This window comes from Chelmon rostratus, chromosome 6 (assembly GCF_017976325.1).
Source record: "Chelmon rostratus isolate fCheRos1 chromosome 6, fCheRos1.pri, whole genome shotgun sequence".
NCBI classification, from domain to species: Eukaryota; Metazoa; Chordata; class Actinopteri; order Chaetodontiformes; family Chaetodontidae; genus Chelmon; species Chelmon rostratus.
The window spans coordinates 6,704,168-6,848,346 of NC_055663.1; the positions used below are offsets into that span (position 1 = coordinate 6,704,168).

The 144,179-nt window shown below is 42.1% G+C and overlaps 5 protein-coding genes across 12 annotated transcripts; 1 reads left to right on the forward strand and 4 right to left on the reverse strand.

Annotated features, from left to right (window-relative positions):
• Positions 1-5,571: 5,571 nt before the first annotated feature.
• Positions 5,572-20,574, reverse strand: si:dkey-30c15.10 (uncharacterized protein LOC559353 homolog). Of its 5 annotated transcripts, none has more exons than XM_041939252.1 (24): positions 20,471-20,574; positions 19,741-19,835; positions 19,453-19,620; positions 18,869-18,967; positions 18,256-18,440; positions 17,760-17,846; positions 16,925-17,011; positions 16,242-16,326; positions 13,108-13,451; positions 12,868-12,962; positions 12,444-12,573; positions 12,081-12,216; positions 11,581-11,769; positions 11,318-11,444; positions 10,953-11,001; positions 9,923-9,976; positions 9,808-9,840; positions 9,693-9,714; positions 9,395-9,504; positions 8,751-8,804; positions 7,885-7,971; positions 7,314-7,421; positions 7,083-7,231; positions 5,572-6,394 (listed from the first exon to the last, which is right to left on the reverse strand). In XM_041939252.1, exons 2-24 carry the CDS (start codon positions 19,832-19,834, stop codon positions 6,229-6,231), a joined length of 2,658 nt encoding a protein of 885 aa, XP_041795186.1. In that variant the 5' UTR covers position 19,835; positions 20,471-20,574; the 3' UTR covers positions 5,572-6,228. The 5 variants fall into 5 exon arrangements, with proteins under 5 accessions (XP_041795186.1, XP_041795185.1, XP_041795189.1 ...); XM_041939251.1 differs by having other exon boundaries at positions 16,925-17,014; XM_041939255.1 differs by lacking the exon at positions 16,925-17,011.
• Positions 20,575-24,070: 3,496 nt separating this feature from the next.
• Positions 24,071-24,975, forward strand: LOC121608509 (C-C motif chemokine 4-like). Its single transcript, XM_041939812.1, has 3 exons — positions 24,071-24,351; positions 24,445-24,571; positions 24,770-24,975. Exons 1-3 carry the CDS (start codon positions 24,288-24,290, stop codon positions 24,876-24,878), a joined length of 300 nt encoding a protein of 99 aa, XP_041795746.1. The 5' UTR covers positions 24,071-24,287; the 3' UTR covers positions 24,879-24,975.
• Positions 24,976-27,207: 2,232 nt separating this feature from the next.
• Positions 27,208-71,165, reverse strand: LOC121608520 (septin-7-like). Of its 4 annotated transcripts, none has more exons than XM_041939826.1 (13): positions 70,883-71,165; positions 66,417-66,513; positions 51,194-51,300; positions 44,779-44,879; positions 44,520-44,654; positions 40,764-40,881; positions 39,888-39,980; positions 39,174-39,270; positions 31,538-31,589; positions 31,254-31,379; positions 30,931-31,066; positions 30,446-30,591; positions 27,208-29,918 (listed from the first exon to the last, which is right to left on the reverse strand). In XM_041939826.1, the coding sequence occupies exons 1-13, from the start codon at positions 70,919-70,921 to the stop codon at positions 29,879-29,881; spliced, it is 1,287 nt and encodes a 428-aa protein (XP_041795760.1). In that variant the 5' UTR covers positions 70,922-71,165; the 3' UTR covers positions 27,208-29,878. The 4 variants fall into 4 exon arrangements, with proteins under 4 accessions (XP_041795760.1, XP_041795759.1, XP_041795761.1 ...); XM_041939825.1 differs by having other exon boundaries at positions 66,417-66,516; XM_041939827.1 differs by lacking the exon at positions 70,883-71,165 and adding an exon at positions 67,082-67,227 and having other exon boundaries at positions 66,417-66,516.
• A 1,791-nt stretch (positions 71,166-72,956) lies between these two features.
• LOC121608062 (C-C motif chemokine 4-like) lies at positions 72,957-74,976 on the reverse strand. The gene is made up of 3 exons (XM_041939175.1): positions 74,839-74,976; positions 73,884-74,001; positions 72,957-73,788 (listed from the first exon to the last, which is right to left on the reverse strand). The coding sequence occupies exons 1-3, from the start codon at positions 74,903-74,905 to the stop codon at positions 73,674-73,676; spliced, it is 300 nt and encodes a 99-aa protein (XP_041795109.1). The 5' UTR covers positions 74,906-74,976; the 3' UTR covers positions 72,957-73,673.
• A 9,341-nt stretch (positions 74,977-84,317) lies between these two features.
• Positions 84,318-115,444, reverse strand: smpd3 (sphingomyelin phosphodiesterase 3). Its single transcript, XM_041939729.1, has 9 exons — positions 115,143-115,444; positions 109,708-109,959; positions 108,597-109,554; positions 94,243-94,318; positions 91,408-91,569; positions 89,931-90,020; positions 87,785-87,848; positions 86,840-87,008; positions 84,318-84,426 (listed from the first exon to the last, which is right to left on the reverse strand). The coding sequence occupies exons 1-9, from the start codon at positions 115,442-115,444 to the stop codon at positions 84,325-84,327; spliced, it is 2,175 nt and encodes a 724-aa protein (XP_041795663.1). The 3' UTR covers positions 84,318-84,324.
• Positions 115,445-144,179: the final 28,735 nt, after the last annotated feature.

Consider the following 144,179-nt stretch of genomic DNA (forward strand, 5'->3'; position numbering starts at 1 on the left):
CACCTCAGCTTTCTGATCCTGAAGCTCTGAGCCACACTGTCTTCATCAGACGAAAAACACTGTCTCTGCTGAAATCTTAACAGCTACTGAGCTCGCATGACAACAGATCCGCCTCCATGAGAACTGCACAAATTTCACCCACTCATGAAGGCAATGTGATGCAGTTGAAAGCTCTGAAAAAAGTCTTTAAGTGGACCTTGATTGGGGATTTTTTTTACTCCACTCATCATGGACATACTAGTTATTTGCTCCATAGGAACATTTAGGTTTTCAAAGGAATAGTGCAGCATTTTGGAGAAACTCTTATTCAGTTTTATTGATGAGATAAGAAGATGTAAGGTAGCATAGCTTAAAGGCTGAAAACAAGTGGAAACACTGAGGGTATCATAATCTGCCTACCAACAGCTCACTAATTTACATCTTATTTAATTCATACAAGTGTAAAAACAGCATTTTTTTTACATGAGATATGAGTACTAAGTTAAATTTGTTTTCACTTTCATGCAATATGATTTGTTTTTGTCCCACAGGACCCTAAATGCAGCACAGGACAGAGATGGGGAGGGGAGGGGATCAGGAAAACAATCCAGATGGTGGCAGATGGGGTGAGGGATGGGGGGAGTAGGGGGTAAGTGGACCTGGTGTTCCACAAAATCTCTTGGGGGTCTGAGAGTCTCCTGCACTCGTAAAGGGAAACCAGCTATACACACAGTTACAGGAAGAAACAATGTATAATGCATAAGTCATTAGCCGACAACGCACCGTAAAAGAAGGGACTCAAAGGAGCCAAGAACTAATGGAGTCCATGACTATTCTTCTTTCATTGGAGGGCACTTTCCAGGTGTCAGTAGGTGTTTTAAGCCAGACGTCAGTCATGACACTCATAACTTCATTAGTGAGTCATTAACCTTCTTTTAACAGTGAGTAAACAGCTCTATTGTTGATGCGGAAAAAAAAGTGTTGAATTTTTCCACTGAAACAAAAACAGGCCGTGTCATTGACCCTCTCTGATCCTCTGCAGCTGTTTGACCAGCGCCAGCTACTACCACTGAGGGAAGTTTGTTTATTAAGTCCTCTGACCTCGCCACCCTGTTTACGTCTCCGAGCTTCCCGGACCTCTTCAAAACACAGCACGAAGCGTGCCAAGTGGCCCTGTGGCTGGAGCCAGCACAAACACGCTATCTGAAGGGAACATGGGACCATCATCCTTCAGCGCTGCACTTCAAATTTCCTCATGCAATTTGAAGATTTGTGCGTGGGTGCTCTGTGAATGTCTTAGAATAACAAACTGAATCTGAACAAAGGACAAAATTATGAAAGAAGTGACTTGGGGAAAGCTTGCGTAGGATGGGACTGAATGTTAGGGGCTGTACAGAAATGATTTTGGTGGGGAGGGAACCTTTTGTGTCACTTTTTAAAAAAGCAAGACCCTCAGATAACTTGGACTCTCCCCTCGACTTATTCCCAGAATCTCAAAATAACAAAGCATAAAGCATTTAAGAGGATGTGCACCACTGACATATTATCACCTGAAAAGATACAGCAACTATCCTGGCATACACATGAAGCAGATATGGAACAACATTAGCGTCCAATAGAAGTCATGTGTCCGGCCACCTGATGGATGTAGGTCCAGAATTCACCCCACCTGCCGCTTTGGTTTGGTCTGAAAAGGTAGCACAGTGGGTGTTTACAGCCTTTTGCTGACAATAGCTGAGAGTAGAGGGAATAAATCCAAACAGTAAAGTTGTGGGATGTAAAACTGAAACAATGAGCTGAAAGATGCACAAATGAGAGAAACTACAGATTTAGGTGATGCTTCTCTGGGACTTCAATCAGAGTCACATCTCCTGATTGCAACAGACATTAACTCAACTTTGTTGACCTCACTAAACTGCACAAGCATAAACCACCCTGATACTTGATACCAATGTGTGTTTTAATGTCCTTCTGTAAAGATTAGCTCGTCACTTCTTGTGTGAAGAAAGGATGAGGCCTGATAATAATACAGGCAAAGAATGAGAATCTGCAGATTCACTCTTATTGGAAATAAACCTGACAAAATAGAAGTATTTTTACCTAAAATCAGCCTGGTGCATTTTAAGGCTTGCAGTATTTTACCTGATCATCCTACGGTCAATGTACTGAATATGCAACAGGAGTGAACAAAATAAAAGCAACACCTGAACAATGTAGTATGATGTAATGCTGAAGGAAAATAATTCAATATTTTATTAACAGAAAACATCACACAGTCATTTGACCCATTGCTATTACAACATATTGACCATAGCTGCTTTAAACAAAACACGAAGCTCAGAGTACGAATGTGTTTTCTTGGTTTTTCAGGATGTGATCGTTTTCATGCAGTCCTTTTTTCTCTTAATCGTGCACGAGAATTAGACCACAGGATGAAAAATGTCTTTGCCGAAAAAAGGAACCAGATCAAATCGTCCACGCTGGTATCTGTCCAACCCTCATTCTGTCAAAGTGTTTGCCTCTTTGTAAGTCACACCAACAGGGCCACCCTCCTCAGTATTGTCTCTCGTATCTTTGCCACACAGGAACAGTTTCCTCCAGGGCCATGTAAGGAACAGAGCAGAGGTTGACACATCAGGATGTTGTGCAGTATGTATTCCTGTCAGGGTGGGACCACATCACTAAGGACAACAGGACCGCTGACCTGCTGTTCTTTAGCCTGGTCACACTGACAGCGAGGCTCACTGCTGTGTCTTCCCCTGTTTGTGTTTGTGGCTGCTCAGTGGCTCCGTGCTGAAGACCTCACAGCGGTCTGATATGCATTCACAGCCATCATGCAGGATGAAATCCGAGTTTAAGACAGACAGGCAATGGATGTCATATGTACAGAAGAGATCAGAAACAAATCACAATATATACAAATTCTAATGACAAGAATACAGATATTTGTAGATTAGATGTATACAAATCACATTTAATGAGTTTGAAATGGCCAGATCTGCTGGGGAAAATATGTTTTAAAGCGTCCATTTTCACTAACTTGAATGTATTGAACCTAAATGAATGTTCTAAAAGTCAAAGCTGTGGAAGGTGACAAACCCACAGAAATTCAGTGTTCTGACCACCGCCCAGCACTCAGGGTATAGGCATACTTAAGCAGCCAGCTGTACACAGCCATATGTGTGTCCTGAAAGCATAATCAAGTGCTCCCCTCCCCTCGTTGTTGTCATCACCTTGAGCTCCAGAACACCCAGCAGCGCCTCCACCCAGAGGAGCTATGGGACGAACAGGAAGTCTAATTCTAGACCACTTCCTGTATGACATTCCTGACCTGAGATGCCTTCCTGCCAGACGCTCTTGGATCTATGGTTCCTCCACTGAATGTATATGTATATACAGGAGAAGACTGCGACGAGATTAAAGGGATGAGATGCATTTAAAACTGTTAAATCTATTCGTCTGGGACCTCTGTTTGAAATGACATGTCTTCAACTGGAAAGACAATTGAAATATCAAAGTCTGAATAGATAATATTGATGAGTCATCACAAATTAGATATTTTGGCATTTTGTACCAGCACTTGCATGTTTAAGCCCTGTCTGGGTCGGTCATGTCCAGCAATCTTAAATGCTTTTGCAGCCATTTCAATCTAGTTATTTTAACTGGTACCTTCAGTTGAGTGCAAAGCATGACAATTTACATAAATAGCATTTATAACAAAGTGATAGACTGATTAGTATAAATACATGGAAAAGAACAGGAAATCACAGAACAGGGTAAATGTAAAAATTTCTCTATATAAAAAATGAAAAATAAATAACTTGGAAAATTGAATTCAGTTTTCTAGAATTGTACTTTCGTTCGTCAGATTAAAGTACAATTATGACTTTGGAGCAGTTCCTCTAGTCTCCTATTTGTGGAAACTTGGACAGAAACAAGGAAAACTGAAAAGTAGGAAGTCGGAAAAGTTTTGTTTCTATTTGTGTCTTTTGCTGCCTGAGAGGGCGGGATCGGAGCGCCCGAGCGACGTGTGATTGGCTGGTAAGGGCCGCCTGTCTCGCCAATCCTCATGCTTGCAGTCAGTGACAACATCCGGTCATGGCCGCGCACTGATACTACTCTGATAGGCAAGTCTCGTCGGTTGTTCCCGTCAGTGCACACTGGGCAGAGGCGCGAACTCACGGGGGAGACTCTGTGCTTATGTAGATATACAGCACATAGCTTTAGAACCACATGCAGAGATTGTCCCGTATCGCCGTGGTTGAAAAAAATAGATAGGCTAGCCAACACTGTGAGTCAGGGGAAGTAGGTGCTACACCTCTGAATGTTTCTGTGTAGATGCTCCAGCAGCTTCGTGGTGTCTGATCTGATCTGTTGAATTTAAATCCCTCTTGTCCCTCACATGTCTCCTGTATCGATGCTGCTGTGGTCATCCTCTCATCTCAACTCCTTCAGCACTCCTCTGCAGCAAACACTGACCAGGACACATGTCTTTATCAGCATGTTTCAGTACAGGTTTGTCTGACATTTAGGCAGTAAGCTATGTGTTGTATTGACACATATCTGTGACCTATATTTTCTCCTTCACACTTGTTTTAATGAGGTGGTTACTGTTGCTAAAGCCCTCAGTCTCCATGTTAGGTTTGTCTGAATTTTCTCAGGTGAAAATACACTGATTTCATACAGGTTTTTGCCCAGTTAATTAAAAAATGGTACGAGTCTCCAATCGCATGGCTTTTTCTTTCATCCTGTTCTGAAAGTGGAGGGTAAGCAGGCTGAATCAACTATTTGGAAAGTGGCTGATGAAAAACAAGTGAACTCACCTCCCGAAACAGCTGAAGGTGTCAAACGACAGCTGTCTTTTGTGCAATACCAGTTTCTTTGGAACTAAAATGTGCTGGATTGACAACCCACTTCAGTGCCACTATATCTGTTCTATTATGGGATTAGATTAGTTCCACAATTGGTCAAAACCTCACAAAAATTAAACTAATAACATTTAATTGAAAGTGAATAATGGAAAATAATTAGAAGCAAAAACTACAATTAAGGCCTTGAATTAAGTTGTCTTTTTCGTTCAAATTTTTTAAACTGATGACAGTAAAACAAGGGTATCAGGAGCACTGGATGTCTCGACCAGAACATTTTAAAATCCTTTCAGATCTTGAAGGATCAGTTTAATCTGCAGAGGACTGATTTCTGGCAATATCTCCAACTCAGAAATTGGCTACCCCCCGCACAACCCCAACCAATATAATGCATGTGCCCCTCATCGGTCACTTTCTGGCAAAAGACCATAGTGAAGATCAGCAGCAGTCTGGGGACATTGTTAACTATCATCTAAACTCAGTCAAGTTTATGCCTGTGAGCGCCATTAGCACTGGGAGTGGGAGTTAAAACCCAATATTGTGTCCTTAATAGTTTTGTTTAAACCTTTATTTAATTCAAATTCAAATTGATATTGTATTTTATTGAATTTTATTCATATTTGTTTTAGTTGAGTTGTATTGGCTCTTGTCTAAATGTGCTTTAACATGACTTAAACACACTACGGGTGAATAAAAGTAGATGCTGGGAATCTGTTGTGGGAAGTTATTTTATTTTCTTTCTCCCTTGTTTCAATACTTTGCTTTTCAAAATACATTTGCTATCTTGCCGTCTGTTATTATATGTACATATTACTTTATTTATGATGATTTAGGTTGTTGTTATAGACTTTTTCTTAAGGAAACAAAAGCATGTTAAAAAAGATTTCCTTCTCCTTCAATATTTATTAGTGTATCTTTACAAATTTGCTTATCCTTCAAGGTTAATTGATACAAAAATACAATAGGAATCTAAATATATGTGTAAATTATTTCAAAAATATATAAACTACAAGAGAAGTTTCACCTTAGCAACTGAAAGTGACCAAATAATATTGCCAACAAAGGCTAAAGCAGCTCATTGCCACAGAAAAGCAAGTCAAAATAAAACCTGATTCCCACAAAACCATGAAAAAGAAAAACTAAAATTATTCAAATGGAAACTGTAACTTAGCAAATAAAAGTGAAAACCAACAGTTATGATTGGATTCAGATTAAAAAATAAACAACAGTATGAAAAACAAACAGATATCTCCCAATGATATTGTCTGGGTATATGTTAGAATTTGGCAGTTTCATGTCAGTGAAACTGACCCTATGAGGAAGAAGCTTATCTCCTCCAGCTCTGAGATGAAGAATGTGAACCCTGATGTCAGAGATGTAGTTACAGTATGCTCTCCCTCAACTTCTCGTTGCTGGACGTGCTTGACTGCTGACTTTCTGTTTGGGTTGCTGATGTTCGGTTCCATGTGTGATAGTCCAAAAGAGCTTGGTTGAGTTTCTCGATCCAGTCCAGTCTTTCCTGTTTGGCGTCAGCTGAAAACCAGCACCTGTATAGCAACAACATCCATCAGGTCATGTACTGTGATCACAGGAGCACCGTAAGCCAGATCTGCCTGTAAATAGGTGCTACTGGGCCTGTTGACATCGATCAGTGTTAAAGTAAGAGTTCTACTTTGGTAAACTTTTCTACATTTTCCTCCTAATTAAGACCACATTCAGTGGTCTTAATAGCAGCCAAGACCACATTCAGTGGTCTTAATTAGGTAAAATGTAGTTTAAAAGAGAGTAAAGGCTGTAAGTGGAAGTAGTGAGCTGTTTCAAAACACATTTCTAGACACAACCCAATCACTGATGTCACAGAAGGCGTTTCCCTTCAACTGTCAAAAGTAAAACACCCTCTGTGACATCAGTAGCCGGCTGCTGCCAGAAGAGCAACACGCTTCTTTCTTACTGTAAACAAAGTTGCAATTATATTCAAACAGATTTTCAGAATAAGTGAAAGATTGTTGCTCTATATTGGCCAAAATGTGCAACCTCAAAGATGATCAATAGCAGCCAAACAATGTGTTCCTTAAAAAACAGGAGGTCTGGGATTCACACATGGAAAGCAGGCTGATTTGAATCCATTAACACAAGAAACAAAGATCTGTTTTGATGCTCGAAATTATGACAAAGAAATACGGTGAATTTACACTTTGCTTGCTACCAAAGATCTTATTTTACATGCAATCTTACTTGGCCAAGGCATCCTGGCTGTCGTCCTGCTGCTGCTGTGGGATGCTGCTCACCAGCTCAAAGGTGAAAGGTCGAGCACACGAGTCTCTCTTGACCGGTCTGACAGACTGTCTGTGGGAGCTGGACAGAGAAATGCTGCCCTCTGCTTCCTGGGAGGTTAAAACAGAATTAAATCAACTAAAAGTAATTTGGTGACTTAGTTTTCAAGTCTGTCTGTTGGTCAGTCCATACCTTAGTTTCCTTGTCATTGGGATGGTTCCAGTAGTACATGTTGCATCCCTCCAAAACAAAGTATCGGCGATGCCACACCCCATATCCACTGATCAACTCAAACATTGTCTGGGGACAGAACACAGAAAGAGGGAAGAGTGAAACTGCAGTTTAAAACTGTTTTTTAAACATTTAAAGAAACCATCTGTTTTAGTTAGTGGAAGTCTTTTACATATCAAGTTTAGCAAAGACAGGAGTTACGTTCTCATCCGAGTGTGTAAATCAGGCATGTCCAAACTATTCCATAAAGGGCCGTGTGGCTGAAGGTTTTCGTTCCAACCAAGGAGGAGCGCACCAGGCTGGACTCATTTAATCAGCTGATCTCACTTTTCAGCTGATAACTAAGGGATCCCTTGATGTTGATTGGTTGGCCTGGTGTGCTCCTCATTGGTTGGAACGAAAACCTGCAGCCACACGGCCCTTTATGGAATAGTTTGGACATGGCTGGTGTAAATGATACTAAATCACTTGTTAAGATGGACATGCAATGCAGCCAGAGAGTTGTGGAGGAATACAAAATTTCATTACTGACCAGGAAGCCTTGGTGCCGCACATTAGAGTGACTTTCGCTGTCCAGTCGCAGGTAAATGTTGCCCTCTAGAGGAGAGAGAAAAGGCACCTGCAGGTGGGGGAGGAGTAAAGCAGTTAAACTGGTGTGATGTGGAAGACATAAACAAGACAAGAAACTGAATATTTTGAAGAATTTCATTTCAAAATGTGCTTCATCCATTTTTGAATATAAAAGCTGCATGAAAATTGACTGTTCTGGTCAAACTGTGATCAGATGTGTGGTGACTTTAAGAGATTAGAGACATTAATACTGTCAGATAGTGTCATTATGAGAAGGTCTCAGCATGGTGCTACTGCATTTTAGAGTGAAATTCTTCTGGCATATTTACAAAAACACATGCATGCAAGCACACACGCCCTCTACAGAAAAAAACTGAAGTGGTGAAATGACACAGTGTCTTGATTAAAAGTGAACTTTCATGCTGCCATTTTCCTCCCCTTAATGTCATGACATCATGTAATCCAAAATTAAATGATGCAAGAAAATAGCAGAGACTTGTAACAACATGTATACGAATACATTTGTATGATGAATATGAATACACATCCAGGGTTTGTGCACCAGCCAGGAAATAGCTTATATTTTTCTTATTTTGCCCTTAAGCACAATGTCATTTCACAACAAATCTACTGGGTTTTGATGTCAAAGTACCAACATAATGGATATTTTCTTTGGTCTTTGACGGGAGGGGAGCTTGAACAGACAAACTTCATTGACCACAAACACTACCAAAACTGAGGCAGCGGTTAATTTGAAAGGCTGAAATGATGAGTCAGAGGTTAGGTTAGCAGAGAGAGGTGAAAAGCAGACTGTGTGAGGAGTGAAACCTTTTCCTGAAATTCATCTCCCAGCAGCCTCCTGATTTTCCCTTCAAGTTTCATCTAATTGAAGACAGCAAGACAGAGAGGGGGAGGGAGGCAGACAGAGAGGTGTAGACATGTTACATCACCAGTGAGCCCACCCATGTGTAGAAACTCCTAACAGACCAAAGGGATGTATAGTAGTGCCTGTAGCACTGAGGTGAATAAAAAAAAAATCAAATGACCAGAGGGGTGCAAAACCAGGTGACAGTGGATGCATTGCTTAGGCCATGCTTCTCCCTTCTGAATGTTATCATTCAACTAATAATTACCACAACAAGTATTTACATGTCTGCATCCACCAAAATGCATTTGTGAAGTATTATTTTTTACTTGCCAAACTGAAAAGATACATAAAGCTGACGTGGCTACAGCTTGTTTAATATAATTGAAATCCACACGTAAATTCTATTTGTTAGTTAATTTATCATTTTTAAAATTGTTCAACGGACCACCATTCTCATCTTCATCAACACTGTTCAGTACACATTTCAGCATTAAACACAATCCTCTGGCCCAGAATAAGACAGCTGTGTATTGAACTTTAATTCCTGAAGATGCCAACCGCAGTGTGAACAGCCCTTCCTAACAATATCATGACAGATCGTTACCTTATCCAGAGGAAACTTGCTGTGTCCCAGTGAGGCCAAGGTGATCTTATGGGAACCCACCAAACAAAAGTTACTGGAGCGGCGAGTGTTGAGAGCAGGGAGAGCAGCAGCTGAAGGACAAAGAGGTGCAGAGCAAAAACCCATAACATGAAAACATGAAACGGCCAACTGGCGATGTGCACGACCATTATGGCAACATTTACATAGTCCCGCTCTAGAGCTACTGTTGAGTCAAACGGGAAAAAATGAATCCTCCTTGTACTATAACAAATACTGAACAATATAAAACTCAACTTACATGTCAGACTGTTATTGGATCTCTGTTGAAAACAAAAGAAAAGGTTTAGGTGATACTTCCATGAGAGGTGAAAAACACAGCACACACTATAAGAGTAAAAAACTTGGATACTCACGGTGATAGTGTTCAGAAGCTTTCTTGGCGTGACCTGGATATGTAAATATACCTAAATTATTTAGACTATCTTTGTCAAATAAACACATGGCTCATTTTTGGACCCACTCACTTACCCGTGACTTGGTGGTGGCCCGGTCCATGCTGCAGTTACTACCTGAAGTGTGGGACTAGATGGCACAGAAATAGGGACATTAAAAGTCCGAACATCACATCTAACAGTGCTGTGCATTTAACAGTCAGTAATACACAGTCAAATGTGAGCATTCTTTTGAAAGCCTGATATCAAGCCCTCCATCAAAGAGCAGATACTTGTCCTGGCCTGATATCGATATTATATCAGCTTGGGCTAGGCTACATGAGCTGACCCTGTTGACATGATAGACAGTTTTATCTGAAGGCCTTCTCAGTAGTGCAGCCATATTCCCTGCTTAGCTCCACTAGAGACCTACTGCACATTTGAGGCATCCTTGAATCCCAAGCAAAGAACAAATACTTGGCAGCATGAAACAGCCTTATAGCTACATTAAAACTGCTTCAGCTAAAGTACAATGGCTGACTCAAGAGGCTTCATAGACAACTTCACCCGCTAAGCTGTCCAACCACTGTCACTGTATAACTGGTTCCACTAGACTTGCCTACAGCTACTATTTTGCAACCCCTCTGGAACGAGAAACCCTTCCTGAATGTGCCTTGAGCTGTATTACCAAAGAAAAAAATAAGTTTCGATATGACGTTGTGTGGCTCATCAGGCGGGCACCCTCACAGTAACTGATGTTGAGTTGGACTCACAACAGAGAGAAGGCTCAACAGCATGTTCCAGTGTCCCAGAACCACCCACCTCTTAACTTGCACCCACATACTCAACACAGCCTTCCAAATCAATATAGACCTTAAGCCTGATCGTAGCAGTCAACACATCATACACTTCTGTCTATATAAGCATGAGCTATAACCAGAACACACATGGTTTAAACATTCATCATTCATGTCCATAACATAAACCTACAGTCAGTTATATAGAAATACACATATGTGTGTCTGTGTTAAGAAACCACTTCACTATTCTAATTTAATTTCAATTAATATAATTTGAATTAACATGTCACAAAGAACAACTGCAAATCAAAATGCCAAATGTCTCACCAGGCTGTAGACTTCCACATCAATTTCAAAGGATGAGCGAATGTCCTTCCTGACATTTCAGGGAGACAGAGCAAGGAATGCATCAATCTACAGACCACTGACATAATCATATTGATGCAGTCACAAGACACAATACAAAAAGATTCAAGTGCATAAGAGTGCCCCAATTTGGCAAAGGCTGTCTGGATGTGACCATTAACAAAATAAAAAAATGAGAACAAAGAAACCCAACAGGTTTTTCCAGTGATGCCCATCACCGACTGAAGACAGAAAATATGGAATTCATGTAAGTGAAAAAAGTACGTGCAGCAAATTAGAGCTAGAAGCAAAGCATATATTAACGGAGCTAATGAACTGCAGCTTACAGAGTGACAGAAGTAGGGAAAGAGATGGTGTCTCCATTCTGAGCATTGGCAGCTGTGGCCAGCGGGGTGGCGACGATGTTGCAGGGCCCGTAGCGGATCAGGACGAAGAAGTAGTGACTTGGCCGACCTACACAAGCACATAAACAAATCAATCCCTTCAATGCAGCTGCCAACCTCTGCATTTGTGTTAATCAAGCCCTGATTTCTGAAATAGGGTTTTATTGATGTCCTACAATTGAATCAATGTTAAATTGCTGTGCTACCTGTTCGGTTGTGTGAGGAGCAGACAAATTCAACCTTGAGAGGCAGCTGGATGTTTGTGATGCTGACAGTCCCTCTGCAGGGCTGCTGGGAAACATAGTCCTTGTCCTCCCCTGCTGCCTCTCCTGACTCTGAGCTCCTCTCCTCCCTCAGTCTGGTTACCTCTGCCAGCAGGGCTGAGCGTTTCTCACCTAAAACATACAAAAAGATCACAAGGATGATAAGCAACACAGAAAGAAAAATTATGACTATTGCTTTAAATTACATTATTTAAGCTTTGGAAAAAGATGTGTAGATGCAATTAACATAAAATAAAAGATACATGTATGTGTGTGTTTTTTGTTATTAAAACTGTTGTCTGTCTGTTTCTAATATTTTAATAAGTATTGAAATAATGCACTTGCTGTTGAGGCAATACTTTCTACACAAACACAATAACTTGAACATGGCGTCATATCTACAAAAAGATGGGACTATTAAGCCAAGAAATTTTGATGTGTACAGGAGACAAGCAGCAGTTTCTCAGCTTCAGCCTCCTCCAGCGAGCCTCGTCCATGCTCCTCATCAGTACAGCAGCTCAGAGCCTGCAGGGTCTGGTTGATCACAGTCTGCAGCTTCCCTGCTTCTTCATTAAGTGCCTGGACAAACACAGGACAGAAAGCAAGATCTGGTCACTCAGCCTTTGGACTGGATTTGATTCAGTCAAAGCAGCTGGAGTGCTTTTTGCATTTACAGTCGACTGAATTAAAAGATGTACGTACTTAGATCTCATCCTGAACACAGACTGACAGACGGACTAGCTGAACAACAATGGTGAACAGGTTAGCCTTTTTCAATTAAAATAGCTGAAAGCAGTGTAACACACCGTGATTTTCTCCTTGGTGTTGACAGAAGGTTGAGGTTGGGACTTTTCTGGAGCTCGTCTCTGAACCCCAGGGGTGACACTCTGAATGGTGGGCTGCTTACTCTGTCTTTGTGTACGGTAGGCATCAATACTGTCAATCATGGAACAAAATCAAATTACAGACACGTGAGAGTACCAATCAATTCGACAGTCACATTTAAGTACTGTTAGCTCTGTTGTTCTTTCAGTTATTGTGTTTTCTTAGCCAAGTCACCAGTGTGAAGATTTCAGTGGTAAAGTTGGTGGTAAATGGTATACAAACTGGGCCTGGGGTCTCTTAAATGTGTGTGCCAAAAGACAGCACTGATTTTTCAAGAGTGAGAGTTCAACTGGAATTTATTCCAAACAGACTTTGTACAAATGGCTGTGTTGCTGCTGTAATTACCTGTATAGAGGAGCAGATTCAGTAGGAGGGGTGGATGTCTCTTCTGGAGTCAGGAGCAGAGATGGAGGATTGGACCCCTCGCTCACTGTCAGTCGCTGTTGGGGGGGGACATGGATCTTTAGTAATGAAATAATCTTCCGGGTTCAGGATTTATCTACTTTCCCAGGAAGCACTTAATGCAGAAAGCTCCCCAAATGGAACTCATGTGTGGACAAGCTCAAAGTTATGAATTAATCTTACCAGAGGGGTGACAACAGCCTCTACAGACTTGCTGAGCGGAGAGAGGATGCCGCTGGGAGGGAAAGTCAGCAGCTCATCTCCATTGTTTTCAAGCTTCTTGCTCTCATCATAAGCTTCTTCTTTGGCCTCTCCCTCTCCCTCTTCTTCACTCTTCTCCTTCTCTGACTCCGTGTCCACCTTATCTTTGTCTCCAGTGCAAGTGCCAATGCCACTGTCGCGGTCCTCAGTGTCCTCATCATCCACCCTGTCTTCCTCCATCCTTCCAGCATACTCCAGCACCTCCTCAAACATCTGGTCAATTATTTCAGCGGTGTTGGTCTCATCGTGAGAGCTCAGTTCAGCATCTGTTGAGAGAAGCATTCAAATGTATCAAGTCATTTTCTGATGCAACAATTTCAAAAAGACAAGTGTTAAAACTGAAGAAAACCAACAACAGATGGGCACCATCCATCTTTTACTTTTGTGAAGATTTAAAAAATAAACAAACAAAAACTTAGAAGTCTGCAAAGATGAATTTAACCCTAACCATTTTTTAAATTTCAAGTAAAACAAAAACAACCATATAAACGTATTTAGTTTTCCTTTTGCCACCCTGTGATTTAGAAAACATGCTGCTCTTAATATAAAGCCAACATACACAATTTACCAGGGACCAGTGATTTCTGTCAAATAAATGCCTTCATCCATGTGCTCCATTTCTCCTAAGGTGTCCTCAGGCATCCCAGGTGCTCACACCTACATCTTAGTGTTCTCACCTGACATACTTGTCTCTGCCCTGGACTCCATGGAGGTATTGGTCTCAGACAGGGTGGAGTCATTGATTAGCTCAGGCTCCAAGATAAACGTGACTTTCTTTGTACTTTCTCCTCCTTCTGCCCTCTGAGTTTTTTCTCTGAGCCCATCTACAACACCCTGCCTATTATCTACTGCATCTGCATCTTGCTCCATTTCCTCTGTCTCCAAAAGGTGACTAGACACCTGCACCTCTGGCAAACACTGAGCTCCATCACTTCCATCAATGTCAGATGATTCAGCCTGAGTCTCTACCTTAGGCTTTGCTACATCTTCAAGATTTGTTTCAAGCTCTGGATACTCAGTCTGTGTTACATCTGCAAATGGAAATGCCTCTCTTTCTTTCTCTCTGCTATTTAGGCCTCTACTATCTGACTCTAGATCCATGTCTTCTTCTTTTATACTGACTGTTAGGACCTCTGACTGTTGATATACATCATCCTTATGAGTACATCCTTTTATGTCTTTTTGGTCTTGTTTAATTGTAAAAACATCTACATCTCCTGTGACCGCTCCCTCATGACATCCTTCACAAGACTCTCTGTTCCCCTTATCTCGGTTTAAAGTAGACTCTAACTTGTCCTCCTCAGGTCTAGGTTTCTCATCATCCTGCATTTCAGAGGAGTCTGTAAACGCAGCAGAGACATTACCCAAATAACGTTCACCATCCTGGTTGTCAGAGGGTTCACTACTATCTGCAACATCACCTCCTTCCACCTTTTCCAGTGTGGATAAATACGACTCCCCTTCCTCCTCTTTAGCACACACAGCTTTCTCCTGTTCTTCAGCTATGATAGACTCTCTCTTCTTGCCCACCTTGTCTTGAGGATATGTCCACAACCTTAACTCCTCATCTGTTGAAGGTTCAATATCTTCTTCACTGTATGAATAACCATCAATTTTTCCAACATCTTCAAATGAAAACACCTCAGACCCCTCTTGTTCAGCTACTTTGGAAACCTCACCTGTTTCCTCCTCTGGATAAGCTGATTCTAGCAAACTCTGTTCATCACCTGCAGGCAACGCTGACATATTCTGATCGTCACCAAAGGGTGCTCTGGAGAAACTCTGATCCTCTCCAAAAGACAACTTTAAAACAGTGTGAATCTGTGATTGTTGTGACCCTAGCTGCTCTTCCCTGACCTCTTCATCCTGATGAGTGTTTTGCTCCGTCCATTCCATTTGCAGCTGTCCTTCATTTGAGTTTTCAAGCTCAACAGATGCTGCTAGGGTTTCAAAAAAAAAGTTGCTTTGAAAAAGTAGTCCCACATTTTAACACTAGGCTACCTAAGCTTCATACTGGATATGTTTTATAGCAGGTGTTGAGTAATCATATAGAGTCATTATATCAAGAATGTGGCAAAAGTTATTACATTATTACATTAATACAAAGGAAACATATCCAGCAAGAGGTTTAAAAATACACCCCTGGTTTTCTTTTGTACAATTTTGGAGTGAAAAAAGGAAACATCACACTGTCATTAGTCTACTTGTAAAGTAACATCAGACTGTAACTACATTAATTCTGAATCTGGAGTACCATATAAGCAGGGGTGCACATAACTGGTACACAGACACGCATGTGTCACAAAAATCCAGTTGTTTCAAAATGCACTTTTGCGTACCAGGCAGCAACCGAATTAGGTCTCAGTTATAGAATGGACAATGCTGTGAATGGGATCACTTTGGGAGGACACTGTCTGTAGTTTGAACTGTGAGGATATTACAATCAAGCAAATGGTAGCAATGCAATGCTGCTTCCAATAGTTCCATTTCCTGTGCTGTATATGACATATCATGACTATATTGGCAGCACACAGAGAGTACCGTCAGGCCTCAGTGAGTGTGTGTGTGTGTGTGTGTGTGTGTGTGAGAGAGACAGAGAGGTGTGCATGTCAGTAAAAACATCTATTGGTTGTGAAAGGGGATTCTTACATCTCAACATAATAAAAGCCAAGAACAGATGGTTGTACAAACTTTATATTATATTGCTCTACCAGGTTTACAATATAATGATAATTTTTTTTTAGTTTAATACTGTTAGGCCCATTGTGTCAGACTGGTGCAGAACTGTTTGGCAATAGATATCAGTGTTTTGGGTGGGATTTTGTTTTTGACAGTTGTCATACTACAGATTGCAATCCGTTAATAAGGATCTTGAAAAAAGTAATGATGGGGCCACATGGGTCCTTGCAGATCAGTTTAGGACATTACTACTTCTGTTACTACAGCCTCTGTCCTGGTATGTATTGACTTAACTCTCTAAAGTATTGAAATAAAATGTGATCATTTATTCATGAGAACAGAATAGAGAAAAGTCAATTTGATGTCAAAGGTCTTACCTGTCCCATCTGAAGATTTCTTCCCTACACCTGATGTAAGCGCTTCAGTGAAGCTTCCATCTTTCATCTCAGTATCACCATCAGCCTGCTGAATGCAAAAATATTAGCACCAGGAAACAAAAATAAGAGGTAGAAATGCAGAGCAGGTTTATTTTATGCATATATATATGATATGCATATATCATTGCAAGCAAATAAACAAACTAAAATGATTGTGATTTAGGTATGCTCAACAACCACAGAAACAGTACCAGGAAAGGAAAAACCTAAAAGACACAGGAGATCTACAGCACACAAGCAAATAAAACAAAGCATTAAAACACACAAAAAAATCTGTGACATGGCTGTGTTTATGTCATGTGAAGTGAAAAGATAATCCTTAATTGTGTGAACAGCCCAGTTCCCCAAAACCACATCAAACTTACATATGTGCACTGTTTCAGAAGTGAACTTACCTCCTCTAAAAGACAAAAAACTGGAGCCATCTGAATGGGTAATTCTTACCACGAAGGTATACTAGGTAAAGGTACTATGCTTGTATGCCATCCTCCTCGTTAACTATCCAAATCAATTCTTATCACTGGCCAAATCAATACTGCCCATTCTGGTGACTTCAAGTATTGCCCATGTGTCAAAGCATAAAAGTGGCCAGAGAGTAAAGAGTCATTTGGTCATAGACTCACATCCCAGGGCTGCATAGGAGGCCAATGATCTCGCCTTCTAGATCTAGGAACCCATGAGGGAGGTGAGGGGCCAGGAGGGGTCCTTCCCTGCTAATGTTTACATAAGCTGCTGTTAGGGCTGTGCGATATGGCCAAAATCTCATTTCCCGATATAGGTCCTTTTTTTATATATATAGGAAAGCATATGTACGTGTCACAATATAGCACATTTTCAGCAAATTCAGTGAATTGTAGTCTACATAAATTTGGTGTGAATTTTCAATAAAGCATGTAACAAAATCTAAAATATTAATGTATAATATACTAAAAGGTAAATAGCATGTGTAGGTGATAAAAGAGGTTAGTGGTGTTTCAGCCTCATGTGGCACGTGTATGTCTGTGGCATAATTTTCAAAGTATGGTTTCCTGGTCTGTGTCAGACTTTTCATACCTAAACCACGTCCATGCAGCAGAAGTAGCCTCCTCTTTTATACACATGCTCCTTGTTTTGTTTTAGTTTGTTGGAGTCTTTCTCCTATACAGAATTACCCTTTTCTGTGTCACATTCACTCTTCTCCAGGTTTGTTTGCGTTACCTGATGTAAATTCCCTGCCTGCATCAACACCATGCAGAAGAGCACAAAGTGTCGTGCAAATTCCGAAAAATAGTCCCGTAAAAAGTGTGATTTATGCCACAAAAAATAAACAATAATGTGAAACAACATTTTCCTGTCGTCACACATGTATATTGCCATATTGCACAGCCCTAGCTGGTGAAATTAATTATCACAAGACAGACGGCTGTGACTAAAACACTCTTGAATGTTTGAAAGGCACTATCACAATCACAAACCTACCTGAGTTAATGAAGGATCAGAGTTGCTCCTTTTCAGCCAGGCATTCTCTCTGATTGGCTGCAACAGGCTCAACTCTTGTTTCCGTTCCTGAGCAGTGAAACCATGTGAGATGTCACACACAAACTCCATAGGTACTCCGACAACAGGAATGTATTATTTGAGTAATGAATGGATGTAGAAATCAGATCATTCATTCTTAAGCTCATATAATTAAGGGTACTGCAGCTGCTAGTAGCATTAGTTTAGAACAACCTGAACAGACATGACCTGGCCATGGATAGGTGGCAAAAACTGAATGATTTCAACTTTCAAAGATTCACAGACACCATTGAGGAATACTCATACATTACAAATTAATTGAAAGAAATGATTTATTTCAGCAGGTTTTGATATTGGCCCATCCAAGTAGACTAGAGACAAGAGAGCAAGAATGGTGTTTATCCCAGTAATGTAGGTACTACTAATATATTTCAGTAATAAAAGCCCCTGAACCAACCTCGCGTATGCGAGAAGCCTGCTTTGAGCTTGGTGTTGTAGTGCCTTGGAGTTTCTGCTGGATGCCAGACACAAAGTTGGAGCAGGATCGAGGGCCGGAGTTGGCAGGGCTCGTTGTGGGGGCAGGGCTAGCCTGGAAGACTGGCACTTTAAACCGCTCCATTCGCTGATTAAATTCTCCCTCACCTGGAGGAAAAACATTCATAGCGATGACTTTTTAAACATAATTTGAAATTAATTCAAATTTAAATAACACATATTGGTAACAAATATTCTGATGTTCTTGCTGCAAATATTCAATACTGAGTATCAACCGGCACCAAATTCCAATCTAATATTTATATTTTCCTTCATAATATGTATGGTGCAGGCCATGAATTGCCTTCTTTTAATGCACGTCGTTTGTACTTTGGACCTCGTTTTGTACCTGTTTCATAGCTTGTTGTTTGCTTCACTGCCACTGAATGTTGCATCATTCATTCTTCAGGAGAAACACAATTTCTTTCCTCTATGTACTGTACTATAATGCACTGAAACACTGTATTCAGCAGTGACAAGTCTGGTGTTCATCCGCAGACATTTTTGAACATGTATGTGTTCATATGCATAATCACCAAGGAGATGCTCTCTGAAACCCTTTTCGTGGATAATGACAGATGGGCTGTCAGCCCCAGGATCAGAGAGGCACCGCTGGGCCAGAGGAGGAGCTCCTCCTAAAACAAGAAAAACTTGTTACAAATTGCAGTATTAATCTAACACACTGTCACAGCGGCTCTGCACAGATTGCTTAACAGCTTGACAAAAGTTCTTATCTTGCATGCAGATAGTCAAGCTTGACTGTTGACCTTGACTACCATGACATGTCGACATCTAGATACCCCTGGAAAAATAAACTGCAATACTCTTGGATATACAGATATATACACATATACATTCAATTGCCAGTTAATTAGGTCCACCTAGCTAAAAACAATGCAGTGTAATACAACAGTCCTTCCCATTGGATTGCAAAAATCTGTTGGGGGGGTGTTGATGCAACTTTACGGATATTTTTGAGGCTGTAGTTTGTGAACAGTGGTCTGTTGAATTGTATTGTCTTATATTGAGACGTGTTTCTAACATTCAGTCAGCCCTCATTGATAAAAATTGTGAGGGCAAAATATTAGCATGCCTGCCTCAACATCAAAGGTAGGATTACCATCTCGTCTCTGGGTGAGTTGCTGGACTCGAGACCGGACTGAGGGAACCATTGGTGTGTCTGGTTTTGTGTCTAGCTCAGCTTGGCGCAAAGACGAGGAAGGTTTCGGACTACGGTTCTCCTGACCAGCTCCCCCCAGACGCCGCCGCTTCTGGCCATCATTCACCTCTGAGACATCAGATAGAAAGAAAAAGACTATAAAGACTGCTGTAAGTATGTAGACATACTCTATCATTAAAGATATACCTATGAACCTCTACATTCCTGCTAATACAGGCACAAACACACCTGATGGTGAGAGGACATTGTCCTCAGAATCTGACAGAGGTGCTCTCTGTCTCTTCAGGTTGATGTTGCCACTGTTTTCCTCGCCAGCTTCCATACTGAGCAAACACAGTGACATGTGAAACACGTTTCTATAGCAGTTAGTCCTTTCTCAAAAACACAAAAGAAGATTTCTGAACAGTGAAGGCCATGTACGTCATTATAATGGGATAAGGTAATATAGGTTAAAACTGACATTAAACATATTTGGTTAACATGACTAAAGTTAGCTTTTAGACGAAATCTTACTGACAGAGGAAACACCAGTATTGTATAAAAACGCATCCCAGACAGTTTTAAACGTGACAACGTTCAGCGTTTCAGTTTCAACTCAGGTCGGTTTTAAAATGAGACACATTCATAGAAAGTTGTGCTAGCTAGTCAGCTAACCAAATACACAGCGTTAACTTGTTGTCACTACCAACACAGCAGTAGACCTAGAAACATTCACGTTACTTTTGACATTTTTAAATCTCCGAACATTAAAAGTCAGTTGACAGTAAATGAGGTACAATAGCTAGCTAATCTTAGCAACACAGTTCTTTGAGTCAAATCTGGTTAGCTCACTTCAAGCTAGCGTTAACTTATCTACAGTTGTACAGCACAACGTTAGCCTTGTTTAGAATGACAAGCTAACTTTAGGAGGAATAAATTGTCTTGTTAACGTGGCAACAAAGCAGAGCTAACTCCTTACCTGAAAAGATATCTGTGTGAAACTGCAGTCTGTATGAAACAGGTCAACGCTAACTGACAGAAAACAAGAAACAACCCTGTAGTTGTTTTATGCTTTCAGTCTCCTCCTCCAACTTTGAATTTCAGCGGGTCTTCGGACGTTAGCGGAACATACAGCTCGAGTCCCGTAAATACCCCCACAGAGCGCTGACAGAATCAGACCTGTGCTGCGCAGCGGGCTCCACGTTCTGCACCTGCTGAGCAGTTCAAAGGGAGGCCATTTTACCGTACTAAATGGAGTAAACACGCAAATATATGGGGGCGGACGTAAGAAAAAGTTGCCAGTTGGGTATTGTTAATGATGATGGTCGACAGTAACACAGCCCGGATGAAAACTAGAGTACATCACTTTCCTTAAATGATACATTTTAAATTGTGAATGACGAACAAGACTTTGTTTTCATCATATCATTTTAATCAAATCAGCTTTAAATTTATCAAAACACTTCATTCACAGTCATTTTTACAATTTTTTTTTCTATTTTTCAGTTCACATGCATTTTCATTACCTTCAATTTTATTGTTTAGTTTTTGTTACCTCCACCGCTCACACAAATGTAGATCCCATTACATCATCACAATGGTATCGCTGCAGAGCTTCCACCAACACGACCAAGGTGTGTTTTAAGATGTGACACAGAGCTTTAACATAACTAATAATAAGATGTTACAGTGTGTGTTGAGTGAAGTCTGTTTAATACATGAATGGTGTATTTATTACACTGTTTGTGTTGTGTGTTAAAACAGATACAGACACACAGTAAACAGGCTGTTAAAGTGTGAGAATTAGCTATACAGTGAGACAGTCTAATACTGTAGGCTAACATCTCTCCCTTGACAGTTCATATTACATACAGAGACTTGGCTGTACAGTTTAGAGAACTGAGGTGCCTACTTCCTCTGTCATATGATGTCTGTAATGTAATTTCTATTCATGCATCCATTCTCTTCACAGCGGCTCCTTTCCCCAGCAACTGGTGCCAACTAATACAACGTGAATTTAACATTTTTAAACAAATAACCAGTACAGTGCAGAGATCTCTGACCTTACAGTGCCACCATAATCTATCTCACAACTGAAAACCGATTGATATACACTGCTACAAGAGACTAGATGCAGTGTGGCAGAAATCTCAAGCGTCTAGACAGTAGTAGAAACATCTTAAATAATTGTTTGATCAAACAATGATATAAATAATTCCTCTTGACATCAAGGGAGGAAGTAATTATTTATGCTTCTGAACATGAAACTTAGTGGCACCACAGTGACATTTCCTTCAATATTTGTCAAAGTGTAGTTCTAGGTTTACTTTAGTATGTTCTGACATATCAGTAGTTTAACTGCAACACCTGGTTCTCAAATGTATCTTTGAATAGTGATTATGACACATGACAAGCTCATGCATTATATTGGCAGCCTGGTGACAGACATATGCAAATTGATAACAGATAGTGATCATGAGGAAATTGATGGTGTTGCAAATGCATGCACAGAAGATATCGAAATGGGTCACAGATGCATTGCTAAATCTGGGTTTGTGTACACGTCTGAAAACAGCAGTGATAAGATCTCATACACCACACAGATTTGCATAAAGGCTAACTCAAGATCATGACGTTTTGTGGGGGTGTGTGGGTGTGTTCCAAAATGCCAGAAAGAGAGACAATGCATTACACTGCAACTTTAAACAAAAATACACAGACAAGCCCTTTAAACTAAACTCAAACTATATCATACTGGCTGGAATGACACTTTTTAAAGGGCTAGTTCGCGGAAATTACATATATTTTACATATTTTTACATATTTTATATTTTCTCTACTCTCTCTAAGATATTTCTTATATCCTATTTTATTTCCTTGTTCTTCAATGTCAGCAACTGCAACGGACCAAATTTTCCCTTTGGGATCAATAAAATATTCTGATTCTCAACACTTTAAACAGGAATGACATGTCTCAAAACATGGTCAGGTTAAACTTAAACGTCTTTCTGCATGACTTGATACCACTGATGAATGGAATGGTATCAATCTTAAACGGCCAAATATCAGCACCTGGACAGTATATACGCCGTACGGCTTTTCAACACCTCTCGGGGAGGGCGATAAAATCAACACAACAACTCCTGACTCACTACACACTCACACCACACACCATGGACACACGCACTTTATCACACACACATCTATATGCTGGACTTAAGTGTGGACAAACCGACTGTTGCACACTGTCATTTTGCACAACTGCACTACTGCGCTCACATTTAACCGCCAGATGTTTATCTTGTAAAGCTTAGTTCTATATTTTTATCTCACTATTTTTTTTTCTTATATTGTTAGTTGGTATTCTGTATTGTATTTTTGCCTCCTTACTTGAAAGTTGTTCATATTTTGCACGCCCTTGTGTTTCCACCCTATGAGCTGCTGGAAATGTAAATTTCTCTTTGGAGATTAATAAAGTATCTATCATCTATCTATACAGTATACAGTGTGGTCATCCCTACAGGACTGTCAACTCCTACAGTCTCGGTTGCATTTAAAAACCCACCAGCCTGTAACCTGACTTTGAGATTTTAATTTCTCTGACCTTGTTTTCTTTTGTTGCTGGAGTAGCCTGCTACAGGGAGCCGGGATAGAAATAAGATGCTGGGCTGCAATTTGCACCACATTCCTCCAAATTCCTTTCTGTGCAATTTGTGCAGTATTTCTACATTTTCTTTTCTAGAAAACTGGCCTCTAGATCTTCTTTGTGATAATTTGATTAAATGCATTTATATGCAACATATACACAGAATAAGCACTACACTGAGACAGTGAAGTTCTTGCACTAGGTTTTAACACAGGTACCCTCTTATAGGTCCTCAAGATCAAGTTTAAACATGACCCGGCTTAAGACCCTTGTCATGTCAGTTGATGTTTGCCTTTCGTGGTGCATATTCCTGAACCAATTTTCAATTGGCACAGACCAGCTAACACACAGTCCGGCCCCTGGAGTTCTGGGGCCTCACAGCTGTTGCTTGCTTTGCCCGTCTGATCCAGGTTTGAGTGACATATATAATTTTACAATCTCAGATGCTTAAGCTTAGACGTCATATAACTCACTTTTATGTACAGTCTTAGCTGCAGATTAAATGCATCTTTCCACTTTGTAAATTACTTTATTAGCTGCAGCAAAGATGATGAAATGCACAAAGTTACTGTACATTGTCAGGAATCGATAAAATGCCCGGACGAGCAAATAGTGTGCACGGCAGGTCATTCTGTGTGCATCTGGGTTGTTTTGCCACCATCTGATTCTGGAAGTGTAAAAGGTGAGAAGTTAAAAGCTCACTTCATGAGAAAATTGAAAACAGAAGGTCCTATAAACGTATGGTCTAAATAAAATGTGTTTCTGTTCTTTGTGCGGTTTGTACTTCTGTTGAAAACTTACAGAGCCTGACGTTTCCACGAACCAAACAAACACCAAGATGCAACATTAAAACTGAGAAGACTCTGCGGCAGGGGAGGTGATTGTAATCTCTACAACTAAACTCTGGCCTTTCCCTTTACTGTAACTTCCTTCCCCGAACTAGACAGCAGTGTTTGTTGGTGGTGGAAAGCTGAGGAGGTGTGGGGAAATTCTGTCCTCATGGCAGCATTAATTTTGGCTGGAAAGGCTGACATCATGCACATTTAAGTTCCACAATGGACGGGGTTTATATTGGACGTGGCGGTGAGAGTCGATCACAGCAAAGACAGAAGAAGAACAGCATCATCATCATCATCCTACAGACAGCATCATGAGGATTCTATGCTTCGCTCTGGGGCTGCTGCTTCTCGCCGTCTGCTGCTGCGACGCCATGCGTGAGTGATCTCTGTTTGCTCCTCATCGTGTTTTGTTTGACGGCTTCTCACTGGCATGTTTATAGTGACTTTATCCATCGACCTTCCTCACAGCTCAAGCTCTGCGGTACAGCACGGCACCTGGGAACTGCTGCTTCAACGTTTACACCCAAAAGATACCATTAAAGTTCGTATCTAGCATAACCAAGACCCACAGCTCCTGTCTAAAGCAGGCATTCATGTAAGTTTGTGCTTCATTCTTCTACTATTCTTCACTCATTATGGGTACTGAGATGACAAATAGAAAGACGGGCAGCCGATCACCTCCAGGCAGGCTTTCTCACTAGGGCACAGTATCCATAATAATGATTCACACTTCTTTTAAGCATGAACAAAACAAGGTGAAGGAACTGAGTTTTCTCTTCTGTGTGTTTTGCAGAGTCAAGACCATCAAAGGAAGACAGATCTGCTACAGCCAGACTTTCCAGTGGGCTCTGAATGTCTACAATCAGCTCTACAACACTGAGGGCAGTGGTCTGCAGCTCTGAACATGATCATACAACATGAACATTTTTGTATAATACTTTATCAGATTAATGCCTGGTTTTGCAGGCTTTAAGGCACAAATACTTGCATTATTTTAAATAGTTGTATGTCAATAAAACATTTATTGCTGTAATGGTATTTTGCTTTAATGTTTATTTTTTTATGAGGAAAAACACATTAAGTTGTACCATCTAGTTTTTGAGGGGTTTCAAGACTTTATCGCAGGCTATGCTTCTTTTTGAGTAGAGAAGGTAACCCAATGGCTCAGTTAGATTTCACGGAAATGGGTGTATGACTCATATGAGTGTTTTAAAATTGCCAGTGTTTATAGTTAAGGTACGGTGGTTTAAGTAAGTACAAACATGCAGACAGGACATGAACTGCAGGCTCCTGTGTCTAACACTTTGTACACCTATTCATCCAGCCCGGTCTTTGATACACTAGCTCCTTTTGTCTACTATATAACCACAGCAATATGCCACCATTGTTCATTTACAAAAATAGTATCAGGTTGAAGGAACATGGGTGACTGCTCTGAAATTTTGATGGCAGGTTGCTGGTGTCAGGTTGTCCCTGTGGTTCTGTAAAACGTAAAAAGTTTCATTAAAATGTGCATGGCCCTTTAAAACAATAGACAGACAATTTGGGACACATTTGCTTTCTAGCCTAAAGTTAGTACTAAATACGGTCGATTGTGTGTGCCGTTGCTGTACACTATTCCCCTATTCTCCCACAATGCAATGAACAGAGGAAATGGAGGAGTCGCCCCCAGCTGGAAGAAAATGTGGATGGTGGTGAAACATCTCCAGAAAGACCTTGGAAAAGTAATAAGCCTTAAGAAAGACACTTCATTCTCTATTTGTCGTTCTGCCAATAGGAAGAGAACCAGGAAGTTTAGATAAGGTGGGGGTGTGGCCAGCTAGAGTCTCTCTTTGGGACCATGCGGCCTGTTCAGGTGAGTTTGCGTGGTAAGACACAGAGTTGGCTTGTTTTTTGATCTTTTTGGTTGTTTTCCTGTTTTGTCTGCTTCTTGAAGGAAATGTTAGGGTTTGTTTTCCTGCTCTGTTTGCTTTTTGAAGGAAATGGTAGGGTTTGCTGCTTCTTGAAGGAAATGTTAGAAGAGGCTGTTAAATCTAGTCTGTGGTTTAGGCCTCCACCTTCAGCACCTTCTAAATTTTCCACCCCCTACCCGAACAAGGGTCTGTATCCAATCCCTACTTTCATCTTTTGACTCTACCTCTTTATTTTCTATCCCCTACCCGAACCAGGGTTTGTATTCCCACCCCGCTTTTTCTTGGTGCAGTTGGTGAGAGGCAGGGGTAGATGATGGTAGTGTGGCAATCGGCAGTTACATGTGGCATCTAGGCCTGTGGTAGCATTGTAGCAGCTAACAATAGCTAAAGCGGTGAGAGTATGATAGTATCTTAGCAGTTAGTATTGGTAGCTAGCAATTAACATTAACAGTATAGGTGAATCTAGCGTTATTGTCTTCTTCTGTTCCTCTTAGCAGGTAGCGGTTAGCACGTAACATTAGCTAAATGGTAGCATCGGAACTGTATTGTCTTCTTCTGTTCTTCCTAGCGGTTAGCAGTAGCATTAGCAATAGTTAAATGGTAGCATCGGTACTGGCCACTACCTGGAGCATCTCTGGGTCAGTTGAACGTGGCGGTGCTGTTTGGATTGTGTAGGAGCAGTGTGAACTGGCACTAGGGGGGGTGACTCTGGGACGCCGGAGTTCACTGCCTAACCTCCTGGAGGTGTAGTGGGACTAAGTAGGCGAAACACTGTTGAAGGGAGGTTTCCACCTGATGACCCCCAGAGACGTGTTAGGAATCACTGCTCTTTGGCATGTATAGAGGCAGATTAGAGCTCCAAGGTTCTTCACTGAGAATGAATCCTCTTTTTGAGCACAAGTATCTTGTGTTTAAATTAACTGTGCTTTAACTATATTTATGTCCCAAAGTCTGATACATAAGTTTGATGCACATCTGACCTCACATGTGTTGTATTATTTCATGTTAGTATAAAGCAGTTAAGAATGAATCTTTTTGTACGCTAACTGCTCCACAGTATGCTAAAGAAATGATGATGCTGTACATACTGTATAGAACTAATATGTAATCTGGATTTGGGACACAGAAGGTGACAGATATGTGCTTGTTATCAGTTCTTCTACTCCTTTAGAAAATGATATCCCTAAACAAACATTTTTAGTAAAAAATGTAAATATAATGTCATGTAGGTCATAGAAGTTGAAGCAGAATACTGACTATATTACAGGATTTTTCAGTTCATGAGTGTGTTAAACAGAATACTTACACACATTGAGAGTTAAAGCATAACTTTGTCAACTTTAATATTAACCATGTACGGTTAGAGACAGGACACATAATAAAACAAAGAAGAGAAGCAGATTGCATCTACTTGAGAAAAAAAATGCTTGCCCTATTTTTCTGAATCAACAAGGTTATTATCTCAGGATTGACATAAATTTTCATGAAAAAAAAAAATAATCTGCTGTTTTTCTGAATTAATGAGATATCTCATGCTCCCAGGAAAGGGTTTGGGTTTGAGACACTAGGAAACACGCGTGTCTTTAAGTAATATAGATGGCAGTGTTATCAGCTACAGCTCTGCTGCAGGGTCAGGCTGCAGCTGAGAGCTTCCTGCAGGATTCTGAGGGATGTTTTACAACTTTTCCCAGAATTCTGAGACAATAAACTCGTTCATTCAGAAAAACAGGGCAAACTTTTTTTTCTCAAGTGAATTCATTATGCTTCTGTACAAAACAGTGTACATATATAAAAAAAGAAAATATTACAAAAAAAACAAACAAACAAAAAAATTCCACCTAAACTTGCGTCTATGTTAACTTGGTGTTACTGGGAGGGTGAGTGGTTCACAAGCATTTCAAAGAAAAGTTTAGTCACTTCTTTTAACTTGTTGGACCACAGAATTGCTTTTCTCTGGACTGGAGAAAATGTAGTGTAACAGAGCGGTCCTGAGAGGGTGTACTCATTGGCATAGATGTATACAGTTTACAGTATATGTATGTGTGTGTGTGTGTGTGTTTAAATGACTGGAAATATATTCATGGATTCTTAAGACAAGTTTTACATAACAGGTTCTGTTCTGAGTACAAGTTCTGTTGTTATTCCTGGCGCGTAATATTCTGGAAAAAAAAACAAAAAACAAAAACCCTCAAGAAATAAAGGCAACTGAACAGCCTCCAGTATGTACACAATATATGCATTTCCATCATGAACAAATCCATACAGGTAATCCTTTATGTGCTGAAGGTGTAAGATTTGTCCTTTAAATGCATCACGATGACTGTGGGCAGTCTGAAAAACTATACTAAAATAACAGATTCATCTATGAGTCCTTTAAGAAAACTACAAGGGATTTAAGGAGTCATTCTTCAACCGTACATACAGTATTATCAATATAATCGTCATATGAAAATAAAACATGATCACTCTCGGAAAGGTCTATCAAGGGTTCGGATGTGTCGCAGCTCTCTGCTTTCTCACTCAGACCTGGACTTCACATATTTTGTTTCAAAGAACAGCATTATGTGTAGGTGAAGTCAGACACAAATCTACGGCTGCATTGGCAAACTTCTCCAAACAGTTGCGTTTCTGCGGAGTCCAGGGTCAAAGCAAGGTTAAAGGAATATTTCAGCTCTTTAATGAAGTGTCCCTTTGGAGGTTATACAGGAAAAAGGAAAACTCGCAGAAAAAGGGCTCAAAGTCTATGACAACATCCATCACTTACATCACAATATAAAACGTCTTTGTAATCACTGTAACCTGTAAAGTCGTACACACCAGTGAGGCTTTTGCATATTGTCTTCTTTTTAAATAGGAAACACACACTGCAATGACAATATCCTGGCTGCTGTTACACACCACATTCTCATCTCCCTTCTTCTGTCTGTCTGGCTCAGATCAGACAGTATCTATGACCTCAAACACAGCAACCGATAAAACACACCTGCTCATGCACTGTAAATGCTGTCTGAAGGCCCGGTCACACCTTAACTTTTAAAATGGCTAAATTCTCATCAGTGGGTTGGGCTGCGAGGGCGAATTTTTCACGCAGATTTTGGTGAACTTTAAAGCCAGAAAACATGCTGCTGACCAATAGCAAGCTATCTGGACAGTGCTGACCTTTGAGGGAACAGAGTACAAAATAGCTGGTGAAACTAGCAGTGATGCACCATCCAATCTTAATCTCCTCCGCTGGAGTATAAACTGCTCCACCAAAGAGGAATGGTTTGCAAGCAGCTATAATAAGTTTGCTAACAGGAGAAAAAGGTTTTTCGCCACTTTCCGGTGTGACCAGGCCTCGATCCCACCCGACTCCTCCCTGCTCAGCTGCCACCTGATTCAGTTGCCTTCCCTCACATACACTCGCCCCTTCTCCTCACACACTCTCAGTGAGGTCTGTATGACGGAGTGTGTTAATGTGTTTACACTTGTGTTACGTTTTCGAGAACAATAAAACAAAGCGCGTCAAAGAGAGGGACAGGACGTCTATCTGCAGATCTATGGACTATGTAGAGAACATACAACTACTACATGTGTACAAATGGCTATGCATGGTCCCTGCCATGTGTTATCTCCGTACTGTAGCTCAGAGGAACTCAGCCTTCTCCTCTTTGTCAGGAAATATAGGAAAATAGAATTTCACAAAAACATGCATTCCCCATGAAAAGAAAAGGTTTCAGCAGATACGGTGAAACCCTGCGGAGAGACGATGACGTGGGCTGTTGTGGGCATTTGCATGTGTGTATATGTGTGTGTGTGTGTGAATGGCGTCCCTGTCACATGTGCTGCTTATCAAATGTAACACAGAGGAATGTTGTGGAATGTGCTGAGTGTCATACTGTATCTCTTATATCTTTGTGTCTATGTTCTGAGCGCCACGGTAGATGTGAACTTCAGAGGGGATGAAGAAAAAAATGAGTTTATGTGAAACTGAAGGGAAGGTCGTGTCTTCAAAAGATTTTTCCTTTCTTCTTGTTCTTTTCCATCGTCCTGTGCGAAAAAAAACAGAAAGGTGAGAGCATTATTTCACACGCAAACGTCGTTTTACTTTCGCTTTACTGGCAGCTTGGGAGTAAACAGCAGCCATCTTTAAGGGTTGAGTCACCCACAAAAAATAAACATCTCATCTCATTTGCCAGTCAGCTTTGTTTTGTTGGCCAATATAATGATCACTTCCTGTTCGCCACTGTCTATGACATCATGAGCTCCGGCTGCAGTTTGGTCAATAATGCTGAGATAATTAATATTTTTGTGTAAACTCTGCCAAAACCAGGTAAGATAAATAAACACACACCAGGGGTTGAATAGTCTAATAACAGAACTTCCTTGATCTCCATTAAAAAAACATCATGAGGTCAAGAAAAGATGTGAAGGTGAATTCAGAAGGATTTAGGAATAGACAACCGCCTCGCTAAGAGAATCCCACTGCACTAGCACTAGGCTGCGTAGTCGTGGTGCTACACTTATGAAGTTGCATACGGCTGAGTGAGCTGTTCAAAAGTGCGCGTGTTACTGACTTGGAGGCATCCAGTTTCTGCTGCTCGAGGATTTTCTGCTGAGCCTCCCAGTTGGCCTTCTCATCCTCAAACACTCGTCTCTTCTCCTCCAGCTCTTTGTACTGCGCCTCCAAGTTCCTTTTCATCTGTTCGTGGCGTCGCTCCAGCTGAGGGTCAAAACATTAAATGGACTCACTCTTGAACACAAAGAACTTCATGAAACACTGATTGACTTGAACTTGGAGACACAAGTCCATCTCATGATGGCTTTTTTGAATTGAATAGATCTTGCTGGATTTTTACTGTATCAGCACCAAATTTAGCAAACAGCATCAGGGGAGTGAGACACACATTTCTTTTGTAAATGAGCAAAATCGGTAGTCCAAATCCGGTTTGACTTTTAGAGGTCAATTAATTGCATCACATTAGACTCGTAGAAAGATGACAATGCAAAAATCTAAAAAAAACACCATACGTAAAATCTACAGCACAGACAGCAGACCCACCTCAGCCTCTGAGTCCTTCAGCTTCTGCTTCTTCTCCTTAACCTTCATTTCAAAGACCTGTTCCATTTCTGCCTCCATCTTCTTCATTTTCATCACATGCTCCCGGCGCTCCTCCTCCATCTGTGCCAGGGGACTCCTGTTGACCACGGCAGAGGCTCATTGTTAATACTCAAAGAAAAGGACAGCTGCTACATGAATGAGCGTTACTTTCTCCTGAACACGGTCAAGGTTGTCAATAAATAAACAAGCGGTCACTGTACTGTTTCCACAGTAAGGTGTTCCCTGTCATTGAAAGAAATAGTAGCTCAGTGACTGAGGCATACTTAGTCAGCTGTCCCTTGGTCTTGGTAGTGTCCACTCCATTACAGGTGACGGCAGCCAGTTTCTTACTGCGGTAATTCTCGTAGTGGACGTTGTTGGTGACATCCTTTAGATCCTGCATGTGGGTCCTATGAAGGGGACAAAGAGAAATTTGTCAGCCTCTAGTGGCCTCTTTGAGGTTGGTTTGACAGGACTCCTTAACCGGTTTCATTCTTCAAAGAGTAAGAAATCAAGCTGCAGTCATGGGATTAAGTTAGGAGAAATAAATGTTGAGAAGAACGCTCACCTGATCAGCATGTTGCGTAGCACAGTGAAGTCACAGTGTTCCCCATTCTCCACTGAAACACACAGGGAGAGAGAGGAAAACAGAGAGGGAGAGAGAGACACACATATCAAAATCACTATACATGAAGACTTCTCATAGCAAATATCATAACGATCGTGATCTGGTCTCAAGGGAAACTGAACTGGAGAGGCTCTACATGAATATCTGAGCTTTGACAGGTGCTTGCACACACAGGCTGTGTTTGGAATCGCATAGTAACGCACTGCCTCCAACATAATCAATATGTGCTGCATACCGCCAACTAAATGGAACAATTAAGTATACCATTACCACCAGACTGATCATACTGAAGTATAGTCAAGCAAGACGGTCATGTGCTGCACTCACATGAACATATCACATGACTGACAGCCGGTGTCAGCCAGCCAGCAGCTCCCTCACATCAGGTGTTATCTGGATAAACTGACCACATATTGGAAATCTAAATGGTGATGTGATTACAGCATAGCCTGACTCAAAATCTCCAACACTCTGCAGGCTGAAGAGATGCAATGCATTGTGGGGCAGCTGAGTACGTCCAGTAAGCCCACACCACATACTTCTTGCTGATCTAGTATACATCTCGGCATTTCTCGTGTACACAAAATTCACATAATGTGCAGTTGGAACAAAAAATATACTCAAATTGATTTCACATGTAGCAAGAAAACTACGTTAGAATGCAATTCCAAACACAGCCGAAGTGTCTTACAGGTGTTAAACCACTGCAATGAACTCTAGGTAAATTGACCAGATTTACAGTCTAACTAACTGCTGTGGTCTATCTATGTGTTCACATTGAGAGGCAGCCCCAGCAGAGACACGTTATTGTGTTTTTGGTGAGTACGATCAGCACAACAGTAGTGTCTGTTATTCACATGATAAAACACAGAGTAGTGGTAATACAGAAAAAAAATAGATTAAAAAAGAAGCACAACGCCACGTTAAATTTAATGTTATCGGTACAACCACACATATCACAGTATGTAAAAATCATTCGCTCATCACTTATAAAGAGAGGGGTACACTGAGAGAAGGGTATTTTCAGGTGTAGTCAGTGTTTAAAGTCAAGGTAGAATTGTAGAATATCAGTCATAGTAGCACATTAACAGAAAACAAAGGGCAGAGGGACGTGAGGCCATGATCACATAGGACGGTTTGAATACGAGCACCCGGCTATCGTTGAGAAACGGTGGAGACAGCTGAGCTGCTGGGATCCGCCTTCAACAGCAAACAATTCTGTTCGTTAACATCAGAATTACTTCTTTTGTATATTTAGCCAAGTTTGCAAATGTTCTGTACTTTACAACAGAGTGTAGAAAACACTGATTTATCACCAACAGGCTTCTAAAGGTCATTTTTAAGTGCAAATTTAAGAGATTTGCATTTTCCAGGAAAACCAGAAGTAGTTCCTCAATTTATTGGTTTATTATTATTTGAAAATGTAGCTATAGAATTGCTTTATCTAAATGCATTAGCATTAGCATTTATGTTTCTAATTATATGTAACGATTTCTAATACATCCTGTCATACCTGCTAATGTATTTACCTACAGGCAGTTTGGACTGTGTACTTCCAAAACTTTAAAGTGCACCAGGTAAGCATCCTTTAGTGGTGGCTGACTAAGAGCAACAACAGGGACATTATCAGCTTGGCATATGTGTTAGCAAACACTTGCAGCAGACACAGAGCAACACTAGCATTAAGTAGTAGGTGTGTGTGTCTGCTGTTTGGCTCTGGGCAGTACTGTACAGTGGGTTTCCACGGAGCTTTTTGCTGAAAACAATACTGATGAGACCAGTGGGAGAAAACACTAAAGTTGCATCCATTAAACCCTTTAAAGCCATTAAACGAGCCCTTTAACATTACACATGGCCAGCAACCCTGGATCCCCGAAAAATAGGTGGGAAAAAAAATAGAAATGTTGTTGAATAAGATTTTGGAGTCTTGACCTGACTTCAGTACAGCTGATTTGTTGTAGGCAACAGGACCTGCATCTTAGTGCTACAATATGCAGCCCTGGTGCTTTCCATCGAACAGCATAGTAATGATTTGTGAGATTTGACCTCCTGCTCTGTTTTCATAGTGATGCTCACAGCTGAGATTTGTGTTTCAGCACAAGGAAAAAAAATCCTCCTATCTGATCACAGCCTTTCACTGTTGGACCCCACAGATGCCACACAGTTAGAACAAAGAGTTCTTGGTCAGACGGCAGTAAACACAACTGGTGTCATTTCAACATGGTACAGTTAGATGGCTGTGAGTATTCAACTCATCGACAAAGACATGGTTACACGGTCAGACGGGATTCTGGAAAAGGACTGCAGATAAACTGCTGCTGAGGATGTATGTGGTGGATGTCCAGCCTCCTCTTCATCAAATACGCTGCTCCTTAATGGTTAGCCTCCACCCCACTGGCAGACAGTCATCATCAGGGGAGCGAATAAGGAGGACACCTTACCATTGATGAAACTTAAGCAGTCCCGCAGCCCCTTGGCCTCCAAAGCCAGCCAATGACCTCTTGTCTCTTCTAGAGGAGGGAGCTCTGACGGAGGGGAGGGGTATGGTTTTTCAGTTACTGTCTGCGCCCAGTGGGGGCTAAATCTGGGTCTGGAGCAGCTGGATTTATTACGGCTCAGACTTGGCCCGGTTTGAGCACAGAATCGGCATATGCTTGGCCCAGATTCAGCCCAGATTTGGCCCGGATCAACACCATAACCTGCATGTGTCCAAGCTGACTGGCTAAAGAGTGCAGGGCTTGTAGAGGGAGTGTGGTGGTTGAAGGGGGTGTTACATGAGGATCTCTGCATGACCAGCCGGGGGGTGCAAGCCTCAATGTGGGAATAAGTGAAGGAGCTAAGTGGGGTCAAGGGTCATTGGGGAAAAACAAAATTGTAACTGATAGTAGGCAGATCTTAAATACTGATGAATGGCAGAAAATACCTGATGCATACTCCATTTTTATTTTAACTGAAGTCATTTTACTTTCTTTTTTGTCAATCATGGACTAAAAAATGTCTCAGTCCATCAGGTGTTTTGAGCCTGAGTGCTTTATCTATTAGCAGTGTGTATTTAGGCCATGATGATGAACTGCACTGGTTTAATGAATCAAGAGCACACATCTGCTTATCTGAAACATGCATTGTGTGTGTGAGCATGTGCGTGAGCAGGATTCTTTGCAAACATGTTTCTACGTTAACAGTCTTACATTAAAATTCCAAGTATGCTAATGAGTGAAAATCCACGATACCAAGCCACATGTTACCTTGATGACTTAAATGAACTGCTACATGCCCTTTGGGAAAACACTAACTCACCATTAACTGCTCATGAACCTATAAGCAATGCATTAGTATGGTGGATCCCAGTCCTTGGTCCAGCGACACAGCGAGGCCTGCACGCCGTTCTCAACCTGCACCAACGCGATTCACTCAGCTCAAAATGTAGAGAGCTGAATCATGCGGTGAAGCAGGGCCGCGATTAAACGGTACTGCTGCATGTGTCACCACTGGCGCAAAGAAGGGACCCACAGTATTAGAGTGATGTTTCTATCGCAGCTGTAGCTTCAGCAACAAACAGCCTCTAGTTCTCTCCATGACTATTCACAGCATCAGACCTGGGACAAAACAAGTGAGCAGGTGAAAGCTTTAAACCTGCTGAGAACACCAGACAGGTATGCCAGGTCCACGAACCTCCTCAAATGCACCTTGCAGGATAATTCCTGTTTATTCCAACCTTGGTTTTGTTTTTGTAATTTTGGCCGTCATTCTTCTCAGTAATCATAATGTTACGCTGTCCAAGTTGATTGCAGAGATGTGGGAACACGGTGACATCACTAAAAAGAAGACTGACGTGGCCAGCAAGACGAGCAGGCAGGTTTCACACAAACCCCCAGGTTACCAAAACCTTTTGGACCAACTCTACTTGCTGTCGTTGAGCTCACACAGTTTTCCTGTGCAATGAGGGATTATTAGCAACATTTCAGGTGTGCCCACTCTCATTTTTACCGCCATATAAAGCGTTTTGATCATCTGGCTAAATTGTTGGCTTGTGTTTCTTGTGTCAGCTGTCATATCAAATTACATCCCGTTTCTGTTGAATGACTGAGGCTTAACAGGGGTGGGCTTGGCTGGTGCTCGCATGGGAGACAGTTGCTGCTCGAAGTGCTGTTGGTGAGCTAAAAGGGGACAATTTTCCCTCCTGGTCCTGATAAAAAATCCCAATGCCCCAGCACAGTGATGGGGACAATGCCTTCAGAAGAGATGTTAAGCCAAGGACCAGACCCACTGTGCTCATTAAACATCCCATGGCACTTATTCTAAATCTGGCCACCTCATCATCATCACTGTGGTGGTTGAGGTGAGTTTCACCCCTTCACTGAAGCTTTAAGTCTCATCACAAAGTGCTATATAAATGTAATCCATTGTGATTCTTACCCCGTCAGACTTCATTGTAGCGGTGTAACCCTGTTCCCAGAGCTCAGTAATTACTGTGGTTAGTTCAATATTGTCGTGACTGAAAGGAATGACAGTCAAAGCTATCAAAGTAAGTAACAGTAATAAGTTTTAATAAAGTGGAATTAACCTTTAAAAACATACAGTGAGGTTTTTCAAAGCTAAATGATAAGAACAAAGACAACAAAACAATCATTCATGTGTCACTTTTGTAGATCACTGGCCTTTGTGCCCCATGCTAACACCTAGCACAAACTATACTAGACATTTAGACACTTGACATTTGACTATTGTAAAACGTTCATAAAACTTGTCAGTGCTCTCTGGTGGAGGCAACGCTGTTTCAAAATTACCCCAACATACAGTGTATTTGGGATTTCCCTACCACAATTTCTCATTACTTACCAGCCAACATATACACTATTACCAATGTATGTGTAATAAATTAAGATAAGTTGATGATAACATGGTGGTAAGGCTGGTAATTTATACCAAATGATAGGAGGATGAAAACTTCTAAGCTTCAAACTACTAAGATATACAGCAGATGGTGAAAAAGGTTTAGCACACTTTTACAATGACAGTGCTGTTCGAACAGACCACACCAACATAACTCATGTGCAGAGCCACATGTGGTGTGTGTAGTCCAAGTACGAGTACGATCCCATTCAAGAACGACTGACAAAATATGAGACTCTAAATTAAATACAACCGAACTCCAAAAAAGTTGGGATGCCGTGTGAAACAAACAGAATGCGATCATTTGCAAACAAACTGGCTCGCTCCAACCTCGCTTATGAACGACTGAGCCTTTCCAGGATGCTCCTTTCACACCCAATCATGATGCTATCCCCTGTTACCAATCAACCTGTTTACCTGTGGAATGATCCAAACAGGTGATTTTGGAGCGTTCCACAGCTTTGCCAGTCTGTTGTTGTTCCTGTCCCAGCCTATTTGAAATGTGTTGCTGCATAAAATTTGGAATAATAATAAAAATGACAATAATAAAATTTACAAAAATCCATGAAGTTGGTGAGGTGAAACACTAAACATGTTGTCTTTGTCCTGTTTTCAACTGAGTACATGTCAGAAAGGACAAGCAAATGATCACATTCTGTTTTATCCATGTTTTACTCAGCGACACACCTTTTTAGAATATGGGTTGTTTTATATAAATAATTTCAACTCGAATCTTTTTTAATAAAAGCAAAGTCTTCTGACTCTAGGCACTGGCAGCTGTAGAGGCTCATTCAGGATGGTGTGTGATAAGTGTTAGCAAAGAGCGCAGGGGACAACATTCTACTGAGAACACATGAATGACTGTGGTGTCTTTGTTCTTTTTATTTTCAAAATAAAATATGTTCACGTTAATATGTCCATGTTCTCGTCGTTTTCAAATGTTTCCGAAATATGGTTTGTTCAGGACTTAGAACGGTTTTGATCAGTATTCAGCCCAAGTCTGATTAGAGCATTGGTTTGACCATCAGCCTAATGATGAAACAGCACAGCAACAGAAAAGTGGAGGGAAAGGAGGGATGGAGAGTTTGGGGGACACTCTGAGGGGGGAGCAGGGGAGAAAATGAGGTTGAAATAAAGTGAAAGATGGTTTGGTTTACCAAAAATGCCCTCTGTCAGTCATGGAAAAGAATAGACAAAGAAAAAAGAAAAAAGAGAGAAAAGAAAGAATGAAAAAGTGAAAGACTGATAAACGGTCAACCACAGAGCAACAAAGGTATATTACTTTATATACACAATATATCAGCTTTCAGAGGACTTCCAAACAAATGAAAACTAACACACTAGTCAGAGCAACAACAGTTCACTGCGGCTAAAGGTGAAAGCACGGCAGTCTCCGATGTCGGCTGGGTCAGTCAGTGCTTGCTGCCATACTGAACATAGAACATATCAATTAACTCACTGTGTCTATCCCCCTTTCCAGAATCACCATCAGGGTCAGGACCAACGCTACAAAAAGGACTGTGTGCATGTCAGGTTGTTTGTGTAGAGGGGAAGACAGGTGGGTGCACAGTATAACGCAACAATGTAAAAACTGCCAGATAGCTTCAAACTTGTCAAAATGTAACAGCATCTATAGGAACATGTTGCACTCATTTATTTCCCAATTGCAAGAGAAGTAAACTATGCAATCATTTCTGTCTTGACCACGGGGATACATATGTGAGAAAATACTCATTATGCAAGGTTCACTTATTGCGCTACTCCAGAAGCAATCTTTAAGAGTCAGTTCTCTGTGTAAAACAGTCTGAAGACGCATCAGGCTACCAGTCGCTGGGAAGTGATGCTCGAAAACCATCCAGGTGCCACGCACTGCCGCTCAAACCCTCAACAAGGTGTTCGTAAAGTTTAAAGACTTTATGTAAACATCTGCTGACAGGTGAGGGGCTGACAGAGCTGTCGTCATCTTCGGGTCAATTTTGATCCGTTTTCAAGTGTTTGCATATCATATAGTAGATGGGAAGACAATACGAGGGTTTTTAATATAACTCTTTCACACACAACCTGGACTTCAACAACACAATGAAGAACAAAAGAGAAAAAAGGCTGCCTGACTGACCAATAGGAGTTGTTATTGGAATAAGAGCAGGATACCTCCCTGGCTTCCTGGCTGCCAAAACTGCCCATCATTGTTGTTTCATGGGGCCAAGATGGAGGTACCGTGTGGGTACCTTAATTACTTTACTGTAAAAGGTTGCACTTCCAGGTCAAGAGTACATTTTGACAAGTCATTGTATTACCTGGTAGTTAATACAGTCAGTGGATACAGGAAGTCATTGTGGGAAACATGCACATGTCCCACTCTCTCAGGAATATCATGCTTCATTCATCATGTTTGCGATAACACTGCGACTGCTGGACATTCTCAAACTCAACAACCTTCAAACACCAACATGCGACGGCCTCTCTCTCACATCTGTCGCTGTCTGACAAACGTTCAGTGACACGCCGTTTGACATCTTTCTTGAAAACTGGCAAAATCTTTTTTAAATGTTTCATCTTAACCCCTTGTGAACCCTTAAAGTGTGAGCACTTCTTTTCTAGTTCATCTTCTAGGCCCTTGCAGTTTGACCACGAAATGGAAGTCGTGTCCTTCCTGTCTGGCAGTGGACCTGAGTGAACCTACCTTCAGCCACGCCCCATGGGTACTGGCGACCTCTGACCTTCTTGCCGTTCACCTCGATCACCACGTTGCTGCCGACCACTGCCAATGGCATCTTCTCCTGGAAAGAAAAACAACTTTCCTTTATTGCCAACAAACTGCTACATCTAACTCTTCATGGATGGAGTAACGCTACCACCTGGAAAGACTGTTTCTCAATGTCTGATTGGTCACTTCCTGGTGCGACTGACCATACACATGCACAGGAGGGTTTAAACAACCAAATGGTGCAACATGACCAATCAGCTACAATAGCTTTGTCCATTTTGCACTCCCTGTTCCCTCAAAGGGCAGCTCTGCCAGCATGGCTTGCTCGTGGTCAATGGCAAAAATTCACGTGTCAAAGGACTGCACTGTGACACTCTCACTGTTTTGGATGCTGCACTGCCACTGATAGCTGACATCAACATGATGTCAGACCGTGGTCGGCTCTCGCTCGAGGCAGCAGTTACTGTGTTACATGGACAGCGATCACTAGTGAAAGTTCTTCAATGGGCTTGTTTATAAAGCTGGTGAAGAGTTATGCAATTAGGCTGTCAGGCATGGGGGAATGGGACAGAGGCAGCTGCAGGGGTTGGATCCTGACCAACTCTGGCAACCAACCTCTGGCTTTCTGCGACTCTCTCAATCAGAAGTCCTCATATCAAGTTTTACTAACAACACTGTGTGGTCCATTACCTTGATCTTCCGGATGAGTTTGTTGTCCTCGTCGTCCTCCGTGTCTGGGAATTCATAAATCTTTATTTTGTGCTCCTGTATCTCTTTCATTATCTGGCGAAGGGAGAAAGCAGTCAGAATGATGGCAGCAAATACACTTTATAGGCCTCCACACATACATGTAGCTCAAGAAGGATTTTCATTTCTAGTTAGGTTAACAACTCTTGTACACATAAAGGAATAATCTGACATTTATGCTGATTCAAAATATACTTATTCGTTCATTTTTCTGGGAGATCAGTTGACACCACTTTAATGTCCATGTGTGAAGTATAGAGCTGGAGCCAGGCAGTGATTAGCTTAGCTTAGCAGAAACACTTTCCCAAGTTGAAAAATATGCCTACCAACACGTCTAATGTTGTACCTCATTTCTATAATCTGTACACAAGTAGAAATATTACAAAGACAAATTTTAGGGAAAGGGTTACAACTATCAAGAGAGGGAGTAATGTACTGGAACTGTGTTTCTGATCAACAAGCGTCTCAGTATATCCAGCTATCCTTAGTCTTTCCAGCCTCTCTGCTAAGCTAGGCTAGATGCCTCCTAGCTCTTGCACAATAAGGAGCACAGAGAGAGTGTCATCCTTTCTGTGAATGTGCCTGTGTTAGCCAGCTGACTAATTTTCATCTGCAGGTGAGATGTCTCTTGGAAAGAAAGTGAGAACTTTAAGCATAGTTCCAAAAATGTTTACTGCTTCACATGTATATGCTGCTTGTAGTGAATAAAATAAGATGCACACATGCTGCAAACTGTTTTATGTGTTCACCTTATTTGGACTGTAGCAGCAGCACAACCTTTTAAATGAATGGAACACACACACGCACACGCATAAATACCTGTTTTTTAAAAAGCTGGCACTCTTCTGGGGTCAGAGTGTCGGCTTTTGCAATAAGAGGGATGACGTTGACTTTGTCATGGAGTCTCTTCATGAACTCGATGTCCAGTGGCTTCAGACTGAAGGACAGACAGGAGAAAAACTTTGACCAAAATCATCAACACGTCAACAGAAATCTATTTATTTTCCTCTACAGCTGAGCAACACCTGACCAGTGTGGTACACTCAACAGGTCTCTCATAATAGACAAATGCACAGCTGAACAAATGTGTGTGTGTAAGTCACGGGTAACTGGTGGCCTGCCGTGGGTGTACCCCATCCCTCTGTCAACATGAGCTTGGTACGTCTCTGCCCTCTCATCACTGAAAAGGAAACTGTAAGCCTGTGTAGGAAACTGAATAATGGCAACCTCACATGGGCTTGTGGCTGATTACAGTGAAATAACTTCATGTGGATCAGCACAGCCCCGTCAGGCAGGGTGACACAGCCTGTGAAACAAGAATTACGCTAAAGAAACAGCCCCAGTGGGCTTTCTCAGTTTTCAAAGTAAATGCAGTTCAGAGGGTCACCAGCAGAGGGCCAACTACAACCGCACTTTACAGGCAGCCCACAGAAAAGAAACAATTAAGCCAGCTGAGTTTGACTGACTTCTTGGCTTGTGTGTTCTTTTCCTGAGTTAATAACAAATAGTTTTGTTTTGCTGGGCTGATGAGGGATGGTCTTTGTAACACTCCCATAGGCTTTCCACCCCTGTCTGATGATAAGTGGGACTTATATTCAGTGGTTTGGCCAGAGGCTCCGACTCAGCATGAGGTTGGTGGGCTGTCTGCAAGTGTGGGCAGTGTATGGAGAAAGTAATATGTACTGCATAAAGGGAGAAAATTCTGGAATACTATAACTGTACAGGGCAGCTGCGGCTCAGGAGGTAGAGGGGGTTCGATCCCCTGCTAATCCTGTTCACATGTCTAAGTGTCCTTGGGCAAGACACTGAACCCCAAAATGCTCCCAATGGTCAGGTGAGCACCTTGCATGGTAGTTCCCTGTCAGTGTGTGTGGATGGATAAATGAGAGGCAAATTGTTTTTTGGATAAAAGCCCTAAAGGAAGCAAGTCATTAACCATTTACTTGATTGAATACTTACATCAGGTTGTACCCAAAAAAAAATTTTTTTATTTCTGTACATTCAAATGGTGCATGCTATGTGTGGACATGTAAATGTGTGTGTGTCCTTATGCAATGACTGTGAGTAAAGGGGGTTGTTGAGGTATTCATCCCAGGAATGCAGGAAGACATAGAGGGCAACAAAACAGCTGTTGAGAGGTTCACCAGTTCACAGAGGGACGCAGAGGCTGTGTGTGTGTGTGTGTGTGTGTGTGTGTGTGTGTGTGTGTGTGTGTGTGAGAACTTCTTGGTAAGAACGGGGTCAGGTCGGTGTGTGTAATGCAGCATCAGAGGAGTCCTGGAGTGAATGCCGTCCCAGACCAAACAAAAGTCAGTGTCTGGTTTAAGCAGAGGGAGACCTGAGGACTGCAGGAGATACTGATTGTCTAGGCACAAAATGCTTTTCCTGTCAGTGCTAAAATAAATCATCGATCATCGATCATCTCTGCGTCCTGACAGTGATTTATCGAACTAGCCGCACTCACTGCTGGAACTTTTCCTTCCGCGTCCCTTTGGTATTTTGGGATAGAAACTATCCCAGACAGGCTAAGCTTGGAAACATAAGTATGCAGTTTACTTCTAACCCAGGATTTGTAGGACATCAAATGTTACAGCTCAGAGTGACTTTTGGAAGCAGCAGCGTGCAAACTGCAATTCTGCAGCTGTTGCACAACATTTGATTGTAAACAGTCTGCTTAGAAACTACATACTAGCAAATTCCTGTGGAGCGACAGGAACAACCCAATTACCTGATATATTTATCCAGAGAAGTGAACGACTTGCCAGCAACTCGGTAGCTAGCTTGTATTTATATCAACAATCCTGGAATACCAGAGTGGGGCATGCCACAGTAACTTGTTGGGATTTATTGAGCTCTCAAAGACAGAAGTGCAGGAAACTGACTTTCAAACTCCTTTCAGACATGCATCTCCTTATGGAAATGTACATGCAATTTTGTATGTCATGTCAAGCTCCTGAGTCATTTTAATGTAAAAGTCACGACAGCAATCTAACAAGGTCTGCCTTGCCTTAATGTTTACCATGATCACCATCTAAATTCAGTGTGTTAGCATGGTACATGACATGAAAATCTGTACCTTCATGTTATCCATCCAGTAGCTGTTGAGATATTTCACTCTGGACCAAAGTGGTGGACACTGGACAGACTGACTGACCACCATTACTATGCCTTGATCCAAGCCGCTTGCATGGCTAAAATCCCTCCTCAAACACAAAGCATTCATAGCTGATACTCTTAACGTTTGTAGACATGTTTTCTATGTCTCATGTGTTGCTCTTATTCTTGCCCCTGGCTAAATGTGGCTAAGAAGCAGCATGAATATATTTCAAACTGAGCTACAATGACGTTTTTATAGCAGAAATTGGTTCAGCACCCTGAAAATCAACAGCAGTGAGTCAAATTTAGCCGGCGCTAAGCCTGAGTGGATGGATGGATTTTGGGTTATGTAGAAATAGAGCTCCACATTTTAACTCATGCTGTACTGAAGAACAGGGAATGTTCCAGTAATACCAAGTGAACACACACACACACACACACGCATGCACACACCATCTGAGACATAGCAAGATGAGAGAAGACAGAGTGTGTTTGTCTGAGATGAGAGGCCTGCCTCTGTGAGCTGTTCCAAGCCTCCACTCTGATTGGGTGATTCAGTGATGGAGAGCAGAACTCTACTGAGCATGAGCAGAACTGGGTTATATAACCTTTGTGGGTCACAAAAAGTGGCTGGCTGGTGTGCGCGCACACACACAAATGCACGCACGTCTGCATGCACGCACACAGGCAAGCACACACGCGCACACTCACACACACACATTTACTTCAGATTCAGCTTGTATAGCCGGCAGGCGATAGGAAGCTGGATAGACATTTAAAGGTAGACTTTCCCTCACAGTAGGAGTCTCTAGGCCAAAGAGAGGTCATACAGACTACAGGTTTTCATCTCATTTAAACACTGCATCAACTGAGTTCAGGGACTGGCACAGCACTGTCATTTGGACCAGTACAGACCAGTCGCTTGGTGTTTCTGAAGAACACCTTTGAATACAAACCGGCTCGCAAAGGGAGCATCTCGACCAGAACACAACCATCTCCCAAATGCTTAGTTCACCTGGCTAGAACTGTGATACTGTATGAGATCACAGCCTTGGAAGAAACTAATCAATATTTATTTTATCTCATTTTATGAACTTGCCTGTCATTCAACGATTGCTGCTCTGAACCTCCAGAGCCACAGCCGCCCCCACCAGGTGGCAATGATATGCTAACATGATAATGAATGTTAAGAAGTCACAGTTACTCCATCGGATATTGATTTCTGAAAGACAATGCCATTTATTATGCAATGTTTGATGCAATTGTGTATTTATTTTGTATTTTGGGATGTGCCATTCTGTTCCTTCTGAAACCACACAACACGCACTGTCATAAACTGAAGGTCTGGTCATGACATTTCAAAACATGTCTCAGCACAGGCAGCATCAGTGTCATAATTCGAGTGATTAATGTCATTATGGCCTCATTTTGTGTTACATTTATAGTGTGTTATTACACCTTCATCTCATGCAGACTTACCCGTGTCCAGAGGGCGCTATGAAATACAGGCAGCAGTGGACTCTATTGTCTGGCATGGACCTGCGGTTCACCCTCGACTCTGCATTCAGGAAGTCCTCGCACTTACTGTCAATGTAGTTTATGACTGGCTGCCAACTGGGAAGAGGGAGAAATGACATCAGAGAGAGAAAAGGGGAAGAAATCAGATAATAAAGAACATATGATCATTTGATAACATCTAACTATGCAGATGTTTGATCTGATAGTCTGCACTCCTCACCAGTTGCTGTTGTCCACAGCGTCTCCAAACCCTGGTGTGTCGACAATGGTGAGTGTCAGCTGGACCCCTCCTTCCTTAATCAGCACTTTGGACTGCTCCACCTGAAACACACCAGCATTCACACTATTTAGTACACTACTGACCTGATTCAAAACCTGTGCCTCACATTTAATTCTAGTTGTTGCAGTGTTCTGATAAACTTTCTGTGTTTGTTTGGATTCAACACTTTGCAAACATAATTCAGAATTCATTTGATGAATGTTCCCACACACAATAGCCTATATGTTTAAATATGCGACACTATCCTACCCACACAGGGCACTGATGATACAGTATCACACTGCAAGTGCACCCACGCAGCCTGCTGCAAGATTCATAGATACCAATATCTGCTGGTTGTATGTATGAGGAATCTCAAATTCCTTCTTCTAAGCAGCAAATATTTGGAGCAGTGATGTCGTGTAGGTAAAGGGTGGATGATGACCACTGAGTCCATTCTAAACTTTAACTCCTGTATTCAGCCAATCCTGAAACTGCTGAACTCTGTAACCAGCAGTTGCACACTAAATCTTGCATGGAGGAAAAACACTGCTGCACTGATCTCTATGGGCTGAAAGATTAAAAATCTGTTGGTATTTCTGATCACACCCAGCTGTGACGCACTGCACAGCAAAGGGTGGGGACAGAGCTTGCAATAACCACTGGATTAGCTTGGGTGTAGTTGCTCTTAGAATATGGTTTATGATTTATTAAAATCATGGATTTGAGGCCACAATCGTTCCAGCATGGGAGCGGTGCATGAACAAGAAATCTCTTAATGGAGGATGTTCAAAACTATCGGTAACACTGGAGTTTTATGACATGTTATTCATGTGTAGCTTAGCCGGTGGTTACTGGCATAGCACACCTGAATCTCCGACTGCACTGTCTGCAGTTGGCTGCATTTTGGGTAATGTAGTTGTCAGGTTTTGATAAGAAAGAAGTATGCATGGAATAAAAAAAGGACAGTTCTCCAATTCTACTGCATTGTTTTTGATAATTATTTAAAAAAAAACCCAAAAAACTATCCATTATGTGTTCGCCAATTTTACAGGAGGGCAATGCTAAATCAGTGGAGTAGTCTTATTTAGATAGAGGGTAAAATTGTATGGTTCTGAACCACCCTCTTGGCCCTTCAGTGAAGGTGGTCACTCCTTTTGATGTTGGTCAGTACAAATGACACTTTTGGTTGGAGTTATCAACAAGAGAACCGACTGTTCAGTCAGATGTAAGTGAGATAGGTGATCTAAAGTTGGCATGTTTTGTAGACTGGGGTGATTCAGCAGGCATGTCAAACTCATTCCATAAAGGGCCGTGTGGCTGCAGGTTTTTGTCCCAACCAAGGAGGAGCACATCAGGCCAACCAATCAACATCATGGGATCACTTAGTTATCAGCTGAAGACTGAGATCAGCTGATTAATTGATTCCAGCCAGGTGTGCTCCTCCTTGGTTGGAACGAAAACCTGCAGCCACACGGCCCTTTATGGAATGAGTTTGACATGCCTGAGATAGAGGGATGCTGGAACAATGATCTGTTCAGACTGACTAAAGCTAATATTAGACCTGGCGAATACGTACAAAATCAACAAAACAGTGCACACGGAGACAAATGACGCAAGTTTAAAACTTTGTGGTTAACACAAGCCCGATGTTAAGTCCGAACTTACTTTTGTGGGCGTAGGAGTGTCCTGGTTGTGAAGTAACTGCAGGGACAGGGGTGGGGTTGTGTGTCTGGGTTTGAAAGCATTTTGTGATTATATGTGGGGTTTACTCAAGCAGAAACAGTGTGAGTGAGTGAGTCTTCATGGTCTCTACTAGCTGATTTACATACTTAACTTCATACAAAACAGTCTGCCTAGTAAAATACGTTATATATACTCATGCATGGAATGGTGACCAATGATGGAAGGCAATGCACGTCACGACAAATGGCCTAAAATGTGCAACCATCTCTGTATAATCACTGAAGCCTACTACTAACCTAAAAGGCAAATGCTACTCTATCTATACTATTCAGCATATGTGACATGTTATAAAAAGGTATACCTGGTCCTGCTGACCACTCCCAGTCTGCAGTGCCACAATACGCTTAGTGAGGCAGGCAGTGCTAAAATAATCCAAAATCCAACATATTATTATATAATTATATAAGAAAATGGCTGTCTGATTGAGTTCTATGTGTGGCTTTAGCTTGCAACAGAAAAAGCAAGACAAACAAAACCATTCCATCCATATATTCACATTCACTCCCACAGATCCATCGTTTCCTGCAGCTCGTCTGCTATTCCCTCGCTTCGCCACATACTTTCACAAGGCCATCTAGTTATTTTAGGATCACCCCTTTAACTCAAACTACAGCCCTCTCGCTCTAACACAAACATTCTTCGGCTTCCACAAACCTTCAGATAATCTGTGTGACTTTTACAGCTGAGCGTATATATCACGCACCGCAGTCGCATGACATATCTGAACTCCAATGTGCATCTAGCGTGTGTTCAAATGTGTGTTTGCATTCGAAGTGTTTGTGAATGACATGCCAGCAATCTCAAAACCAAATCTGCTATTTCCACCAGTTCTGCGAAGAAAAACAGATTGGAAGAAAACCTCAAAAATGCCGTCAGTCTCAACACCATCATTTAAAAGAAATCTGATCCGGGGGAATGGGAGTGAGCGACAAAGCATGAGAGATTGTTCTGGAATATAAATACTCTGACCCCGTCTCTCCCCCTCAGCCTCAGACCACAGCACCCACGGCAAGCACACTTACACACACTAACTGCTACTTGCAGGAGAGCATGTATGCCCACGTTGCGCTCTTGGGGTTCACATGAGGTCCGGTGTGAGCAACGGACCGAAGAGGATGTTTTCAGTCTCGCCAAAACAAGAGTAAATTTAGCTCTGCACTGGAGCAAAGACGGGAACATAACAGAGCTGTTGTGATACAAAAGATACGACATCATCTGATTTGTCTCTAGAACCTGTTATTTAGGACACAGTGCAAGAGTGCAGAGATACAGAAACAAACTGAAAGGTGTATGTTCAACGGCCAGGAGCAACAAATCACCATCTATGAACCAGTGTACTGGGAATATTTATGCTTAATTTTAAGTATTGTAGAAATTTTAATGCTGGTGACAAAAATATCACACCTACATTTTTTTTTCTGTGACGAGTAAGTCTACTGATACCAAAAAGATGCTTTTTTTCAGTCTGTTACTTTGAATTTGTTTCTGCGAAACCCTTTTTTTTTCATTTAACGACTGAAAACAAAGATGTCAAGTGTTCATTTTCTCTTAACACGAGCAGCTGCACAGAAACTGCCAATCCAAAATAGGCTAAATTCTGACTGGCACTATTTAAGCGTCATTCTTTCAACCACATATCTGGTTTAACTGAAGTTCCATTCTAGCATTCAGACATTCAGCGCCGCGGTACCGCGGACACGTTTCAGCCGGCACCAAAAAAAAAATGTTCAACACTCGGCCCTAAAAATCTGGGCTCGTGGAAGTCTGTCAGACTGTTATTAGCGTACCTCAAAAATGCATCCCTGGCCACATTAAAATGGTCCAATAAAGTCTTAAAAAGCTCACTTGAGAGATAAACGATGACAGACGCGATAAAATGACCAAACTGTCATGACTGTACACAGGCTTGAGCTTGACTCTGTCAAGTGGCAAAAGCTGGCCTCAAAAAGCTGGTCAGATTCATCACTGTTTGATCAGCACGTTCCTGGTTTACGCTGGAATTTTGCCAGTTACAGGCGATACCTTACTCAGGCCAAGCTTTAAAACAAACTGCTAAATTTAGTGGTTTTAAATATTGGGGTGACCGGACGTTTAGTATCAAAAGCATTCTACTGAAACAAACTTCATGAATCCATTCAGTGGAAGCGTAGCCGTGACTTTTCAGCTGAATTTTCTCGCTCCTCGGCCCACACAGAAGCACTGTTGGCCAGCTGAGTGGCAAACGGAAGAGCTGGCTTCTAGGAAAAGGCAGTTGTGGGTGTGTGGGTGACGTGCGGTTCAAGTGGGAGCTAAATTCTGCTGCAAAGTGATGTGCGGTGTGTTGAGAGTGTGTGTTTGTGTGGGAGCGGTTCAGAAGATTGGGCAAACAATTTATTAATCAAGCGAAGAGGGGATGGTTTTTTTAGTGTGTACGTGTGTGAGTGTGTGGGTGTTTCATTTCATGGGAACATTCTTGCCCTGCTGTTGACCCGATCAGGCGACAGGGGAGGTACAAGGACTCTCGCCCAGCTCCGTTTTCATTTGTCCGTCCCGTCACCTCTTACAAACCCATCACTGCCTCAGTCCTCACATACTCTCTTCAGTTTTACCGTGCTACATCGTCTTCCTCCCCCACCACACTCCTTCTCTGCCTCTCTGCTCCTGCTGCCTGCATCCCTCCTCTTTCTTCCTGGCTACATCGCTCCTCCATCCACAACCCTTCTCTTCCGCCTTACAGTAGCTGCACTCACCCTCTTCTTCCTTTTCACCTCCTTCCCTTTTCCTAAGCCCGTCTGTCCTCCGCTCCCCACTGCTGATCCAGATGCAGCCTCCCTCCTCCTCCTCCTCCTCCATCTCAGTTTGTCATAACCATAAAAGGACAAAACCAGGCCTTGTGGCGTTGCTGTTTCCTTCTGAGTTCATCCATCCTTCTTTCTCACTCATTTTCCACAGTACTCCATCCTTCTCTCATCCTCCTCTCCAGAGTACTCCATCTCTTGCTCCCACTCACCTTTCTTCTCTATGTGCTTCAGCTTTTTACTCTCAGTGGCAGCATGCCAACTAGGACTGGTTTAAGCAATGTGGCTTTGAAGTCTAACAATATTTTTGTGCTGTTGATGTAAGCAGCTATGTTTTCTTGTGAAATGCAGTTTCCAAGAGTTCATATGCAAATCAGTTAATATTAAGGAACTCCTTCCCAGCGTACAAAAACATTTGGAGAGACTCATTCATTGGTTAACTTGCCTTTCAAGTAATGAGGTCAGAGCTATGTAACACACTCTGGTTCTTCGTGTTAGTACCAAGTCAGACACAGCTTAGGGATAGGAGGCAACCTACATCTTCAAAGGTAATGATGAGGTTTATTATTTAGGAGTCTAAGCTCTCAGCATCTAACCAATACACTGACAGACAGGCAGGGAGCACCATGAAGGGATTTCAAACATCTAGATAAGAGTAGCTTCTAAAAGCAGCAGGGATGCTGGACGTGTTACAGAGACAGTGGTCAGAGAGAGCTCGTCTTTGACTTTTTCACCCGTCAAACCTGACTCACGACCTTTTCTTATCTGTACTCTCCACAGGCAAAGTTCAGACAAAGGTGGCATCTGAAGAGCTCTTTGTTTTGCTCAGAGAACAGTCACTATGTAGGAATGCAAGATGCTCAAATGTTTGCAGATATCTTAGAACTGATCGTTTTCATGGTTGTGGTTAGTGTTGCGATCCACGGGTGACATGAGAGAGCCGGTTATGGTGGGTTCAGCATTTTTGCGAAAGCTTGTGACATGTGGAAATAGCTGTCCTTTTTAACCCATGGAGATAATTTACACACATGAGTGAAAAAACTGAAAACATTAGACATGACGTGCATGAAGTGAGTCAAACAGCTGACAAGCAGCTGTGTTGGGTAAGAGATCTCTACATACTGAGCATACACAACACAGGTCTTCAGTGTTGGAAATCAACTTTTTCTTCCACCAGCCAAGACACACAGAGACCAATGAGCTTACAGTAAATCTGCATTCAAGTAAATAAACCCAGTCCAGCTGAGAAATTACAAATGTTTGAACGGATACTGACAGTCTCTCTCTTTACCATCTGCATGAACAAATACATGAAGTTCAAACACAGTTTTAACCAACTGCAGCACCTCTGAGCAGTGGTGCCCACCCACCGGGCAGTGGACCAATACTAGCCTGATAATCGAGTCATGGTTCAACCAAAGCGATCAGTTGTGAGAGAAGAGGTGAGTCAGTTTACAAAAACATGCACACAACGGTCACAAAGATGTGGCTATTTTTCTGGCTTTGGCACAGACAGATGATCCCATTCTTAATCCTGCCTGCAGACCCCTGACATGTATTGGCTCTGATTGGGGAAATAGCTGTAAATGAGCAACACTAGACCTATTTGAATTGCTGTGAGGTCACTGGTTCATCACCTACTGAGCTACTCAATCTGCTTGTGCTGTGTTCCTATTACTTCCCATTATTACAGCCCGAGAGTTTATTCGGAGGAAGTAGGGGAGATTAATCATCCTAACACTTCTGGTATAACATCTGAACATTTGACCTACTTCCAAGCAATACAATACATGAACTAAACATAAAAAAAACTGGGTGCTGGGAGTGATGACAAATGAGTTAAATCACCTCACCTGCACAGTCTTCTTGATGCGCTGGGAGGGTCCAGGGTAGTCCTTGGAGTACAGGTCAGTCAGGAACAGAGAGTTGATGAGTGTTGATTTCCCAAGACCAGACTCACCTGAGGAAACACACACCCAAATTTAGCAAAGTTAGACATATAGATAGAGAACATTATTAATTGAATACTGTCCCCACTTTGTAGCAAAGAAATGAAAATCGGGCATTTCATATCTTATTTGACATGAGCGCAGCAAATGGAAAAGACCAGCCCTCTGGCCACATGTTATGCATATGCTCAACTACATGCAGACACATGCACGCATGCATGTACGCGTGCATGTGGGCGCGCGCACACATACACACACACACTACCTCACACAGCCTGGAGGGACGGGGTTGGAGCAGAAAAATAAAATAGATTCATTGTCTGTAAGGGAAAAGGTCAGGAGCTCGTCTGCCAGCAAGAAAAGCTTTCAGATTGAGGGGATAAAACATTTCCTCTTCACCTCCTGCTCACTCTTTCCCTCACCGTCCTCATTCATCCACTCTTTGTTCCTTTCACTAAACGCTTCCCTTACCTATAAATCTTTCCATTTCTCTCCTTACTGTGCCAACTTTCCATTCCCTGCTCCCGTACGGATGTTATGGGCAGCAGTTGCACAAACACACAGTTGACATTTACTCGACAAAGAGCACGGGCAGTCCAAACATACACACTGCATACACTCTCACACGCACACACAATGCCGTGATTGATGGCTGAGCATCTGGCTCGTGTCTCATGAAAGCGTTGGAGGAGTGTTTGGTTGGAGGGGAGGAGGGCTGCTTGTCCTAGCAAGACCTCTGACTGAGTCCCACAACACCATCGTGCTGGTTACCAGCGTTTGAAAATCTCAGGCTGCCACTACCCCGGCAATTTGTGACCAAACACCAAGCCAGGGTGAGTACACAGTATCTTAAATGGGGATATAGTATATTATACAAAATGCAATTTTTCATGGCTTTTCAGAATACATGTATCTGGAGTACTGGAGACCCCTAAAGTATGAGAAAACACCACCCTCCCTCTTTTTCTCTTGCTCATAACAAGTGCTCCGAAAAGCCAGCACAAAGCAGGATTCACCTGAAAACCGAAGCTCGAGGATGAACCGATAATGACTCATGCTCACTTAGAAGTGGTCATGTTTTTTCTACTGTTTATCTTGCAGGTTAGCCTGGTGAACTTAGCATTAGCTAAGCTGCAGGGCTAATGTGGCTCACTTTGACAGTCAGTCAGTCAGTCAGTCAGTCAGTCAGAATCTCCAAGAGAAATTGCATAACATGAAGTCTCATTTGAAGACAATTAAGTAATGAGAGCAGTAGGTTCGATGGGTCATGCTGCTTGTGTTGGAACACTGTAGTGCAATGCAAACTCAGCTGGCTTTGTTATTACACGAAATGATTGTGGAGTTCTGGTTTTCCAGTAAAGTTACAGTGCAATGGCAGCACCCAAACTTGTCCTCTACGAAGTATTGCTGTAATGTGCCATGTTCTTTGCTAATGAGAAAGAGATTTTGGAGAAGTAACACATTCTCTACCGTTGGAGTCATTTTTCACAGTCACTGTCTAATTTTCACTCTCATATGAAGTGAAATACTTACACTGTAGTCCGGTCTGTCATAAAGCAGAACAGTGCTGCAACACTAACAAAACACAGCAGAGAAAAGATGGGATTTTTACTGGCTTTATTTCAGCCGTTGCGATGCACTAACATATGCCCAGATTGGCTCAGGACAGCTCTACTCACTCTACATTATATACATTGTATGGATACAAATATTTGTTCTCTTTCTGCCAAGTCAGCCACCTGCTAGGGGTGAACATTTGCAGAGAGAACGGTTTCATTCATACTTTCCACAGGACATCTGTGTATTCCATCAGTCCATGTCAGCGTGGTGTGAACCCCCGGTGGAGTCCAGTCGTTACCCCTTCTTAACCCCTCGGCCTGCCCCCTGTGTGTGTTTGCTCAGTTATGGATGATATTCTGTCACTGTGTTGAGTTAAGAACGCACATCATCTGGGTGTCTCCTGCAGCCTCTACACCCAGATGGCGGCAGACTAACCTGTCTGATGGAACGTTAGGAGTTAGAGGTCAAGCACGTGAACACACATGAACACACAAAGGCCATTTCATGACGAGACAGCACAGCTGTATGAAAGCCTCCTCCTCCTCTTCAGTGCTGGGTAAATTGCTCCCAGCTCTGCAACGGAGGAAAGGTTATCTAAATATGGAGGGGAAAGGAGGGGTTTAGAGACTGAGTAATAATTCAGTTCTGCCAGCTAGCTGCTTAATCATTGTATTTGGTCAGGTAGCCATTGCGGTGTTCCTTGTTATATTAATGATGGCTGCACTTTAAATTTAATTTTCCTCCTTTGTTGCTACTTAGCAAGCTAACAGTTTGTTCCAGGTATCTGAAGTGATCTTTGAGGCAGCATTATTTAAACAGGCTGTAAAACCAAAACAATGACCTGAAAGGCACTAAAGTGTTCCACTGAGCTGAGCTGAACTGCACAGTCAGGTGATAATCCTCTGTGGGGTTTGTCACTCGAGCAGCACCTCTCACGTTGGAAATACAGTACAATAATAAAAATATATTGCTGCTAAATAAGCTTTTAGCAAACCTTAAGGGTGTTTTGGAGCAGGGACTGGGACTGAAGACATTACTTTTCTTACAGTAGTATTCATTTTCTTTTAAAATGACTGAAATCACATACACCCACAGCACAACAATCTTTTGAAGGTATTTTTCTTTCCTTCATCAAATTACAATGCTTTCTACTTGTGTATAGCCAACACTCGAACGGACCTCCATGACAGCGCCAGTCATGGCTGCTGCGAGTAACAGATGGGTCACATATGCATTGTGAGCTTCAGTTTGGACTTTGAGAGTGACAATGGAGTGTATGAAAACACTGCACAAGTTAAAACAGACACTAAATGGATTGCAACTCCTATATTAAAAATATTCACCTTATCTCATATCAAATTTATTTGTAGGAGGGCTACAGATGTTTGACTTGACTTTTATGTCACACCACCTGTTTCAGGACCGATTGCTGTAACAGTGTTGCCCTATATAGTCCTGACATTTCTGAGTGTCTTCTGTGTTAACCTGTGTGAAAGCATGGTCCTAGTGTCATTTCAGGACAGAAAGTCATGGGTCAGAGATTTCAATTTCTGTTCCTGACAGGCTCTGTCTGTGGTGGCATCCTGGGTGATCTGATCACAAGTGGACTCTTAAGTACGTTCGTTCACACCTGGCATTACAATGAGTTTTCACATGTGTCCCGAGTTGCCACTTGTGATCAGATCTCAACTTAAACACATGCATCTTTCAGTTTGCAAAGATGAATTGTTGTTTTTAACCGGCAGCCCCGCAGTATTTTGCCAGTACGCTGGGACGAATGTACGTCTTTCACACAAAGAGAGAAATAACTTAATATATGACATCTGAATTTCCAAGGCCCAAATAATTAACAATTTGTAATCGACAGTGTTTCAGAAAATGTCTAAAGTTTTTCCTGATGTATCAACACACAAATTGCACTGTTTTTAAAGGTAGGCTGTGGACTTTCTCCATGGCCAACAAAGACGAAATCCACATGGGTTTACTGGTAAGGTCAGTTGAAACAGTAGGTAAGATGCACTTTAGACAAGGAGTACCCAACAGGCTGACAGAGCAATGGACATAATGTATTTTACAAGGAAAGAAAGAACTTGAAGTACTGCATTTAATTCTGAATTTACAAGAAGACACCAATGACTGAGACTTTACTGTAGCAGTTCCACAAAGTTTAATAAGTTTCTCCTCACTCAACAACTTGTTAAATGTCTCCTACAGCATGTTCAATGTGTCTTGGGTGCATTCACACCTGTGCACTTGTGACTAGATCACCCAGGATGCATGTTAATACCAGGTGCAAACAGGCTCTGAGATCTGTCATCCCAAAAGTCCAGACGGGGGTCTAAAACAACTTAAACACCCGCAGCCACGGGTCCTGGATCCTGATCAAACACTGGACAGAGCTCAACTAAACATCCCACTGACCAAACATCTCAGTGCATTCTCAGCAAACATCATGCTGGCTGTCCTAACTGAACTAAACAGGTTTCACAAACACTGTAAATCTTTGGCACAAACACAGCAGTGAGGAGCTGTGAGCCAATCTCTGTATCTCTTTCTGTCCACCATGTGGCCTAATCAGAGTTCTGATGGTATTGGCTTTTTAGACCAATGCCAATATGTTTACCGTGGATCGAAGTTGCTGACAGATGATATTTAGGACAGGTTCACTGGCACTTGTCTATTAAATTTGTACGGTGAAAATGTCACACCAAACTCCATTCCAAAACATGACAATGTATTGTTTGCTTGCTGACTAAGGCTTATCCCTGTTTGCTGTTAACATGACTCAAATTAGGAACAGGATGCATTCTACAACAGGCTACTCAGACACTAAGCACCATTTCCGTCTGTTGCTGGAACAACAGGGAAACCAATTCTAAAAGTTAACATTTTACCACATTAAATGCTGTAAAAAAAAACTCTGAATGGCTGGGGATGAGCTAAAGATGACAGGTTGGTTTCTCTGACAGACACACACACAGTATGACGGATGCTTCACCCAGTCACTGCAGTAGTCTAAACCCCTGAGGGCCGGTCCGTCCCAATTATCCTCCCTAGTTCAGCTTTAATTAAATATTGGTTCCACATGACAAGTGGAAGCGCAGTGCCAGCTCTCTGTAAATAGACTAATGACCTGAATGCCAGTGATGGATGGCTGACCTTTCCAGTTCATCCCCGCTGTTTCCCTTCCTCTCTCTCTCTGTCTCTCTTGCTCTCTCAGTGAGCCATCCGTCTATCGCTCCATAGTAGAGGGTGGATACCCGCCTCGACACGTTGTGGTTGGACAAAAATTTTGAAATAATGTTGAAGTTCCGGTTGGGTTCTGTCATGTCAGCTGGGCTCGCCTACTTGATATGGTGCTTTGAATTTTTTTTTTTGTTTGTGAGAATGTAATGCACAGAAACAAAGATGAAGGACCTACTGTCTGTGTTGGGCTGCGTCCTGTCCAGTGCTGGGGTTTGTTTTTTATGTGACAATGCATGAATGCGACACAGAACTTTAAGCCAGTGTGCCTAGTTTGTGGGGATGAAAAGGGCCAATCTCAAACGCCATTACAGCTTGAAACAAGCTAAACTGGATGGGCTGCAGGGACAGGAGAGTTTTGGTGACAGTGTTATGCAGGTAGGTTTTGTGGCGATCATCAATTATTCATTACAATTATTCTAACTGCAGGATTCAGTTTATGCCTTTTATTTTAATAGACCTTTTTGTGGAATTAGATTACATTTATTTGTTATTATTTATGGAAATCTTATTAATCTTGATCTGAATGAGAGGCCCTGAATGGATGAACTTAACAGCAGTGCATCAGGAACCTGACTGGCTTACTGATGCTAGCTCATTGCTGTGCAGGAACACACTGAGCGAGTAATGTTCGGATTGAAAACCCTGACGTGTTGAATGAACTATAGCAAGCCGGACTGTGAGAGACAGAAAAACAAACATACAAATGGCCACAGTGGGTTTCCCATGGAATTCCTGACATTCCTCCCTCTTTTTCTCTCATTCTGTCTCTCCTTCAGCCCTGAGGCAGCAGCTAGCCCCCTCACATCCTGACAGGCCTACTAACTAGCACCCAACACACACACACACACACACACACACACACACACACACACACACACACACGCACACACCTAACAGGCATGTGTGAGGCCTGAGACATCTGGGTAACACACAGGCATAAAGGAACAAACAGCACAGTCACAGTCAGGCAGTGCATGTGAGTGAAGCTGTGTTTGCTGACCACTCGACTGTTGGACAAGATAATTCTCCATTGTCGAGGTTAAATGGGACTGGCTGAAACAGGGGGCAAAGGTCAGTGTTTTGGCAAAGATAAGGATCTGCAAGTCCAGCGGAGTCTATGGAAGAGCCAGAATCCAACCTAAACTGTGTCAGCACTCGCCTGACAGCGGTGGCCCACATGGGCTGGCTACAGGAGCCTTGGAGGGACACAACCCACTTTCCTCAGGTTTTTTTTTTTTTAATTAGAGAGCGAGTGTTCTGCTGTGATTTGCCGAGCCTGAGTCTAAATCTGACAAATTCAGCACGTGCTGGGTCACAGCAGACATGTGCATCTCAAAATAGAGACGCAGAGAACCGGAGCAGAGCAAAGAGAAAGAATGAGAAAGGAGAGGGAGAGACTTGCCTGCAGTGGTGTGAGTGAGCATGCATGAACATGCACATGTGCACGACCCCATCCACACACGCACATGCACAGAGTAGCCCGTGTTGTGCCCAGAGGCCATGAGGAATGTTTGTGAAGTAGGTTTGTAAACAAGCTGCCGTCCAGCCATAATGACGAGGCCTGTCCTGCTGTAAGAGTGACTGCGTTTACAAGCACAAAACATTCTGCCTTATTCAAAAAAGGACCATATTCCTACAAAGTTTACTAATAAAAATGAATGAAATGAGCTGCAGTCGTGCAGACGGACACAGTCTCTGTCCTTCCACCTTCTTGAAAAACCTTCTTGCACATGTCCAAAAACCTGTTGATGTCCAGGTCTTTCATGATGTTTAAAAGTAGGTGTGTTCCTTTCTTGGCCTTTCTTGTGTGCATGCATCTCTACTCCAGTCTTTCAATCTTTTGCTAGGGGACGCCCAGACTGACCATAAACAATTAAGAGGTTGTGTGTTGCAAACTGCAGTAAAAACCCCAAATGAGACGCATATTCTTAATGTACTGTATACATGTCCGAATAAAAAAGTCCTAAAACCTGAATAGTATCAACATATCCCACATCTTAATTGGAAAATGGTACATTCAGAATACACCCCAAGTTGGAAAATCTAAGTGGAAAATGCTGTTTACATGCCTTGTATCAAATTCAGAACAATGCCATATCCAGAGTAATAGAGAAATGTCGGTGTGTACGTAAATGCAGTCATTGTTTCTTCCATCTCCCTGCAGGCCTGGCAGGCCGCCATCCATTCCTTCATTCGGAAATCAGTGATTTGAGTTAGTCAGGGCCTCTGTGTGGCTCCTTAAAAACACGAGTCAGCCTCTGTTTGTTTTGTTTGTTTCTTTGCTGCTTGTGTTCTTCACCACTGTTTTGGAAGAAGGAAGTGACAGGAGTAAGAGGCAAACTGGCTTCAAAAGTGGTGTATTTTCTTTTTAAATGGATGATGTGGTTGATCTCATTTCTGCTGATGTGGAGGGGGTTTCATGTGGATTTCAAAAAGTAACCGATAAATATTTTGAAAAACTTAAAAGAAACTTCAAATTGGTATATTGGTGGTAGGAGGTAGAATGAGTGATTAATTGGAACAGCAAAGCAGTCAACCGAGGGGAAACAACATGTAACATGGCTGGTTTAATACACACTAAACTGACCACAGATCTAGGACAGAGATCAGACGGGAAAATACTGAACGGGAGACTTTTGACATCATTCTGTAACACTCAGCTGGCCTGCTTAGAGACCAGAAAGTGGGGTGTCTGGGTAGCATAACGTATTTTTAGAGCCCTGAGACTTTTCTCAGTACACGTGTCTGTGTCCTCTATGATGAATATCAAACAGCTAAAGATCCACGAAGTTTCTAGCTAACCTAGCTGAAAACTATAAAGAGGGCCCAAAAATGTCCAAGTGCATGAGTGGGGAATTGAGCCGCTTTGGGTCTGAAGTGATGCCATGAATTGAGTTGTCTTGAATGTGACATGGGAACAGCTTTCTGCAAAAGGACACAAGTAGCAACTTGCCACTCTTGGGTTTGATGCTAGAGTGTGTTAGTTGAGAAACTGTGCACAGTCTGCAAGAATAACCAGTCGCTGGAGTTTTTATGGCCACGAAGCACAGCTGTGCATAGCCCATAACGCATTATACGGGGTGTGGACACAATAAAAACACCACCTGTACAGCGTAACAATATAACAGTCCATTCATCCATCCATTCATTTTCTGCTGCTTATCCGCGCCTGAGTCACAGTGGAAAAAGAAAAGTTGCCCATATGTCCATTTCCTCCAGCTTCTCTGGGGAGATCCTGGGACGTTGACAGGCCAGATGGGACAAATAATCCTGTTAGAATGTTCCGGCCTCGGCTCAGCTCCACATTGGACTTGCCAGAATACATCCAGCGGTAGGACTCCAGGAGGAATCCTAATCAGATACCCGACATACCTTAACAGGCTACCTTCAAAATGAAGGAGCAGTGATTCTACTCTGGGTCGACCAGCCCATCCTATACACTGATTATGCTGGGAGACACATAACCAATCAATGAATTCTCCTTCAAAAATATAATGTTTTTTCCTGCGGACCAGCTGCCTCTAATCACGCACTTTTCTCTGGTGGAAATCCTGTTTGGCCAGCTGGGAATGAGGCTTCAATGAGGGAGTGTGAGACCGAGCTGAGCCGAGCTAACCTGGTGAATGTGAATGGTGGTTTACGATCTCATTGAGATAAGCTGCTTATTGGTTCATCGCGTGTGTGCCCAATTAACCAGGAGACAGGTGTGAAATTAAAGACGTTTATGGATATCTGTTGTTTAGCATCAGACAGCTCTTGTTCTGCCACTTGCTGGGACGACAACAGTGCAGCTAATCAAGTATCAACTTGAAATCTGTTTTTATTGTTTGTCACATTTGGCCACATGTTTCTCATATATTGCATCTGGGTATTTACCGGTTATTGTCATGGGTAGTTGAGCATAATTAAATCCCTCCAGTCATTCTGGCAGTTCCACTCGAAGTACGTTGGAAACCTCTTTTCTATGCACTGGAAAATATTCTGTTTGTGCACTCCAAGCAACTGCTAAATCATCTTATTGGAGGTATTACAGATAACATCTGTGTTTAATAGAATGTTTCTTTTATGCTGCTGGTGTATGATACAGTTATTCACACCTCAAATTTATAACATTAATTTTAGTGTTGAGTGGGCTTTGTAATCACCTTAGTTTTTTTTATTGTACGATTGTATGATTTTGCAGACTGCAAATGGACTGTTTCCTGAGAAGAACTGTGATGACTTACATAATCTGCTGTATCATGGGGAAAGGTGCTTTCCCAAAAATCACATATTCCTACAGCCACTTTAAAATCACAGTCCTTGAACTGAAACCATCACAGATCAAGTGTCAAGTGGGACAGTGTGTGGCAACACATGGGGGGCTAGAAACTGGAGAGCCCAGTTTGACAGAACTGAAATTCTAAATGAGGAATTACTGTTAGCCGCCAAACTGCCACATGCCAGGACGCTCTGACTTTGCCTGGTGTGTTTTAGAGCTTCACCAGCTTCTCTGTCACATTGACATCCACTGTTTGTTCTTTTCTTTGTTACAGATCACTCTGAATGGTGAAACAGTGACAGTTAGCTGGGTGAAGTCAAAATCCTTTGTTATGAACTATTATGATAAAGGGATGAGTTGGGTATAAGAGTGATTAAGTAGATGGAAGGAAAAAGGAGTGAGGTACATTTCATATTGTCAACACATTGAAACATTGTGTGCGTCAGTGTGTGTGTGGGAGCATGAGTAAACGTGTGTGCTTGGTGTATATTAACGCATCTGGTTAAGCCAGCGGATTAACTAGACAAAGCTTTCCTTCACTCACTCCCTTCTGCAAGGTCAGTAGGCAAGGCGGTCAATCCTAAGCCTGTCAGACCGTCTTATCTGGACACACACACATACACACAATCTTAGCGTAGTACAACAACAACAGGATACACAGCCGGACAGACAGGCAAACAGTTTTACAATCACACACAGATCAGTGGGGATGATAAACAGAAACTGACTTAGCAGGCAGACTACTTCTGGACTGTGAAAGAGATTCAAGGGCACGCAGCACTTCACTGGCTGCTTCAGCTTTGATGAGTGAATGAAGGCCCTGTTCTGCTTGTTGGGCCCTTAAACACCAAGTACATCAGAAGTTTAATGAAAAAAATAGCACACAACAGAAAACAGAAATAAAAAATTTCAAACTGCTCTTTACAGTTTGAAATTTAAGCATGTTGCACCAATGATGACACTCAGGACTGGGTGATGTGGCAAAAACACAACCATGATGATGAACTGTGCAAACATGAATTGATTTAGAATATATTTCATGATAAAAGACTTATTGATTAACATTTAATTATACGCATGTAATTTTGCTAACTTGCTTCATCTGCCTGAACAAAACAAGGTAGCTTGGCTTGTAACTTATCAAAATAAGGGTGTGGTTGAAGGGATGGCACCTTTTCAGGTGGTGGTAAAGCTCTGATGTGTTTCCAGTCTTGGTTGGTGCTGACCGACGGTAGATTTTGTGGACCGACTTCTGTGCTTAGACACTTTGGAAGTTTGTGCTCTGCTTGTTTAGCAGGAGTTTGATAGTGTAGTGTGGGAGTGAATGGGTTTGTTCTGCATCATTTCATCACGATGCCGTGTTGAGGCCTAATATAACCACAATCAGTGATGTCACAATAGGTGTTTTGCCTTTGACAGCTGTTGCTCTGACTAAAGTCCAAAACAGAAACAAACTTAACAAAGGACTCAGTCCAGAAACATATGGGGCATCACTGTCTCTCTCCGGAGAGCAGCACTCTATGCTCCACCTAGGCCGCAAAATGTGGATAAATATATCTGTTTGGTGCTGACTGATGGGGTTCAGCGGGTGGACATGCTGCTCCACCAGAAGCATCTCTAAAAGTACAGCAGGGTGCAGATTCTTATTTTTAAAACATCTTCGCACTGATGGTAAGTTAAATTGCCTTAATATCAGCACAGGGAAAAAATCAACTTCAATCGTCAATATACGTATGATCTGATTGGCCACTGGCACAAGCCTAACGCTCAATGCTTTTTTGGTCTGAACCAAACGAAAACAAGGATTGATTTTCGATAGCCAGCACTTAGTTATATCTTACTTTGAACATAATTGTTCATGATTATTTAAAGCCAGTGCATAGAGCTGAACTGACACACGCTCTATGAAAATTTCGAAGTCCCACATGCAACTCACAGCTCCGCTTGCAAGGTCAGACTCATAAAAAACCTCTGATGTGCTCTCCTCCTGAGTCGCTTTAGGACAGCGAAGGCAGTGGGGCTGTTGAGCACTGGCCTTGTTGCACATCAGAAGCAGCATGAAGCCGGCATCGCTTCCCCTCTCCTCCCAGCTCCCTTCAGTTCTGATCTGACACTCAGCTCTGTTCAGCTCTCCACACTGGCGCTGGATCCCGCTAATCTTTCCAGGAGTTTCTATTCAATCTGCCAGCTGGACAAAGGGGCAGGAAGCAGCTTTTTCCCCCTCAGGGAGAGGCGGATTGAGAGGGGAAAGATGGAGTTAGACAGCGGGGAGGAAGAAAAGAAGATAAAACCACCAGAAGAGCAGTTTCTGGTGGCGTTACTTCTCAGGGACTGACAGGAGAACAACTACAGCTGCTTCCTGGATGGAGAGCTCTGTCCACAAGGGTATGACAAGCATCTACAGTGCGGTCACAATACCACCATCACATAAAGAAGCTAAAAGGACACCACTACCTAAGTACCACAACACAGCTAGTGGTGTAGTGTCTGTTCATCATCAGACTCTGGGCGGGCCCAACTTTAGCTGAAATGCATCCTGAACAGGGGAATTTCCTTCACACAGAGCCTAGTTACAGTGCTGCCGGGGCTACTCAGAAACTATGGAGCTCTCAACCTGAAATAGCTGAATACTAAGGATTAAAATCTTTATTGTTACACCTGCAGATGAATGGCACCAAAATGCCAGCAAGATTTCATTTTTTTAATCTTCCTTCGATTATTCCGATCCACATATTTAAGATCTCATCTTCAGCTTGCATGGTACACAGAGCACTGAACTATAAAATGCAACAGTATCTAGCAAAAAGAATTTGGTTAGATAAACACAGCCACCCACATGCAGCCTGCTGCAGACAAAAACACGACACAAGTACAGCTGGATGCCATTACAATCTGTTAATCTGAAACGTCTCGCCATGAGACATATTAGAGCTCATATTTCAGCCAGTCTGACCTTTGTTATCTCTCTCTCTCTCACACACACACACACATTTTTGAAAGCAACGCTGGAAGCAGCCCTGCTCTTACCTTCGCTTCACATTTTAAAGAACAAGGAACGGCCTCTCACTGTGAGCACGGCTGGAATTTGAAAGAGTTACCTGCAGGCATCAGTCATCTCACAGTCCACCATCTGTCTGTTCCAAAACTATGACAGAACAATGCTGGGCCTCCGAGCCGAGCCAAGCTTTCACACTTCACTACAATGCCAAGTACAGCAGTGCTGAATCCAGCCCTCAGTCTTCATTTTCACAGTCTGCCTTCTGCTGGACGTCCAGCTGGCTGCTTCTCAAATTAAAAAAAAAAACACACTAATCAGCTCTTTGGTCTCTCTGGTATTCTAACATTTCCTTCTTTTCTCTGTCCCCGTTCCACTACATTGGTTTGTATTAATGTTCACGCTCATATTTATGAATTTTGTGGTCTTTATTTTCGGTTGATTCTACATTTTACGACTCAGGAATTTGAGGTTGTTCTATCGTTTTCCAAAGAGTCTATGTAAAGCCTAACCTGACATTTAACCACACGAACTGTATGCAGGGGTCACATGATTTCTACTGGATGTGTATATTGCTAAAGCTGCACAAGCCACCTTCACCTGAGAATAGTCACAACCTGAGAATAAAAGTCTGTATTAAAACTATGTAATTTTGTCTCCTTCCTCTTGATTAGTCAACACAAGTGTATAGTAATTTTCGATAAAAGGTTTTATTTTCAAAAGATGTTTTTTGTCAGTGAAATCTTATGGATATTAAGTCACAGTTTTCTCCTCCTCCTCTCTACATCATAGAAAAAACTGTCACTAGCCAATAGCGGTTTCATTCATCACAGCATCAGTTTACAGAAAAAGGGACAAACAAGTCCCAGCTGAGAACCCTCCCTCCGAGCCTCTTCTTTATACGTCTGCTGTATCGACTGATGAACACACTTTTTTGCTGCTCACATTCATTGTGTGTGCAGTTTGGATCAGATGGGGTATACGGGGCTAGGAGCCAAGAAAGCTGGGAGGAGAGACAGAGGGGCCCATATGTGAAAGGGCCTGAAACAGGATCTAGTTGACTGTGGATCTCTCTGGTTCTCTCCCAAGGCATCACTCTGCTGTGTTTGTCTCCCCCCTGCTACTCCTCCACAGTGGCTGTTTACTAAACAGGAAGCAAGTAACCCAGGCTGAAATAATAACAGTTGGATGCCTCTTTGTGATAATGTCCTTTTCCTTTTAGTAAACTGACTGGGGTCACCACCAGATACACTGACTTAGATTAATGAGCTTTTAAAATATTTTAATTGCAGCTTGAACAGCGGGTAAAACCAAGGAAACAGACAAATTCAGCACTGATTATCAGGCATTGCTACCTTGTTAGCTTCGCTCATTATCCAGCTAATTAGCCAGCTACTGACTTAGCCTTGGGTTAGCCTTTGTGCAAGACTCCCACTGTACTAATGATGCTACCGCGAGCGTATAGCCACAGATATTAAACCGTCATGCACCGCAGCCAAAATGTGCACGAGAAGTGTTCTAATTTGGGGTGATAACACTTTAAAAACAAAGGGTGTCTGTGCGAGGTTGGAAAATAAAGGTCCACCATGTTAGCTGCCCATGTTAAAGAAAGATATCTCTTAGAGTCTGCCTAAGTCTGATATGGGGCCTGAGGTGATCTGTGAACTGTGTAGCATGTGAAATACATATGCAACCTGATCAACGTTTATGCAGCTAGTTTCTGTAATTGTGCATATAAGTTTCTCTTGTTTATTAGTTGTAAGCACCACAAAGTTAACATCCACGGTTAGTTTGACTTTATATTGTAGATATTGTGTGTTACAGTAAAACAGTAATTTAGTATTATACCTTATATTGTAAATAATCTGAATTGAACAAAAATGGCTTTGAATCCAATTTTAACTCAAATAGTTTCTCAGGTGAGTTTTTCCATCTGATTGCTGTTTTCATTGGAACTTGGCAAATGTTACCGTTACACCAATACTGTGATGGGCGATTTGGATTTTTCAGTAATATGATATGGTATCTTTATCTAGTTTGCAAGGCTTCATTACAGTAAAGAGATTCAATTTTTGAATTCACTGGATTGTTACATTATTTACCTCTATATGCAGGGTGATCATTTCTATTACAAATGATTGTTTATCAAACATTTGGTATGTCATTTTGTTACAAATGCAACAAGAGTCATCCGCTTCAGTACTGTAACTATAGAAGATTAGCTTACAACACTATTACACATCTGTACAATGAAATGGAACAAGGAAGCAACACCTCAAAAAATACAAGACGGTCTTTAAATACTTTTTTGTTGTCCTTTGAAGACAGACAAAGTAATGTCAGCTGATTTGTCTTAAATATGAACAGTAAACCCCAACGACAGGCTTCAGTCTTTCACAAAGACTGCTGAAACGCTAAATGAGAGGCTGCATTGAGTAACCAGAGCTAATGGAACACAGGCTGGCCCAGGTGTGACGTCAGGACCGCAGCCCCCTATATAATACTGTGTGTGTCCATTCAGACAGCCAAACCCATAGTTCCTCCACTCTGTCCAATTCCCTCCCTCTGTAATGCTGTTAGCCACATTTTGCAACCAAGCTCATTCATACTTGACCCAACATCCTGCAGCTCCCTTTCCAAATCAAATCATGCAAAACACACAGATGTGCTATTGTGTGTCCTGGGGTTACGGAGAAATCTCCCCTGGGAAACTGTGGAATCCAGCCTTAGCAAGAAATATTTTCACATGCACACGTTTTCTGTTACTGAACAACACGGCAGATGTTCTAAAAGCCAGGCCACACGGGGCACCACCGCTCTGCAGAAACCGCTTTTTAAATTGTCAACTTGTCATTCTGAGCAGCTGAGTGTGCCGGATGCCACACATGCTTTTCCTCCTTTCAACCTGAGTTGATGACCCACATTCACACAAAAATGAAAACACACTCGGACCAGTGGACGCAGATAGATGGGCAGGTGTAGGCTTGGCTCGGGCACACACAAAGAAGCAAAGACACGCATTCACATCTTCACTCGTGGGACTGATGCAGAAGTTTCCAACTTACCGACAACCATTAGTGTAAACTCAAACCCTCTTTTGACCGACTTCCGATACACCTGGTTGGGGAGATTGGCGAAGCCCACATAGCCCTCCAGGTTCCGCTGCTGGAGGAAAACACACAAACACTTTCTGTTAATGGATGAATCACACAGCACGAGTAAATAATAAAACACACACACACAAAGTCAGACTGAAATTTGTATCTTTTATACAGAGGATGAATATAGGCCTCAACACACAGATGCATGTGTGCAACACATACAGAAACTCTGCAACTATTGTATCTCACATGTGTGAAATAAAATTGGAGCGGCACGCATCCACACAGTTGTGAACTGACAGTTGGTGTTTCTGTGTCCTGCAGCGACAGAGACCCTTTGAAGTGAAGCGCAGCTGGGATAAATACAAGAGGGGATAAAGGCTGTTTTAAGGGAAAGAGAGGTGAGGAGAGGCAGACTCACAGAGAGAAATATCAGGCTTTCCCTGAGGAAGCAGGAAAGAGGAAGTGGAGTCAACCCTGCCAAAATCCATATAACAAGTGTTCTGAAACAGTAATTTAATCCAATAAATGAAGCCAATCAGTTCCTCAAGGCATAAATGCAGAAATGTAAAGCTAAGTGGATAAACGCAGGACAAGGAATCACAAACAAGCAAACGCAATCTCCCTACGTGCTGAATAACGTCCATCCTGTCCCTCGTGTATAGGACAGGTTGTGGTGAAAGCAGTGGGGTCTCAGACCAGATCACAGCCAGGCAAGGCTCTCCAGCTGCTCTCTCCCTCTTCACCGCCGACGTATCTCTTCATCCCCATCTCCCTCTCTCCGACAGCCAGCCTGCTGTCAGATAACAACCCCGCCTCCAATCACTGCGCGGCCTCCTGCACGCTACATGAAGCAAACACAATTGATTGCCTGCCTGCCTGCCTGCCTGCCTGCCTGCGAGCAGCCTCTCTGTTCTGTCATGCATGCCACCGATGGAAAATCAGCTCTGCGCTGATAGGTCTGGAATCAGGCTTGTAAGTTTCACTCTCTTGATTGTCACATCCCGGCTTCTGCACTTGGACTGCTTCTTCTGCTGGTGTGATGGATCGTCCGTGCACTGACGGTGTCACATGATGCAACACTCTGTACCACCATTTGTCACATCAGAATCATACGTTAGCATTTTCCAAAACCTTTGTTTTCGCCCAACCACACAACAGTGCAGGTCTGCCATTATCATGTATCCAGCAGAGAACTGTGATGGGCAAGTTACTTGAAACATGTAATTAATTTACCCATCAAAGGTGTCTTCCAACAACTCCACACTGACATGTCATGTATTCTATATTTAACATCTGTAGAAATAGAAAATAAGGACGTGGTTTATTTAGCAACCAACCTATGTTTTTTGAGGTATTTACTGACCATTAATAGCTAGCTTAGCACTAGTGAAAGTAGCACTCCACAAATCCTGTCCTCAGTGAAGGTGGAGGGTTCACACACCGTCCACCTCTGGACAACATAAAGGTGATTCCTCAATGTAGGCTTACCATTGGCTAATGTCAGCACAGCAGCTATGAAGAAACCCTGTGTGCCAAGCTCCCACGTTGTGTCAATTTCAGGAGATTCTCAGAGTTCAACCTTAATTTATACCAGATCAATAATTTAAGTGGATCAACTTAGTAGTCTACAGCGGTCATTGTTATGTGTCATGTACATACTTAATCAACATTTAAGCAAATATAACTGTTAGATTGGACTTAGTATCGGCAGATAATACTGAAAAGGACTTGTATCAGGATCAGGGCCAAAACAACTTGATCAGAACATCCCTTATGTATACATTATGCAGCTACTGTCCATAACAGCTTGAGGTCATTAGGTGAGGGGAAGTTATATTCTTTAGGCTAATTGTGATGCTTTACAACAGCAGGCTTTAAAACTGCTGCAACAATGGGACACGTCTATGTAAGAGCTCCGTACATTATCATACAGCCCTACTTTTGGAAATGTAGACTGCTGAAAGATAATAAATGTCATGTCAGGATGTCAGGACTGCATTGCTGTAGGTGTAATCAGTGAGGAACTTCTGTCACACCACAGGTGGACAACTAACTAACCAACCACAACAGATAGTTTTAGTAAATGTCCATTCCCAGGCTAACTCAATATTCTACCATATATTTCACATGTTCCACTGTTGAGTATCACGTTTGGAAAACTGTAGATTAGACATCAACATCACCAGTGGATGTTATGGACACACAGAAGGTGGAAAAAAAAAAAGAAAAGGAAACAATCTATTTGCCTCATCAATACTCTGTGATGCATGCAGCTCAACTGCAGGCTCCGCTGAACCAGCCTGAAGCACTTTCCACCATTTCCATGTTTGATCTGCCCACATACAGGTTTTGTGTGTGTGGGTATGCATGTGTTACATAAGGTGCCACCTCTGATGGTCTGTCCACTTCCCTGTGGCTACACTGTGGGTGGCACAGGGACACACTTGGTCAGTCATTTAGCTTTTTAGAACAGGCTGTCAGTGTTTAGCCACAAAAATGTTTTGCGAGTGTGAATGTGTAGGTGGGAGTCAGTGGATCGAAAGATGCACTACATGAGTAAAACAGCTTGCGTGTGTGTGTGTGTGTGTGTTAAGTGTGCGAATGCATCAACATACACTATGCATGTTCATGTGTGCATGAATGAAAAACCCACTTATTTACAGAGACCTTGTGTCTGTAGCACACAATGGGGTTTTAATACGTGTAACATGCAACACACTTGAAATAAATTTCCAGCTTAATAATAACTGTATCCATCACAGCATCACCATAGTATTCGCAATGCTGTGATGACACTTGGCCGTTATGCAATGCATTATGATTAATATGGTTCTTTTTCATAAGAAAGTGACTAACGGAGAGAAAGACAGGAAGGGAAAAGAGGGAAGTAATGGGGAATGAGGGAGAGGAAGGCTAGTCAACGTTAACCCCTCCCCCAGTCTACCCAGTGGTGATAGTAGCTGCCTGGTTCACTGACATCATCTGTACTGCCAAGTCCACCCCCCTGATCGCCCAGCAGCTCATGCTGAGGCCCTCTCACTGCTTCCATCAGCTGTTTTATACTTTCAGCTATTACATATTTAATATTAATTTTGCAATAAATATTGCATCACATCACACTGGAAAAGGAGGAGATGAATCATTTGAAAACAGGGCCTGCGTAATTTCTTTCTTTTGTTATTTTTAGCACTCAGCACATGGTGCCCACTGACCCTTCACTATCTCTCTCTCTCTCAAGGAGCACATTGTGTATGCCCACCCCCTTGGTGTTATGTCAAGAAAAGCCACTGTCAATCACCTCAGACTGTGCCACAAACATATTCAGTCCAAACACAATGTGTGGTGTGTTGTGTGACGAGTAATCACTCATTGCTAATTGTAAGCGTCAGTATAAAAATGCCTAAACAAGGAAGCCAAATGTGGTCAACCAACAGGGTTCTTCTTGGTGCAGTTGTGTGGACAGTCAAACCAAACTCCATTCAACAATTACGCAGTTTAAGGAAGACGTGCTATCTCCTGAGGTACATACATGTAATTATGTACAAAAATATGTACAAAAGGCTCTCTCTAGTGGTAAGTGGTTCAACCATACATGTATACAATACAAACCACCAAGCAACGTTTCACTTCATTAAATTCACATTTCTTTTCTTTTGTTTTTGTTTAGAGTGTTCGTTATCTAAACTGGTTGATTTCTTATGGGAATTTGGCAGAAGAGAGCAAATCTCATTGGGGCTTTGATACTTAAAGCATTATCAGGCCATCATAGCTTGCTATTCTATTCAAGTTCATACTTCCACTAGCAGCATTGTCAAGTCCAGCGTGAAAGCACGTTTTAACAAAAATGTACTGATCTCTTTCCCAACCGCAACTAGCTATAATGAAGAGCACACCACGTACCCCTCATAAAGAAACCTCCGTTCAAGTAACTGCCATTACATTACAATGCAACCTTTCTGTAACGGTAGATTTAGTAGCATCCACCACACATTACCTATTGCAACAAAAATGTAAATTCTGTTATAGTTTCGCCATCCACGACCTTACTTCACAAGAATAATGCTACACAGAGGTGGGAGGCATAGCTCATCTTTAAAACGATGGTATTGACTGAAAGAGATGTTGTTTGGTCAATCACACTATGCCGAAATTATCAGCAGACTATATCAAAATGTTAGAAGGTGTGAGTCATGTTTTATTCAAGTATATGTCTTTGTAGATATGCAACCTATCCTAAAACGGAGAAACTGTTAGTGGAGATTGGTGTGCAGTTCTCTCCATAACGTTATACATGAAAGGTCGGTACCAGCGACAACCAAAATGGATTATTAGGGTTTTCCGAAGGGGATTTCAGTTATTAGTATATTGAAAACACAAGTTGTGTTAACAATTGCACATTGCTCTATATCGAAGACAAACTGACTTACAGCGATGCTGGGAACCGCAGTCTCTGGTCGCTCGATCATTGTGCTATGCTGTCACCACCCAGCCTGCAACGGACAGTCACCGAGGCATAAACTGACGACCAAACGTCCAAAAGAAAGCCGGAGCGGAGACAAACGCGCAGCTTCTCGCCCTAAAAACCTTAGTCTGGTGTCAACAAAAGGAGCCAAAGTGCGTCTGAGAGTGAATGAATGAGATTAAATTACATATGGCCGCTGTCGGATACTACTACCAGATGTAGCAAAGCGAAGAAAAATGCTCCGACTGTTTTTCCTTTCGAGGCAAATGACCACACGTTAAAACAATAAGACATCCGGTTGAGAACTCCATAATAAGACGTACTTTATAGCGGGAAAAAAAATAGTGAAGCATCTGACAAAAAGGTACAATAACCGATGTGTGGAAAGATGACTGGAACATTTTGCTCTATTTGTTTTTAATATCATAAGAACTGTAGTAAATGACCAAAACAAAAGCCCTCCTTTCAAGATTTCAAGGTTTTCCACGACAATCTCCTTCCCATTACATTCCAGTCTTAATAAAAAGCTAAAACATGATACTCCTCGTCCTGTCCATACTGTTAGGTTATAATAGTAACCATATAGTTCTGGACATTAAAATGTCACAGTCAGATTCAACAAGCTAATACAACAAGCAACAAGCTATGTTAGTTTTGTTATGTTGTTTAACAGCAAAACTAAACTGGGACAGTATCACAGTTCTAGCTGTAATGCTACAGTAATAGTCGTTTTCTGAAATATAGATGTGAGAAGAAACTACCTTATTCCACACTTCAACAAGAACTGACAACCATGGGGTGGGCTATAGACCTTTATTCTGAAAGTAAATCGAACTAAATTCCGGTCGTTCACTGGTTGTCTCTGGCTTAGCGCACGTGAAGGGGGACCTGGAATCACCTTCCTATTGGTCAAACGAGGATGTGATCGGCTTCTGATAGTGTGTGTGAAGCTCTCATGCGCTGGAGGCAAAAAATTTGCTGCTTTCAAAGACTGTTGTGAATAGCGCTACTAAACAATTACCGCCAACCGACAAGGCGGTGAATCGAGCAGACATTAATTTGGCCAAGCCGAGGAGTGTCACGTGAGACAAACGTTTTGTAATTGCTTTAACAGCCACAAACTGCAGGCCCTCTTTAAACACCATCTTATCAAAACCATATTAGGGGAGCATTAAGGAGCAGCATTGACTCTGAGATTTCATGACATTTAGCAATATACTTATCATGCATAATGATAGCCCAGAAATAATGTGCATCAGGTCTTTGTAGTGGTTTGGTTGTGACATTCAGTGGTCAATTGGCGCACTCTAGTGGCAGAGAAAGCAACGGCCTTCAGATGTCTGCACATTTCTTGACAAAGCCAAAACGCAATTGTTCTTACCTTAGTTCAGATACGGCTGCACATCTCCTGTGCTGTAGTCCACATGTGACTGTAGGCAACAACTGAGTAATACGCTCTGTATTTGGTGATCACACAAACAAATTTCAATTCCAATTATTCAAAAGGATAGAAATAATTTTTTTTAAATGAACTTTGAATCAAGACTTTGTGCCACTGTGGCTACAAGTGGTAATTACAGAATAATTTGAAATGCTGTAATGTACTGGAACAGTGAGAAAGCACTAACACAAAGTCAGCAAACCAATGCAGTAATTACTCCGAAATAAACAAAGTTTGCTAACATTGGCAACATTAGCCTCAGTGAGATACTGGTCATACCAGACCAACTCAGGCTTTAACGACAAAACCTTTGAGTTTATTGAATTGAGAATTGGTGTGTTTTATTGCTCAAGACTTCAGCTTTTCATCTGTAATAACACAAATGTGGTCTTTGCTCTTCCAAAAGTTACATAGTCTGGCTTTAAGAAAATTAGCTTTCGCCTCAGAAAACACATTTCTTCAGTTCTGCTGAGTTGTATGTCTCCATCTCTTCAGCATGTGTGGTAGTTACACTAGTTCATGTAATATTAAAAAGCCAGTATAAATGGAAACTAGACTCCTGGTATAAAGAGAGACAATCACAGAGCAAAAGTTGGCACAGGGTTATTGTCTTGCTTTTATTCAACAGAATCAAACTAGAAGCATAAAGATACAGAAATAAATAATATTTTGTCAAATTGTGTTACTTATCTGTTCAAGTAACCCAGTTCAAAACATGACTGTAAATAGAAAAAATAGCACTTTACTTCATAAAAAAACCCAAGAGCTCACAGTGGGTTGTTGTAGAAATGATGAGGTAACCCATAGCTTATACTCTACTGATGACATCAAGTCGTGTTGGGAGCCATTGCCCTTTTACAGTGAATGTAGTTACTGTAAGTCAATTCAAATTACAATACAACAGTAGTTCACAGTGCTGACGGTCCAACTTTGAATGTTGTATTAAAATGTACCAATTGTTCCATAAGCTAAAATAAAACTAAGAAAAGTAGAATTAAATATATATAGTGTAAATGTTAATTTTTAAGGAGTTAACACTATGTTATGCATACATTTTTGCCTTTGTATGGCAGAAAAATGTACCATGATACGTATGTAAATATGCCACTAAATAATACCTAGTATATATTTTGCATAGAGATAGACAGAAAGCTGCTGTTTATCTAATGGTTGCCCCATGCAGACCTTGTGGTGGAGAGAGTAACATTAGTAGTCAGTGCTTATTTAGAAGTTATAGTTTGAAAAGTTGCAGCATCACGACACATTAACTGGCCAGATTTTGTTCTTTGGAGGCTCTGATATGCTGTTGCCATGACTACAGGTTGGATGTCTCTCCTGGGACAGATTTGGCGTCCAGGTAGCTGATGAGCTCCCTCACCCAGGGGTCTGAAGGTCTGGCACAAAGCTGACGGTTTGCCACGGTCTTCAGTCTGAACACACACATAAACAGGACAGTCAGGTTCGGTGCATTCATGTGCAGATAGAGCGGTGCCTGTAATGTGTCTCTCTGAGGTTGTGGACTTACAAGACGGCGGGGTTAGAGCAGCGCTGGCTGGTCCTGACGTAGCTGACCACCCGGTCTTTACTCAGGGGTTTCTCATTGAAACGTGTGCAGCATCTCTTCGGTCCAGTACCACGCAAACCTACCAACACACACAATGAACAGATCAGAACAACTGCACAGGCGCCCACACGTCACTTGCATGTTTCTTTTTTCCTCCCATTTAATTTCCTGTGGGCCTGTGTGAGGTGAAATCTGACACTGTGTTAGTGGAAAAGATTGTGATTCCATTGCGATATTGGAAAAAGTTTTACTCTACTACTCTTTAGATTAAATGAGGACTGGTTCAATGTATTAAAATTGTAACCATATTTTTTTGATTAGAACAATATTGAAGCCCTTTCATACAATGGGTGTATGCAGGATCTGTCAAATCAGGGTTTCTCAGTCTTTAAAGCTGCATTAATAGTTTTTTGGCCACTTGGGGGCAGCAGAGAACGATGTGTTATCCCCTTATTAAGTTGTTATGGATAAAATGTTAGCAAACAGTTCCCCATTTACACATCCAGCAAACATGAAGCTCATTATTCTGAGTCATAGTTACGGCCTCATGCTTTAGCTCTGTTTTGGTCGACTCAAACTGTCCCAGTCTGTTTTGCTGTTGGGCAGGTGAACAGTAGGTTCACGAGAGCTGCTTGCTGCTGCTGCTGGAGGTGAGGCTTACGAGAGCAAACAATAAAGATGTGGCCAGAAAAAAACAACTGTGAGCGCCCCCGTTCACATCACACATAGTCATATGATCCATTTGTCACAGTATATAAAATACTGATTAATTGGATATATGACATAACGGTTTTTACAGTAACCGCTGGCAGGTTAACTTCCACCACACATTGATCAATTCTACAAATTCTAACATTACATTTCTCCACCTTTCTCACACACTGATTGAGTGCATTGTTGTCAAGCTCTTCCTTACCTTCAGTCAGAGCGATGACCGCCAGCATCAGCACAAACACAGTCAGAGCGAGACGGGGAGCAGCCATCCTGAAGCGTGTGTGTGTTCTCTTCACGGTGTAGCAGCAGGTGAAAGTCTCAAATGAGCTGATCAGCCTGTTCTCTCTGCTGTGTGACCTGGTTCTCCATCATCAGCTGCATTTATACTGTTCAGGGGCAGGCGGGGAAGACCCAACACTTTGAGCCATGACGTGTCCATACTTCCGCTGCAGGGGGGTTACCAAAGTTGTCTGAAACTGATGTTCACGCCTGAACGACGCTGTTGTCAGCTTGACAAAATGAGGAAATGTGCTTGTGTGCTTTCCCTGTGAATTGCAGCTTGTTTCAGCGTACAGTACAGGGATTTCACTTGTCTGTCCTGCCTCTTATATGTCAGGACCTCTGCTGTGAGTCCATTAGCTCAGTACAAACCAGTGTGGCTGACCATAAATATCAGTTATTAACTGCACAAATAAATCTACTAAACAGACAAAAGGACTTCTAGTTAGTTTTACATCCCTGTAATACTGAACATTTTGTCTGACAGTTTTCCAGCTGGTAATCACGTCAGTCAACTATAAATAGTATTTAATACAGGTCTCAGTTCAGTGGAAGTTGTAACAGAAAAACCGGTCTGGGGAGTTTTCACCAGGAGTTTTCGCTGTGCAACAATAATATTCATCAGAGGGATGGAAATTTCATTTTAACAGTTTGGACTGAATCAGTGGTGCCCAAGCTGAGGGTTCGGACCCCCAGTGGGGTCTCAAGATACATCTGGATCATAAGGTCTCAAGATCGATGATTAAAGGGGTATGCTGTTATTTTCTCAGACTTGACAAAGCAGAGACACAGAAGACGTAATGTAACAGTTTGTACAGGATGAGTATGAGCGCTACCTTTAAAATAAAGGTCAGTTTACTCAGGGGACTTTTAAAGGGACCTGAAAAAAAACATTTTTTAGAAATAATCTTTCCTACAGCCTCTCTCTAATGTTTGCTTTTTTATTGTAAATACAGGATATGTTTAGGTGACTCTTCATGATGGTGAAATTCTTAACATCAAATAATCTTACAGGGAAAGTGATCTCTATTTTCGGTTTAAAGTCTCACAACTCACGTCCACACTGAGGCAATAAAATGGCTTCACAAGACATTATTTCATGGCAAAAATGTTTGTAATAACTGGGCTCTATTGTTCACATGCGTGCAAAATGCTCTATTTAAAAGAGCAGCGAATAGGTGGACAAAATGTGTGCTTCCAGAGAGTAGACACATACGGCAGCATCAGTGTATAAAACGGTGAGCTTTGTCTGAGAACTCGGGGGGGTACTGTATGTCTGACTCATGTCGCTGCTCTGTATTTTTAGCATGGGGTAGTCATAGTAATCTTCTTGCGATGTTGGAGCCACTCACACGTGAAAACACCTTGCAGCATCTCGAGGAGCTGGATAGATGTGATGAAATGATTCAGACGGGACAATTCAGTCTGTCGAGGTCTTCATCGGCATTGAAAATGGATGAAGGCCATGTGGTTGAAAGCCCTGAAAAAGCTAGTTTACTGGACCCAAAGGTTGATTTTGTTTTATCAGAAATACTTTTTAAATACTAAATAATTTTAAAAGATCAGGTCAATGACGCCGATTTACATTGGAGACAAGTATAATTATGTCACAACAATTACTTCACTGCGAGATTTGTTTAATTGTTGTCAGAGTTTAAGACGAAAATGACACTTGATGCACAAAACATTCTGGAATATTCACGGTTTAAGGCAGCATCGGTTGTTTTTTGGTCTCTTGTGTGCAAGCTGTAAACACAACTTTGACAGATCACGGTGAACATCTCATCAAACCTTTGCTCATTCACACACCCAGTGTCAGGAAACGGGGCTTCAAGGGAACAAAGATTAAGATTAGGAGACTATGAAAAGAGATTCCTTAAGGAGAGAGACTAAGACAACACACAAGAAACACATACATGGAGCATGGCATGGCAAGGGAACATAGCAACACTAGAGGACGCAGGATGAACATTTACATGATCTGTGGCAAGGCTACAGAATACAGACAAGACTAGAAAAAAACACACACAACATACGTGGCTTGGCTAAAGACGTAGACAACATAAAGAAACACTCACATGAAACTTGGCATGGCATGGGAACAAGGACAATACTAAAAAACACTTACAAGGGGCATGGCATGGCTAACAAACACAAACAACACTAAAGACGGTGGACAAACACTTACATGATTCTAGGCATGGCATGGAGACAAAGACAAGACTAGATAACACTTACAAGATATGACGAGGGGAAGACGCGGGCTTAAGTACACAAGGGAGGACAACTAATGACACACAGGTGAAACCAGACAATTCCTCATCTGGAAGAGATGCTGATGAGACTGAATGAAAACAGTGAAATCTGGGGGCCAATAGCTGAAAGATGCTAAAACCCTCTGTAGAGCACATGGCGACTGCAGAGGCGAGAGATAATCCTGTGTATTCATCACTATGAGTCTACCCTTTCACCTTACACATAGTCTTTTGACACACTGTTCTTGGTTTTATCCGACAGCTTGAAAGCAGCTTTTATTGATTTTTTTCCTGGCCACATGTTGGCAGCGAAACAAGCTGAAAACACATCGTCAAACGTGTAGGCAAGCAGTTACGGCCTGTTCACACACCTAGCACACACGAGGCAACGTTAGCATTCTTTTGATGTCGTGCCACCGAATGAGAGAAATAAAATATCTTCCGCCGTACCGAACTAAAAGACACCATAAAGCTCAGGTGAACTGCAGAGTTGGGTGATGATTCTCTCTGGGTGTGTCACTATGAGCCGCTCCTTTGACATCATACCAACAGTTGTTCATGTCAAAATACAGACTAGTGCAGTTTGAAACAAAACTGTTTTGAGGGGCTTTCTGGTTGTGAATTAAAGGAATGTCTCACAACAGTTTAAATGATTATTTGGAACAAACAAAGCTCTTTGACTCCTTTTTAAGTCTCGTGACTTTGTATTTGTCATATATGGCTTATCTGACTCTGGTTTCAGTGGAAGGGTTTTTCACTTCTGACAGAGAACCATATGTAAATTTTCACAGCTAGATTTTCCCTGTGTTTATCAAAAGCAGAAGGACTTTTTACAAGCTTCTTTCACTTCTTCATCCTTTAAGTGAGAGGACAAAAGGTTTTTTTTCGTCTGACTTCAATGTTGTTTTAAAATACCAGTCTCACTTGAACGCTATAAACCCAGTGACATTCTTCAACATAGTGAATATGATGTCATTCTATGTTGGAAAGAGAAGGAAGTGAACTTATACGCAACCCACTTGAGTGAAACTCAATCAGGACTTCCACTGATCACAGTAGTACTACTGTTAACGTCACCATTGGTGGTTATATTGACTAGTTATTTCCATACAAGCTTTCACTGCGGCTCAGTGAACGACCCCTGAGCCCAAATAAGGACACAAAGTTACAGAAAAAGAGGGAAACTCCTTTGTTTTTTTTTAAAAAGCAGAAGAAAATCAGCAGTTTGTCGAAGAAGCTTAGAAAGAGAAAAGTCACTGATCCCCCAGCCACATTACAGAGACCAAGCTAGATGACTCCACCACGAAACGCCCTCCATCCAAAAAATACACATAAAAATAACATGAGTGATACATAATAGAGAATGAAAGCAGCGAAGGACAGCAAAGGGAGGAACCACTTCCACCGAGACAACAAGCCTGAAGCACTATTACAGTACACGTAGCTGCAAAAGCTCAGAGCTCATCTCATCGTCTGTCCTGAACTTGACGTGGAAACAGAGGGGGGGCTGTGATTGGTGATTAAAATGTTACAAAATACCACAATTATTTCAGGAATTCTCAAAACAGACATTTCTCTACAATTTACCCATTGGCTATCATACTTTAGACAACAGACACCAAAATAATCTGTGAGTCCTGACTGATTATTAGTTGAAACTGTGAATTATTTGAAGACTGAAGAGTGACCTGTTAGTGTAAATGAGTGCTCATGTTTGATATCAATTCTAAATTCCTCCTCAGTCTTTGTAATCTGTGATCCTGCTCCTCAATCAACATAATGTAAGTCTTTGCGTTCAGCACGGGGATGCAGATTATTTTGGTGTCCGTGTTCTCGTCACAGAACAAGTTAGTTGATCATCAGGACGGTTTAATGTACTTGTGACACTGTTTGTTTTGACAAAGATTTGAGAAAAAACTGAAGTGAGAAAAGGAGCCCTGGTTGGGGTGTGCTAGCCGACGCCGCGGTCATTGTCTTGATTGCCTCCTGCATGGTCAGCCTGTGCTGTGTTTGCTCATGGTGTTGGCAGTGCAGGGGCTCTGCGTGGTGAGTGTGCACTGTAGCTCCACAGAAGGCCTGTGAAGGCTTACCATCACTTCAGAGGCTGTGACTTGTTGATTCTGGTTGCTCGATTGCCATCAGCAACAGTATCATGGCGCACTGACCCTGTGTGGAGGTACTCACACCTAGCCCTGATCCAGGGCCGTCGCACTATGTCTCGTGGTCCTAAATGGCTACATGATAGAACCCATACATTTCAGTCTCTCAGACAAAAAGCTGTTTTTTTGTATCTGGCTGTAAAAATGTTTATTTCTGGTGTAAAGTTGTTTGAACATGGGGGTCTATGGGCATTGACTGGCTTTTGGAGTCTCAACGGGCCATTCGAGGAACTTTTGGCACTTTCATGTTGGCTGAATTTTTCAGCCCCAGAGATTGCTGCTTGGCATGAGTTGGGTAGAGAAGAAGAAATCCTGTGGTGTCTTTGATATATGCTCCTCGTACATCTGTCGCAGTCCATAGCATAAAATTTAAAGTAAAAAGAAAAAATAAGTGATTTGGAACAGGTGCCAAGACGTGCATACTGCAAAATGCAACCAGATGCAGTAGGAGACATCCTGGTATTTTTGACATATTGCATTTGACACACCATGTATTGGGACATACTAAATCTTTTTCTGTATGTGTATTGGCGTTTGTATTGACTTTAAAGCTGCACTTATCAATATTCTTATATGGTGGTTGGGTAAAATGACTGTAATATGAAAGGAGTGGCTCATATTGAAGATAATGCCAACAAGGCATTATCTAACTCTGCAGTTCCCCTCAGCTCTACAGAGCAAAACTTTGCTGTTCTGGTTCAGTCTCACTGCTTTCATCAGTTCAGCTCAAAGCTGCAACAGGCGGCTGCTTTCAGGGAAAATGTTCTGATAAACCCACTGTGCCAAACTTGCCCAGCACCAAAAACATTTACAAACCAGCCTGTGAACGCGGTGGAGCATTCAGAGATGGGTCATTTTCTCAAACACTGATGAGGCAAAAAACAGAGCTGAGCCCAAGTGGCCCAAAAAAGTCATAGATGCTGCTTGGTTGTATTTTGTTACTCAATCACCTTAGAAATTGTTAAGAAGATTGCCTTCGATCTCATGAGTTCATATTTGCTCCCATAATTAACTGAATGTGTACCTAAGTGACTGAAATGCCAGGGTCCCACCACATAGCCTTCCTGTATCAGGGATGGGACTCACCATGGACACAGAACACCGACACAAACTGAAGCACTTTACATCTGCGCTTTTAATCAGTCAGCTTCTTTTCCCACCACTGTCTCCAGACATTTTGTCATTAAAAATATGGAAAAATACAAACACAGAACAATTAGCAAAGCGAGATAGACTCCAAATTATAAAATGAATTAAACCCCTTTCCATCTTTTTAAAAACAACATAAAAGTGTAGTATCGTCATGAGGATGTAGAGTTGTGAAAGTCCCACTGTTGGATGCTTGCTGCACTGTCTCTCCAAGTGTATCGACAGTATTATTAGTATTAAGGTGTTATGTAAAAGAATAGGACAGTTGAAAAGTAAAAGTTATTAAACACATTTTTACATTGGCTACCATTGTGTCTCCCCCCCAAACCATAACTTATCGTGTATTTACATGACTATTTACCAAGTAAATAACATATTCTAGCATTTGATCTCATTTGAAGTTCTCCCTAACGAGAGAGAGGTGATTCATAAAAGAACCCGACACAGTAAGAAATAAAAAACGGTGAGGCTTGAATCGAAAAAAGCACGGATACACACCTTATTAACATGAAGAATATATTAGTCATAATAATGTGAGTCATAAAGAGACATAGAGGGTCAGAGCAGCCAGGTGACCTGTGGACTCATACTGCAAGTAAAAATGACAGTTGAACATACATAACAGAGCGACCAATATGCCTCCTGCATTCACTCACACACACCCCTCACACACACACACGCACACACAGCAATAGGACGTGTACTCCTAAAACTACACCTGTAAACATATACTGCACTGTCCATCCTGTGATACCATTCAGCACAGTGTGTTCAGAGAAACACCAATTAGCGCCCAAACACACACACACACACACACACACACACACACACACACACTGATCTAACATTCTCTTACTGAGAGACAGGCGGGCAGGTCAAAAAACTGTTGTAAACATCATTCACCATGCAGACCATGGAAATCAAACAGTATCTGATCCTAAACTGTTACAGTAATACATGTTTTATTCAGAGAAACAGGCGTCTACATTAGGATTTTTTTTTTTTTTTTTTACACACATTTGTAAAAGAAATATAAAGCATGGTTTTGGTAGACACCGGCATGTTCCATGTGTTCCCGGGCCTGTAGATCATTGATCTGGAGTTTCCTGCTAACACCTTAGCATGTATAGTGTTGAGTGGTGGCGCGGCCGCCATTTCTAAAACCCGCTCATCTTTTAAAGCAAAAATGCGTGTACGTTTTGAAAGAAGAAGCGACACAAAAGCTTCCTCTTACAAATTCAAAAGCTGAATTTAGAAGGAACACACCCTGCCTCAGTTCAGTTCACTCAGAGGTTTTGCTTCAGCTAACAGCCTTACTTACTACGGCTAATGTTAGCAGAACGCTAAATGTCGCTGTATAAATGACAATACTGAGTTAGTGTGACGTTTTTGAAACAGAACTGTTAAATCTGGATGGATCTCACTCACGATTACTGATGATTCAGGGTCAATCCTGCTTTGATGGTATCTTCTAAAGTTTGAGGCACTGGCATTGGTCTGTCGCTCAACATAGCATATGTTCACAGGGAGCACCACGGCCAACAGATCTACAGGGGACACGAGGAAAGTTTTAGCATCAACAGGCCTCTCTAACAGTTACACTGACTAAACACGGCTCTTTACAAAGTTCCAGCTCCTGTTTGACAGCATGGTCTGTGTGGGTCTGTTGCAGACTGGGAGTTGATTGTGAATGCTATGCTATAATAGCATTGTTACGGATGACAATATTCCAAAAGTTGTAATGTTGCATTGGTTCATTGGCATGGTGCATGCATTGGTGTGCCTCTGCGGTACATTGCTGCCTGACCAGCAGCAGAAGCAGTGTGAACACTGTGATATACACACAGGTGAGGGGAGGTGTGTTTGGACTGAACGTGAAGCACATTTTTCGCCTTGCACTGTCTGTGCAGATTTGACTGCTGGGCTGTTTGCACAGTTTGTGTTTATTTGCCTCAAACAGCCACTTAGCAGTCTGGACAGACGGTGGCTGCAGCCAGCTACCGTGATTCTTTCTGCTATGTTCTGGCAGATCCTCCAACTTTTGTCCCTGTTTGTTAATGACTTGGACTCATAAAGCCTTGGGATAAAAGCAGGTTTACACTAAAGTTGAAGCGGATGAGTCTTGCCTCATTTTGCAATGTCTAGAGCGAAATGGCAATTTGAACGTTCGTTTTGCTTTAAGTCTGAACACACCTCAACTTCATGTATTTGTGCACTTGTGCACCGGGTATGCTGTGTGTCTGAATTAATTAGCAATTGCACTAAGTGAGTAAACTTTATCTTTGGGACCTTTGAGAAGTTTATAAATGTGTTTCCGTATACTTGGCGCAGTCTGTGGGTCTTCATGTGTCTGTATTATGAGGTTTTGCAGTTGCGTCACAATATGGCTGTTATCATGGTGAGCCATTGGACAACTGGACCATAACGAGTGCATAAATTAGACATGCTTTCAAGACAGTGGCGGCTTGATAACCAGATAGCCACAGTGGTTTGTTAGTCAACATTATATCTGCTCTCTCAAACATAGCCAAGTCATGAGAAAACCTCCAGTATGGCCACCAAAATCCCCCCCCTGTGCATGATGTGTATAGCTGTGTGCCTGCTTTATGTCCTCAGTTGTTTCTGCGCTGACCTTTATGTGTGTTACATGTCATCAGCAGGGTGGAGTCTCACATGCACAAATGCCACACTGGCATACAATAAGTGTGTATTTTTAGGGCGAAATGCTTCTTGACTCGTCAAGTCCAGACTCAAGCAAGCATGTGTATCGAGCCGCTATATTAATGTTGTAAACTGATACCGTTTCCCATCATGCATCAGCAAAACCTCAATTCCCACTATTACACAGAAAAAAGTCCCATCTAAAGTTCAGCGGTCATGGCTGAAAAACATGCTAAAAGCATTGCATTGCATCAAACAAGTTTTTTTTCTCCAATTTCATGCCCCTTTATACAATACCTCTTATTAGAAACATACCATATAGTATTAAACAGGCATTTAAACTCCCTATAAAAAGTGGTGTGGCGACAATAGAAACTGTATCATATTATTTTTCTCCTTTTACAAAGACTAGTTGAGTTTTCATTAGAAAAAAAGACACTTGTTGAGGTTCCTGGGACTGACGTGGGAGCAGTAAGGTGAATGACTGAACTGACCAGTAGCCTTTCAGGAAGGAGCACAACACAGGGACACAAACGGTCGGCGTAAAGGCCAGTCAGTAGCTGAACGCTTCACTCTTGTCTCTTCAATGACGTGTTTTCCTTTTCTACACAGTCGCTAAAGAATGAGGATCCAACTGTCCCTGAAGGTAGAATCATTAAAAAAAAAAAAATCTTACTCACACTAAAGCTAAAACAGATCCAATAAAAGGAGTGTGTGTAAAATGGCTACATGAAACAATTCACTGTAAATAAAACCCTTCGACAGGGCGTGTTGGAGGAGAAGAGTGGAGAGCACAGCTGATACCCAACAGTCAAAATGTCAGTCAGTTGTGTTTGTGTGTTAGGTGCTGTACTTAGTGTGTGTTTGTGTGTGCGTGGGTGGTTTACCCAGGAGGATGAATATCTTTCTGGCTTTCTAAACTGAATTCCCCTGCTTATCTTTCTCCTCCAGAGTCTTCCTCTTTCATATCACTCCTCTGCTGTCACTCTGATCTACCTTCTTTATATCCACTCGTCCACTGAGCGCTCCTCCGGTGATTCGCCCGTCCCTTCAGTCCCCTCGCAGAAATGCATTTTGTCTCCGGCATATCTGTGAATTCTTAATCTCCTCTCCTCTTCCTGCTCGTCTGTCTGTCTCCTCCATGGCAGTATTTGAAAAAAAAAAAAAAAAGCTCAGGTGGTCGATCTAAGGCTCCTCTTCACCGGTGGAAACAGCCAATCGCATGGCCACAGACAGGTGGTCGGTGATGCCAGCCAGCTGCGTGACGAAACTGAACTCCTCCATTTCCTGCAGGAGAAGAAGAAGAGCGGCGTCATCAAGTCATCAGGAGCGAACATTTTATTCTGTAGAACTTGAAAGCTGCATGAATTGATGTTTTTGGATCTTGCTGGAAAACATCTCACATATCGTCATAGTCAGTTGTTAAAAAAGTCACCTATTTACTCATCAAGGCCCATATTCACTACCCTGTTACCTCTTAGCTAAAAAGACAAAAACAATGAGGCAAAAGGTTTTATAGAATTGAGGACAATGTCCATTATAACTGTTGACAACAACATTATAATGTGTTCCACTGTTTTTAAATGCGTAGGGCTGGCTTGCACTTGGTGTTTCAGGTCATCTCAAAGGTGCTGGATGTGGTCAAGAGCAGGGCTGTGGTTTGTGACAGGCTTTGCTCACAGAGGCACAGTCATGTTGAAACTGGAGGGGGCCTTCCCCAAGGTGTTTGAAAGCACACTCTTGTCTCACATGTGTGCTGTAGCCTTGACATTTCCCTTGGCTGGAACTAAGGGGACTTGTCCAAAGCATGAAAAACAAACCCAGTTCAAAAAGCGCGTGAACACGTGAACAATTAAAAAACCTTTGTCATCAGTGCCACTGATACTGTTGCAAGGGTAATAATTTGTAGGAATATTTAAGTATTACATAACATTTATGCATTTAAGATCTGATCATTTTGCAGACATATAGAAACACCAGTGGAGTCAGTTTAACCAAAACCACAAAACCAGAACTCTGACGCTGAGTGCTCTCACGTGCTCTCCAAAGGTGAATAAAGGGCAGCTGACTAAACAGAAACACATGATGAAATAGTGCGTGGAGAGAAATGCCATGACAGATTCTACGGGTTTGAGGTTCGTTGATGAGGAATCAAAACAACAATGTTTCATCAGTTTCACTTGTCCTCGTCAGGAGTCACGTTACAGTAACTGTATCCTGGCACAAGGTGGCATCAGGTGGCTGTGGTTTGAGAGAGTCAGACAGAGGGAGGGAAGGAGAGAGGGAGAGCTGCTCTATGTAAATGATTTGATTTGGTTTTCCAGTCCTCTCCAATCCCTCACACACAGACAGCCCCGACAGATCTGCCCTCATTGCTTTCATTCCTGGTTTGCATTGTTGTGGTTCATTGTTTGCCTCTGCAGCTTTTTATTTCTTAATTATGTTTTTGTCCTTTTAACACGTCAAAGATTCTCCTGTGGTATGAGATCATTTCATGGGCTCCCAGTTATGTTTCGCACAGCTCTGAAAAACAAGCGTCGACAAGTGTCTTGTTGCTAGGAAATGAATCAGGGCAGAATAAGGCAAATCACTTCCCTGCTGACAGGAAAACAGCACACAGTTCATGTCTGAGTTAAATGAAAATGGAAAAAATAATTTCACCCTATTAGCAGAGTTACAGTATTGATGTTTGATGCAGAATAAGATTGCAAAACTTGTTGGAAAAGGCTAATTGGTGTGGGCCCACCAAAACCAGGTTCTTTAATACTGTACAAAAAATAACAAATGGATGTAAACCTGTTAGTGGTTTAGAATAGCGGTTCCCAGCCTAGGGTTTGGCCCCCACAAGGGACTGTGAGATAAATCTAATGATTAATGTGAGAAAAGCAGAGAAAATGTGTCTGGCATTCAATATTATGCTTAACTTTTCAGGACTCACTTTTCTTTGCTTAAATCTTTGCTTTTTCTTGTTGAATAATTGAAATAGACCAAGCTCAGATGGTTAGCCCGGTCACAACTGGTAGACACATGCACCTGTGACGATGGACCAGCAGACGTTTCATTTTACGGGCTCACAAGTCAACCATTAGTAGCATTGGTAAAGAATACAGATGTTAATTACCAAAATACTATCAACTCTAGGATTTAAATTAGCATTTAATTACCGATCCAACTTTCCACTTGTATATCACTGAATGTCATCAAATTTAATATTAGATTTACATCTGCATTATGTTCCGAGGGGATCTCTTAAAGCTGCTTAACCCCCTTATTCACAACTAGAGAATCTTATTTGAACTTCTGTGTGTGTCAGTTTCCTTCATCAAACAGTTTCAGTGAAGTTTATACAGAATATATCTGAGATAAAGTCTGAGAGACAGTGAGGAATAAGTAAAAAAGTGGTAGTTTGAAGACCCCATCCAATAAAGATTAAGGAAGGATGAGGACTCATGCCTGAGCTGCAGGCATGTGGTGGAGGGGTGGGTGGAGATACAGGCTGGGATTATTTGCATATTCATAAAGTCCAAGAATACTAAATGAAGGCAAAGGTGTAAAGTTGGTAGACGGATTTCTTTAAGCCTACTCAAGGGGAACAAACAGGAAAAGAGGATGGCAGATACGTAGATAGATTTATATTCTACATTACAAGACAGGACAATGTCTTTATTCAATTTTCCTGTAATCCTCTAATAAACCATACCAGCTTCCAGTCCTGCTGCAGGCCCTCATCGCTGTAGAGGATGTAGTCAATCCGACGTCCGTTGCCCTTCAGTGGGATCTTCCTCCCTTTCTGACTGCTGGCAGGACACTGGTTCTTACTGGGAGGAAACACCAGGTACTCCTTCCTCCCCTCCTCGTTCTCCATCACTCTGACAGAGACAAATAGCGATGGGAAAGGGTCAGTAGACTGATGTTTGACAGACAGCCAGGCAGAGGACAAAGGATGTATTTCTGGGTAATAAAACATGGGCAATGAAAGGTAATAACACAACAAAAATTCAAAAAGAGAATCACAGAAATAATCTCAACATTTTTCAGTAAAATCAAGAGAGAGTGCACAGGACCAGAGATCATGCAGTGTAATGATTCGGTCAAAGATCAGTCAACAGATAACAACAATACAAATCAGTATTTCCCCTGGTGGCTGGTATGAAGTTTATACCTGCTGCTGTACTTCCAGTAAGAAAACCATGGAATGAATTTGGTACCCACAAATAAATACAATACAATCACATGTATTCTCCTGTCTGTTGCATTTTTGTAAGGACCAGCTTTACTTTTAGACCTTCAATGAAGACAGTTTCACAAAATGAGGACGTTTTAGTCATCAGAAACCTTTTTGTTAGGTTTAGGTCAAGGTTTGGGTAAGGGTTAAGGTTGGGCTAGACCTGTGGCTGAGGTACAGTAGTAAAGTAGTGTGTGTGTGTTTATACTCGCAATGTGGTGACAAATAACATCTGAGTTATATACTGTGGACTCAACCTACATTTGGGGAATAAAACCCCCTCAGAGGTAAACCTATAAATTTCAGGATAAGGCTTTTTTGAAATGAATGTAAATCTATGTAATGTCCCCAAAAATTATGGAAACACGTCTCTCTCTCTCTGTATGTGTGTGTGTGTGTGTGCGCATGTGAGACACTTACTTCTGTAAAGTTTCAGGTGAACTGACCTCGTCGTCATAAAGGCCACTGGGATCCAGTAAAGTACCTGTTGATGACACATTGAAATGCATAAATGCCCTCTGTTGACAGTAGTAGTGCAGAGACAACAGGAGAAGAGTCGGTCTTATGCTTTCTCTCACTCTGCTGATACCTTGTGATGAAGTACCAGTTATATCTCTCTAGCCTTTAGTGCGAACTCTCTTGAGCCCAGTGAAGGACAGACGTGCTGTGGACAGGGGGAACGTGACGGCCTGTTTGCACCACTGAACACCAAACCTCTGTGCTGTGCTTTCAGAGACGAGATGGGAGGCGTGTGATTGAAATCTGGGTCATGTTTTGAGTGATTGCCAGGACAAATATTCAGAACGGATCCGTCTTCTCCTCTGCGTGTTTTTCATTCACAGCAACGTAGCTGCAGTTATGGCCACAGTTATTTTCTGCTCTCTGTTTATAGATCTAATGTTTGATTTTGCAGTTCTCCCCCTCACTGTGACGACCAGCTTCTCCCTTCAAGTGCAGCTCTTCTCGAAGTATAACTTGGCTCTATCCAGTCTGGCAAAGGAGGCGTCAACACACCTTGTTCTGAGAGCGTACATCTCCGCCTTTACGGCCCTCAGACCACAATCCGCCGTCCTCAACCGGTGAAACATAACAGCCAGAGAGAGATGGGCACTCAGAGGTCGCTTTGACAATGAGGATGCGAGGCTGTGGGCTGGATAATGTGTTCAAAACGCTCCATAAGAAGAGAGTGGCACTCTGAAGTTACCGCAGTCAATTCACAAGTGTTGGGAGCTCTTATGAAAAGTAGACATCTGATGCGCAGCCAGCACTTTTCACAAGTCCAAGAGCAGGTTTTAGATCAGTGAAACAAAGATGGCGAGGTGTTAGGCAGGCACACTCAGCTACACAGACTGGCTGCTGCCTGTCTGCTGAGCTACTGTCGCTTCCTTTGGGAATAGTGGAGATACACACGAGATTCCCTCTTTCAGGTGGTTAACATGACTTCAGTTACGCTGTATGTGTGGGGAAGAAAATAAACACGAAATAAATAAACCAATTTCGTCCACAACTCCTAAAATACACAGCAAGCCACAGTTGCTGCACTTGTTGGGTTCTCGGTTTGTGGCTGACATGTTTAATCTGCCATCAAACATGAACTCAGAGGCATCACCAAAGAAGCTGTGTCAGTCACGAGCGGAGAACATGATCAACGGCAAGAGATTTGGACTCAGACCTTTAATTTTCACAGCTTCAATCGTGTGATTTAACTTTCGTGGCGCTGCTTTTTAACTATCGTGGTTCCGGGCTGCACATAATTCCCACGTGATTTGAATGCAGCACAAGCCCTGCAGGTTTCCCGTGTAGCTGGCAGGCAGGGTGGTCGGCGCTGGAAGATTCCTGGAGAATTCAACACATTTGCTGAAATCCATCGCCACGCCGTCAGTACAGCATCTGACAATGGCTGACAGCCTGGCTCTCTGCCTGCCTTTTTCGGCTTGCTATTGTATTCATTTAGGCCTAATCTCCCCTGGATAAGCTTTATGAAATGGGATAATCTTTTCTCCCTTTCTTTCACTGATTCATTGATCCGTTGTCTTGCCTCCCTCTTCCCCTCCTGTCGAATAGCGACCAAACGGGAGGCGCGCATCTTTTCCCCCGGTTAGCCGTGCAAAATGTCCCTGTCCAAATAAATAAGCCCTTCTCTAAACGAGCCCTTTCACTCTGTCCTGCCCACACTGTCCCCGAAATACCGCTGGCCTAAATAACGCTTCACATCCAGACCAAAACCCTCCAGTCTTTACGTCACTAATGCCCATGTATCAGCACGCTGTACTGGGTTTATTTTAATTCACACAGTGGGTGCATCCTGATTTAGCCAGACAGAGCCAGATTATAGTCTGCTGTGCTCCGCATGCACTATATGGATCACCTGATTTCCTGAGCCACTGAGGTTGCGAGATTATAGCAACACCTGCATTTCATAATACACTTTTTGAGGATGAGTTTTCATCTGTGCATGCATGCATGTAGCAGATGTTTGACATCTTAACGAACTACAGCATATGTGACGTCTGGATTGTGTCCCTACAGGAGCATGAGACTGTGGCTTGTGCGTGTGCGTTGTTACCCAGAGCCCATGGTTTGTCCTCCCCTGGCCCCAGGCGACACGGGTCCTTGTATTGAGTAAAAAGTGCATGCTGCTGCTCCAGCTTGTCCTCTGGAAAAAACACAAGAGCACACGTGCGATACAATGTCACACACACATGCACAGTTTGAGGCTATACAATACAAAAGAGCACTCCTGAGTCGTCTTTTGAAGATGTTTCACGACTTACTGCCTGGGAACAAGTAACTACTAATAAGTAAGTAAGTGTGAATGATAAGGAAACCTCCAACATTATTCTTAACTTCTTTATTCAAAGGATATGTCGACGTAAAGCCAAAATATAAAATGTTTTTTTCTTATTTGTGTAGATGCTTGTTTTAGGTCTGTATGAGGTAAAAATAAGAAAAAGAAAAAACATAATAATTTTTCTGAATGTGCGATTTTAATCCATCACACTCTTTTAAAAAATAAAAAATACACATGAACCCCATTTTAGAGTTAAGTAACTCTTAAACTTAATCTTTTATACATGATTCAAGTAATGTGGTCATTTTTTGATTGTGATTGGCTAGAAGGTGTGGTTTAACTTACTGGCTGTGGAAAAAAAAAGTTTTTAAAATAAAACTGAGCCGCAACAAATCATCATCATTGTTAAATCAGTGTAAGCAGATGTAGAGTCAGCAGTGGCGTCCCTCCAGCTGGCTGCTTCACAGGAAACTGTTTTAATGTGAGCGGCTGTCTGTCACGGCAGCGTGTGTCCGTGATGATAAGCCCCGCCCATCGTCCTGCCTCAGAGCTGAACAGCTGATCGATGTCACTCTGGCACAGACAGAGCATCTCTGTCTTAAAAAGAAAAAGCTCCCGAACACATCCTCGTGAAAACTAATGCTTTGTATTTAGCGTGATCGCCGCTCTCGACACAACTCATCCTATTGTTTGATTTTAATGTGGCGTGGACAATTCATGTCATAGTGAAAATCAATTTAAGCAGGTATTGAAGACAAAAGGCTAAATAATTAGTCTTTTTAATACGCATTTTTCAGTTAATTCTTGCACAGTAATTACGTACAGAAAAAAAGAAATACATCCAACAATGTGTATTGTATTCACATCGTTTCTTTGCTTTGTTTTTATAAAGCCCTTTAAAATCTTCCATCCACACGCAGCGAGGTGCAGACCATAAAAACATGCGACACAACTCTTCAGGATAGTCCGATACACTTAGTGACTGAAGCATTCTGTACTGGAGAGGAGCTGCTTGATGATCTGTGGTGAAGCTGATATGAATATTTTATTAGCTTCTACTGTTAAAACCCTGCAGGTCCTGTGTTAGAGCTCTAAGAGGTCTTACATACAGATACATTATGGACAAGTATTCAGTGTTTATACGTTACCAGAGTTATTGGGAGATGAAACCTCCACCGTGTCGGTGTGTGAACAGCCATACAATAAAATGCATTGTTTAGAATATAGTGATGGAGGCCTGACACCTGCATACCTGAAGAGCAGTTATCAAAGTTGAGGTCTCCCAGGATGACATCAAAGGCCACCAGGTCTTCCAGCACCTTCTCTCCTGCAGGTGGCTGGGATGAGGATTGGCGAAACTCAGCTCCCCACTGGAGCAACAGGTCCAGCTGCTCACATCGCACGGACGCATCAGCTGACAGACAGAGAGAGGAAGCAAATTAATACAAAATGTCTGCCATAAAGTCACCCGAGCATGTCTGAATGAACCTGAGCTGAGCCGATCTGAGGGAGTAAGAGTGGGGCAGTCAAAGATGGAGAGCAGGTCTGGATAAAGACCTCGCAGCATATTCAGTATCAGTACTATGAATAAGTAATTGTAAAATTAGCAGACTATATATCATGATACAATATGATGCAGCAGGGGATAACGGTATGAAACAATATAAAATAAAAATAAAAAACACTACAACAGGACACAATACAACAATACATACCGACTGTAGGTTACCATCGCACACTATGTAAGCATAGTCAGATAATTCTTATTCACTATGTCGCCCAGAAGTCCAAAATCTGTCTCTGAGAGCTTGTCTGAAGAGCCCTGATTAAGATTCTCTATGAAACAACACAATGTGCTGGATAGCACAACTGATGATGATGACTCATTGACACTGTCATTTATTCCACTGACTACACATTACTGATATTACTGATTAAAGTGCACTAGTTAATATTCTTATATGGACAATGGCTCAAATGTGTAATTAAGTAGGACAAACCCATAGAGTATTGCTATATGCTGTATTATAGGATCCCTCTGCTCTGTGCTTTGTTTATGGCCCCCACAACTTAGCTGTTAGCGGTTCAATGGTTTTCTCATCTCGCAGATGTTTTCAATCAAAAAGTGCTGGCGCTACCTGCCCTATCTATCTATCTATCTATCTATCTATCTATCTATCTATCTATCTATCTATCTATCTATCTATCTATCTATCTATATAAAATGTACAAACTCTGTCTATATATATTTAGCATAGTTTGTACATGTATTTATCGTATTTATCATGGTACTAATATAAGGGACATAATATTCCCTTTTGGTACTATTTTGCTTCCACAGTGTTTTCTTCTCTCCACTCCTGACAGTAAATCTGAAAAAAGCTGGAGTTGGAGAGAGAAGAGGGGAGGTGAACAGAGGGAGGCGGTAGGTGAGAGCGTGTTAGAGAGAAATAACAGCTGAATAGCGGAGAGTGTGAGAAACAAAGAGGTGTCAAGATATTGGTGGTGAGTAGGTGGCTTTGGCTTTGATTACTCTCAAATCCAGCTCAAGTACATGTGAAATGTAATGTTTTTTTTTTGTGTGTTACTGGATCACTGAGAGAGAGATGAAGCCGGGGGTGGTGGGGGCGTGTTTGCTGTACATTTGCCTGTGTGTGTGTGTGTGTGTGTGTGTGTTTGTGCATGCTTGTTTGTTTCAGCTTGGCATCCAGTGTGTGAAAACTTTTGAGTGAGGCAAACTTAACAGAAGAAACTGGATGGTGTTTATTTAGAACTGAATAAAATAATAATTGATGCACTATTTGTAACTCAACAAATTTCTCATACAGCACAAAAGTAATCAGAGTATGATCAGCTATTCAGTCCAACCCCCTGCTATCGACAACAACTGTGGCAGAACAGTCTTGCTCCACATCCACATGAGCGCTGCTGCCTTCTGTTGTCTGACTTTGGAGATGCCGCCTGTGTGTGTGTGTGTGTGTGTGTGTGTATGTGTGTGTTGCTCTCTTTGTCTTTGTCAATTCAGTCCTTTTGGAATTTCCCAGGTTAAAATCAGGAAGTCATCCTTGAATAGCCAGTAAAGTGGTAAACATCAGTGGGGAATTTGGTCAAGTTCACAGGAATTGTGATGTTTCACCTCAACACATGGTGGACAACTAACCTTGGCCATGTTAGTGGTGAATAGATTAATATCATTTAATGACTATACTTGGCTGCATATTGGGAAATATATTAAAAAGAATACTGCTTACAATGCAAACAAACGTATCTATAAAGAACCTGAGAGCTGAGAAATCAGACTGAGCTGATGATGATGATGTGTAAAGTCAAAATGAACTATTTCAGTACTTTCAGTATTCAGTGTTGTATTTCCGTTAAAGGGGTGAATAAACAATAGTTGGTGTAACAGTTGCTACGAGGACGTGAAAATGTGTGAAACACTGTGAGTTTGAAGATATGCTAAAAATAATTCAATGAACCAATATGAAATTGTTACAACATCACATAGTAATAGGGACATATACCCCTCCTCTTTCTTCCCCCCTGTTCTCTCTCTCTGCCATACCCCAACATCCCACTCCCCTCCCCCCAAAGGCTTTATGTTTGATGTATCTTTAGAAACAGCCCTGGCACGGCTATATTTAGACCTGTGAGAAGCGTAGGAGGAGCCCAGAATAGTAGGCGAAGGGGGGAGACGTGTCTTTGGTAAAAAATGAGGGAGGCATCGACCGGAGGTTTTAAATAGGTCTGTGACGCCTTAAACAGCTTGAGCCGGTCTCCATGGGAACAGCAGGAGGAGGCACGCAGGGGTTTTGATGCGCCCATTTATCTAGCTATCTGTACATACAAACACACACACACACACACACACACACAGGGCTGTGTGTGTAGCTGGATGGTTGTAGCTGGACGTTCCAGAGACAGGCCATCACAGACACACACAGAGCTGCAAAACGAAAGCAATGTCATGTAAAACATATAAATCTCTGTATGTGTGCACGTGCATGTAGCTGTGTGCACGTATGTGTTGGAGAGACAGAAAGCGACACACAGAGAGCTCGGACAGCCATCGAACACGTAACCGTACCTTCTATTGCGTGGAGGTGTGTGCACGTGAGATATCCCACAACCCTTTGCTCCTGATGGGAGGTGCCCACGTGAACCTGCATTGGACAAGAGAGGAACACGACATGATGCCACTACACAGACAAGCGACATCAAACCCCACCTCAGCGGGTTCGCTCATGTAAAGCACGGCAGGTAACAACAGCAGCAATTAGATCATACAAGGCAAGGTGAAACTTTATTGATCCCTGTGGGGAAACAGAGTCTTTACAGCAGTAATTTCATAATCACAGTCAGGGTGAGTAACATCAGAGCAGTGGGGCAAGAAAATAAAAGAAAAATAAATACCATTTGAACATTTACACAAGTACATTGCACTCAACAAAGAAAAAAACACTTTTTTTTTTCAATCACACTGTTATCTTCGCTCTTTATTATTCTATTTTCTTCCATCTACTAATAGTCCTGCACACTTGAATCCAGAAACAGGGTTCCAAAGCTAAATGTGATGCATGTTTAGGCAGTAGGTGCTGTGAATTTTGGTGCTTGTATCTGTGATGGTAGATTTTATAAACATTTTTGTGATTATTTTTTAATGGTTTTCTATAGGGGAGATAAGCGAGTGTGACAGCGCCACCATGTGGTGAGAAATCAGCACACATATATTGCAAAATGTTTTGTAAATATCTCTGTAGCTGTGAGGCTTAGAAGAAAGGGTGTCAGGTGTCGTATGGATTCAGTGGATGATATTGAAGATATTGACATAAGCTGCCTCCATTTGTGTCAAAATAATATATGATTGGCTAACGTGGCTGTCATCAAATTACTAATTTCTATAACTCAGGAGTTTCATACAGTTTTTGGGTGCTGTAGCAAAAAATGAAAAACCAAACGAACCCGAAACACGACCCAGTGTGGAGAACCCGAAAAAACTACATTTGCTTCACACACATCACTACTACTCCCAGATACTAAAGGCTAAAGCTGGTTCCACTTTTAAAATGTCACGAATGACTAGGCCCCACTCGCTTGTAAACGTCTTGTTGGTATCTGTTAAGATTAAAGAAGTATTCATTTTTTAATGAGGACTGCATTAAATCACTAAGATTCCACAAACTAATGGCTACAGAAGTGAAACTTGGCAGACAGCTGGCTCATGGTGAAAGGCTTCACAGCTGCGAGCAAACTGCGAGAGCTTCCAGCAATCACACTGCATTTTCTTCAGGACATCTAATTTCTTATTTATAAGTATTAAAATTTCCATCTAGTTCATTGAAAATCTGTTTGTTTGCGCTCTATATTTCCTCTATGCGTACCAAGCTCTGACAGCTGATTGCAGGCTGCATGCAGCTGCAGCATTAGCATGTATTTTGCTGCAGCTGACTGATGCTGCTGGAAAAAAGGCGAATGCGGTGAGCGTTGCTGGAGACCTGCTGTCTGCTGCGAGCCCTATTGTCTCTACTGATCACCATCACGCATCCAGATGCAGTATTTCCCTCTTGTGTTCGGTTTCAGACATACAGTAGCACTTAGAGCAAACATTTTTGGTGTGAATTATTAATATCTATTATGAAACGACTGTCAGGTGGGCTACAGAAATATCCTATCTAACTTTATAATTATGCCTCCATTTTTAGTGCTTAGTGCTTCTCTGAACTTTACAGAGATCAGCTGTCAATCAAACAGCATACAGCTCAGTTTCTCTTTTTAAATTTCCTGTGAATTGAGTTTGGGTTTGTTTAGGAGGCAGTCTTAATTTTCATGTTCAGTGTTTTATGTATTGTCTATCACTGCTAAAGCTCTCTCAGTCAGTTCGTCCAACCAGGACTGAAATATCTCAACAACAAGTGATGGTTTGCCATGAAATTTTGTGCAGACATTCACGGCTCCCGGAGGATGGGGCCTATTGACTTTGCTGATCTCTCCGACTTCTCCTCCAGTGCCAGCACAGGGTTGACATTTATGGTTCTGAGTGAACTGTCTCAAAAACTCTTGGATGGATTGCAATGAAATGTGGCTCAGAAATTCATGTCGCCCTCATGATGAATTGTAGTATTTATAATAGTTAATTATTAAATGTCAGCCTGCTAAGCCACTAAACTAAATGGCAAACATGGTAAACATTACACCTGCTTAGCATTAGCATGTTAGCATGCTGAGGTTAGCATTTAGCTCCATGCACCAGTAAGTAAGTGCAGCCTCACAGAACTGCTAGCATGTCTGGTTTATGACTCTTTGTGTATGACACAGGATTTCCATCATACATAGCTAGTAATTAATTGGTGATTAGCACCACAAATTTAAAAGCTTTTATCATGTAGAAATATTCTGAAATGCTGTTATATATAATCATACCAATTAAAAAAAAGCAGCAAAAAAAACTAAATGGTTTTGTTTATTATTTGTAGGAAGAAAAAATGTTGGATTTCCCCCCCTGACATTTGCAGTCTTGACATTTTACGCTGCATTATGAATGGTCTGCCATGGTCTCAAGGGGCATGGAGCATTTTTTATCAGCAGGACAAAAATGCCAGCTATTGATCACTGTAAACAAAAGGAAAATGTTGGTACAACTCTTCTACACTAATGCAATCTGCAACAACACCTGCTATTTTTATTTCACTCCACTGAAAAACGCTTCTGGAAAAGCAGTCAACAGAACTAAAGTGAAGCAGGAGGTGATGAGAAAAAGCCATTTGTTTGGGGTGTTCATTCTTTCTAGTTGTGTTTTTTGAAATGTTCTGTGCAAGAGCTGCGCTGTCTCAATCAGCGTGATCTAAACGCGGAGCAGAACATCTTAGTTTTTGAACACGTCCTCATACACGATGTACATTTTTCAGCGCGTCTTCCCGACATCAATTTCTCCTCTCCCGGAGCGGCAGAGTGAGCGCGAAGCTGAAATAAACTCATTCATCGTCTCATTCGAGATTTGAGCAGACATCTTTAGCGTCAGTGTGGAGAAGTCCTTCAGCAACACAGAAACAAGACACGGAGCAAGGCTGGGGCTGGCGTCTCTGAAGTGCCGGTGGGTGGATGCAGCCTGATGAGGAGGCGGAGGAGGAATAAAGGGTTTCAAGGAAAAGAGAGATAGAGATTGTGGGGTGGTTCGTTTAAAGTGGGAAGGCATCTGGGTGGAGTAGATGTACAACAAGTCCATCTTAGAGACATATATATACAAGCATATATACATAGATATGCTAACATATAGCATATCTCTCTCCATATATGTGCTAGTAGGACAATGGTAGCTTCTCATGCTGTTTATCCAGTTAGTGAAAGCTTTTACATCTGCTGTTCTAAAAGCTTGCTGTCTGGTCAGGTCTTGGCCAGGTATAATCCTCTGACAAACGGGACAGCGCCACTTTCACTGTCATCATGCTTTTATTTTCCGTGTCGCACAGGAGAACAGCTGGCTGTTTTGTGTCGAGTGTGCATGTCCTCCCTGTGTCTGCATGGGTCTCCAACGCCATGCAGGGTAGGTGAACCGGCGACTCCGGTCGTCCCAGTGGTGATGGTTGTCCGTTTGTATGTGCTAGCCCTGTCAGAGAATGGTGACCTGTCCAATGTGTAGGGCGTGGCTGCCAGCCGAGGAACGCCACAGGTGGTAGATAATAATAATAATTTCTAGATAATGGATGGATATATGGATGAAGAGGGAGGAGAGGGTAGTAAATGTGAGGAATCACAGCCACTCAAGCAGAACAAAGAAAAGACTGGCAGAAACTAAAACCTCATCACCACAAGGTGAAAGGAGAAAGACGTGACGGTGCCACTCTGCTTGACTGACAGGTGCTCTATGGGAAATGCAGTATTAAGGACCATAGAGGGAAGAAAAACAGAACACTACTTAACTATTACACCCTTTAGAGCATACAGTTATACAGTCCTCTTTTGGAACAACAAAGGAACAAGATCTAGTGGATGCTTACAGCAGACATTTGAGGTCATCACTTTAAAGCTGCATTAATTGATTTTTTGTTTACTTGGAGGCAGCATAACAAGCTATAAACACAACAATGACATATCAGCCCATTATAAAGTTATTATGCAAAGCAAGTTAGCAAATGGTTGCCATACACGTGCAGCATACACAGAGGAGCATTAGTATTCGTTTCAAGTGTTGCCTTGAGACGAATGTAAGTCACTGTCCTTTTAGCTCCATTTGAATCTCCACCAACTGCTGAGGAAAGTATGTATGTAAGCTGTTTTCTCTCTGACCCATCCACACAAACATTTTGGAGAAATTGGCAGCGCAGATGGTGAGGTAGTGGATTGAAGCCAGATTGTATAATGATGCCTCTCACATTTAATTTCACTTAATATGAAATGTTAATTATAGATCCACATTATCATAAGCATTAAAACCCGCAGTGTTATTTGCACTTGTGCTTGGAGTGAGCCATAATTATTCCATAAGCAGGTTTCAGCTCGAGAAGATATTATCCAGCTCAAACCTTTAATCAAAGTCTGCTCAATGTCTCATCAGCGCGCCATCGCATTCTCCAGCTCAGGAGCGCAGAGGATGAGTGGTAACTGACTGAAATCATCATCACTGGCTGTAGAAATCCACACACACTTGCTGCCCTGACTATTGAGGCTATTTGCTATTTTTCCTGCAGTGTGAGCTTAAGTGTGCCCTTACCCCCACCAGCAGCTGACACACTCTGACGCTGGGATGCAATTCTGTTTTTTTGCCTCCACCTTCAGATCTGATCACTTTTTTAAAAAAATTCTGGTGCTGTCCTGTCTGCCGCGCTCACTGCATTCAGCAGCACTCGCAGCCACTGGCTGCACTTTCTGTTTGTTTGTGCTGTGGCCACCAAACAAAGTGTGCTTTCTGACATCCACCTCACCCATGATCAACTTGATTTCTGTGTTCCTTAACCTTAAGGTACCATTGATCAACAGCATCATATGCATAACATTAAGAGAGAATCCACACTCTGTTTTATAAATGAAACCAAAGCTCTGGTCAAACATAGAAAAATAAGGACAAAGTTGTTATAAATAACTTATTTTGCAGTGACTTACAAACATCCTTGTTGTGTGACGCTTCCATTCAGTCAAATTAATGTGCATAATTTAAGATCAATTTATGTCTACTGTAATGAATGCATTTATCTCACTGGTGAATTAACCGCAGCGTTAAAGCACCCCTCTGAGGAGGGGATTTTCATTTAGACAAATGGAAACTGATTGCCAATAATGGAATGGCTGTTTTGGCTTGGTATCTGCGTGCAGCCCCTAATGAAAAATCCTAAAAGCCACAATAAAGCATTAGTCTAATTAGCTTGACTTTAATACCAAACACAAAGCTAACACTGTAGACTGAGGTACAGTAAATACACCTCACAGCAAAGGCCATACATTTCCCTATGAAGATTTGAGGCCGTTATTCAATTACTCTTGAGAGCGAGTGTTTTGTGAGTATGGGTGGGCAAAAAGGGCAGAAAAAACTTGTCCAATTTTGTTAAATGCACAATCAAACGGTACATTAGCTTTTCTAATAATGTTGCATAAGATGCGAGTCAATGAAAATTTGTGGGACTGTGTTGGTTTTCCGATAACAGCCGACACCAGAAACCTGTCGAGTCCACTTTTTTTTTTCATATTTCCATCCATAATAATTATCACGTCTTCAAAAAAGATTGATACCACTCCCAGGTCTGTCTGCTAAACATGAAGCTAGCGAGGAGGTCAGGTTATCTTAGCTTAGCATAAAGCTTGGAAGCGGGGGGGAAACAGCCGCCCTGCAACCATCACCTCTAAACCTCACTGATTAACACGTTATATGTTGTTTTATTAATCTGTACAAGAATTGAAGTGTAAAAACTATGCCACTGCAGCCCCAGCACATAACCCCCTGTTACACTGCAGCTTCTTGTTTTTACACGAAGCCCTTTGCACATATTTAACAAACAAGATATGATGTGTTAATTAGTGAGTGAGGGATAGTTTGACATTTCCCAAAACGCAAAGGTTTTCCCGCTCAGTCGGCCCTGACTGCTGTGTTTAAAATTGTAAAAGTAATATTAAAGCCCATATTTGTTTCTATCACATGACTGAACTTCACCAACATGTTTCTCATTTTGAGTAAATCTCACCACAGGGATCATGAAAGTTTCATCTAATCATCTTTCCTTTTCCCTCATCTCTCCAATTCTGTACTCATTCGTTCCCTTTCTGTTGCTCCTTCTCTCTTTATTCCCTCCCCTCTGCTCCTCTCTCTGTCGCCATTAATATTTCAGGCGCTTATCTATGCTTCGATAGGTGTGTGTGCGCCTTGAAACTGACAAGAGGCCTGAGGGGATTCTTATGAGTGTGTGCGTGCGCTGATGTGTACAGAAAGAGTGGACTTTCAATGTGTTTATATTGTTCGTGGTCTGTGCAGAAGATGAAGCTCAGATGATGCCAACCCTAATTGGAGATCTGCACAGTGACGAAGGAAAGCCCTCACTGGAAGCAGTTTGTCATGTTTTTCCCCCTCTGCTCTGTACGAACAAAAATGACCTAAAATTAACTTCATTTTTTAAAAAACGAAACAGAAAATGAGTCAGAATGCAGGATATGAGATGCTAAAACTTCCCGAGACCTCGTCTCCTTATGGACCAAACTGAAATGAGCTGTGAGACATGATTTCACACAGGAAGGCAACCAAACCAAGTTGAGTTATAAAAGCCTAATTATGAAACCTCCAAGGCTGCTGTAACTAATTACTTTAACTTTACCATCAGGCGAGGAGTGAGCCGGTTTCACCTCACATTACTCGCATGACTTTGATCGTTTCACTTGAAAACCAAGCAGCCACGTTGTCGTGATGACGGACAGGCGGCAGAAAGCAGCGGGATGACTGATGAGCTGTGCTTCTGTTTTTCGGTCTTTCCAGATGAACAAAAGTATTATTATATTTCAGTTTTTCAGTGTGAGCTGGCAGCAGCGTTATCTTTAGGGAATGCAGTGTAGTCAAAGGGTGTTTTGCTGCTGTAAATCCTGCAGTGCTAAAAGTTTACTGAGGTCTGCCTGTAGCTGACTGGCTTTAACTTCACAATGTCAGACCATTTGTCACTTAACTTGAGGAACGTTCAAGTCCAATGAATATCTCAATCGTTCAAGTTCAAGCCAGGTTTCAAGCCAAACGAGACAACTTTCAGTCATGTCTCAAGTCAAGCAGGAAAAGTTCAAGTCAAGTCACGAGTCAACTGAGACAAATTTAAGTGAAGCCTCAAGTCAACTGAGACCCTCTTAATTCAAGCTCAAGCCAGTTTGAGGGTCAGTTTGTTCAATGCAAGTCATGGGTCAGTCTAAGTCTTTAATCGGCCAGTCAGGTTCAGTTCATATCTCAAGTCAGTGGAGACAAGTCCATAAGTAAATCTAGTCATGTCCACATCAAGTCTCAGTTCAAACAAGAAAGTTCAAGTGGAGTCTTAAGTATATCAAAACAAGTCCAGTTCAAGTCCTGAGCCGATCAAGATGAGTCCAAGCCAAGTCCTAAATCACTGTGGGCAAGTCCAAGTCGAGTCTTTAGTCATCAGGTCTTACAAGTTGAACTGAGAGACTTGCAAGCTGTTTCAATGTCTGAATCCTGAACATTAAAATGACATTCAAACATTTTCCTTTTAATATTCTGTTAATAACTTAACAGCTTGTTAATAGCAAGTCTGTCGACTCCAGTGAGCAGCCAAGTCCAACCCAGTCGCCAGAATAAATGCTGGCATTGTACATTTCCACAAACCACAGATATGTAGAAACTTTGTGTTTCTTTATGTTCAAACCTAACTTTTCCTCACGTTTCAATTCTGAATTTTATGTTGTGACAACGCTGTGGTTAAGGTCTGGTTAGGTTTTTTTTGTTCAGGTTAGGAAAAGATAATGTTTTGGCCACCAACACGGCCGGAAAATGTCCTCACCGCTTGTTAAAAGTACCCGGTTTTATCACTTTGTCACGACAAACATGCTTGAACAGTGGTCTGCTGCTCGGCCATCATCTCAGCAGAAGTCTCGTCTAGCTGTCACACCAGCCCCTCCTCGCCCTGATGAGAAACTCTGATGTGCAGAGTGCATGTACCGATCATCTGAACTACATCGCTTTGATAGAAACGTAGATATGAACATATGAAATGAACAAATGTAACATATCTGTAGTTTGCAGAAATGTACAATAACAATGTTTTATACAAACTGTATGAACACAACTGATTATGAGCCACCAATCCTGAGTCTTTATTATCAAAAAGACAACAGCCTTTTAATGTAAATGTAGAAGAAAATAAACGTTTGACTGATGATGAGCTGCTAAAAGGAAAAAGAGACTGTATTTTAGGGCCGAGACCTGCGTTGTGTCCTGTTGGCTCGATCAGTGTTTGATTAACTGCAACACTGAGAAACAGGTTGAAATCCCTTTGGCCCCGAATAGGAAAGCAATTTGTGTCAATAAATTGAGTTGACCTCAATGGTAGATAGAGGTGCTTTTGGTCATTAAAGGCCAGGGGTGATTTGGGGAATTCTCCCATTGATCTCCATTCTTTCCCATCTAGATTTGAGTGCGCCCTGTTTTTGAAGCCTAATCCGTAGTAATGCATTCAAACTGCGTATTTACACACTGACAAACACACACAAGCACATGACTCTTCAACCATGCACTTAGTAGTTTGAAATAATTATAAGAGGGGATAAATGTTGAGCCTGAAAAGCTTTAATTATGGAGCCAGAGCTGGCTCTCTCTTTAGGGAAAGATTTTTTAATTAATATTCTCTCTCTCTCTCTCCCTCTCTCTCTAGTGCCTCACTTTTCCACTGGAGACAATTCAGATTTATGTTGCTGACCTGCTGCTGCTCTCCAGGTAAATACATCCTTTGGGAAATTATGAGAATATGTGTGTGCCTGAAGTTAGATTTACTACAGACTAAAGTCATACGAAATGAACAGCATTTAAACTACTTACAATAGAAATAAACCAGGAAGGAACATCAGCATAGATGGCAGGGGGTAGATTTTGGACATTATGTGCTTATTTAGTATAACATTCAGTTCATTGTAAAAATAAATATAAATCATGTGTTAGATACTTTAACCCAAAGTAAATTGAAATTGAAGTAGAGTAACCCTCATCATAAAACACATCATAAAAACTTGTCAGTGTAATAAATAGTGAAAGAAAAGAGCACATTCTCAGACGAGTCAAAACGTCAATACATTGATTGACTATGCAAAACCCTGAACAATGCTCAATAATGTCATGAGACTGCACCCAAAAATTTCTACTTTCTTTATATCTACACATGGTACTTACATCTGGTTAAGGTTATGGAAGGATAAAGTTGAATTATGGCTGGGTAGCTGAAACGCATGGTTAAGGTTAGGGAAAGGTCATGGTTATAGTTGAAACGAACACTAATTGCAGGCCTGTGATGGGAAGCAAGTTATGGTCTCCTGCAGGAAAGTTAGATGTGCTGCTTGGCCATTCACCACCGTGACCTCCACACCCTTAGCTTTCACTTCGCTACAGACACACTGCCTTCTGCATTGGCACTGAATGTTGGCATTGGACATTAAGCTTGAGGAGAGGAATCATCAGTTCCTCAAGATGTGTGCAGGTTCAAGACTGAAAGTCTGGCAGAAATATGCATAATTACTCTCTTCTTCAAATTTATAAAGCTGTGCATACACATGGTTCTGCTCTATAAATCTCAGCCTTTATGAAACTACGCAAATGTGAGCCTGGCCTCCTCTTCCACAGCAAGCCATACAGAGATGTGGACACACATAATTAACTGCTTGATTAGCATTAATAGTTATGAGGGATGAAGAGACAAAGATAAGAGATGAAAGATGGAGTCACAGGACCGCCTGCAGTGTTTTGACTGACAGGTGATGTCTGGATAAAGTGCAAAAGCACCACATTGACAAGTGCTTAGCACCAAACAACACAAAATTGGAAAAAGAAGAATTTTAAGAATCATCACTTCAACAGTGACTTCTGACTGAGCCTCCTTGTTTGCGTTCATCCGTTGGTTGTGAAGACAAACGCAGCGTGAACATCAGGTACATCAAATGAACTGCATCTAATGAGATGCATCCCAGCTGGCAGCGAAGCGAGCCGGAGTGTCGAGTAGTAATGATCGAGAATGACCAAAGGTTCATGGAGGGGAGGCAAGAGTTCACATCAAGATGCCGCCTTGGACGGCTGCCAAGCTGTCTGGAGGACGGAGAGGGGCGAGGAGTGAACAGCAGGCACATCAAAGCCTGCAGCCGGCTGGGAGACATGGGCTACAGGGAAGGGCCAGCAAAAGCCAACGCTGAGCGCTGTTGCATTGATGGGAACAAGAACATGCAGTCGGAACAGAGCGAACAGGGCGAAGAAATAAACAGTGTGGCTCTAAGAGCTCCTGTAGTATTGATGGCTGAGTGCATGGCGCACAAAATGGCAGCGTCTCAGATGTCCGTTTCAACAAGTTTAATTAACTCGCTTGGGAATTTGATACAATGCAGTTCAAAGTCAGAAAACACTGACCCATGAAGACATTTTCTGTCTTCATCTGTGTCACCTGGTGGAGAAATCAATGTTGGACAGTAAACGGAACTGATGAAAGTCTTGTCAGCCTTATTTTACTCTTACATCAATCTTAAACTAATATATTATCTGAATGTCATATAACTTAATTGACAAAAGCCTCAAAACGATACGTTGTCATATCATTTGGTAAATGTGATTTAGGATGTAGATTCTAAGTCACACTGTGTCGTTCAGCCACTCATAGTGTGGCTATATGCTTTTTGGAGACTTACAACTTGGACAATGACAGGTCAAAATGATTTGCTGAATATCTCATGGAAAAGGAGGGAGAAACTGTATAACTAAACAATGAGCATTTTATAAATGACATATCTGAAGCATTTATGCACAGTATATGCAACAGCAGCAGCTGTGGGAAACACAGCTTCAGAATTCAGATAGCCGAGCAAGCCAAGTCGAAGACCAGCTTAGGACTATTTTACAGAAGGATGCAGACATAACAATCATGATGCTGGATCGGGAAACATGTGATTTAGCTGCAATCTAAATGACCGTCTCCGGTCAGCGGGAGAATCATTTCGTGTACTGTTTGCTTGGTTTCCTCCTCTGTCATTTGGGAGTATAAGCAGTTTGCATTGACATGTACCTGCCAGCTGGATGACAGCCAGCTTGTCAGGGGGACCTGGAGTGACCTCATGTACAAGGAGGTGGTGAAACAGGGATGTGAGTCCAGCTTGTAAACTGCAGTGACAGTCAGCAGGCAGCACGGCTAACAGGATGAGACTGTCCGCACGCAGGCCGTGATGGAACGTGCCTTTATTAGAGCTGGTATATGTCAGGGCAGGTACGGACACAAGTGACACAAACACATACAGGTACCCATCATAAGCATCAGCTCACAGAAGAACGGACTCGTCCCAGCAGGACCTGGATCGGATCCAGACTCACGTCCTGGCAATCACAGTACATGGCTGATTAATGAACTCACAGACTGTCAGCACTCATCACGGGGGCATACATGCATGCAGGTACACACACACACACACACATGCATGCACGCATCATCACTGATTAATTGCACATTGTCTCTATGAGCTTTACCCTGTTCACTACTGTGTTTTCTCTCCAGCGAGAACTCTTGGTGTTCTTAATAATACAGAGTAAAAAGGCCTGCAGTTCAAATGATGCATGAATTAAACTCAAACAGGAGAAAGTATACTGGTCACCACTGTAGAAATCCCATCCCTCTGCATGTAGCCCACTTTACCACACTGGTTGCCATGTCATAAACCCATCCCGCTTCCTGTGCTTGTGTTGTATAACCAGTGTGAAAGTGCCGCCACTATGCATTAACATAAAGAACATGTCTCGCCATGCATGAGATCTGTGCTCTGGCTGAAAGTGCCAAGTGGACTCCATAATGTCTACAGAAGTAGACGTCAGAGGATCCTCCTGCACTGCGTCTGACTGCAGCGGGGACCACGACAGGATGTCCCTCGGTTACTGTTGGGAGCAACTGGAACAACTCTTATAAATAATAACTTTGTGTGCAAGATTCTCAGTGTCTTTAAGTATAAAGACAGTCACCACTGGAGCAACACATCTGAACAAAAGTAACATGTCCCAGTGGTTTACAGACCCTACACCACAGTGCTGACCCGGGTGCAGTCCTGAGGTTTGCTATATGTCTTATAAGCTTGTTTATTTTTTTTACTTCTGTATTAAATAAAAAACCCACAGCGCACACAACTGAGGAAGCCAATGCGATCACAGTACCTCCAAATAACTGTAAATGAAGCTGTGATAAGCCTCTATACATGATTATGATATAGATGTCTTTTTTAATTAAAGAGATATTTTGATGGGGGAAAAATAATACATCAGTGACATCAGTTCTAAAATGCAACAATGTTTTCAAGGCGTTCAACATCATATTCGTTATAACTGCAGGTTTGTTTTTAGCCACATTGAATTTGGCATGAATATTCATGGTGCCCCAGAGGATGAATCAGATGATCCTCTGACTTTTCATCTAGTGCCATCATCTGGTCAAAATGTGAAGTCTTTCAATTCTCACAAAACTAGTTGCGAACAGCCTCAGCTGCTCTTTGTGTTTTGTGTTAATTAGCATTTGTCAGCATGCTAATACGCTAAGCTAAGCTAGTTTATTTGCTGAAGATCATGTTAGAGTCATTGTGAGCATGTTGGCATGCTGATGTCTAGATTTGGCTCAAAGAACAACCAGGCTCCAACATCCCTGCTGTTGCTGATGCACTTGTAATGTGGATTAAAAGTTTTAGTCGTCTGCTTGTAAATTTGAAAATCTCATCACCTGAGGTCAGAAGTTACGATGGTTATTTTCACTATTTGCAAACATCTCACCTGCTGAATTATGGATCAGCTGATTTAATAGAATAATCAAGAGATTAATCAATAATGAATATGATAATTAGCTGCTGCTTGAAACAGAACCACAGTTTATTTACTTGCACACAATCTGCTGTCCTCTGACTGACTCATTTTGCGCGGCCCGATTACCTCAACTGTGAAATCACACGAGAATTGAGAGTCTGGGAAAGGCCAGATGCACTGCATTATACATGTCCAGAGCCAACAGATATCTTTTGATGGCTGTGTTGCATCCGAGTGGCTAAACCTAAAAAAAAACCCTTTCCAGATGTTGATATGACACATTTAAACATTTAAAAAGTACTTTTCAGTTGAAATTTATCATAGAAGCCATGTTTATTACTACTGCTCTTCAGGGTAAAAACATTTGTGGAATTGTGCTAAGCTCTTAACAAACATTTAAGGCTGAAGACCGTGACATGTATTATTTTGCTTTGTGATGTGGATGTGATGTGGAAAGGTTGTGAGTGTTCTGTAATTACTGTGGTGTGTGCACTCACCACAATGACAGATGTGTGATGTGCGAATGGATGTGGGTGTAAGTAAGTGTATCTATGAAGTACTGTCTGTAATCTGCAGATTCTCCATCACTGCAACACTGTGGCAGCAAACATGTGCTGAGTGGCACTAATGTGGGCATCAGATGGGTTAAGAAATGGAGCGTATTAACATACTGGTGGATGTAAGTTTTACAGTAGGAAGAAAATCAGAAGTGAGAAATGTTTTGCAATATGATGCCTCTGCTGTACTACGTAGACCTACGGTAATTAATGCAGACAGCTGGCAGGTCATTTTAAGTCTGACTCGCTTTCACACTCTCTGTCACACTCACACTCCCTTTCACAAATGTATAATAAGATAATTTAGTATAAATAGATTTAATGGGCAGATTCAATTACCGCCCTGCCAAAGTTACAGATAGCGGCGTCAGAGATGACAAGATGAGCTTTCGACTGAAATGGCACCAAGCAGCGATCGGAGCATAGACACGCTGCTGCTGCTGCAGGAAAAGCAGAAAATTAGGCCCCGAGTGACATTTGCTTTTAATTCAGCTCAGTCTGAAATGAAATGAGATGCCGAAAAAATGAGATTTTCCCCGTCACATCCGCAATGTGAAAAGACGTTTTAAAGAGGACTTTCTGACTGAAAAAATGATTCCAGGACAACAGCAAGGAGTCACATTTGTCTCATTCTTTTGATCATGCAGCGTTGTAGTTTGCTTTCTTGCCGAGAGTTAGATGAGAAGATCGACACAACCTACACATAACAAACGGTTGTGGTTTTATTGGGGGTATGTGCTGCACTCTTTCTCGGCTGGGCGCAGTGACTTTGTGGAGGTTTGTCATCACCAACCTCACAGTGATGACAAAACTCAACAAGTTTGATGGATTTTGTGTATCAGTGAAGTAAAAACAGAAAAATAGGAGGAACAGATAGGTAGTAAAGTTTCTGACCTTGGCAAACAGTGCTCCCTTGGCTGCGAGTGCGTCCTCCCCTCTCCCGTTGGGGTAGCACTCGTACCGCGCATCCAGGATTGGGTAGCGGCTGGCCAACATCAGCCCGCTGTTCAAGAATTTGAACCTTGAGCAGCAGCCTTTCCAGCCATACCGCCCGACATCACTCAGCACATAGGGGAAGTAGCGATGCAACTGCCGCCGCAATCTAGTCGTCGCTCCGTGGTCAAACACTTCCTGTAGAGCCAGGAAGTCCAAATTGGCGGGGAAGAAGGCAGAGATCTCATGGTCGAACGTCTCATCTCCATGACGGCGTTTTCGCCCCGGGCGCTTAAAGATTGACGTGCGAGGGACGTGGGAGAGAGTGTTGTTGGAGGATACCCCTACACCGCCGTCATTTCCATGGTAACGAGTGAGGGATTCCCTGGAGGCGGTCATGCTGCCCGTGTCCCCCCCTGCCTGCTCCCCAGGCCGATGGTTCCCTGTTTCGGCCTCCTCCTCCCGCGGGTCTGGTTCTGGGGCGCTGATGCTGATTTGAACCCCTGAGGTGTGAAGTGGGCAGTCTGGGGAGGGTTTTGGCTGAGTCCCTTCCCCATGCATGGGACAGTCATGATGGCCTTGGCCATTCGGAGGCCCTGTGGAATGCACGGGGCAGTCTGAAGGCTCCCCTGAGGTGTGAACGGGACAGTCTGAGCTGCTGTTGGTCCCTGCAGGGTGGAGGGGGCAGTCTGCTGTTGTGTCTGCTCGGTCCGAGTGAAGAGGGCATTCGGAGGAGCTCTGGTCTCCTGCAGCGGGGTGGACGGGGCAGTTGATGGCACCTGAGGGGTGAATCGGGCACTCAGTGAGGGGTTCGGTTTCGGGGTCAGCTGGGCCGTTGGTGGTGTGTGTTTGGTCTGGACGCTGGTCCAGAGAGGAGGTACGGCGGAAACCTGTGGCGAGGCTGCTGAAGGATGCCGCGCTGATGAATGGAGCAGAAAGACAGAATATATACAGAATATATAATATAGAATATATATATACAGAATATACATTTAAAACAATAATGAAGAATTTCTGAATTTTTTATTGCTAACACATAAGCACAAGGAGCCCAGGAGTAAGATCTCCTCACCTGATGGAGGTGTTAGTCGGCGAGTCGATGTAGATTTTAATCTGAGGCCGACTGGCACCGTTGCGGATCCTCTTCCCCACCTCCCGCGCTCTCCTGTGGGTGTCTGACAGGTTGTTGAACCTGGCCAGGGAGTCAGGCAGCAGGCATACGTTGGCACTACAGAAACAGAAGCTTCTGCCTTGTGGTCTCCATTCCCCGATCCCAGCGCCTCCTGGCCCGGCCTGGCCCTGCTCGGCCTGGTGTTTGTCTGGCCTGCACACGGTAACAAACAAGTTATTATATCAAGACAAACAGAAGTTCTGGAGCACCCAAACACCCCACCATCATGTACTAAAAGAACAGTCTGGCATTTTAGAAAATACGTGGCAAGGTGCTGTGCAGCTGGATCCGATCAGCTGATCTGTGGGGAAAAGATGTGGTGCAAATATCCAGTTTTACTGAGTTCGTATCACCTTGAATGGTAACCTTGATAGAATTTCTCTTCAGAAGCTCCCCACTGTCTCACCCGCTCTTTGACTTACAGTAATGCAGGATGTTTCTTTTTTATTTTCCTTGTCTGTTGTTGTACGTTGTCCATATCACCCAAATGTTATTTTCATTTCACTCTACGCTCCTTCTGCTTTTGTGCTCCCTCACTCTACTCACTCACTCCGAGGATCACTGCTCTATGATCTTATGAAAAAGATGAAATTCAATAAACCATTACTACATTAATGTTGGGGCAGCAGTAACAAACAAAGAAGACAATGGCAAGTTGTATCACATACAGAGCTGCTCTCCCACAGCAAACACAGCCAAATACTGTATTTCAAAGTTTGCGGTTGTGGTGGCATTGGGTGGGTGTTTGGATAACCAGTCGCCCACTGAGAAGTGGCAGCGCCTGGCAGCTGGAAGCCACACCAATGAGCAAACTACTTAGAGGGGATAATGACTCCATTTTCTGCCTCTTGAAATCTCCAAACCTCATGAACAACTGGCTCTGTAGATATAAAATGAAGCATGACTCTGCAACTGCATGGCCTATTTCTCACCTCAAATTGATTCAGGAAGTCATTTTGATGTATAGTTCAGGAGAAAATTGACAAAGAAACAGGCTGTTTCCAGAACAGCTGGTATGAAAATCAAAAGCAAAGGCCAGTGATGGCCAGTCAGGTGTTGATGATTGACGATCATAGACTTAAAACTCTGTATTTACCAAACTAAACAAACTGCTGCAGCGTTTGTGCTGTAACTGTTAATTCCTACTGTATTTGAACGTTTTCTTTTAGTAATACTTTCAGTGCTGCCCAGAGTAAACACAGCAGGTTCCTGGATGATGTAACAACACTGTAGATTTATATTACAACGAGTTTTCAATTATTAATTTCTTTCCACCAGTTTGATGAATCCCACGATATCCACGAACCTTAGCTGCTGTTGCTATGGAGAAGATGACAATGATATGCGCAAATCACAGCTGTGGCAAATTTAAAATGCTTCCTTGTCGTAGTTGGGAGAAAATGTTGTGCCTTTTATGAGTTTCTAGGAAGCATAAACTTCATCTTCATCTTGCCATTAGTGGTACAAGCAAAACAATTTTAAGTTTGTGATTTATATTATGTACAAAAGCACAGGTAGCTGATGCCTCTCCTTCAGTATCTATTTGCACTTGTGGCTTTGATCAGATATCTTCTAGTAGAGCTGCTCATCTCTTTTAACAGTGAGAGTCCTGATGCCTATTCAAGCCTACAAGGTCACCCAACACTGTCTATGTGTGCTCGTCTATAAGAAATGATGTGTCCATACTGCTATTTTGCAACAGCAAATGCATTTTGAGAGAAACACAATGTAAATGTACATGTGTTATTTACATTACGTCTGTTAAATGTGATGTTTTATATCAACATAATGAGGAAATATTTTTGTTGCATAATGTTGATATACGAGTTATCTGCAAAACAGTCACTGACAGCATGTCTGTTTGTCTTACAATAACTGTTCTTGCATTAGAAAATCAGCTTGCAGGAACTAAATCATGATTCAACCCCCAGCAGGGTGCCTCCCTTCATTTATCTCTTTCACCTCCTCCATCTTTGTTACACCCCCCATTGGCTGGCCTTTGTATATGTTGTTAGTGTTTTTTATTTCATTTAATTTCTCATGTTAAATAAATACTCTGCAGTTTTACTCTTTTCTTTGAATGCTTTTTTTTTTTAAATCTGGAACTACTGTCATCGAAGCAGCAGTCTACTGGAAATATAACAGAAGAAGAAGAATAGTTACGCTAGTTTTTGCATGATGCCTAAAAAGAAGCACAAATCACCGAGTTGTGAAGGTGCCAAACATAAGAAATGCATTGTAGCGAGACAGCAGTTCAGAATTCTGAAGTATTTACCTGATTCACTGTTTGGTGTTATGCTAATAAAATACCTTTATAGCTGGCTCTGCATTTGTGTTTCATGCTTTTGATGTTGATGTCCAAGATATAGAAATGAATACTTACATTGTTGTTGGAAAGATACGACATGTTTCCATTGGCAACTACATCATAGTTCACAGTGTGCTCATGCATGTGAACCTTTCCATGCATGGTGTCCACTATAGGCATGTTGAAATTAGCCTGTGTGTCGTAGCCTATAGAAACATTTAAAAAACTGCCATTATCAGTGCATTGACTTCTTAAATGCATGGTGACGCACCAGTGGTTGTCTCATTTCACACAGTTAGCTGACTTTTCAGGTCAGCGCCGTGAGGACAATTACCAGTGAATGAGGCTGAGCAGGTCATCGGAGCTGCCCGAGGCTACAGATAAATACTTATGCTTTCCTATTAACTCTTCCCACCTGCGAGGGTGCCCATGTGTCCTGCTTTTATGCAGGACTGGCAAGCATTTTTATCCCTTGTCTCATGCTCAGTTTCACATGAGGGGAACACGACATGAAGCCACAGAGTACATGTAAGTCTCAGAAGAAACATGTGGTTACACAAAAGTAGCGGCCATAGTTACAAATGTGTTTGCACGTTGACTTTTATGAGTATGGAGAGTCATCTGCTGCCATACACCGGCATGCTATGAACAAGTGAAATGAAAATGACCGACTGACTACACGTTCACTGCCGATAATGCGAGTTTAAATAACAGCAAAAAACAATTCTGTTTCCCAGACGCTTAAAGCAGACAGCGGCATTGCCTGCATAGTCCTGCAAGGCATGCTGGAGACAGGTTGGAGAGAGCTGAGAGAGGATCAGTGCTCAAAATCACTGTGGCAGCTGTTTGAATAGGATCAGGACAGTGATGAGCAACCCTTTTAGCTACAGGTCTAGCTGTCCTTCCTCAGCAATGTGCTGAAGATCTTCCATGATGTTGTGCTGCTGCTGGATGGAGAGGACAAGGCCATCTGTGAGCTGCATGAGATTAAGGTTTATTTAAGAGATTTATGTTTTACATTATTATGGGTTTATTCTATCTAATATTTACATTTGTGCAAATTTTGAATAAAATGCACTCATTGGATTTGGGTGAGGAGGATGAACTGACAGACTTGAGGTGAATGATTGCCTGCTGCTTTGGTTAAGTATAGGGTCCTGCTTCTGTAAGTGGTTCAGTAAAGGTTTCGACCAGAAAAATCTGAATAACTTTGATATTATAGTGTTTGGGAGACACAATCATGCCGTGTGTTCTTGTCCGTTGTTGGGAAAATACAGGCACGGTCGCTTCAAATATAAGAGGAGGAAAAGCGCTGAGTCAAATTCTGCTTAATTTAAAGATGGATAAAGTGCATATGAGCACTTTTGACGCATAGGAAAGTTCCAGATGTATTACTTCTCTTTTTTGGATATACTACCCCGGGCACGACCTCAATTTTATGTGCAGTATATCTTTTGTAAAGTGCCAGTAGTATACTTGGAAGCCATGACTTGAATCCCATATCAGCAACCTGTCTGTTTTACTGTTTAGTCAGATTCAGTGTTGATGAGAGGAAGCACTGTACTTTGAACAGTTACGAGGCTAGTGCAAGCAGACTGTCGCGCAAGACCATAAGAAATTTACTTAGTGTGGGTGTTTGGAAAGTTGCATTCAAATAAAACAGATTTGTGAAGTCCCGTACGAGCTAAAGGCCTAACCTGTAACCTCCATAGTCTATTGTGTGCCACTGAATCAAACACAGGGCAAAACATAGAGATGACAAAAGCTAAGTTATGTTATATAGACATTATATCAACATGTTTAGGCTACCTCTCAGCGCTGGTAACGTGTCCCACACTGTCCCACACAAACCTGCCACCTGCTCATGTATTTTTGTCTTACAGAGCCAATAAAGTACAGCTGTAGAGCTGATTCATCCCACACGACATTAACAATCATCATTTACATACACCATCTTATTCATACATGGCCCTGGTTATGTACAACTAATTTCAAATTCAGCATAAGATAAAAAAGTTCCTTTTTTGCTGTGCGCAGCGAGGAGAATCAAATTAGATGAGAGAGGTCATTGGAAGCACCTGAGCCTACAGGTAATTACTCACACTTCCTATCAATCTGTCCATCTACAGACTCAACTGTAGTCATAGAATACAGTCTAATCGGCCGTGGGGACAATCATCAGAGAATGAGGCTGACCACGCCACTGGAACCGGAGGCCGCAGGATATTAACTACACACAGTTTCCTTCTGACTCTGTTCATGCTTGGTGTCCACTTCAGTGGTCCCATACGTGTCTTCTCCACAATGTCTTTTTGGGAAAATAATGCTCCTCCTCACATTTGGTTAGTAGTAATAAATCATTTTGTTGCCCAAATCTAAGCAAGCGCAGCTGTATGCAAACCCCGGGGTCAACTGCTTCTGTGTGTTCTTGCCACATCTGCGTTGTTGCAATAACTCGTGAAGTTAATTTTATTGCGTACGCATTACGAGTGTGTGACTGTGCATGAGCTAGAAAGGCACAATGACTGCTTTGAAGAGAGGCTGTGCATGGAGATCTGTCCCTTTTTGCATCTTTAGAATTGATCTCTCAGGGAGCACAAAGGCTCTCAAATTGCTTTAAACTCCTGCAGAGAAATCACCCAAACCCATGGGAGGGATTAAAATGTCTGCATCTGGAGCATGCTTATAGTAAGAGCTTTTAATAACATATGTAATGGCCAAAGAAAACCGTGTATATGTGTATTTGAGAGGGATTAGATGGTGAAAGGAGCCAAAGGTCATTGAGAAATTGATTTTGTGTGATTTGTTCCTTTTCCCTCAGGCAAAAACCACTATGGAGGATGAACAGGCAACAAAATAATAGAGAAGTCAGAGGGTTTAATGGCCATGTTGTCTAAATTTTGAGAAAACTAGCACAAGCAACACCACAGGCATGAGACAGAAGTTGCAAACTGTCTCATTTACGTGACTTGAAAACAAGTAGTAGTAAAAAAAACCCCTGCATCACTTCACCAAGGACCACACTAACCTGCGGTAGGTGTACAGGTAGGGCTGACGGACGGCCTGCAGGGGAGCCCAGATGACGAAGCCCAGCAGGGCGAAGGGCAGGGAGGCGAGGAGGAGGAGCAGGTAAAGGGGCGCGGCGATCAGGACACACAGGGTGAGAAAGGAGCAGGGGTCCTGGGAGCGTTGGCGCTTCTCCAGCGTAGTGGCCACGCAGGAGGCCAGGAGCCGGTCCAGGAGCCAGTAGCAGGGGAACACCAGGCTCCATGACAAGCCATCCAGGAAGTGCAAACAGGCACTGGAGTAAGGGGTGGTGTGGAGGACCATCTCTTTCCCTCTTTCTCTCTCTTTCTTCCTCTCTGTCACTTTCTCCTCACCTCGCACTCTCTGTCCACACCCACATACACTCTTTAAACAAGCGGACACAAATCTGTTCCAGAGATTACATAAACAGAAATAAATAGAAAAGAAATCAGACTCGAATGTAGACCCTCCCCCCTCCTTGGAGAGAGGTACACTACATGGTTTGGGTGATTTTTATCTTCGCAGGCAAGCTTGTCTCAGTCTCACTGCCCGTCCCTCAGCAAATACACTCTCTACAGGAGGGATCATGGAGCGCTGACTGGAGGTAGACGTTTTTCATGATGGGAGCTTTTCCGCTGATGATGGATCTATGATTGCGAGGACTCCAACGACCTGCGGAGGGGGCGCCCATCAAACATCGCCGTTTCCTCGGGACCTGGAGAAAGTGAGGAAATTGATAGAAGAATAGAGGGAGGAAACAGGGAGGGGGGGAGAGAGGGAAAGAAAAACAGGCAGGAGATCAGAGGCTGACTTGCTGTGATGATAACATGCTGGGAACACATAATAAGTATGTTCACACAAGTGCTCACACAGATTTTTAAGATATCCAAGCTTTCAACACTGTTATTGCTAATTCAGTGGACAGACTAAAAATCTTATCCAAATGGGGACAAGTTCAATATGTTGCACTGGATCTCTCTCGTCAAATGAGCATTAATATTTAACAGCATGCAGCTCAGTGAGATGCAACGTATGCCTAACAGCACACTAAATATATTACAGGGCTGTCAGCTCACACATTGACCGTGAGACTCACGCAATTGACTCTTCTCACATGCTCTCACACACACGTCTATTTACTCACACAGTAAAAGATGCATTTATGAGTGATAATATTGTGGTGCCAAAAAAAGACAGTGGCAGCGCATGGGCAGATGAGACAGCACCGTACTGCACGTCAGAGAGTTTGTGTCCAAAAATACAGACTGAATTTGTCACTCCTGCCTCTCACAGGCGGGACTGACATTGAGTTACCATGGTTACGGGAACGCTCTGTGTCTCTATTACTCTGAAACTTTCTCATGGTTCCCAGTTAGAGGTTTTTAGGTTTATTACAACGCAAAAACATGAACGTGATTGTCCCTCAGTACTGAAATGTATTAATAAAGCTGAATTTCTCATCTTTGGTTAACATTATACAGGGTTGCCAACACGCTCTCATGCTGCACGAAGAAATCTCACAACAAGAAGAAGCCTCAACGCCACTTCTTCATGCGTCCTCCTGCTTTCTCTGCACACAGGACAAAGTCTGAGCGTCTGAGCTTTTTTGCAGAGCCTGAAGCACACATGCACCACTCCGACATCAAAAAACACTGTTCATGTACAGCATGTAGAGTTTTGCCTCACTTTGTACTTCCCTTTCACATCTGACTATGATTAAGATGGTTAGATTGGCAAATGGAATATCTTAATTTAGCTGCCATGGTGTCAGAAGAAGAACTGCTTCTGTGGTCAGTTATCAGTTAAAGTGTGTGAAAGCGCCTCTGACATAATCAGTAAGAAAAATATGATAAATCCAAACAATGTAGTTCAAGGTTTTCCATCTTTTCTATTTCTGGGCTGGCTTTCTAGTAGGAAAATCTACTTTGTTTGTTTTCTTGACCAAATTTGCTGCAGGATCCATAATCTTTGCACAGTGTGTTTTTCTTCTTCATTTATTTTTCTTACAATAGAATCCCCTCGTCCTCCTGACTCCACATTTTAGCGAAATGACTCCATTAATCCACCACAATGCAGGAAAAGAGGCTCTGAAATTAACAATTTTCTGGGGGAAGATCCTCAGACAGCCTAGAGTGCAGCATTTAAGGTTCAGCGTACAGGATTCAGTGGCATCTAGCAGTGAGGTTTCAGATTGCACCCGACTGAAAACCCTTCGCCTCACCCTCCTCTACGATGGCCACTACAAACATGGAAAAAACGAAAGCCTTCTTTCTAGAGCCAGAGTTTGGTTTGTCTGCTCTGGGCTACTGTAGAACCATGGCCGTACAACCTGGTGGATCTGTGCAAGAGGACTCGCTCCCTCTATATATATGCAGTATATATAAATAAAACAAGCTCATTCTAATGTATAAAAATGTAATGATTGTTCTTTTGAATCATGAAAACATAATTCTGAATATAATATTCTATTTCTGCTAATCGATCCCTGTAAATCTGACACACTGGTCCGTTGATGCTACAGGTTAACTGAATGTCTGGGTGTAGTCAATAGATAAATGTGAGTAAACAGCTAATAGATAGATGCAGTATATGAGCGAATACCGAAATTCTGCCAAGTTAACTTCTGACCATGTTTTAATAATTAAGGTCACTTTTTAAAAGGAAATGCACAGTGGAAGTAATTCCCAGAAACCCAGTTAATACATGGTCACAAAAAGGATGGCAATCGATATGATGCTAACCACTGCTGTTTAAAAGATCTTATCTCTTCCTGTCCACGGATGACTTAACCAGAACTTGCAGTTCGGGAATGCTTTTCAACCGACTCTAATACCAACGGAGTCACAGCGGAAAGAGAATCAATTCCATCAGTATGAATAAATGATGAATAGATTAATTCATTCATGTCAACAGCCAGAGGTTCAGGAAGATAGTGCTGACCTCAGTGTAACCTCGCACTCCTCAGGGACTGTCAGAGTTATATAACAACCTGAGGCTGCGTCCATTCATGCACAGGTGTGTTTGAAAACAGGATTTCCTCCCTTGTTCTCAAAAGAAAAAAAACTTCGTCAACATGAGCATCTCTGTCCATGTGAAAACGCAAAAACACAGGTGAAGCACTGTCAAGAGGAACCCAAACTAACAGGATATAACTTTAACCCTAAAGCCATGTTGGCCAATCAGAAACCTGAAAAAAGATATTACCTGCAACTACAGGGGTCTGGCCGGAACTGGTGGCTTTGGTGGTGGGATCTGTGTCGTGGGAGTGTTGGATTATGTAGCAGTGACTGCCGTAGTCCTTTGACACCTCTGTTCCTCAATATAGTCATAACTGTAACTAAAGCTAACCAGGCTAACATATTCCAGCAAACCTTTAAGCAATGCAAACCAACCCATTATTTACAGACACAGACACATTGATGACTTTCTCACAATCACACAAAACTGATCTGAGCATCATTCTAGAGAAATAAATTGATGCTCAAATCAGTTTTTTGTGTGAATGTAAGAAAATTAACAGTGTGTGTGTGTGTGTGTGTGTGTGTGTGTCTACATAGTAAATTGCTTCGATGCATGGCTTGTTTCCCCTTGGTTTCGAAGCTGTCTGCTCTTATGTTACTCATTGTAGCTCTGCTGGGTCGTACTGGAGACTTTCTTTGTTAACTTCACAACGGTTGTGCAGAACAAAACAAGCACGGATAATTGCACAACAGCTGCTGGCGCGGACAACAAGGTCAGCAACGCTTGTAATTTGCCATCCATATTGTATAAACTGCTGGTAGTCAAAGCTCATGTGTACATACAGACTGATGTCGCTTGCTTTTTGCTCACATGATGCGGGCATGACGGGTCAGGGAAGGACATGTTGTGGCTGATAAGACCCAATGAGGAAACAAACACAGTCCCACGCTTTCAAACTAAAACAGTCAGCAGCATTTCTAAAAAAGGGGTTCTAAAAAGCTGCAGTAGTGTGGAAAAAAATATGTGTTTCAAAACAAAAAGGTATGGATGTGGATGTTGCCTGAAGCACGACAAAATCACTCCTGAATCCACCAGACACAAAGCTGTTGTTGTACACACATTATACAACCACGGTCCATGCATGTCGCCTGTTAAATCATGCAGAAGGTAAAGGTAATGTCTCCAGTCCCTGACAAATAATATGATGTTTTGTACAGTCTTCATCCAATTGGCTCCAAACTTTATTGAAGCCAGTAAAATTAAAAGTGCGAGAGAACGCTGTACACCTAAATGTTGTCCCAATTAAGAAAAAAACAGGACAAGGACAACATGTGGTCTGTCATACCTTAATTTTGCATCCAGGGTTTGTTCTTTTATCCTTTCAAGACAGAACACTTTTCAACAAAACACCACCGTGGGAGCCCTTTGTCACAACAGTCTACTATTTTCTCCCAAAATGAGACTCCTTTGTTAGGCAGGCTCATCCTCTGAATAGCTCATCTGTATCAGAATAACAATAATCACTGTCTCCTCCATCCTAGTAATCTTCTTCTGTGCAGTCGAAACCTTTGTGCACAGTCATGATTCACGTTACGACAGCACAGCTGGCGGTTTAGTAAGACGACTGACTCGCCGCCTGCTGCTCATCGACTTCTGGGCGTGCCGGCTGACTGGCTGACCTGGTGTGAGGTGAAGAGATGACCTGCTGACTCACCGGTGGGCCTGACTAGCGTGATCGCTTTCCAGCTGACTGACTGACAGACTGTGTTACTGTCTGAACAACTTACTGTGTGTGATCATGTGGCAGCTGAGCAGATCCACAGACTTCTTTTGACTTCTGTGATGTACTTAGGACTGAAGTTATGACCTCTGGTTACTCTATATTTAAGACAGCGAATATGACTTTAATGGTAATTGGTTAAATCACAGTTTAACCCACTTATCGACGAAACTCATCTCATATAAACAGCGGCCTGAGCAGGCAGAGAGAAAGCCAGTGAATTAATGAAAGGAAGCAAATAGGAGGCTTACCTCCCTACACAAACTCTAATCCAGACAAATTCACTTATTGCACTGCTGCCTGGCATTTAAGCTGCTTTTTTCAGCCTCTCCTCATTAAAATGAGCTATTTATAGTTCTTTCTTTTAGGCTTCAGAAAAATACATTGATAATTCAAAACTAATTTTATTTGGAATGCTCTTGATATTCAAAAACCTTTTTTTTTCCTGTTGTAAAGGACATGTTCACCACCGTTTATATAAAACATCGTCCAATGGTGAGTAGAGCTCAGATATATAGATATTAAATCATGGTCTGAACTGTGAAATGATGTTGTGAGTAAACCTTTAATTAAAGGAACAGTTTGACATTCAACAAACAAACTTTGCTTTGTTGCCCAGAGTTAGATGAGACAATGGATACCACCGTGATATCTGTATGCTCTGTATGAAACTAGGGCCAGCAGGTGTTTAGCATAGCTTAGCATAAAGCCTGGGAACAGATGTCCAAAGATCTGTCCAAAGGAGGAAATCACTGTATTTGAGTAGTTCCAGAATGTCCCTCCTAGTAAAACCACACTTTTTTTAATAAGAAAAATGCAACGTGTTAATCTAGCCTTTTCCTTTTCTCATGTTTTTTTTTTTTTTTTTTTTTTTAGTTTTTATGTTAAAATGACATAAGATAAGCTCATTAGCTACTGGCCTATGGTCAGCCCTGAGCAGGTTGTAACATGAAGGTCAGGTTATAGGAAGAACAGCATGACAGTGGAAAGAACGCCAAAGGACAGAAGAAAGAAAAGAGAGAACACAGTTGAGCTAACTTATGTATCAGCGCTGCTCTGATTATTGCAGATTGGCGACATTTCTCCATCTTCCTCGGCTGACAGCCCACCAAGATGATTGACAGGTGGTGGAGGGTGCAGTACAACCTTTGTTTGTTCATTCTCTGCTCCTTTTGTTGAGCTGTGTTAAATCCCATAACCTACAATATTTAAATGCTTTCAACTAGACCGTTTTCCCCCGATTCTGTGAAGACTTCTCTTTTTTGACAATTGCAGACGCCATCAACAACGAAAAGTAGAAAAACGCCCATCAATCACAGTTGATATATCAGCAAGCACAAACTGACGCTTCAGTGCCTCATCAGGGGAAACGCAGCAGCACATAATTCATACGACGGCAAGAGATCCAAGAGAATGTCAGCAGACATTTTGGTGTCAAACACACACACACAAACTAGAGACAAACATCGCGTCTGTATTTCTAGATTTCTAGCTCTACTTCCACTTAAGTAACATCTTGAAAACCAGCTTTGTGTTCTAACAATCTGAGGGCCAGAGGAGGAATTACAAGGTCAACTGGCAAAGCAACATTTTTATGAATTGGCTAAGAGAGACTACTGTGGAGTTGGCTGATAACTCTCTGTAGATTGTTACTATGAGAGACCCTTTTCATGTTGAACCCATCATTCAATCCATTGTTGGTAGAAAAATATTGATCAGTGCAGCTTTAAGATTTGAGACAAGTGAAACATTTGATTTGTGTGCATGTATCACTAACTAATAACACTAACAACAGCACCTTGCATTCCCATTAACTTGCAACCAATAGAAAATATTAAACGTGACAATTATATCAAAATTTGGCAAACAAACAGCAGCGTTCATGTGCAGCACATTTTTACAATTACACATTCACTCAGAGTCTAAGTTCTCAGAGGTGCCAAAGGACAAACTAAATGGCTTTCTGAAATAGTTAATGTTTTGTTAGCTATGTGCCTGCACTAATAATGAATCCCAGGAGAGTGTCCTGTTTTACATTACAGGGTGATAAAAAAACTCACAGCTTGTTTCCAATATGAATTCAATATGATGAGTGGTGCTTTAATCAGAGAGCAATGTGGGAGTTTCTCTCATAATTAGACAAAAACAATGACACTTCAAAATCACCTTTTCCTCATTTACATACATAATGAAGAATGTAAAAGTAAGAATAAAACAAAATATCATATATGACACGTGAGGAATAAAAGCTGCTGGTAACAATACAGAGAGCAAATTTTCCTCTTTCAGTCGCCCTCCCTCTTCAGTTCTATACTATTTGTGGAAATGGTGCATTATCAGCACGCATCTTCTATCTTGGTTAGTATTTCATGAAGTAAGTATGCACCAACAGGCTGCAGGGAGACACACTATGTAGCAAAACAACTCTGAAGTACAGCATGGACCCTAACCACGCACCCAAACACGTCGCCTAATGGGATGCACACCTCACTGTGCTGGCAAGCCCATTAGGACGCGCAAACTGGCACCGGGAAGTAAATGATGAATGACTCTGTCAGCTTGGGAACTGTAGTTTGTTAAAGTTTTCCCACAGATCCGCCTCAGAGAATTTCTCCCTCAGCCCAAATCAATACCGTCTGTCTGGATAAGCAGGAGAAAAAATGTGTGTGAGCGCCCGCTGCTCCGGTGCGCTCGTCGTATTCGCTTTGTCTTCATGAGCCCGTCAGCAGCGTGTTTTCACTCTGCGAGCGCGTTTGAACGCGTGTGGCTTCTGTGTAACTGTGCATGTACTCTGCGTGAGGCCTAAACCATTGTATGTGTGTTCTGTGTGTGAGCGTGTTTGCCCACAGAATGTGATGAAGTAGCTGAACGCAGCAGGGATCAATAACCTGTTTTTGTTATGTGGGAGGCCGAATAGGACACTGAGCGACACACACACACAAACACACACACACAAACACACACACACACACACACACACACACACAGAGCTCAGAAATCTATCAAGAGGGAATAGTGATAAAACAAATAAAAACATCTGGCAGAAACTAAAGCAGTGCACATCAAGGTAATTACGCCCTCTCTGCATCTAATGCAGCTTTTAATTTTCCTCACAGTCAGTCTTTTGTCTCCTCTCATCTTTGTTTCTGCTTTACTTATTTTCTGTCCTCCCTCTCTTCTCTTTTTTACTTTACATTTATTTAGCCAACGGTTTTATCCATGCTGACTTACAATGAGTGCATTCAGCAATTTGGATACAACCCCAGAATTGCAAGAATCATGCAAGTACATCATCTTCATCAAATGTGCTCGACTGCTTCAAGTGCTGCAGACAATAGGAGACATTTCGAGTTGTTTTCTTTCCTTTCATGCGTCTGTTTCTCGTGCACAGTGTATTCCAGCAGCCTCTGCAGGACCAGCAGTTAATTCAGCAGGTGCCACATGTACGGTACTTACATGAGCACACACACACACACACATGCAAAGGCCAGTGACGTCACTCTGCCCTCAGCATGCTCCAGTGAGTTCTGTTGTCATGGTGACCTAGTCACATGCACTTAGTAACTGTACCAGTGTGGCTGCCTGTCATTGTACAGAGAACGCACACAGGCACAGTCAGGAAGCGGCTCGCACATACATCCTGAAGTGTTTGCAAGGCATCACTGCGGTGAGACGCTCACAAGCGGTGCGTGTATGCTGCTGCAATGAAGCATGGCAGCTGTTTTGTTCAGGTTTTATGGTCCAGCGGGGGCTATACTTGACACAAAAGCTACCTGTGTCACACGTTTCCCCTGGATGGTTATTTGACGATCAATTAAGAATTGCGGCCGTTTGAACGGCTACACAGTTCCATCAACAACAAATCAAATTGGGCTGATATCAGGCCTGTGGGAACAGCGGCGTGGAACAACAACTCCCACGAGACCACTGGCTTCTCAACTGGACTGGATAAAATTGCAAATTACTTATCATCAGCCAGACGAGAGCCTGCAGCTAATTACCCTCAATATTTCACAGCTGTATTATAGCTTGGGGGTCAAGAGGTTGCTGTACATGTGTATGTGTTTGTGTGATGTATATTATTCTTATATAGTGTGTATGTGGGTAAAACTGGAAACCACCGGCAAGCACAACGGAATGCTGTTGGAAACACGTGTGTGTGTACGTGTTGCTGTACATGCGGCAGTGTGTTCAGTCGTGTTTTTCTGGTGGTGTCCAGCTCTTTTCATTCATTGCACATCCAGTAACACAAATGACACTCCATAGACAGGACGTTTGTGCAAAATTGTAGTTACATTACATTGTCATTTTTATCAGGCACAAGACAATCTTGCACCAATGAGTCACCCTTTTAATCTCCTGGCTACAAAGGAACCTGTTTGCAAAGAGGAGTGTGAAATGTGCAAAGCTGAAAATGTATCTACGTAGATCAGGATGTTCAGGGCAAATTTCCGTACTTGTTTTGCCCGTGTTTCGGCGTGCTCATTCCACCTCAAGTCCCTTTTTTAAGTAATTTGTTGGCAGAGGTCAGCCCGCAGACCATAGTAAAAACACCAAAACTCTTCTCATCTGTAAAGATGTAAATATATTGTAGATCAAACTACAAACACAATAAGGCATGTTTGTTGCTGACAAAAATATTGTTAGTCAATTTAAGTTGTTTTTTCGGATGTTCTACTGGAACAGTGACGTAACGTTATTTCAGACGCCTGTTTAAAATACTCATCCACACTGATCTGCACATGCTGGCCATGTTTGATAAGTATCTGGAGGATGAGCTTCAGGAGCTAGCATCCAGTGCATCCTGGTACATAATGGATGAATTTGCTGGCTTCCACTCCACACCAACTTATAAGTGAAATCATAAACGCTGAAGCCTCTGCCACCAGTGTGGCTTGTGATGATGATCGTACGACGTGTTTTGGTTCTTTTGTGCACGTGGGTCATTTCAGGACACATTTCAAAAATAATGTGAACAGCTGAACAAGAAGAACGCACCTGAGCGATAAATCTGCATTGAGCGCTTGCAGTTTGAGCGTAGCCTCTCTCCTTCGTCAGTGTAATTGCGGATAACGTGGTTAGTGGCAGCATATAATACCATCACTATGAGACACAATGTGATCAGTGCCGTAATTCAATCAGGATCTGCTGCCACCTGCTCTTGAGCAACATTGCCGCTCTCATGACAACAAATGAACTGGACAAGGCCGACTCACAGCAGGAGGGATCACTGTAGGACTGGCCGCTTTCTGTTGTGTAGATTACCAGTATTAAGAAAATAGAGTGAAAGGGTGCCATTATTTTAAAGTTATACTGCTGGTGCGAAACTTAATCCACCTGCACTGAAAAGGCTACAAAAATTTGATGTGAGGAGAAAAGTAATTTTCCTGAGTTTGTACAGAAGCATGTGGAAGCATTTAAAAAAGCTCTTGTGACAACACACACTCCTGACTGCTGTAAATGACAGCGAGCTTTGACAAAAATACAAGACGTAATGATGTTCACTGTGATGGATCATCTATCTCAAATTTTTTCTTATCATATGGAAACAACATATACCAACGTCTACCTAAATGGTAGAGCTGGAAACAAAAGTATACACAAATGGTGATAAATCGCAATACTTATTAATAATTCAATACCCAAGTATTGAATTATTAATAAGTATTGCTATCTACCCAAGTATTGAATTGGGAGATGAGCATATCGTCCCAGCACTAGTTGATGGTACATTCAAAAGTCTGAACAATGTTTTTAGAAACAGTTAGAAGCAACATGAAATGCATTTAGCTGGAGTATATGGGTTAATCACAGCAGTCCTTTAACTGAGTGACATTATACTGTAGCTTTGATTCTGACCCTTGACCTTTTGTTTCATGTCGTCCTCTCTTTCATGTCTCAGTCTGGCTCTCAGTCTCTCTCTCCTACATTTACCGTCTCTCTTTCCTGTACATGATCTAATAAATCGCTCTGCCGGGCAGCACAGCATCACCTCTGGACTTTTACGTAACACAAGGCTGCTATTAGAGCCTTTCCTCCATTAACCTGCTTTTGATTTAGGGCCCACTATGTCATTAGCTGCCACTGTGACATGTCAGCACAACAGAGTGCCTTTCGTTTATGCAGTAACGTCTGTGAGACAGTATTTCTAAGCAGCCCAGTATCCCGAGGACTTCCATATAGGACGACTTGTGTCATGTTTTATATCCAGCGCCAATTTTTGGTGAGGATGCAAAAGGTAGTGTGGCCTTTATACGGTAAAGGTGTTTGCTGGATGTGTATTATGTCTGACTTTCATGCAGAACACTGGACTTTGCAGAATCACAGACCTAGAATTAATGTTTGCCTGTTTATTAACCATAGTCATTATCTTTCCCTAAGATACACAAATGTAGTTGCCTAACCTTGGATTTTGACAAATTCTCCAATGCTGACATCCTTGTCTGGAGATAGGGCTCCTCTGTATGTACCCGCTGCCAGTATCCATCTTTGTACCAGGCAACAGCTTTCAGGCCTCCTCAAAATGCTTTCGTGACCGTATAATCATGTATGAAGATCTCCAGGGTCTGGCCAGACAGCAAACGTCCTGTAATCTCAGCTGAAGTACTTCAACATCATTAACTTTTTTTCCTTTTCATCTTTCCCCTCTCATTACAAGCATAGTGGAGAAATCACAGATCCAGGAGATGCCCATCCCCCCCCACCCCCCCACCTTTGTTTTTCCTCCACTTCTCATCAAGCTTCTGTGACAATAAAACAAAGCAAGTAAAAAAAATAAAAAAGCCAGGTGGCTTGGTGACATTTTTACAAAGATGGGATCTTGTGAGGACTAGAAGACAAAGTGAAGTGAAAATGTAATTACCTCACCTTTTTTGTGCGTTGCTCCTTCTGTTCTCGACTTTGTTCACCACTAATTGGTGTCACAGTCGAACAGGGAGGAAAAAAACAACCTACAATAAAGTTCAATAAAGTACACAAGGAAGCCACTTAAATACACTAAAAGGAGTTGGCAATGTCTTCCTTTCCTTCCTTTCTACAAATGATCATCTCTCTCCTCAAAAGCTGCATAACAACTTGACAGACAATCGCCAAGCACAAGCACCGTCTTGCTTGCTACGTTCAAATTCAGCAGATTTTAATCATGATTCACAATTACCCAACAGCCCTTTGGGAAGCATCCGTACGAGCTCAGAGCAGGCGGCAGCGCAGCCCAGACGAGCACATTGTGTCGGCGCGTGTTCTTGTGCGCATGCCCTCTGCCTGTGTGCACATTTGCATGACCGTGTGAATACGCGCAGAGCCACTGCCGTGTTTGTCCTGCGTAATCCAGAGCAGCCAGTTTGTAGTGGATCAATACCTCGGACAGCTGGATGTCAGCAAAGCACCAGTCTGCTCAATACGCATCACCTGACAGGACACAAGGCACTCCTCTGGCTTGTCTGATGTATGTAGTAAAAGGCATTCATATTCCTCTATCGATAATTCCAACAGTAAGTAGGTGTCTGACGATGGGGGCTTGTTGCTTTGGCACTTTTATTATCCTGGTTTGTTGCTGTTGTGCATGTTTTCCATATATGATGAGGTTGGACTCCAAGATTGCCCATTCTTTCGACTGGAAATTGCTCAACTGACACTTTAGGATAAAACATTAGTAGATGTCATCTTTGGCTTTGGAAAACAGATTTTTCACCGTTTTTTTGACATTTTATAGACCAACAACTGAGTAAATAATCTTCAGTTGCCCTAATTTCCCTTTTCAGCTACAACTCCTCGCAGAAATCTTTGTAATTAAAGCACAAAATGATAACTTTAGAAATCAGTCATAGATGAAAAGACAGAAACATTTAATGTTTAATTGATCAGAACTGAAAATGTGGGAACTTTTGTCTGCAGTCTACGTCATTACTCAAACTGCATTAGAAAATCTGAATAATTCCTGCGGGTCTTCTTACGACGCAGAGGTGCAGCATGAATATGAACTCTGTACAGAGTTAAAATAGATACAAGAAAATCTGTTCGTCTTTAATTTTACAAAAAACTCTTCAGGTCCCGTTAACGATCAAACAGCAGCGTGTGTCTTCAATCAGCTGACTGAATCTGAAATCCAGTTTCTGCTTGATAATAATAATAATGATAATAATAATTGGATTTTCTCCATCTTGGAAGACTTTCCTCAATCACTTCCATGCAGGCGCAGTTCTGCATCATCTCCGCCATTCAACTGCAACTTGCGCAACTAATCACAATTAGGGTAACGAAGCGCACGGCTTGTCAGAGCGTTCGCTGAATTCCAGTTGAATCTGAAGAATAACACCTGGGATTGACTGGCCATGTCGCTGCTCTCTGTGTATCTGTGGTATTTGTAGACTCCCTGTCAGATGCTTCCAGAGATTTGTGTCACAAGGCAAATCCTCTATAGCAGCTGTGTGAACAAGCAAATGGCAAGGACATATACATACATGAGGGAATCATGTAGTCAAATAAGCAGTACAGCCGGGGGAACAACAGATGGACAAATATGTGAAGAAAGAAGCACAAACATGAGCCTCTACATACATTAGATCCTTTCTACTATTTTTCCCCCTTCTCATCTTACTCATCTGCCCTCTTCATCCTGCCTCTTTTTCTCCTTCCGTTTTCAATCTCATGCTTCTCTGCCCTACTGAACTTTCACCTTTTCCCCCTCCCCCGGTATCAGCCTATAACAGCCATTTTACAAACACATGCATCCTCACACACACACACACACACACACACACACACGACCAATAACAGGCACGGAGACATGAAGGCAGGCAGACAGACATGAGTTTTCACTCTCGGTACATTAAGTCGTCAATACTTGACCGGGGCATTGAGATACACGTTATCTGTGCACACAAGTGCAAACGAACACTATGCCAGCCCAAAAACACACACTCACATACACATGAGTCACAGTCACGCTCCCACGCTGTGATTTGCTCTCTGGCCTGGCTGCAGACAGAGCAGTATAGATTGTTCAGCATTGATTTGCTCTACATTTGTTACAGCTAACAGCGACGTGCTGATCTACTGTCAAAACACAGTCACACTCCCAGGCAGACCATGGAAATGTATTTTGTAGCCACATGGTCTGCTGAACTCTAACATTCACAAGCCACTTTTTTTTATTATCTTTGTTAAAAACACCCCTGATGTTTCTGATGACCTCGGACTGTTCGGCTTCCTGCCCAAACAGCCGCAAAAAAGAGAAACCTTTACGTGGCCTAAATTAGAAAACATAGCTGGAGTTGCCTGCGGTCATTTGCCCGCATGCTTCCAGTAGCAAGGTCATGTTTTTTTTTACGTCAGGGGAAAACCCTGTACATCAGCTTTGCTATAGTTAAAAAAACATTCACACTGACAACCAGGTGTGTTTTCAAACCCCACAACAGGTTGCGAATGCTGAACCTTCACAGGAAAACACTGAAAATGCTGAAAATGGGTTCCCACAAGGCATCAACAGTGCTGCGAGGGGAAATGTGTATTTGCTGAAACCAACCCAGCAAGAAAAGTGGGTGTCTTTGAGCTCAAATTAGGAAGGCTGACAGAGGAAAACATAAGTACTGACGGTAAATGGAAAAGGTCTGTAATAGCTGAAATTTGGTGACTAGAGCAACTTTGTCCTTCAACTGTTTTGGAAAGCAGTTTGCGACCTGTTCTGTGCATTTTTCATCCCTGCAGGTTCCTCGTCTCACAATTGTGGCCATTGTGTCTATAAGTCATGCTAATGTGCACTCATCACTTCTGTAAAACAGAAACAGTATACTTCCACAAAAAAAAAAAAAAAACAGGTGCCAGGCCAAGCTGCACAAGCTTCCTAAAGCTTTCCACCATATAAACTTTAGTTTTACATTAATATTATAAACACCAAAGGCTTACATAGAGAGTAGCTCCCTGCATTAGCTACAGTAGCTAACTGGTCAGCAGGTAAATTGCTGCAAAAGTAGTTCTCTAAGCAGTTAGCTACATCGGCTAATCCACGGTGCTAATTTCTGTTTACTTTTGATCAAACTCAGAGAAAAGTTTTAAACGTGCGTTACATTGAAGATTAGTTGGAACACTTTAAGAGAGTTATGCTGCTAACACTGATATAAGCTGTGTTGTTGTCAATTTTTTTAGCATGACCATAAATCAGAATGATGAGATTATAAGAATAAGACCCAGGTTGTAAAATACTTAATGTAATTTTCTCATGTATAACGACTCAGCACTGTTTTTGCTGCCACTTTTTGCTGCTACTGAACTGTAAAGTTGAGCGTCTCTCTGACATTACAGGGGTAAAACAGCCCTTCTGACTCTTCTGTAACATGGAAGTGAGAAAGTTGAGCAAAGGTGAAGTATTTCTATTCCCAAATCTTAAACCAGCACGTGCACCACTGCGTGGGAGTGTTACCCTTTTCCAAACACGTCACAATTTCCAATGCCCATGAATACGTACATACATGAATAGAAAAACTCTATATTTAAGAAGCAGAACCAAAGCAAAGGTTAACTTCCCTTATTTAAAACTCTTAGGAAGGAAACTGTAAACTGAAATTATGCCACCTTGGGGCCATATCAAAAGGATAACTGCGAACGTGTGTAGTCCACACACTAAAGGCAAAACAGCAAACTACATGAACCTCTATTGGAAATACAGAGTAACTTTAAACGTTACGGAACTAATTTACCTGGTTCCATTCCAGGGACCAGGAAGCTTGAGGAATATTATTTTAAAGCTGCACCAATAAATATTTTTATATTAACAATGGGTGACTATGAGTAATTTGAAAGGAAAAGAGAATTTTTATAGTTTGCCACTCTCAGATTTGTTTCCTGCAGCAGCAGCAGGCAGCAGTAAAAAAAAACCTCCAATAAAACCAGCGTAAACTACCAAAGCTCAACAATAAGGATTGTCCAACTGCTGGGACAATAAAATGCCAAGTCAGGCTGGCAAATCTAGTTTGCTGCAAGTTTGTGAGCGAGGCGGATGAGGTCACAGCATTACACTGGCATGGACCTCCGCCATGGCCTCGCCGACACTTGTGTGAAACATGAACGCAGAGGAAAGTCAGGTAAGATCAAAACTGATTCCCACAGGGCCTCATGTTTCAAAAATACACTGCGTACTCCACTGTGATTGCTCTTTGGACGGATGGGACTGACCTGGGTTACACTATTTGTCATCCTGACGGTGAAACCTGGCACTCACACATCATTTGAGTTCAACATTGTGTTTTCCAGAGAAATATTTGTTAATCATCGAACTGTTATTTTACAATTGTTAGGAATAGCTTATCAACTACATCACAACCATGAAAGGGTAACGAGCAATTAACACCACTCGCATAAATCGTAACAATACAGAGTGTGTGTGTGTGTTTGTGTGTGTGTGTGTGTGTGTGTGTGTGTGTGTGTGTGTGTGTGTGTGTGTGGTTGAACTGAAAGTCACCAGAAACATGACTCCAGATGAGGGAGTGGAGAAATGAATGCTGCCCCCTGTGTAATTAGGGAAACGTTGGTAACTTTACAACATTATAACTTCAGTGTGATAATATGTGATTGCGATTGTGTTCACAGGTTGTTGCCTTGCTGCGACCAAAAAAATCTGTTAGTACAAGTTAAGAAATGGATTTATTCAGCTTTTTTTCTTCTTTTACAGTTTGAGAAAGAGATTTTAACAACAAAGCAACAGCTCGACTAAAAGCAAGGCTGCTGTCTCGTATGAATCATACAATTAAAGTAACACTTTAAAAAGACAGACTGTGAGCCCACATTGTGTTATCTTGATGAATCACAGAAAAACTTGCTCTGATCACAGCGTCTGTGTGCTTACCACCTGGCTTTGAACCCACTCATGCTGTATGGGGCCTTACTTTGTGGCGTTGACAAGATCTGTGTTCCAGTACCCCCCCAACAGATACATTAACAACCAAAGCCTCTTCCTGTTCAAGCTATTATTTATCATAATTGCGACAGCACTTCCTGCCTTGTGCATAATGCACGCATCATACCTCAGCCATGCAGGTCTGGAGCATATGTTTGAATACAGACCAATGTGTATTTTGAATTTTAGGATTACAGATAAACAATCTTCATGGGGATTTTTTCTCATGATCGTCACCATGAGAAATCCAACCTAAACAAATGCAGTGATGTACAAATCGCTGATGCTGAGCTATGGAGACTTTCTCAGCTTGTCAAACTTTATAGATGCTCAGGGGAACGGGGATGGAAAGAAGAAATGGAAAAGCAGGGAGCGAGAGGAAGAAATAATTGGTAAATATAGAGGGAAGACAGTAGCAAATGACTGCTGGCTGGCTGTCGTCACCAGTTTGGTGAATGTTGCTATGGAAACGGCCCAAAGTTCAGGCCATGGCAAACACAGGTAAGTGTTTGGGAGAGAGAGAGAGACTGAAAATGAGATGTCCTTTCACATCTCCACACAGTACCAGCCATTTGGAAATGATTATTGCTGACAGTTTTTTACAGATTTTGGAAGATTAATGGCTACAGAATAGAAATGTTCATGAAATCAAGTAGCGAGCAAGGGCGCCATCTAAGACAGAATTGTATAAGGTAGGTTTTCATAATATAAAGAAAAAAAAAAGAATAGAGATGCATGCTGATAACTTCCCTGCTGTAGTGCCTGAGGAGGTCTTTTTCCTTTTACCTCTAAATCATTGCATGGATTTATTAAGAAGTTAAGTCAAATTAAGAAGAATAGTTTTATATGCATTAATTTCTTGATGGAAACCATTCTCATGTCTGTGAAGCTGAAGCCAGGAGGCGGTAAGCAATGAGAAGTTGTGTACACGATACGAGAACACCTTTCCTAGGCAACAGCAACATGGACATTACTGCTGAGGACAGAGGAGGAAGATGAGGCCATGGGGAAAATCAATATTTTCCTCATCACAGCTCGCGAACTTGGAGCTTTTCTGAAAATTTCCACTTCCGAGGTCCTAAAATACCTCAAAAGGGGGGCGTTCATATGGACTCATATGGACGACCCCATTTGAAAGCTGGCCAGGAGTTGTTAGCACGTTAGCATGTGACTCCACCACAACTTGTCATTATTATATTTGTGGTTGGATACATATTAAGCAAACTAATAAACTTTAGACATGTAAGTACTTTTTCTTTTGCACATGAAGAGGACCAGTCTAACGAGCCTCTACACTAAGCTAAGCTAATCGCCTCCTGGCTCTAGCTCCATACTCAATGCACAGATGCGATAGTGGTCTCAGTCTTCTGATCTGACTCTGAGAAACAAAACAAACAAGTGTTTTTCCAAAAATGTTAAAATTTCCTTCAATATTGCAAACATAAATGCTTTAATTTAAGAGTTAGCAGTCTCTGAACACTATACAGGAGCTCACCAATACTTCCGTAAGTCTTTGAGGTGTATAAAGCGAACCAGCACCAGTGGCTTCAGACTGCTTCAGATTAAAGCCTGGTCTTAAATTCATCCTGATGCCATCACGGAGATGACAAGCCTGTATTGAGTATTACAGGTCAGTGACTGGCTGAGCTGCAGATTAATGGTTGGTATTATCTCTCGAGCAGATTCGTCTTCAGTTCACACTATTCAGAGGGATGAAACGCCCTGGGATTTTTGGCAGTATTCAGTTTTTTATGACTATGATTTAACACATGAAGAGACACTAAAATGATCTTAATCTGGTATGAAGAAGGTAGAAGGTACACTCCCATTAGAAATGCAAAAGTAAATAAGTGCTATGAAACACACACCGTAAAGACATAAAGTTTAGATTTAAAGTGTATCTGTATTTATTAATGCATGTTACACTTTGTAGTACATTGAGGCCGTAAAAGCGCTGAAGCTGTTTTATATTTATGTGCTCGCTTTATATCCAATACAAATTTCTTTGTGGGACTAATAAAGTCATCTTGAATTATGAATCTTGGGGTGCTCTGTAATCGCTGCTTTCGTCTTAAATTACTGTGATGTTAAGAGGAAAGGATGTGGCAGGGAAAAAGCAGTGGCCTTAAAATGGATATAGATATCCAGACATATATACAATTAAAAGTGAATGTGAGAACACATACTGTATCAGGCCCTTTAGTTACTGATTTTATAAAGAGGTACATACATGCTACAATGACCTCTTGTGGTACAATTTGTGAAGGAAGTAGCTGCAAAGCATTAATGGAACCCTTCTGAACCCAAGACTTTCATTGTTAGTTAGTAAAAATAGCACTTCAGCTTTTGTTTAACTCTTAGAGCATTTAGCTCATTCTCCATTCACATTTGCAAAAGAGGCTGTTATCTAAATGAGGTGTATCTTAATCAGAAATCTAAAAAATCCCATAGCTATACAAATGATAATACTGTTGACAGTCAAATTCACTTGATTTTTTTGCTCATGACTTATTTTAAGGTCCAGTCAGTCTGGTCGAAGACCTTGACTCACAACATTGAAAAAAGTGTGTAAATGGTGGACATCAATACTTGCTCGAAGAGCTGAATTCCTCTTCATTGACTTAAAAAAGTCAATTTTCCACAGGTGATCATACTAGTAGATTTCTTTGGAAAAACCTGAACCACTGCTTTTTGTTAACAGTACATATTACTTAATTACTTAAGAATAAACTGGCTGGGCAATCTCAGGCTATGCTGATGCGTGATGTGCGTGTCAGCCAAATTTCTTCAGTGTTACAATGGTTGTACCACAGGGCTCAACACTAGGTCCTCTGTCATTCATGTAGAATATATAGGTTCCATATTTAATAAAACCACTGTTCACTATTGTGCTGATGAAAGTAATCTACTCAACGCATCCTTCATCAATCAGTCTTTTATGGTTGGTCAAAAGTGATGATTGAGAGGGATTATTTTTTTATGTGTCAATACATTGGTTTTTTTTTAGGAAAATCCTCATTCTGCCTTTAACAAAAGAGTGTCTGTACTTAAATTACAGTCATTAAGATGACATCGAGGGAGACCTCATTGAGGGAGACCTCACTGTCATCTTTATGACAGGGCAGGGCTCACAATACTATTTTAAGACGTTTTCTGTTTGAATTTCATCATTGTTGTGATCTGTTGTGGAGTCGACTTAGATGTTTTTCTGCATTAGGTAGTTGTAGTCTAAATATTGGTATTATTTGGTAGCAACATGCTATATACGAGTGATTCATTTTACCTATTTGTCGGTTCTACCAGCGATTTACTGCAAGGCGCCCTGTATTTGCTTTGTTCCCACATGATTGTTTTGGTAACACAATTTACTGTGTGACTTCCTGCAATTTACTGTGTAAATTAGTGGAATTGATTTAAAGTAAACTTTACTTCACTTTATGGGCTAGGTATCCTTCAGTTATCTTGCCTGCCTGCTAACTGTGGGTTTTCCTCAAAGTAGCAGCAATTTCCAAATGTGAAGTAGAGCATATGACTGGAAACCTTAAATCAACGGTGTTTTTTTGACAATGAATTTATTTGATGCTTCATTTATTTCAGCTGAAGTCGCACTGAATTTGGGATTCAGAAAAGAATATTTTTGTTGTACAACACAGCTAATTTAAATCAATCAATACTTGCTTAGTAGATTCACAAGACACTGTCATCGTCTCTACAAGTATCTTAACCACAGCAACATTCACATTGTCCACCTTGTCCTGTTCAGATTTGGTGAACAATCACTGTTTTTTTTTAATGTCCAATCTTTGTCTGTTTTTGTGTTTTCATATTTCGTCATCCCTTCTTTAATATTCCCACAAAGGCCATGAACGATTACTGTACATAATCCACGCAGCCTTCTGGTTGACCCTAGCGGATCTGTGCATGTCACCATCCAGCTTTTGTGCAGGTCCCGGCTCAGGAACTGGAGCAGGGCATGTGACCACGTCAGTTGCACTTTCTGGGACTAGAGAGAGATGAGTGCGTACGTCCGTCCTCCAGAGCTTGAACCAGCCTCCTGTATCACCCCGGCAGATTCATGGAACTATGACAATCCTTTCTGAACATGGAAAGACTTCCTTACTGTGACTGCGCCTCCCTTCTTGACCCCTGGCTCGTCTTCTCAGCTGCTTCTCCGACAGCGGCGTGAATGTGCCTGCTGGGCCAGTTTTTTCCTTTGTGCGCATCTATCCCGCTCGCATTGAGAAGTGTCTCTTTGAGAATTTACACTTGCTCCACAGGACAGGAAGTCGACTTTGCATTTATGGTCAGTGCACATGAAATTTTGTCACCTGGTTGCCCATCTTGCATCATGTGTACTGTATTCATTTCAAGAACAACCACTCCTCCAATTAATTGGACAGATATCATTTGGTCTGTATTTCCAGCCATCTACAGCCAGCTCACCAGCGCAACCAGGTACTTGTTTACAGTCTTATGCTGGCTGTGCATTCCTTGCCTGAGCTTGTGTCGCTCCTCCACAATATATATTGCCCAGGCAGTGGGCATTGGGCCAGTCGTGCCACTCATGGCAAGACGATAATTGTTGAACGCTGTCGTCCACATATTGACCAGAATCGCAGGTGCTCCTAAGTAAGGCAAGAACACAGAGAGGCACACAGACATCCTCCATCCTCTGTGGCAGTTTCGTTGTAGCCCAAATAATCAATGAAGAGAGCGAGAAACTTAACACACCTAATTCTGGCTTTCTTCTTCTCTCAATGCCAAACAACACCCTGTGTCCTGCAGCAACATCTAGTGGGTAAATAGTAACTGAATAAATAGCATGCTCAAAACATGCTGAGTGGTATATTCCTTTAATTGCTCACTTCTCTTAATCATGCAGAGGGATTCAAAAAAGACTTGTGAAGAAGTGCTTGGGAAATCACATCTGAAAACTGTGCTTTTACTCTTCTGGATAAAAGCGGAATCAAAAGGCGCAGCAGCTTCTTCCTTTCCCTCATCACTCGTATCTTCATCAGAGGAAAAAAATCATGAAGAAATAAAGAGCAGTTTCATATAAGTAACAGAACCTGTGTTGTGTTATTTATATGTAATAACAGAAGAATAGCACATGCCTTGTTGTTCATGTATAAATACAGAGTAAGAAAGGGAAAACAGCGCATGGCTCATTGTTACCTTGTAATTACAGAGTGAGAAGAGGAGCATAGTGGATGCTCCAGCCTGCACCCTGAAAGTACTGCGTAATTACAGGGCAACAAAGAGAGAGCAGCTTTATATAACTGTCTGTGTACCTTGTTCTTGTGCAATTAAGAGAATGAAAAGAAATACTATGTTCCTCTGTAGCTCATTTAGTTTAGCTATGTTATAGATTATGTCTCGGATGACAAGCCTTCCATAGCTGTGAGCTTGAGAAATGTAAGTTTGCTTTCTACACCAGGCTAACTCTTATGAGCTGCTGCAGTGCTGGATGAATGAAGAATGGATCCATTTCTTGACTTATTCTTATTAGAAATCATGACATAGGCATAGTAAATCCCTGGAGTGGGGGTGTAGCTTGCCTCCCAAGGGCACATTTGTAAAAAATTATTGTCACAACTGTCATGAGAAAAGGGGAAAATCAAAGTACAATATACAGTAATCAGCAGGATGTCATCTTATCAGTATTGTGCCTTGTGGGTACCCAGTACTTACAAAATATTGACAGTATATTTTATTTCTCTTTTACTCTAATATTCCCAAATGTCACTCCCTTGTTCCGCTGTACCCACATTTAAGTATCAGATCTGGTAAATATTATATATGTACTGATTCATACACTGAAATTAGAACTCAACTTCAGAGGAATTACATGGTATATGTCAGGAGATTATATGTTTAATATTTAGTGCTGCCATCGTTTGTCATGTGGGAATGAGGCAGGGAGCTGGTGCAGCTCACATGTGTCATCACTTAGCTTTAGAAAACTATGGTGCAGTAGCTGACACTTTTGTTGTTGCTGTTCTCATGTTTGCAACGTGACAAGCTTCACCGGAGGATGTTTTTTAGCTCTTGTGATTTGCTGCAACAGTTGCTGATATATGCATCCCGCTGATTTTTAGTCCAATATTCACTTTCCTTTTAGCTGCAACTCCTGAGAAAAATATTCCTCATTCATTTCTGGACAGGTAGTGTTTAGTGGGTTTATCAGAGCTTTTGTGCTTTATGTGCTGCTGCTGCTGGAAACGCGTAGTGAGACTGAACCGAAACACTGAAACACTGACCCGTAAAACAAAAGCAATAAGCTGAAGGTGAAGCTGATCCATTGTTCATACAGAAATATTGATTAGCAAGGCTTCACAGCTTCTGTCAGAGCTTTATCAGTTAACCATCTGCATGGTCTGACTACCCTTGCTTTGTCTGGAAGCAGGCAGGCTGTGGCCAAACAGCACAAGGCCCTGTTCCAAACCGTCTCTGTTCCTTCTTTTGATTGCCACAGAATCTGTGTGTACCCACCCCAATCAATGCTGCCAGCTGCACTAGTTGCATCTCGAACTCTGCATTTCGAATGAACTCAGTCATACACACACTTTGAAAGCACCACATGGGAGGCTGAGAATAGAAAGAGAATGAGGAGGAAGTCTAAAACCAGGTTAAAACGGAGCACCGAGCCGCAGCTCTTGAACCTCAGCACCTCACTAATTACCGTACAGGGCTTCCTCTCATCCTCTATCCCCACCCCTCCCCTCTCAACCTCGCTGAGGCCTGTAGTCCACGCAGGTAATGAGAGACCATGTGTGCAGCTCCAGACATACACTGTGTGGTCCTCACATGTGCTCGTTTGTTTGAGTTTCGTCCCCGTTATCAGTGTGTGGCTGGTTCTTCTCCTGAATTTCTAAAGCCATATGGTTCAATTACGTCTACCACATCTGACACACACACGCAACTCCACCCAAAGCACCTCTTTCCGACCTCACACGAGAAGTAGATTAGGGCCTTTGGGAGACTGAACAGGAGGGCACCTCTAGGGCAGACTGAGTGGCAATGCAACTATAGCTGCAGCTAACATGTAGGGTATAGCACAGGAATACAATTGTTTCAGTTGCAGAATAGAGCTAAACATCAGCCAATAGGCTTAGTGATGTGGCTGTCTATGATTTAATCAGTTAACGGGGTGGATGACTGACAGCACACACACACAGACACACACAGACACACACACACACACACGCTCACACAGTTTCCAAATATAAACCTCTGACTAGAAGATTAACTCAACCAAACCCAAATCCTCCTCTCTGCATCCTCTCAGCAGAGGTAAAGACAGGACCAGCGGTGAAAACATAATCTCTCCATGTTCACACAGTCCGTTCTCAATGACCTGCCAACAGCAGCAGGCAGACAACCAACCCCCTCTTCCACCCCACACACATGCATGCACACACGCGCGCACACACACACACGCTCACTATCCACTGCACAGCTGTCTACCCTAAATGTAGCTTCAGTGAGACGCACATATTTCAACAAAATGAATATAATCCAGAGTAAATATCGTTCAGCCAATCTCATTTAGATGGATTACAAACAGGAACAGTTCCCTTTCCAAAACCTCCTCCAAAAAGCCCAATCTGAACATGCTGATACTCTAATCTTGGGCAGTTCAGTTTACATTAGCGAACATAAAGTAGCCAGAGGTTAAATACTAGCCTCTGTAACAGTCTCTTTAAGGAAGTCGGTCCAAATGGGCACTTGTGTATTTACATGGTGAGTTATTTAGATCTAATTTCAACATTATATTTATATTTCATATTTTTGGAATGCTGGCAAACTGAATAATAGCAAGCATTTCTTGTTTTCAGGAAAAACTTTTTTACAGAAGAAGATCTTGCTTCTACTTTGGGACTGTGTGAAAATGATTTGGCTGAGAGGACGAGCTGTAAGAAAGCGAGACCCTCCTCCACATTACTAACATCTCTCCTCTTATCGTGGAAAAAAACCCACAACAGCCTCCTCCATGACATGTCAAAGTGATTTGACTGCACTGAACTGGTACAACTCCTTTAATCAAATAACTAACAGAAGAAAAGCATGAAGGATTTAAAATGATGCACCCTGATTTCAACATTTTAAATCATAATAGAACAAACTAAACATGAATTAAACATACTTTTTCACAATATACACAACCAATATGCATATTAGAAATTAAAAATTGCTAAGTCCTGATCGGCTGTGACAATGGAACAGATAGGTGTTAAATCAGCGGCTGCAGCAGAGAAGAAGCAGCTGCTGTGTCTCTGGCTGCAGGAGGACAGAGCTCCAGAGAGCTCCACATCCATAGAGGAGACTCTGTGCTCAGCTGACATGCACACTTAAAAAAGGTTGCATCCACCCGAATCAATCACTGCTCTACTGCATCCACAAAAATCTATAAAAAGTCATTTGATTTGACGGAGGATGATTAGCATTAAAAACTACAACCGCTACATGCACAGACCACTTAGTTTAAAGTGTTAATCTGAAATTAAGCAAATGTTTATATACCTCAGCATGCCCTCTCAGGTTTCTCCATGTCTGTAGGCAGTGATGACGTTTGTATGCAGTAAACTGAGGCAACACTGAAAAAAACATGATTCAGAAATATCAACCATGAACTTCAGATACGCCCGTGGGTCCTCTGGTGGTGAGGAACTGTCACCTTTACCTGCTGTCGCCATCAATGCCAAGAACTGATCTGTACACATGTGATGTGATGAACACAGCGCATGGCTTATCGCACTCTAAAAAACAATATATATAATATATAATATCTGTCCTTCATATGCAGCAGAGCAAAAGTCAGAGAGATACTCGAAAAAATGTTCTTCAGTACAGCTCTCAAGTGAATATACTTCATTACTGTCCACTCTGGGTATAATATGCACTGAGAATGGACAAGCAACGTAACGGATCGTTGAGGACGTCCGGGTGCACAAGACTCACAGAGTGATGCTCTAACAGGTGAGCACAAAAAAAGGCATCAACAATCACTGCATTGCCTGGCAACGAAGCATTTTATGTGTGTGTGTGTGTGTGTGTGTGTGTGTGTGTGCTACATGATGTGAGAGTTTATATTGTTTGCACATCTCTGTGTTGTCTGCCTTGCTACTGTTTTATTCTGCAGTTAAAATGGCCGTTATTTCATTTCTGTAGCCTAATATTCATCTGTGTTTGTGGACTAATAATGTACACAATTTAACTTAGGTAACATACTTAACTTACGTCACATACATAAACATGGCTATTTGGCCAAACCATGATCTTTTCCTACACCTAAGCACTTCATTACCCCACGTGTCAGAAAGGCTGTCTGGCAGGCGTCTCATATAGACCAGGGCTGGTCTACATCAGATGTGCTTGACAACCAGCAACATGAAATCACTGAGCTGCAAAGCAACAACCCACAACTGTGAGCAGCTCTTTTCAAAGCTGACTGAAGGGTCCCCAGGCCTGATATAAACGCTTGAGAACACCTTGTGCATCCGTATGAAACACAGAGGGGAGGGACAAAACAACAGTATTTGACCACCTGAGAATGAGATGGGGTTGTTTGGACAAAAGGGCTCGGTGGCGTGATGCTGTTTTTACTGCAAATGTAGCCTAAACAGCGGTAGCAGCATCTCTGAGAGCCATTTCTGTTTTTGTCTGATCAATCACATTGATCTCTCTTGTATTTCAATACTTCCTCTGTCTGTGATTCAGTGGACTCAGAGTGTCACCGCTGAGTTATGGCAAACGCAACTTCTATAAGAATGTGGCAAAAGTTTTTGGATGTTTTTCAAAAAGTCGACTACAGCGGAGAAGCTAACCTCTTCTCAGCGTTAAATCAGAGATGAAAGATGTCGTGATATTGGACTCATTTGGCTTCACTGGTCTGACAGTCTAAAAACCCCCAGAATGAAATATTTAAAACTAGTTTACGTGGTGGCTCCATTGTAATGCATTGGACCGCTGAGGACGTTCAGGAGCAGCGTGGCAGGGGACAGAAAGGTAATGTGCCTGAGGACACACTCATGCAGCGTTAGCAGGGAGCAGGACTGGAAGGACACCGGTTCAACCGATGGTCACAGGACCTCCTCTGCTCTCCTCTCTGCTCCTCAATTGGATTTAAAATTATAGCAGCAGAATGATTTATAACACAGGCGTGCAGAGGAGGGACTGTGTGTGTGTGTGTGTTTGTCTCTGTGTGTGTTTGCGTGAAACTGTGTGCGGCCACGTATGACGCATGAGATGATTTATATAATCTCTGTGTGTCACAGAGCACAAGTGAGGTTAATGTGTATCCACTATGTTAGCGTATGTGTGTGTGCGTGTGTGCTAAGTCACAGTCCCTGCAGCAGACAGCTGACCTTGGGTAGGTTGTCTGCTTCCTACTCTTTAGATCCTGTTACTGTAACTCCAAACTTCTGTTTATGCATTGGAACGGTTGCAGCCCTCCCAGTGCTTTGCAGACTGGGAGGGTTCTTGTCCAGACACACGTCCTGCCACATGACCACGACCCGGAGGTGGGATGTGGTTCTCTGCAGCAGCTTCAGTCAGTGAGAGTTTGAGTTGTATACTGCTAACTGTGAGAGGCAGGACAGGAGGAGACCAATCAGTAAACTTGGTTGAATATTAATGAAACACCTGGCAATGTGTTTTTCTAGAGCCCTCTGAGAAAAAAATAAAGATTTTGGATTAAATAAATGAAACAGGATTACTTGACGTAATTACCTTGATGTAGCAACAAGATGTTGATAATGTTTTCTGGAGCTACAGTTTAAAAGGATGGAGGGTTGACAAGTCACTTAATACTCAAATGTCTACATTAAAGCTAAAAATGTGGCCGTGGCTCTGTAGAGAGATCAGTTGTCCACTCATCAGAAGGTCGGTGGTTCATCCCTGACAGTCTACATGTCAAAGTCATCTGTGTGTGTGTGTGTGTGTGTTTGTGTGTGAATGCAGACTTGTGTGGTCAAAGTACTTTGAATACAGTCCATTTACCATTTTTTACTTCAAATGATATAGATAGGCATGTTTGAGTTGTTTTTTTTGTAATTCAGCAAAATTCAAAGCTGTAACAACCCATATTTTTATATTAACAATGGATCAAATAACTGTGTGTGATAGAAAACGTGTTGCTCGTAGTGACAAACCCACAGGATTATCAACCAACGTTGCAGTTTTGGTTCACTCTCATCTCTCCCATCAACCTGTTTTCTCCAGCAGCCGGCAGCCGATTTCAGTAAAACACGCTGATGAACCAACTTTACACTCCTTGCTCAGCACCAAACAGCAGGCAGGCAAAGATGGCAACTAGCCGGCGACCATAGAGGATCATTTGGCTGCTGAGAGGCCAGCAAAGCTTAAAGGAGTGAAAATAATGGACTCACATTCATCAGGTGGCCAGAGACATGATTTCAAATGAATGTTAAAGCTCCTCCATGTCCACTGGGCGTGTTAGCTAACATGTTGATGCTTTGAAAGGGTAAAATGTACACTGTGCAAGCTGTATTCTGAAATCTGTTCAAAGATAACAGGGGCATCTAATGTGGCAACTGCCTAGTTCACCTCGTTATTGCTGCTCCGCACTGAAAATATCGTTGACTGATCAGGTAACATGAACGTGAATATATTATTCACTGGAGTGGTCAAGTGAGACACCGTTGGCATTGTCAGCTGAGCAGGTGCAGCCCGACAAAATCAATTACCTTTTGTCAATAGCACAGCGTCTCCAAACATGGTAAGTGAGCCATTTTCATTTCTTAGCCACCTACTACCCAGATGGATCTCATAACGATATATTATGATAAAAGCAAGAAACCATCTCCATTTGTTTCAAACTAGTTAATTATTTAACGCACTAAACACAAACAAAAAAGACAGCATCACGTCAGCAGGCTATAGTAGAGGGAAATAACGACTGCTTTCCTGTTTCACATTCCTGGTAGAGATGACTGGATCATCTCTCTGTGTTGATCACTGCACTTCTTTTGACAATGCAAGACCAAAACCAATAGAATTTAGCAGACATCCACCCATGCTGCCATGCTGGCAGGTTCACGTGCCAGCATGGCAGCATGTATGGATGTGAGGAACGAGATAGACAGATGGAGGATACAGAGAAGACGGGTGGATGCCAGACATACAAGGGTGGTGGGGGAAGAGGGACAGAGAGAGAGAGAGATGAGAGATGCACTGTAAAGGACACACGCCCACATGAAGGCAGGATGAAAAGATGAAGCTCAGATATTCTGAGTAGAAATGAAAGAGAGGAGGCAAGTGAAGAGGGTGGAGGAGGGATTGGTAAGTGAATGTTAATACATGGTCTGGTCTCTAATCAGCATTACAGGGTCTAATTAGGGCTAAAGTAGCCACATGCTGTAATCATATAGCCCATCTGCATGTAT

Bases quoted from the DNA above. Each gene is read 5' to 3' on its own strand.
- LOC121608509 (XM_041939812.1), top strand. From the start codon at position 24,288: ATGAGGATTCTATGCTTCGCTCTGGGGCTGCTGCTTCTCGCCGTCTGC. The intron at 24,352-24,444 runs GTGAGTGATCTC...CCTTCCTCACAG, and splicing joins CTGCTGCTGCGACGCCATGC to CTCAAGCTCTGCGGTACAGC. The intron at 24,572-24,769 runs GTAAGTTTGTGC...TGTGTTTTGCAG, and splicing joins TGTCTAAAGCAGGCATTCAT to AGTCAAGACCATCAAAGGAA.
- smpd3 (XM_041939729.1), bottom strand. From the start codon at position 115,444: ATGGTCCTCCACACCACCCCTTACTCCAGTGCCTGTTTGCACTTCCTG. The intron at 94,319-108,596 runs GTCAGAAACTTT...TGTCCAATGCAG, and splicing joins AGGGAGCACTGTTTGCCAAG to GTTCACGTGGGCACCTCCCA. The intron at 90,021-91,407 runs GTATGCAGGTGT...TGTTTTTTCCAG, and splicing joins CTTTGATAACTGCTCTTCAG to AGGACAAGCTGGAGCAGCAG.
- LOC121608062 (XM_041939175.1), bottom strand. From the start codon at position 74,905: ATGGCTGCTCCCCGTCTCGCTCTGACTGTGTTTGTGCTGATGCTGGCG. The intron at 74,002-74,838 runs GTAAGGAAGAGC...GTGTGTTGGTAG, and splicing joins GGTCATCGCTCTGACTGAAG to GTTTGCGTGGTACTGGACCG. The intron at 73,789-73,883 runs GTAAGTCCACAA...GTGTGTGTTCAG, and splicing joins TGCTCTAACCCCGCCGTCTT to ACTGAAGACCGTGGCAAACC.
- si:dkey-30c15.10 (XM_041939251.1), bottom strand. From the start codon at position 19,834: ATGGAAGCTGGCGAGGAAAACAGTGGCAACATCAACCTGAAGAGACAG. The intron at 16,327-16,924 runs GTGAGTCTATGA...TGCATTCAGCAG, and splicing joins CTCCTATGCAGCCCTGGGAT to GCTGATGGTGATACTGAGAT. The intron at 9,715-9,807 runs GTGAGTATCCAA...TGTTTTCAACAG, and splicing joins AGCTTCTGAACACTATCACC to AGATCCAATAACAGTCTGAC.
- LOC121608520 (XM_041939825.1), bottom strand. From the start codon at position 70,921: ATGATCGAGCGACCAGAGACTGCGGTTCCCAGCATCGCT. The intron at 66,517-70,882 runs GTAAGTCAGTTT...GTTTTCCTCCAG, and splicing joins CTGCGGTTCCCAGCATCGCT to CAGCGGAACCTGGAGGGCTA. The intron at 51,301-66,416 runs GTAAGTTGGAAA...GTGTTTCCTCAG, and splicing joins GTTTACACTAATGGTTGTCG to GTGAGTCTGGTCTTGGGAAA.